Genomic DNA, 144,179 nt, shown 5'->3' on the forward strand with positions numbered 1-144,179 from the left:
GAAGAAGAAGAAGAAGAAGATGTATTAGATATTAATAAGAAACTTTGTCAAAAATCTTGGTAAAAAATGCTACCCCCCACTAAAATAATAGATAAGCCATATGTTCTGGATAATGTCCACTATTCCTATCTTTCTGGATTCATGCATGATAAAAACCTCATGTCTTCTCCAGAGGCCCTGGGCTCTCATTTTGCAGGTTCTCATGGGGTCTGACCCACCATTATTTCTTTAATGAATGAAAATATTATTCAGTATGATAGGTAGATATTAACATGTAACTGTCAGCATTATATTATTAGTAAGAGGTGTTCCTGTCCAAATGCTCATATTCTGTCTTTTGTATACGCTTTCTATCTCTGTCCTCTTTCTACCCCAGCTGGTCGAGACAGAAGGCTGCCCATAGAGAAGGGATCTCTCCAAGGTTTCAGCCTGGTAAAAGGCAGTTTCTCCCAACATTTTCCACCAATTGCTAGGTGACAGTTGGATTTTTGTCAGTCATATTAAAGAGTGTGTTACAGATTACATGGACTACGCATTCTCACTCCCAAGCCTGCGTCAGATAACAACACATTAGGAACCCCCTTTCTCAGAATTTTTCTATAAACTAATTTCTGGCAAAGCATCACTGGAGGAATGCAATTTCTCATTTAGAACAGAAAGATGTGAAAAATTTAATCTCAAAACTAACAAATCTAGTTGCAGTTTAGATAAAGACACAGATGTTGATGAAGACATGGCCATCTGTGTTTTTCAAGTAATGCTTCAATTCTTCAGATTATCGATGCAATGGGAATGAGAATGTCTTCACATGGAAAGTGTCATGAGACAACGGTTCAGGATATGGCGTAGTATAAACCAGACTTTTGTTAATCCTTTTTTACATATGGGTTATGGAGCCTTTTTGTGGATCCTTAATTAAGACTGTACACATTCTTTTAATTAATTTCTTTTGCCTCCTCCCCCATTATTCATAAATACTTGTGAATACTTACACACACCTTTTTCTATTTCACCTACCAATGAGACTGCAATGGCTGACATCCAATTCAATGTTACATTTGTGCATCTGCAACCGGCACTTTCAGAGATGTCCACTTAAGAAAAGAAAAGAAGGAAACGGCGTAATTGAGGATTACGCCATTAACCACCAGAGAGTTATAAAAGACTTTGGCATCGTACCAGAGAAGAAAACAAACACACACGCGCACTTATCGACACACAAACAGCTGCAGCAGCTGTCTCTGTCGGCTGCCCGGGTGTGTTATTGATGTATCGGTGGGTGGATGTGAACACTCCATGCTGCTTGCTAAGCTGTTATTCTGTTTTCTTATCTGAAGCCCCTTTAGCTTGATGGTCCTCAATTAGTCTAATGAGGAGATCAGTGTGATGTCACAACACAGAGCTGTCACAGGCTCTGACGGTCGGTCGTTACACGGTGACAAATCTGCCAAGCATCTGATTGGAGCATCTGGTGGATTAATTATTGCAGATTGACCGGTGCAACCCGAAGTGAAAATTTGGGTGTAGGCAACCAGAGCGGAGCTATCGGGTACCGCTGTTTCTAGAAAGAAACCATACAAGTTAGAGTGTTAAAAAGAAGCTGTTGTCAGTGATTTATTCATCTCCCGTCTCCTTCTTGTCTCGGTTCAAAGAGGTGGCGGGCATGAATACAAATGAGTTAATCAATTTCAAACTGCAAGATTTGTGCGCTGGACAGATCCCACGCTCTTGGCGTGGAAACAAGGAGTCCAGATAAGAGTTTGGGGGAGGTGGGCGCTGACAGCCATGCAGCCACTCTGTCTGTGTTGACTTTCTGCCGAGGGTCTCGGGGATGATTCAAATCACCTGTGGATGGAGTGGCTGCTCCCGTTTGGCTGAAGCAAATGAACTCATGCACATGTGGTTTCAGGTTCTGTGGATGAGCGTATCCTCCAGGCCCAAAGCTTCTACTTGACAATCACCAAATATCCATTCGCCTTTTTAATGCACAGGGGTTTTGTTACAATTTAATTTCCTGTACACTTTATGGCTGAATTTACTCATTACACATAATGAATTGTTTTGTAATTGTCTATTACCTTTTGTAATTGTTACGTGCATAATCCATTATTCTCCACACAGGAATTTTTGGAAATTATTTTTGGAAAGCTTTTCTAATAGGTGTTGACTAAGTGTATCCAGCACCTATTGATGAAGACTTAAATGGAAAGTTATTATGAATCATTAAGCTGCTCAGCATGGAACCCTAAGAACTACTGTCGACTTTATGACTACAAATCTGGGATTAATGGGAAATTTAGAAGATTCCAGTCATACTACATTGTTGCCTTAGAAACCAGACATTTAGATATTTTCCATGTGTGAGTGAGACCAGCAGGGGAGATAAAAGAAGCAATATTTTTGGTGAAACAATGTAGGCGGTTGCTCTTCAGGTGTAAGTGGTTTCTCCTTAGTACCCTGGTAATTATTTTACATATTATGGAATGCTATCGCATAGCATGATGCTGATGACAGCGATGTTTATGCCATGTTTCAGGGACTTTCCATGGTCGCAATGAGTGTGGCTGCTCGAAGCGAGGGTAATATTCTGAAAAGCACATTCATATAAAGTAGTTATCATAGTTTTGGCTTGTAACACTTCCCAGTTGGATAAATCATAAATTCTGATTTGTTTAGTAGCTTTTAGAACCACGGAGTACTTGAAGTCTGTAGATCTGTTTGTTTTCCAGAAAATACTTTTTCTTTTGCTGGCTTTATTCCCCACATTTACAGAGTTCCCTTCAGAGTAAACAGCGAAGCTGAAGAAAGACTGGATTCTTTTTACCCGCCATCCCAAAAATGCGACACTGCCGAGTCCTACACCTTCAGTTGGAAGGTTGGTTTATTTTGTTTAAATCAAACAAACTGGTTGGTTGGGTGATATTGTGAAACTCTGTACAGCCAAATAGATGTAGAAGATCACATTTTTCTGGATTCTTTGCCTTATTTGCCTCACACGCCTAGATAATTATGTAAAAAAAAATCCAGATCCAGTGTATAATTTACTTGGCTTATCCCACAATTCAGTTTTTTGAAATTCCTGACTTTTCACACATTATCTTCTGTGACAGTGCTGGAAGCGAGTCTAACAAATAGCGACTTGCCTTTTACCGAATATCTGATCCTCCCTTACGTGCCCCTGTCGAAGGAATGCATCTCATCTCAGTGGTGTGTTAGAAAACTTTCCCATCGCTTGAAGCAAATTTAATTCTGCACCTGAACATCCCATTTAGTCACTTCAGATGCCTCTGACTAATATAAGGGCTGATTAGAAGCCCCCGTCTCCCCACAGGTGTTCTTTATGATGTCTCAAATCTCTGTCTTTAATAAATAATAGTAATTATATACAGATGTCTCAAGTGAGCAGAAAAGGCAGGTGTGTAAATACTCAATAAATAACTGGGACTTGTCACAACTGGTCAGGATCCAAGGTGGGTGTCTGTGTGTGTGTGTGTGTGTGTGTGTGTATGTGTGTGTGTCTGTGTGGGTGTGTGGGTGTGAGACAATGGCCTGACTATTTTGGCCCTTGAGGTCATTTAGAGCTTTTGCTATGAAGTAAACGCTAGGTGAACTCTCATGCCTGTATTATGCTCAACATTAATTTTGTATTCAGATGGAGCCTCATGGAGCCTCCCGTCTGTTCTCTGGGTTCATCTTGTGCGAAATTCTCTATGTTTTGGCAGAGCTTGCACCTGCATGATCAAATGTAGCAAATGGAGCAGTACCACCAGAAGCCATGTGGGGCACTGCTGTGGATTATGTGCAACCTAGGAAAGGAACAGAGAAGAAGAATACCGCACGCAATTGGACTGTGCAGGGAGACGAATTCTCCATCCAGCTACCCGTATGTACTTAATGGCTACAGAAACCAGTTACTGCACCATGATTTTTGTGTCTCTTTCTCTTTGGCTGAAACAGAACTTGTAACTTGGTTGTGAACTCTGAACTCTGCACTGCCCTCTAGTGGAAATGCTGTGTAACAATCTTTGCAATATAAAGTGCGCACAGGAAGTCTGCAGTGACTTTTGACATAGTTTGAAACGGAAATACTCATTTACAGTGCATACATATTGTGAACAGAATTTAGCCATTTAAATGTGTAAGAAGAAATCCTTGGAAAAGGAAATGCAAATATGTGCTTTGAATGAAGTCCGGCTTTGATTGCTGTGTGTTAGCATGTATGTATTTCCAAAAGGAAAATTAGTACCTTGCATTTCTGTCATTAAACTGTTTGGAAGCATTGTATTTTCCTTTTGCCACTTGAAAACATCAGAAGATGTTTGCCATCCAGTATTTGATATCTAAGAGCCCTGAAAGGCAGATGGGATTTTGTGATTAGGTGGATGGATGAAAACGTATTCATGTGAACATAGTTAATCACCTGCATGTCTTACAACTAGCGGATCAGACAGTATCTTTACCCTTATATTTTATATACAAAACCAACATTATTCAGAAAAATAAGTGATTTATTGTAATTTTTGGTCCAATGAAGAATTTTGTATTTAATGCGTTCATATAACGTATATACTTTTGAGTCCAAAAAAAAAGAAAAAATTGCCATAAATGCCTCTTTGGTCAGCAGATGCTTCGAGCAGGTGTTTCTGCCTCCTTTCCAGATGAGAGGTTTGCTCTGTAATTGGAGACCTTGGGCAACACAGCACACACACACAGACAGACAGATCCACATGCACACACACACACACACAGACACAACTTTACCAAGTGCATCACCACTTTACCGGTTAGGCTTCATTTAGCAAATGAAGCAATATGTCTCACTAATGAATCCAGTGTGTAAATGGTGTTTGCCCCTTCGCTCTCATTAAACGCTGCTGCCTCTGCAACGTTCTCCATCAAGTCATATGATGTGCCAAATGAGAGGAAAGCTATGCGGTCGAGTCACTGCCGGCTGGAGTGAAGACCCTTGCCGACCCTCTGTCCGCTGGCCTTGGACTGCAAATGATTGCTGTGGGTAACAATCACAAAAAAATTGCAAACTTGTGCAAACAGTGGCAGACTTTGTCAAACTACAGGTCATGCAAAGTGTGAAAGAGCTCTCCAGTTAGCTGTACGTGCTCAAGCTACTTTCAGAAAGCAACAGGTGTTCAAACCAGCCAGACCATATGTGGTATAAAAGTTGTGCGCCTGGCATCCAGAGTTGTGTCCTCAGCTGTGCTGCCTTGTGCCGTTTGCTTTGCTTTTATGTTGGAATCCTTTGTCCCCGAGTCCATGTTCAAGGTAACTGTTTGTTCATTTGTGGATTGAAATTCTTTCTCAATCTGTTTTTTTGCAGCATTTCTCAATATCTCCTGTGCTGTTTTTGGTCCCATTTACAAACAACCACTGATGCGCGGTTGTAGATGTTGTGCAGATTAATAGCTGTCTAGCATTTTTCTCCTCTGTACATCCATCGTAGGTTGAAATGTATCGGGCAGGTGTGTGGAATCTCACAAATCCCCATCGACCCATTATCTATACCCCCTATCCTGCACTTCTATACCTCCTAATCCTGCTGGAGCTGATGCCTTTGGCCAAGAGCAAGGTTCACACTGTACCACTAGTCCAGGACTACATATACACTCTCTCATTCCAATGAACCTCCTGTATGTGTTTGGACTGGAGGAAACCCAGGTAAACACGGGCAGTAGCATGCAACTCCAGGGGCCTTCTTGCGGCAAGGCGGAAGAGTCAACCGCTGGACGACCCGGCCTCATCACACCCCCTTTGAGTAGAATTGTAAATTACTTTACTTGAGAAGTAAATCTATTATCAATATTGAACTAAATTTAATTATTCATGGAAATTGGGGGAAAGACAAACAAACCCACATGGAACCTGCACAGGCACGGTGAATCAAACCTGGAAGTTCATGCTGGTATTGGGCATACACAATATATACACAATATATATAGTGGTGTTTCAGGCGATGAACGATGGCGGAGGCGTTAGAGGAATTTGAATGTTTATTGAAACACCAACAAATAACACTGAAACTTGAACATCCGGGACCGTCTATATATATATACCTGGCTTAACCGCGCCCCTCAACCCCTAGTCCCGTGGGGTGAGAGACCACTACCCTTTGTGTCCGCCACAATATATATATATACGTATATATATATATTTTTTCTTTTTCCTTTTATCTCAGAAATTCTGTCATACGTCATCATTTCCAGGCATGGATGGGTAGTCAGTGGGGACCTCAAACTCCCCAGAGCCCTGAAACTCAATAAAACACAGACAGGACAATAACCACCCAAGAGTAAATATGATAGATACACTACTGCTTCCTTCAGCTGGCCTAATCACTGAAGAAATAGACGGTGGTCCTCCCTTTTATTGAGCTAAGGGAGGAGAACAATGAGTAAGGGGAGGAGTGTGGTCATTGATCACAGGAGGAGCAGGAAGAGACCTCCAGGTGAGAGTTTTTTTTATTTTTTTGGTGGAAAACATTGATTCTTCTTCAACTCTGACAATAATAATTGGCTCGCACCCGCCACCAGTCCTCTAGGGGGCTCTTTGACCTCTCTCCCTCTCTGGATCAACTCATCCCAGCAGAGCTCAGCACATTTCCACATTGTCGTAGACAGGCTCAGGGTGCCAAATACTTTCTGAAATTCAATTTTTGGCTTTGGATTTTACGTATGAAAGGAATCATTACAAAAACTATACCAATGTTATTAAAATGTTTTTGTTTAACTCTGGAAGCAGTGCAGTATGTAATAAGAGCTGCACCGCGACATTCATGCACATTGAAACTACAAATCCCAAATAGTTGGGAGAACAGGCTGTGCTTCCTGATAAAGTGAATGTTTCTGCAGTTAGGTACTGGGAGATTATTATCACAGCCTCTCAGCTGTTTTCGGGAACATTAGAGATGGAGGCTGAAAAGAGGACACTACTGACTTTATTCATTCCTCATTTTTATTCCAATTCTTTTTTTTATCCCCTTTCTGTTATGATCGATTATTCAAGCATCTGCAAAATACCATTCTTTACCCTGGCTGATGGAAAACAGGATGACTGAATCCCGTCGATTCTATCCCATGTGCTAAATGTGTAATTCTTAATTTTTAATAAACAGCGTGATGCCGATATAGACATCCAGTCCGCACTTCCACAATTCAAGAGGAAATTTGCGGCGTGCCATCTTATCGCTGATTCCATTGAGAATGATTTACATTACGTTTTATCCTTTTTTTCCAAACAGAAGAAAGTCCCTTTTGCTCACTCTGGTATCGCTCAATGCCCCTCTTTGCGGGGAACCATTTCTTCACTATGTTTGTCTTCAGCAAGGGCGAGTGTGTCTGCTAACACTGTACATATGGAGTTGGCTGGCCTACATGTAGAGAGGCTGACTAATTGATAAGTTGTTGCAAAGCTGCCTGAAGGGAAGCGGTTGATGTATTCAAACTGAACTGGAAAAATTACTACATCTATGTTATGGCGTGTGTGCGGCAGCTGCTCCACATACAGACATACAATCCAGAGGAGCCTTAGACTGGATTTGTGGTTTGATCATGGGGTGAATAGTGACATAAAGGGCTTGGAATGACTGAATATATATCTCCCCATCAGCTCTTGGGAGCTGAAATTCTCCAAAATATGCATATCGTTTTCTATCTTGTCACACAAGACCAGGAGATGAAGAAAAAGAAATGACAAAATAATATGATTGTTTGCATTTATTCAATTCTCTACTGATTCTAGATAATTTTATTTTGAGATTTAGTTGTTCCGTGATGTGTATCCAGCATCTCTCTGTCTCCCCTTCGAGGCTGTTTTATTTATTTATGATTCTCTGTCAAAAGGGAGATCCGCCTGATTATACATTCCTCAGATGCAAGGACTGATTGTGATTTTGACATTTTCTAAGCCATGTATTGGAGCCACAGTAGGTGTAATAATGAATTACAGGAACTTTTCCATCTGTACCCCCGACCCTTTTTGTGAGCAGGTAATGTCCCTTGAGATGCTTAAAATAGTAAAGGAGGAGAATTTGGTGACATTTAAAAGTGCATCTGAGGGGGAAATATGAAACCTTGGAATTGAAGAATGGCAGTAAAACATTTGAGCAATATATTCAGTAATCTGGGACTGATTCTTGTAATTTTAAAAACCATTCATTCATTCATTCAGCCAATCATTATCTACACTGCTTATTCTGTAGTAAGGGCTAGACCCTATCCTAGTTGGCATTAGGCGAGAAGCAGTGTTCACTCTGGACTAACACGGGCACATGTGGGGGTGGTGTGGCGCAAGAGTGATCGTCCCTGCAGCCGAACATTCCTTGTGTGATTCCCAGCACCTCCTAGTGTGGTTCATCAATGATGGGTTAAATGCAGAGAGGGAATTTCCCGCAAGGGATTAATAAAGTATGAATTATTATGATAATTATTACATATAGAGACATGCAACAATTTACCCTCTCATTCAAGTCTCAGATATTGAGGGTCACCAATAAATCTCTTGGATTTTTTTGGACTGTGGGAGGCTACTGGAGAACCTGGAGGAAACACAAGGAGACACAAGGAGAACATGCAGGTAGGCTCACCTACCATTGCAGCACCATATCAATGCCCCACAGCTAAACAGCTAAACATTAATAATTGTTGTTTCCTTTCACTTCCATCCATCCATCCATCCATCCATCCATCCATCCATCCATCCATCCATCATCTACTGCTTATACTGCACTCAGGGTAGAAGGGATGCTGGGGCCTGTCCCAGCTGTCATTGGTCGAGAGTTGGGAAACAACCTGAACCGATCGCTGAGCTGAGCCATATGTATAGACAAATATTCATACTCTCTTTCCCACATTTGGGCAATTTTTTTCCATTTTTTTCCATAAACCTAAAGCATGTTTTTGGACTGCGGGAGTAAAGTGCAGAACCTGGAGGAAACCCACATAGACATGGGGAGAACGTGCATAATTCACGCAGAAAGGTTCCCTGTGGGAATTGAACCAAGGATCCTTCTTGCTCTGAGGCTGGCGCGCTGACCCATGCAACATCATGCCACTGTCCCAGTGTTAAACATAAATATTTGTTGTGTCCTTGCACTTGTTAATACAATTGCACAAAGACGGATAAAAAAAAAAAAAAAACATTCATTGGCATAAATCTTTACCTTGCCATAAATACTTTATCTTCTAACTCATCAATATGTACTTTTTCTATGTGGGGAAATGGTTATTCAGCCAAAAATGTTGACTGGAGTTTCCCACAACTGGGAGACTTGAGTCAACAATTCATGCATTTCTTGATACGCTGTAAGAGCTTTTACTCTATAATATGAAGACAAAACACCAAAGTCATAAGTAAGCAAACATGGCCTCGTTCAATTAGATCACTGTAGTCTTTGTGTTTTCTTCTGCCCAGCACTGAAAGAGAAAATACCCTGGACAAACACATTAAAAATGGGCAAATTTATTTAAAGCACTTACATAGAAAAATATGATTGATTTGATTCAACAATAATAAATAGAGTGCCTGACTATCCCCAGGCCTGTCAGTACAATCAATATCCAGGTTTACAATACAGCAAAGGCACTAGCATTTACCACAGTCAACAGCGAGTCAATGGAGGTGGCGCGGGTGGCAGTGGGGGGAGGGCAGGGGAGGAGGGGCCCGTCCACTCTGACAAAGCAGCCGTCACAGAAACCTGTCATTCGCCACCCAGCATTCAGCGCTTTGCGTCATCCACTTTATTTCAGGAATAATTCTGGACTTGAATCAATTCATCTGCGCTCGCTTTTTTTTTTTTTTCATCTAAATGCAAAGAGAGATCGAGGCAATAAAATCAAGCTCTGGGAAAGATGGACGCCATCGTAAACCAAATTGAGTTTAAAAGGGGACAGAAGACATTAATTTAATTTTTTTTGTTGTTTTTTTTTTTTAAGCAAAGGCTAGAGTTCAAAGTAAGTTAGTTCTTCAGTGATGGAAATGACACAAACATTATGATGATCGGTGAGAAGTTGCGACAAAACACTCAAATGTATGTGAGGAAATTTTGGATTTTTGAATTTAGTTATGACACAAATAGATAATATTTGCCAAATTTATCCAAGAATGGTGATGATATCAGTAGGAAAACAAGTCAAGGAGATAGACGTTTTCAGATGAGGCTGCCACGTCTGTTCACTGACTTCACACATCATGTACTTTGCTTAAATCCTTCCAAATCAAAAGATCATTATTGTTCACACTTGTCATTTGGCTACCTGGCAGAGGTGTGGTCGCTTCTTACCGGAACTTATAAAATCTTCTGCAGGTAGATATTTGTTCCCTGTGTGTGATTGTTCGAATGGGTCATCTCAAACTAGCATAGTATATCATGTTTTGGGTTTTCATTTTTTACACTCAGTGTTAATTGCTGAGACGCGAAACAGTAACTCACCATTGTTGTCATTGTAATTATCATCATTGTCATCATCATCATCATCATCAATCAATCAAGGTTACAGGCATTTAGAATACAATTTATTTGGCTTTAAGATAAAACCAGGTATGGAAATGTCAAAGGTCCATTGAAAGTGTAACTGACTTGAAATTGGTTAAATAAATGACAGACCTGGTCACGCTTTGTCTGTCACCAAGTTATAAGAGTGGTCTTAAGGTTTTTGACCATTTATTTATTTCGATATATTGCATTTTAAAGCATTTTTAAAATCTTTTTCTGTAGTGGTGGTTCCAAATATGGATGTTGGGTTACACCAATGGGAACAGCCAATTGATTTTCATGGGAAAACAAGAGATTTGGGGTATGTGCGGTATTTACTGAAATGCTGAAGTGTTTGCAAAACTTTTTTTGAAAGTAAAGGGTTCTTGATATGTTCATTTGATAAAATCATAGTCCTGAGGATCAGGATGATGATGGGAATGATACCTTTTAGGAACCTAGGGCTGAGGGACAGCACGGGTCTGATGATGAACATCTCATGTCACAAGCATAAATCTTGACTATTTCGCATTGATTTCATTTCAGGGAATATTACCTTTTGATGTTGATAGTTACCACGCTCAGTAATGAGGGAGCTGACTCATTCAGATTATAAATCATACAATATTTTGGTTGAGCATGAGACAGTAAATCAAAATGCTAGTACACTGATACTAAAATAACAGGGTTATAAAATATAGAACTGCTTTATGATAGCTGTCTACAATCTACAGCAAATGTTGAATACATCTAAAACTGATTTGTTGAAATTAAACCATGATTGTTTAAAATTGATTCATCTGTGAATGTTGTCTATGTCTAATCTAAAACACAAAATAATCTCCCACTATCTCCCATTTTCAGGAAAGGGTTATGTAAAGATTTGGAGAAAGTCTTTTTACATTGAGTGGGGTTTTTTGTGCGCTTTTTCATGTGCGTGGTGGAAAATGCGTGTTGGATTGAAACTCATCTTCAGATCACTCTTGTTTTCTGCCGTGGCAAATAACCATTTCATTTACTAAATGTTTATAAATCTGTGATAATAGTGGCGAGCTCCATGAAAAATATGAAGCTAAAGGAAGCTAAATCATTCCTTGCATCATTTCTGCCGATGGATCTCCCAATATCCTCTTCAACAGTTCTTTGAAAAGACTGTAGGATATATTTTTCAGGTTGGACCCAATATTACTTCAGTGTAGTACTCTTGGTTAGAATAAAGGTGGAAAATTCCAGGTCTGAAAATGATTAAAAAAAAAAGGTAGGAAAAAGAAATAAACTTGACTTCATATGATTCCTATTGGACTCTAAGAAACTAATGCATGTAGGTGGACGGGTTAAGTAGGAGATCAGTAGGAGACACATATATCCAGTGAAATTGACACATTGTAGGTGCGATAGCTAAAAATAAGTTACAATAAAGAAACTAAAAATAAAACCCCCCAGCCCTTCACTCACTTTCTGAGCTTCCCTCAGTGTCAATTTGCATCTATCTGTCAGGTGTCATCTTGTCATGTGTGACTTGGTCCCAATCGGTAATGATTTATCAGTACTGATAATGGATGAGTGTGGAAATGATTATTTCTTATCTATCATGAACATGTGGTGCAGCTTTTTCCATGCAAGCAAATATGCTGTGTGACAAAAGCATAAATGACATGCTGAAGGTTTGCCATATGATGCAATGCAGCTGGGTGTCTCTCACTCTCTCTCACACACACGTAAACATACGCACACACATTCACACATGCGCACCCATGTGAGTGCAACACAGGCACTCACGCATTTTGAATAAATTCAAGTGAAACATGGGTTCTTTTGAAGACGTGAAAACAGGTAAACAGAAAAATAAAAGGATTCTTATGTAAAGTCATATTCAAAAACAATATTGGTTCATTGGTTCTTATTTACACTGCAAAAAAGTGAAAATATCATTAAATATCTTAGTAAATACTATGGAAAGTGGTAAGGCTTAAATCTTTTTCAGTTCGACTGGCCTTGCTATTCATTTTTAAATATAGATCCACCCCCCATCAAGAAAAAAAAAAAGAATAGCACAGGTCTCCTGGTTCTGTGTCCACATATCCGAGCGGGCAGACGATGTCTCTTTGAAACAGCCCTGATTGTCAGAACAAATGATAATAAAATGTTAATTTTTCTGGCCTTAAAGCTAGTCCAATCAGTATTCACAGTCCGTCCACCCAGCCAGTCCTGGTCACGAACATTAGCCCTGGCCCTTTCCTTTTCAGTGTCCGTCCTGTCTTTTGTCAACTTGAGGCGTCGACTGGTAAAGTAATGCACGTGAGCCCAATAATGTTCACGAAGCGGGCTGTAAAGCTTCTCCGTCAGATTTTGCGTGTGGTGTAGAAACAGGCTGTGACCGAGCCCGCCATAAGGAGATGTCCAAACAGCCACCGTCTACATGTTCCTCTGGGCAGTGAGGTACTTGAGAGCAGCTGATCCATACTTCCTGGACAGATCCTGGTGGAACTCGTCCTTCAGTGTGTTTAGGCAGTTGCGGTAGCTGGAGCTGGAGCGGAACTTTGAGATGTCAAAGCTGGGAGCGTGGGGCATGTGGATCATAAAAGCGTTTGGGAGGACTGTAAGGTCGTACTCCTGTGAAGGAAAACAAGCTCATTTAACACAAGACGTTCTCTCTCGGTCCTATTTCCACATATTTCCCATGCATGGTTTATGTTGCTTAGCAATACATCCACTGGAGGGCAGTTCAGAGTTAACTTCCAAAAGTTCTGCGTCCCATTTCAGACAGAAGCAAGCATGGGGACTGGTGGGGAGCTGGTGAATATGTACAATATAGGACAGAGAATCAAAAAGAGGCTGCCCAGTAGAAGCCAGTGGTCCATGCCACCATTAACTACATGGCAGCATGTGGTCAGAATATTTATTTTGCTGGTTATACCATGTTTATACCACGTATGCCTTTTTGTTTTCTCAGCCTCTGATTCGTTAGCTGGTCACACTTGAGTATACTGGCCAACACTGCCCCTGCCACTTCCAGCGGCACTAGTCTGTTTGCTGCATTTAGCTACGTGTCTGAAAACTTGCAGAAACCATGAAGAATTACGCATGAAGTTCACATAGAGGACAGACGGAAGGCTGTGTCAATATGGGTATACTTATATAACATTGAACATAAAAGACCCCTGAGCTGCCGTGAATGTCCCCGTTCAGTACCTGTGCATCAAGCTCCATTATATGGGACACCTTGTTCCAGCCGAAGCCCACAAATCGCTGATCGTACTCCGGGCAGTCCCGTCTCACCACAACATAAGGTTCAAAGTCCGGCTCCCATTCAACTTTAAATGGTGTAGTGGCTGTTCGCCATTTGGCATAGTTGGTAGGGGCATGACCTTTAGGCCACACATGGTACCTGAAGAGCCAAAAAAAAACAGATTTCAGTCTGGACCAGACACATTCAAATATGGTAATTACTCATTAGGGTGCCATTGAAAATTCTACGGCGGATGTGACAATCGTGAAAATGGCTCGGTGCTATTCACTTCACTGCTACTGTACTTACTTCTCTGTAGGTCGGCCTTTCATGCCATCACTTCAAACTTTTAATATATCATGTCAAGTCAAGACAGACTTATTTTATAAAGTTGATGATGATGATGATGATAATATAAAGTACAGAAATGTCTCATGACACGTTCTCAAGTCTGGACCACACTCTTTACTGCAGAAACCAAACATTCCCCAATGAGCAAGCACATGGCAAAAGTGAAAAAAAAGAAAAAAAGATCTTTTACTGAAACAGAAACCTTGGACAGATCTGAGCTAATAAGAGCAGCCCGCTGTCTTGACCGATAGCACGGAACATTTAATTCTATAAAGATAGTTTTTATAAACATGTTAGCAGGGCGTCTATTGTTAAGCCTGTGGTGCAGTGACCACAGTTAGCTTTTACTGTCTTCCTCCATTTCTACAGTTCTTCATTGTTTGACACTGTTGGCAAAATATGATAAAATTATAGCCATAAGAATTAAAAAGAAAAGATGTCGGAATTTATGTGACGGAAACACTGGCTTTTTAATTTTTTGGTAGCCTTATGGTCATGTGACATGACGGGACACTGATAGCTGCAAATGCCACCAGCACGAGACGCAACGCTGCAGCTGTTTGTACTGAACACACTGTGCAAAGAGGTCTGGACCAGTCTGCATAATGATCATGGTCATCAAGGGGTCGAAAGAAAAACAGAATTAGTGCGGCAAATTGAGCAATGGTGTAAACAGTGCGACCGCTGTCTCTTGGCCTTGGGGGTAGTTCCAACTGTGCGTAACTTCTATGGGCAACTCTTGGTCTCCAGACCCCTGGAAGTCATTGCCATTGAGCTCACCTTAATGGACAAAGTAAGTGATGGACATGAGTATGTTCTGATTATAGCCAACGTCTTTCCCAAGCTCACACAAGCCTATCCCAACTTGAACCAGCAAGCAGAGACAGTGGTCAAGATCCTCACTGAAAAATGGTTTTACTACTTTAGAGTATCCAAATGGATTCATTCAGACCAGGGGCGAGCTTTTGAGGGGGAATTATTGAAACAACCGTGAAGACTGGATGGGATATAAGAAAGTAGGACCATCCTGTATCATCCACAGCGAAATGGGCAGTGTGCGCACTTTAATAGAACACTCCATGAGCTCCTGCGCACTATTCCACCTGACCAGAAGAGAAAGTAGCCTAAAGCACTGGCGCACCTGCTTTTTGCTTACAACATCACTGTCCAACAGTCCACCAGCCATTCCCCCTATGAGTTTATGTTTGGCCAAAAGCCTTAACTTCCATTGGACGTTTTGCTAGGCCTAGTGAGGGAAGACCCGGTAACTGTTCCCCCTGAAGATTGGGTCACAGCACATGCAGATCATTTGGCTGAAGTTTATTCTAGTGCCAAGAGTCACTTGGAAGCTACCGCAGCATCCCGAGGATGGCATGGTTCCCCTCTACTGCCCGTTCCCGCCGACCCAAGAGTATACAGGAAAAGCCGGCCCTTGGGCCGACATAAGGACTACTGGGACTACTGGGAGTCAAGGGTATATAAGATCATGAAATGCTATGACGATAGAGGGCTTGTGTTCCACATTACTCCAGAAGATGGACTGGGCCCTGATAAGAACATCCACCACTCTGAGATGAAAGTAATATCTGCCCAAGTGGAGCCACCTTGGGAGATGCAATTGGGCCTGTCAGCATGTAACCAGAGGAATGAGAAGGAGAGACTTGCAAATGACAAGGACGAGGCGGAGGAGACCATGTGGCTACAATGAGTACCCAGTGACCAAACTGTGCTGCTGCCTCATCATACAGAACCCCAAGGTGAGATCGGGGACCATCCACCAATTCCCACCAGTTGCGCTAGTGCAGAGGTCGTTCAAGAGAATCAGTTGCCACCCACAGATGAAGATGTCGCTGCCCAGGCTCCCCTTGACATGGAACAAGAACCAGCATCGAGTCGAAGCAGCTCCCTGGAAGACTCTCGATATCCAACACGAGCAGGCCAGCATTCAAACCCCTATTGGTTGCCACAGTCAGCAACCCAACACCAGGGGGCGGGCACCAAAGTTCGATATTTTTAGCTTCTCCTCGTCAGTATTTCAGATCATGGATTTAGCTGCCACCAAGATGGTGCTCTTTAAAAGTAGGGGGGAAATGTGACGGGAAACGCTGGCCCTTTAATTTTACGTAGCCTTATAGTCATTTGACATGACGCATACATGACGTATTTGACAGTGACACCGGTAACTCACAGCACAGGATTCCTCTTTGTTCTTTTAAAACTGCATTCACAAGGCAAACACCCAAAGGCAAGATCCTATGCAACTTAATTGTCCTGGCGGTGACAAAACAGTACGCCAAGACAGAGTTATCAGAGCGCTGACTTGGACAGAAAGCTAAAGGCAAGACAGTTAGTGTAACCACTGTGTTTTTCCCACCATTATTTCGAGGTTAAACACCTAAAACCCTCAACCTGATGTTTCGTTTGTGTAAATCTGTAGGCCATCAGGCACTCGCAATCCTGTCCTGGAGCTCCAGCTATATTGGGAAACCACCACCACTTCATAATTGTGTTTATTTCTCTGTCTTCTTATTTCTATATTTGGTTTGGTCTATGCTGTGGCTCCTGCTTACGGTGCAGTGAATAGTCTTTGTGACAAGGCTACTGTTGGTGTGCAGTGAACGACTCTTGAGTTGGCTCCTGCTTGGTGTGTAGTGAAACAGCCCTTGTGAGTTGGTTCCTCCGGCTATGTAGTGAATAACACTTGCCATTATTATCTAGCTACGTTTTGTGACGAGTGAATTCCCAAAAAGGTTTTATGGGTGGGGAGTAGGTGTAATACTTCGTATTTCCTCTGGGTAGTTGCAGCCACAGCAGACCGGTTACACTTATTTTGCTTTCTTGTTAGATTGTCCATTCTTGTCATCTCCATTGTTTTTTTTTTTTGTTTTTTTTTTCAAAAATCAACATATGAATGCACAATTTTATCTGAATAATAACTTAATAAAACTGACTTCTTCCTGCACATAAGCTTCCTTCCTTTCTTCATTCATTCTATTGAATGACTCCATCTGTATAGTACTCCTAGTGGTCTTTAGGTGGATTACACTTGTAAAAAATAAATATCAGTTATTTTTTGACGACTGGATTATTTTCAAAGTGGAGAAAGTGGCTGACTTACTGTGTGACAAACAGTGTCATCAAACCGATAGTAGGAATTAATCTGTGCCCAAACAACACTTTCAAACAAAAGAGACTTTTGTTTACCATAACAAAGTGAAAAACAGCACTTCCTTTCAGCGATGATTTGTGCATGTCTAAAGTGTGATATCCAAGTGTAATGCAGAAGTGGAAGGTTTTTGTTGCTATGTCTGTGAGTAATGCATCCGTTCTGGAATAGGATTGAGGCCAGGGAGCTTTTTCTACAGGTTGTGTTGGATTCCCATCATTCTACCTGAAGGTATAAAGAGTCCCCATGTCCAGCATGGAGAGGAGCTCTGCTTTGGATTTTGGAAAGGACAGGCGATATCGGAGGGTCTCGAAAGCCGGCACGACGAGAGCCTTCTTGGTGTGAGCCATGTCCAGCTGCACCACGGATCGTCTGCGCAGAGGAAAACATGAGGACGGATCAGTTGGACAATTCAAAATGGCTGGTGCACAAATGTATCAAGATATAACAAATGTATCAAGTAATGCAACCTACCACCTTACCTAATCCAGAAAGCATGCAGATATTATTTTCAAAAGTTTATCACTCAGTAAATCTGACAGTTAAACAGCGAAGTTGGAAATATTGCATCTTTATACCTGAGGTAATCGTAGAGGCCATACATCGGAAGGAAGTCCACGTCGGTCAGGAACACGTACGGCGTGTTGGCATTTTTCAATGCTATGTTCCTCACTAGGTTGACAGGATAGAACTGACCCTCCTTGTACACTATGTGATAGCCAACATTCTTGCGGTTCTTCAGGACCTCCGAGGCCTGAGCATAGCGCAGGAACTGCTGGGCCTCAGCGTCAGACATGTAGAGTGCCAGACTGATTGGCCCCTCCCAGTGCTTGCAGATGGCCTCCAGCATCTGCAGCCTGTGGGCAATGGAACGACATCTCAGATCATCTACAAACTGAGGGTAAATGGCTGTCTTGATTACGATTACATTCAAAGCTGCTTCTCCTTTATCAACTTTTAGTGAATGTACCTTGGCCAGGGAGAGTTGATGTCATTAGGCAGTATCCAACGATCAGTGGGTGATTCAACCCTGAACAACACCCTCAATATTGGTGGGTGAGCAGTGGTGGCCAAATCACTGCCCATCAACTCCGCCTGGCTTCCAGCTAAGCTCCTCTCTCCTGCTCCATAACCTGCTCCCTCCCCCATCCTGTGAGCTGCCGTCTTTCTCTCCATTCCCGTTACCCCAATTGCTGTGAGCATTCTCCACACTGACTGGGCAGGGAATCCTCTACATTCGACCTCGACTGGGAAGAGCCATGCCTGCCACCTTTTCCCCTTGCAGTCATGCAAGAGATCCTGGTATTTGGCGCTCTTTCTCTCAAATGCCTGCTCACAACCCTCTTCCCATGGGATTGTAAGTTCAAAGAGAATGATCTTCTTTGCCTCTTCAGACCACAGTACCGCATCTGGCCTCAGGTTTGCCTGGACAACCTGGGGGGACTGCAGTCTTACCCGCAGGTCTACCTTAATTTCCCATGATTCATCTTTTTGCAGCAGATTGCCTCTTGTTGTTGCTGTGATTGGTGGCTTTTGTCCCTCCCTTACAAACTTGATTGATGGTATTGCTCCCATATGGTTGGCGTTTCTTGCGTCTCTCCTGCTCCAGGGTGTCAGTGAGTGTCATGACCACCTTTTCATGGCGCCACCTGTATCTTCCTTGGGGAAGTGCTATTTTATACCCCAACAGGATGTGTGCCATGGTACCCCTCTCCCAGTAGAGTTTGCACAATGGGCGCCCCATTTGTGGAAGTTTGGCGAAGTCGGAGTGTATCATACACTGACCTTAATATGAATGTGATGCGGAAGGCTCCAGTCTCCATAGAGAAATAGATTGAAAATGTATTTCCATAACATTTCTCTAAGGTCGTTAGCTATTACACCTCTCCCGTACTCGCCTGAGCATTGTCTGTGTCTACTGGCTTCTACTTTGATTTTGGGAAAACCTCTTTGAAAACACAAACAATGTGAAGAAACAAAAAGGTTCAATCATCAAGGACCGCAATTCTCTCAACAGATTGTGGTGTCCTAGAATTGAATGTGCCATCAGGTGTCTTTCAATTGTCCTTCTCTTTCTTTAGGAAAGGTGATTTTTAAGTGTTTTGTGAGAGTTGTTATTTCAACAGTGAGGAGTAAGGTTGCCAAGAGATCGACTGCGCCGTGGCGGTTCAAGAAAAACATGGTCATCATTGAGCCGAAGCCGAAAGGATACAGATCTTTCAGGTCTAAAATTCATAGAAATGAATAGAAACCATCTGATCTGAAACTGAAAAGTGTTATAGGTATTGACCTGTCCATGGAGAGCTGGGCAACCAGCGTGACATCGGTGTCATCTGTGGTCGGTGTGTACTCATACTGCAGGAAGTAGAGGTGGACTCTGTGGACAGTCAAACGCTCACGGCGAAAATCGTAGCACTGGTCGTCTTCGTCCAGATCCTCCAAAGCCGCCTGGAGCTGATTAGGTCGACATAGCGTTCATCAAGTCAACATCTCAGGGGTTGTATTACATGTTACAATGAACTGCTTATAAATTGACTGAATGAAATAGCATTATATCATAATGGATTTTTTGTAGCACTTTTAGATGATTGCACTTTAGGTTGTGTGCGCTGCACGTACTAAAACCATAAAACTGCGCTGGCTATGGTTTGTGCTTACCTGAACACTCTCTGGACTTGCCTGACTCGGGCAACCAAACAGTTCCCGCCGCAGCAGGTTCCCGTCGTACTCGAGAAAGGTCAGGTAGAGGTTCCTGAAAAACTCCACATGTTTGTTCTTCACGCGCAGCTTCTTTGGAGAGTTCCAGTGGATCACCTAAAAACAGCCAGTGTGTTATGTCACAGTATCTCTTGCTCTCAAACTGTTTGATTCTGATTGGCTGGGGTATTCTGATTGGTAAACACTGCAGTGCATTACACTACAGCAGATAAAACATTGTAATGAACACTGAACTACTCCAGTTTTCTTGCACAGTCCATTCAAAAAATGGACTTCCTGGCCCCCACCCACCTACCCTGGACCAGTGGCATCGGAGGCTTAAGGATGTAAACTGCATGGAACGCATAACAGCAAACTTACGACTTCAGACAGACCTATATCTTGATAAATGGGCACCAATTAAAAAATATTTGGAGAGCTGAAGATATTATCTCTATTTGACTGAGTTAGATGTTTTTTTTTTTTTTTTTTGTTTCATTTTATTTTTCGCTTGCTAGTGAGGAAATAAGTGACCTATAAAGAATATTGTATAATGTGTATCTTGTTATGAGGTTTTGTAAGAATGTGTGTGACTCTGTTAAAGAACCTGTTCTAATAAATGTTCAAAAAAAAAAAAAATGGACTTCCTCCTGCACAATGGTGATTAATAATTTATTGTACCAAAAATTTAGTTGTCACAGATCAGAGTTAGCATGCAATACTGTTTTAATGACAGGAAGTGTAGTTATAGCATCTGCTACATAGCCAATAAAATTTAAATTCTACGAAGCCAAATATCCATCTAGCAGATCGAAGGTATCCTTGAAGTTTTTTTTTCTTCGCTGACTTTACAGGTTAGGTCGCAATCACTGCAATAATTTGACATGATACCACACAGGCATGACAATCACAGTCTCAATTTTCTGCCCAAACAGGGACGGACCAAACAAACCAACAGATTATCTAGAAACTTTACAGTTTCATTCATGTCTCCGTTGGCATTGGGGCTTTAGCAGAGGAGCATACCTTGAGGTCAGACACCTCTGTGTAACACAGCTCGGAGCGAGTGTGGTCTGACAATTGGACGTTCCAGAAGCAGGGCAGCTGATGAACCAGGACGGGGTTCTGCTTGATGAAGGCGTTAAAGATGTCCTGGACGGATGACAGACAGATTTGATAACACAATGTGAAAATGGGTAAGAGGCCGTCTCCCAGTCATGAATATGCAGAGATAATTGACTGAAGTGTTTTTCAAGGTGACGCAAACCTTTAACATCATAGTTTTGTCCCGTTTGAAAATGCAGACCATTGAAAAAGACGAGCCAGATTCCGATTTTGTTGTCGATCCCTTGACTAACCACAGCTTTGATTCACGGGTGAGTCGACAAAGAGCAGCCGCTGGCCGACAGGCTGTGGTATGTCTTTTAAAAATACAATCAAGGAGAAAGCTCAACAAGCAGACAAACTGGCGGTGGTTTGAGTGTAAAGAGAATAAAAGCCATGCAGGGAAAGGATGCCTTACAGATCAAAGGCAGGGAAAAAAATGATGTTTTTTCATGTGTTTCTGGAGAAAATAGTGAAGCGTTTTTCTTTCTTTTTCTTTTTATCTTTGGAAGAGAAACAACAAAAGGAGACAGACAGGAGATTGTTAAGTTCATTCCCCGGCAAAAAATAGTTGCGGGAAAGAAAAATAGGATTAAAAACTGCAGGATTAGGCTTGTATTTTTAATGCACCCAGAAAGTTTACCAATCCGGGGAAAAGCAAAGTCTGATCCGGGACACTTGATCATTTCATTAATTACATTTCCGTTTGAACTGGATCTCCATCTCGGCCTCATCTGGCATGATAACATGATGCTTATACATACTCCAATGCACCAACCACTCCCTTATGAAGAGAAAAAGATGTCCACCTATTTATATATCGATACCATGATTATAGTGGGATATGCTTTCTATTCTCTCTTTATATATGCGCACTGGCAACCCTCTTTCAGGAAGTGAGGAACAGTCATTAATTTTCCACATATATATATAAAACCAAAATATATTAATCTTTTGCCCCACCCCCTTGATTTTGTCCCCTAACCTTGAGATACTTTGACTGCAGTTCTGTCTGTCCACATGTTGAATTCACTTTACAGCTATAAGAAGGAGGCTTACACAAGCGAAGCCAAAAAAGCAGATGTTCTTCAAAGACCAAAAAAAAACATGATGTGACTAACCAAAAAAACTCAATGTAGTAGTTTTAAGTGAGGAGTCTCACTTTTATTTAGGTCACGTTCCAATAAAGTCATGTTATTAAGTATATCATTATTGATTTAACTTGCAGAGGACTAGAAGTTTGTCACAAGTTAATCAAGGTTGATGACCTAAATGGGATGAACCATGAACTTCTGTGAAAATCTGGCATTTGCTCATGCTATTCAATTGTCTACTTCAATCCATACACTTTCTGATTATGGATCAGTGGCATTGTCCTCAGGCTGGAGCAGGTATCCCTCACCTGATCTGCCAGCGATGTGCTGAGCATGTTCATCAGCTCTCGCTCTGCTGTCAGCCGCCACATCTGCTCCCAACCCATTCGCCGCAGTCGATCCAGATAGAGAAGGATGACACCTGTAACAAAATAAGGGGAGTTGTGTAAATGTCTCCTCCTCGTCACTGAATGTGGATCTGCTCGGCTGCTGGCTCGTCTCCAGAGTGCAGCACCTGTGTTGAAGCCTCGTCCCAGTGCAGGCCAGGGTTTATGGTTTTTCCACAAGTTGCCCAGGTACCAGTCACTTTGGTTCTCCACAAGGCCGATCACCTGTTTGTCTGCCATCAATGATCAAAACAAGATAAAAAAAATGTTATTTACTATTAGATTATTTATTTTTTATAGCTGAATATCACTGCTGAGGCCAGGTTCTAAACATTGGCCCAGGGAATAATTTACATTAGCTGTAAAACAGAGGTAATTCTAATAAAACAAAAAAATAATGTGAAGAGGATGGTTTACTACGGAATTGATGTAATGTTAATTTTTACACAAACAAAGATCTTGCAAAACAGAACGTGTTTAAAAAATATAAAGACATAAAGTGTCAAAATGCTAAAAGGTAAAGAGTGAATGATTACTGGTAATTTTCTATAATTGTGCTGAAAACAAAACAAATTGGAAATCCCTTACCAGTGAATTTCCTAAAGATTCCCCAGAGCTCCGCGATGTCCGTGGCAAAGGTGATGTCTGTGTCCAGGACGATGACCTTTGACAGGTCAGCGGGCAGGGCTTTGGTTAGCGTGAGCTTCATCAAGCCATAAATACCTGAGTAGTGCTTGTTGGGGATCCAGGACACCTCAGACTGGAGCCAGAAAGTAAAACAAAAACGGTCTGATGGGATTATTCAGCAGCGATTGCCGTGTATGAGTGGAATTCTTAACATGGGTTATCACAAAGCTGCACTCAGCACATTTTGGCAAAAGCTCACTGTGTTTCTCCTTTGAATTTGCAGTGTGTGTTAATTAATTCTCTTGATTCAGTGTAATTGGATCTGCATAAGTGCATCATCTGCAAATATAATCGGCTTAGAGTCTCGTCTGCTTTCTTTGGTTTAATGTGAGTTAATGGAAAGTGAGGAAAGCCAGGGCAGGTTGAAACATCTGACGGCACAAAGCGCTCATTCTTTTTGTACAAAGAAAGCGAAGGAGGAGATCATCGCAATGTGAAGGATGCGGGCTGATGACATACACACACACACACACACACACACACACACACACAGACCCATGCCTGCACCATGCAGAGCCACGCTCTCATTCTTTGCATTACTGTCGGTGTGACCGATTTGTGAGAAATGAATAAGAGGTTTTGCCTTTGTGCCCAGGTGATTTGGGGAGAGGGGTATTTAAGAGTGATTGCACTTTTTGATTATATGTCAACCCCCCCCAAACAAAAAACAAAAAAAAGAAACGGAGCAGAATTCATCTCAGGTTGAAAAAATGGTCGACAACACCTGTGTTTGTTTAGATTTTTTTATCCGGGAAGTGTCCCAGAGGAAAGTTACACACATTTTTTTGCTGTGTCTTACCTGTAATTTTCCTCATTTGTGGCACCGTTCCTTATCTTTGAGACTCTTAACCCAACTTCACTTTTGTTATATTTAAGGATTGTTTGGACTGAAACGGTCAGGCAATAACACAGTAAGTACTAGGGTGGTGGTGGTGTTGGCAAGGGAAATTGAAAGCAATTATTTTTTTAGAAATCTTCTTGACAAGAAGATTTTGACAAGAATTCACCATGCCCTGGATGACTGAGAACCTCCACAGACATGAAAACCAATTACTGCATAACTGGATGAACCAATTCATTGAATGATGGCAATTACTCTTTCAGAGAGGACCTGCTCGAGCTACGAAGCTTTTTCCCTCGAACAGATAGAATCCTCTTCGACAACTCGACAATTATATCATGTCTTCACTGAAATGAACTTAGGTTTAAACCTCATAAACTTAGATGTGTCAAATAAAATCAGTCAAGCTGGTGATAATTCTGTAAATCAATAACAGTGCACTAATACTAATATAATAATGACAATAGTAATAACAATAATAATATGGATGGTGACGATTGTTGTAAAAATATTACTGCGACGACTACAACTACGACTACCAATAATAGTAATAAAAATAATAATAATCACAATTATTATGCATCAACAGACATTTTCTCGAGCTACGTGATCATGATAGTGTTGCCATTAGTTGGTGTAAATTAAATTAATCCCATGTAATAATAACAAGCTCAGTGTGTTTATTTACAAACCAATATCAGGATTGACTCCATAGATTATTGGTTAGGTGTAAATGAATGATGAAACCCAATTTATGGCAGGTTTATATTTGGCTCTTCATCCAAACAATCTGTGTCAGTAGAAATCAGTGTCTGGAGTCCTACAGTCACATAGGTTAAATATGGTTGTTGTAGTGTATGTGTTATAATGCACTCTAAATAAACTTTGCTGTTTTATGTTTTTATGTTTTTTGTTTACCTTGAGCTCGTCAGCATCGTAGAAGCTGACCTGGACCGAAGGAACCATCCAGGACTGGAAGAGGGAGCTCAGGATCCGGTTGGCTACAGTGTCCGTGATGAAATGAAAGTGAAGAGGGTTTCTCCTGAGAAGATTCAGGGAGCGGAAAGTGAGGATACAGGGGGACTTATAATACTTCATTTTTTTATTTCAATTTTTTTTTTATTCCACCATCATCAGTAACTTCCACTTGAAAATTTGTTTCGGACAGGAAAACTACATTTGGTGACACAGTGGCATCGGGTCTAAGTAAATAAGTGGTGGAAGTGTCAATGTGACATTCATATTGGGATATAATGATTGGTCACATCGGGATGTCAGTGGAAGGATGCAATGGCATTTCGATTATTTCTAACGCTAATTAGACGCTCACATTTCAAATACGCATGACAAAATCTTTTTTTGGACCATAGCAGTACTTTGCACAAATTTGAACAAATTGCAACATATATTGGTGCTGTCATATTCCTCTATATAATAATGTTGAAGGCAAATAAAAGTTGTGACAAATGATGGAGGCTGATATATGTCCAGGCAGGGGGTAGGCAGGACGCTGTGAACAATCGACGCAGTCGTCAATAATTATATTATTATTATGTTAAAGAAGGAAGACAGTTGAAGCGGTGTTAAAATGGATTTTAATATTTCAACACAATTCCCTGGTAATTTCTCCGATAAGAACAGCTTAATAGAACGAAGAAAAAAGATGACTCTTGTTATTGGTCTGAAGTAATTCAGTGATTACAGCCTGTGGGAACAAAGAAAATATATTAAGAAAAAATCAAATAACTTAAAGGAAGAAAAAGAGCTTTTGTGACTTTTGACTTACAACTGAAATAAAAAACAAAAAATTAGAGCCTTTTAAATGAGTAAATAATTTTTTTAATTTTATGAACTGACACGAACTAGGTTATCTAATTGTTGCTGTGTTGTAGATTGAATTCGAAACATATAAATTTTATGGATCCTCAAGTTGGCTCTCGGTCACTTTTTCATATTATATCTACATGTGGCACGGAACTATATGGTAAATGTTGACATGGCAACCGGATATGTTTGATTTCACCCCCATCCCAGAGGCCTCTTCAGCCTTTATCGCCTGTGAGGAGTTCCAGCCAAGACAAGAGGTTTGAATCTGGAACCAATGCTTAGGTGAAAGGGGGCGTCCACAACTCTGATCCCCTTGGTGTTTGAATGGGAACTTTGTCAATAACAAGTTGGATAGTTATAGGAAAATCATATATAATGAGAAACCCACACATGCTGAGGGTCGGGTGGGTCCAGGGTTCAAGGACCTTCTTAGGCCTTTGTTACCTGAATCTCCTCACAGGTAGAAGTGAAGAGGAAACTGGCCACAATTATGAGCCAGATGACAGAGAGACTCCCTGGCCCATTTTTTTTATTCCTTAAAAGATACAAGATTACATGCAAATAATAGCTGCAAGTACAGGGGGAAACAATATCATCGATTGAGGAAAACCCAATCAAGTTCCTAGGAAAACGATGGGATCCATCTCTGACTGACAGATAAGATGTTTCCAGGATGGAGAAACAAGCTGAAGAATGGCTGAGTATGATTGAGTGGTCAGGATTGCAAGGAAAGTTCAAGGCCTGGCTCTTCCAGCACTGTCAGCTACTGAGACTCATGTGGCTACTGAAAGTCTACAAATTACTTGTGACAGCAGTGGAAGGAGTTGGGAAGGGAGCGAATAAATATCTTTGCAAGTGACTTGGAATCCCACCAAGCTTCACATCAGTAGTGCTATGCATCAGGTCTGGCCAGTTACAACTTCCACTATCAGCAGTGGTTGAAGAGTTCAAGGTGACAAAGTGCATGGTCGTGATGATGTGCCAAGACTCCGCTGATGAAAAGGTAAAAAGGGTAGCATACAAATAGGAAGCTGAGACGTCAGTCGCACAAGCTGAAAGCGCACTGAAACTGAAGAACATCATTGAGAACCCATGTATAGGGAGTCAAGGACTCACATCCGCCCACTTCCAGCAGAGGGACAAAACAGACCCAAGGAAAAAGAGAGACATGATCCGAGCCAAGGTCCGACACCTGAAGGACAGATGGCGCAGGTCTAGGGTCGTTGAACTCAGAACACAAGGAGCCTGGATAAAGTAGGACTTGCCGAAGAGGACAATAACGTGGCCTAAAATCTGGAGACTTGAGTCCTTTCACATCTTTCCTGCGGCTTTCAGCATGGAGACCCTTTCATCACCAATAGACCTCACAGATGGAGAATGAGGGACGAAGCACTGTGTAGGCTATGTGAAGGGAGTGGGAAAATGGCACGCATACGGGTGGGATGCAAAACAGCTCTGCCAGGGGAGATACAGATGGTGCCGTTAAAGGTTCTCTGTGCACTAGCTGATATAATAGAGCGGGAGCAACAGATGCGTCAGATCATTACGAGGCAAACTCATTCAGTTTGTTAGAGAGGGGGGAAAAAACCACCAGCTCCCAAGAATAGTCTCTTCCATGAAGCACAATCCTGGGGGATGAGAAACCTGGGAAGGAGACTACTCGTCCCCCAGGTTGTACAAATATCGCTGAGGCCAGATGAACTGACTGAACTGATTTTCCTTCTGGAAGGCGGCTATGAGGACGCTTATGAGAAGAAAGCCATCAAGTATCAGGAACTCATTGAGCAGTGCAAAGGACGGCAGACCTGGCTATCACCAGGATGGCGCTCACAGCTCTGGGAATAGTAGGAAAAGAGAAGAAGGCCACAGTCGTGCCTTGGGGAGGCAGAAGAAAAACCATCTTGTTGGCTCTGGAATACGAGAGAGGAGTTGAGGTGGGGGTCAGGAAGAGATGGGCAATGACTTGCATCATTGCCATTCCACCGACTGGAGGGCGTTGTGGTTCAGGGCTGAAACACCCTCTGAAAATTGGATGCCACCTGACATCTTCTTCTAGCTGAAAGCCACAGTAATGCAGACGTGACTGAGTGAGACAGCATGAATGCAGATGGATTTAATAGTATCAGGGGGATTTTGAACCATTTCTAATGGCTTAAAATGCTTCACTTGCATTTTCTACAGTCTTAAGCCTAAACTCACTTTACTCAAGCAGGTGATCGCTTACAAACACACACCACACACACACACACACACACACACACACACACACGCACACACACACGCACACAAACAAGCATTTGATTTAAAAATCAGATTTACTTGCAACTGAAATATAAAGATTATGATTGTTTCATAATAAATTATGCTTGTCCTGTACTAAGGGTTTAAAGTTGGGGAGGGCTGGAGCCTAGCCCAGCTGTCACTGGGTGATAGGTGGGGTTCACCCTGGTCCGGTTGTCGGTCGATCGCAGGACTACATATAAAGACAACCTTTCACCCTCTCATTCACACATCTGGCTTGTTGAGGTTGTCAAATGAACCTCACACATGTTTTTGGACTTAAGGAGAAAAGTGGAGGAACCGATGCAGACAGGGGAAGAAGATGCAAACTGGCGGTGCATTCAAAGAAACTTCATCTGAAACAGATTTTATCCTTTTTTTATTCATCATAAAAAGGGTATGGAGCAGTTTGAGGTACCGACATTTCAATTCTGCAACACATGAGCCTTGAATGAACCATGACGGTCAGGGGCGAGGCAGAGTTGCATCCTCACAGTGCAACAGTGAAAAACAGATTATGTTTGTATAATACTCTAATCTACTTAGCATCTTAGAATTGGATTGGACTAGAAGATCTGCCCTAAACCTGCTCATGGAGCCAGTTGATGAATATTTCATTTCACAAATAGGAGAAAACGCATCGGGGTACAGGGTTTGTCTATCACCCTCAAAAAGTCCTCGCCAACAGGTTTCATTCTTCCAGGCAAACTTTTTAATGTCTGAGAGAAATCAGAAAATCCCTGAATGAGGTGATGAGGAAAACAAGTATGAGGTGACTCACCTGTGAAAGAGGACAGACTTGACCAGCGTGACCACGTCTCTGCTGGCATTGTGTCCTGCACAAACGCATGCGATGTGAATCAGCTGCGGATATAAACAAAAGCAGAATGATCAAATATGAGGAAAAAAATAAACTGATGTGATCTTTTAAAGATACAGCGACATTGAGCAGGGAAAATACAAATTCCTCTACAATTCAGTGCAACAAGCTGACTGGCCTTTTGTTGAATTGCGGGCTTTAACTTCTTAGGGGAGCCAGTAGCCTGTAGCCCGGTAGCCGCCCGCATTAAGCTCAAGACCCTGGTGCTCGCATATTGGGCAGATAATGGGACAGCCCCGTCATATAGTCAGGATATGGTCAAGCCACATTTCCCTACCCATCCCCTCCGATCTGCCACCTCTCGGCGACCGTCCACCCTATCACTAAGAGCCCCTGGCTGCCGATCGAACCGGTCTCGGTTCTTCTCGGTCTTGGCTCCTCAGTGGTGGAACAAACTCCCGGAAAAGGTCAGAAGAGCGGGGTCGCTGCCCATCTTCCACCGTGAGCTCTTCACCACGCTCTACCCCCCTAATTGCACTTGGCCCCCCCACCTCCAGAAAAAAAACAAAAAACAAAGAAATGATTGTATGTAGGTATGTATATGGTTTTGAGATGGCTATTTGGTAGAGTGGTGACTTCTGAATAACGACTAATGGCACTTTGGATCTTCGGTTATTGAACTGCAATTTTTGTACGTCGCTTTGGATAAAAGCGTCTGCTAAATGACGGTAATGTAATGTAAAAATGTAATGTAAAATCCTGCACGTTTTTGATTATACAGGCTGTAACGGTAGAGACATATACAGAAGGCAAAAGTTATTCTGTCAGCCACCAAAAAGATGAGAGAGGCCTGTAATTTTTACCATGGGTATACTTCACCCGTGAAAGACAGAATGGGGGAAAGAATCCAGGAAATCACATTTTAATGATTTAATTGGTAAATTCCTCGGTAAAATAAGTATTTGGTTACCTACACACAAGTTAGATTTCTGTCTCTCAAAGACCTGTAACTTCTTTTTTAAGAGGCTTTTCTATCCTCTATGCGTTACCTGTATTAATGGCACCAGTTTGAACTGGTTATCAGTATAAAAGACTCCACTATGGCCAAGACCACAGAGCTGTCAAAGGACACCAGAAGCAAAATTGGAGACCTGCACCAGGCTGGGAAGACTGAATCTGCAATAGGTGAACAGCTTGGTGTGAAGAACTCAACTGTGGGAGCAAATATTAGAAAATGGAAGACATACAAGATAATCTCCTTCGATCTGGGGCTCCACGCAAGATCTCACCCCGTGGGGTCAAATGATCACAAGAACAGTGAGCAAAAATCCCAGTAGCACACGGGGGGACCTAGTGAATGACCTGCAGAGAGCTGGGACCAAAGTAACAAAGGCTACCATCTGTAGCACACTACGCTGCCAGAGATTCTAATCCTGCAGTGCTGGATGTGTCCCCCCTTCATAAGCCAGTACATGTCCAGGTCCATCTGAAGTTTGCTAGAGAGCATTTGGATGATCCAGAAGAAGACTGGGAGAATGTCCTATGGTCAGATGAAACCAAAGTAGAACTTTTTGGTAAAAACTTATCTCGTTGTGTTTGGAGAGGAAAGAGTGCTGAGCTGGGTCCAAATAACACCATACCTACTGTGAAGCATGGCGTTGGAAAAATAATGCTTTGGGCCCTTTTTTTCTGCAACGGGACCAGGACGACTGAGCCGTGTAAAGGAAAGAAGGAGCGGGGCCATGTAGCGTGATTTTTTGAATGAAAACTTCCTTCCATCAGCAAGGGCATTGATAATGAAACGTGGCTTGGTCTTTCAGTATGACAATGATCCCAAACACACCGCCTAGGCAACGAAGGAGTAGCTTTGTAAGAAGCATTTCAAGGTCCTATACTGGCCTAGCCAGTCTCCAGATCTTAACCCCATAGAAAATCTTTGGAGGAAGTTAAAAGTCCGTGTTGCCAAGCAACAGAACCACAAACATCACTGCTCTAGAGGAGATCTGCATGGAGGGATGGGCCAAAATACTAGCAACAGTGTGTGAATCCTTGTGAAGGCTTACAGAAAATGTTTGACCTCTGTCATTGCCAACAAAGGGTGTATAACAAGTGCTGAGATTAACTTTTGCTCTGGACCAAATACTTATTTTCCACCATAATTTGAGAATAAATTCTTTAAAAATTAGACAATGTGATTTTTAGGACTTATTTTTCATTCTGTTTCATAGATGAAGGGTACATATGGTGAAAATTACAGGTCTCTCTCATCTTTTTAAGAGGGAGAACCTGCACAATTGGTGGTTGACTAAATACAAAAATGTATTTAGTACTATATATGTCTGCAGTTTTTAAGGCTTTCAAGGCTTTTCTGGGATAAAGAAAAATGAAGGTTTTGTTATTTTTCCCTCATAATTCCTTCTTTCACAAAAATATTATTTCAGCTAGAACTTTGCTATAATGCAAAACCCCTTTTTATATTCAATGTCTATTATTATAATCAAAATCTGCAGCGTAAGTCAGATTCAATGTATTATTTATTTTGCATTGGCATTGAAATTCTTTCCAAGAATTACGGCGGGTTCTAGTGGTCTCTTGTATTTCCACCCTGCCTGTCAATCATCCCTCTGGCTGGGGCATCACATGCCAGCCAAATACAAGAAGCGCTGGTCGCTGGCTGAATGAACAGAACTATTTCCTTAGCGGGTTCCAGGGGCCACACATGGGTAATTGAGACTTAATACTGGGAGTCAATTGCTATAAGCCTGTTAATGATAGATGTGAAATAAAGACAATTATATTCGGGCAGGTGTGAAAGCCAAAAAACTTCACACCAGGACGGCTAAGGCCGCGACACTGTGATTTTTTTTGGGGGGGGGGGGGGCGGGTGCTCCTAAAATATTTATGAATTTCCTTCACCGGCTTTTCAGTGGTGAAGTCTTTGAAAAGTTAGAGCTCAAAGGCTGGAAATCACATCAAAGAGCAAACGTGTTCCCTCAGATTTGCGTTGCTGTCAGGCTCCCACCTTCACCGCCACTGTTGCCTTTCATCGATTAGTTTGCCCAAACTGCTTCAATAGGCTGAACTCCGGTGGCATGTTTGTGGTAAACACAATGGAAAATACTTTCCTGTGGCAAATTCTAACCGTCTCTATCTGCGTCTTCATTATTGTCACAGAGGTGTGTTATCATGTTATTTGCAGAAATTATTAATTTCATTAAGACATTTGCAAACTCCATGGAGTAAAAAAAGGAGCATTGTTGATGATGATGCTGCTTCCAGCTCCTGATTGGGGCGAGGTCTTAATTTTCTTATAAATATGCATAAACTGTATTGTCAACTATGCAGTTTTGTAATAAAAAAAAAAAAAAAAAATTATCTTGGTCATCTTTTCTAAACATTGAACATCTATTCTATTGTGTACTGAATGACTCGAATCTTAAATGTCATACAAGAGTTCCTTTTTTTCTTTTCTTGATTTGTTATCAACCCCATCATTTCTGTTTTTCAGCTGTGCAGTGTCCTTCACATCTCACTTCATATCATACACACATACACACACTGGATAAATCACAGTGAGACTTGCTCTTTAAATTAAGCTTGATGAAGTGTGGTTGATCAGAGAGAAAGTGCAAAACCAATGACTGCCACATAAAATTAAATTAACCCACATGTACATGTGCATGCGCACACACACACACATACACACACATGCTAAGCCATCTTGTCAGCCCATCTCACTTAGCTGAAGCGACGACTCTCCCCTCCGCTACCTAGCTGCTTGGATCGAGAGGCGGACTGAGATGCTGTCACACACTAGTAAACTCAGCGCGCTGAGTATGTGGAGCAAAAAAATAAAATAAAAAGTCCATACTCTGCTTATACAGTAGCTGCTGCTGCTGCCTGATGTGTGAAAAGAGAACATTTTTTATTCAAGTGCTTGTGAAAGAGCAAGTGGCGGTGCTGGAATTAAACGTGCTTTTACATGGTCATGAAGAAGAGTAACAGAGCTGTGTAGAAAGATTACTATATACACACTACTGGCTGTCATGTGTTTGTGTGTATGTGTCTGTGTGTGTGTGTTCCTTCAGGAATAGCTCGGCACTTCCATGTTGCGTAGCTATTACTGGTACGAATACAACAGAATACTAGCATCCTTGTGAAGTCTGTGTCACATAGCTAAACTCTGACCTCACACTTCTGCACGGTGGGGGATCTGGGACACTCGGTGTGGTTGTTCTTCTCCTCCGCTGTGTTGTCCCCATCCTCCGGCCCTGTGTCTGCTGAGGCTCCCCACTGCTGGTTTCCGTAGTTACCGTCTGGCAGTTGAGCGGCGGTGCCCTGTGATTGGCTAAGTTGTAGCCGGATCTGCCTGTTCTCTTCCTCCACCTCTCGAACGCGTGACTCCAGGACGGCCCGCTCCAGGACGCGAGACGCCGGCGTGTCTGCCAGACAGGGTGCTAGGAGAAGAGACCGGCCATCTGAGGAGAGACATCATGACGTTTAGTCCTGTAGTGACATAGCAGTTACATACTACAGCATTCACATACTCAGTATCACAGGGTCACCAAGTCAGTAACCTTGACTTGACCCCTCTGTGGCATTCACAGCACACATATTTGGAGACGCTTCGTGTTGTTGTGATTTACATTCTATCGTTGTTCCACCCAGGCTTTGTGTTAGGAGACATCCTTCACTTGTTTAAATCCAAATGTGTGCGTGTGTGTGCACGTGCGAATGCACTAAAATGAATGTAACTAATATCCACTCTCATTTCGTTCATCTCCTACTTTCTGCTCAGGCCTGAGGGAAATCTCCGCTAAATGTTGAACTTTATTGTGATGTAAATTACATTCTTAGATGGAAGGGGTAGAGACACAGTGACAGACATAGGCCCGCTTGGCTTGAATAATTTCATAATTTAAACTATCCAAATCATTTTTAGCTGACTAATATACCTGTAAATATTATTCAGTGATTTGTTTTGTATCATACCATTTTTAAGCTGCAGAACATATATATTTGTTTTATAAAATCATACACACATATCATGTAATAATGCAGCCTCAGGGGCCACAGGCCAGTGTCTCCCTGAGCTGGTCCCAAGCTGGGATAAATTCAGAGGGTTGTGTCGGTAAGGGCATCTAGCGTAAAACTTGTGCCAAAACCAAATATATGAATCAAACCTAGAAATCTCAACGCTTGCCATTGGTGCCAGTAACCTACAGGGTACCAGCGGAAATTGGGCTACTGTTGGTCTAAGAAGCAGAGGAGGATGGTGTGTTCGGAAGCAGAGAGAGAGGAGGAAAGGCAAGAATCTGGGACTGAGCATAGGGACTTTAAATATTGGGACGATGACAAGAAAAGGCAGAGTTGGTTGACATGATACAGAGAAGGAGGGTGGATATACTGTGTGTTCAGGAGACCAAATGGAAAAGTAGTAAGGCTAGAAGCTTAGGAGCAGGTTTTAAGTTCTACTATCATGGTTCTGACAGGAAGAGAAATGGGGTAGGCGTTACCTTGAAGGAGGAGTTTGTGAGGAATGTTCTGGAGGTGAAAACAATATCGGATAGACTTGAAGTTGAAAATGAAGGCGTGATGCTCAATGTTTTTAGTGGCTATGCCTCGCAGGTGGGATGTGAGTTTGAAGAGAAGGAGAAGTTCTGGAATGAGTTAGATGACGTAACGCAGAATATCCCCAGATGAGAGATGAGAGAGTGGTAATTGGTGCAGACTTCAATGGACATTTTGGTGCAGGCAATAGAGGTGATGAAGAAGTGATAGGCAGGTTTGGTACGCAGGATAGAGGGACAGATGGTGGTAGACTTTGCAAAAAGGATGGAAATGGTTGTAGTGAATACTTGTAGACTTCATCTGATGAGATGAGTGACTGCAAAGTATCTTTTATGCTAACTCTTTATTTTCTTGAGGTAGTTATTTAACCTGTCCACTTGTCTTTCGTGTGTGGGACTATAGACTGTTTCTGTTTGCCAAAACTGAGGAAAATGATAAAATACACCTGGGAGAAACTTCTATACTGATTAAAGGAGCTGGACCCCCTGAAGTGCGCATCCTAGAGGAGCTATGGAGGAGCAACAGCTGGGGGAGGAAAGCCAGTGCGAAGTGAGACTGAGAGGACTGAGAGGAACAGGAGATGCAAACCCTTCCTGCCCTCGGTCATCATGGGGAATGTGAGATCGCTTGCCAACAAATCCGGCAAACTGGCAGCCTTCGTTGACAGCCATCATGTCTACAGGGAATGTAGCTTGCTGTGCTTCACAGAGATCTGGCTACAGGGAGGCCATACCGGACAGCACCACCGATCTGCCTGGCTTCACGCTGATATCCACAGACCAGCAAGAAGAGAGGAGGAGAGCACAAGAAATGGTGCAACCACTTATCATATCACCGTGAAAGTCTCTGTGTGTACCCCCAATGTGGAGCTCATGGTGGTAGGACTCCCCCCCTCCTTTTTACACTCCATCCTGGTGCTCTTCTATGTTTCTCCGTCTGTGTTTCTCCGCCGCAGCAACCTCATCCACTCGGCGATCACCTTTTCTCCACCTTCACTCAATATGTGGACTGTGCTATGAGAGGGAATTAAACCCTTGACCTCCTGTAAGCCAACGCGAGGAATGCATACAGCTCTTCCCCGCCCCGCCCTCTGGGCAACTCGGACCATAATCTGGTACTCCTGGATACAGCCTACACACTGGTAAAGCAGCAGGCAGCCAGCAACAGGTCTGTGAAGATCCGGTCCAAAGCAATAGAGGAAGAGCGGCGTGGTGTAGGAGGTAGAGCAATCGTCTTTGCAACCGAACATTCCTGGAGTTACGGGTCTGTGAGAGACAGAAATCTTGCTTGTTTGTAGGTGACCAAATACTTATTTTCCACCATTATTTGCAAATAGATTCTTTAAAAATCAAACATTAAGATTTTCTGGACTTTTTTCTCATTCTGTCCCTTACAGTTTAAGTGAACCTATGATGAAAATGACAGGCCTCTATCATCTTTTTAAGTGGGTGACCTTGCAGAATTGGTGGCTGACTAAATACTTTTTTGCCCCACAATAACCCTTTTCTTTAATAGGTCAATAGGTTTGACTCCCCAGTGAGCTCTGCGCTCCCTTCCCCCTCCTCCTCACCTCCTTACAGCTCTGCTGTATACTCTGCTCCCCCCCATCAACACCTTGCCCCCCCCCCGTACCCCTTCTCCTGCCAACCAGCAGCAGCTTCCAAGGTCAGCCCCCGTTCCCCGCCTTACCATCTCCTCAAACCCGGACGCAACCACTATGTGCCTCCCTTTCCCCCCGCAGCACATGGGTGCACCTTCTTTGACTTCTCTAGTGCTTTCAACAGCGTCCAACCCACCCTCCTCAAGGACAAGCTGCTGAGTATGCAACTTCTCCCTGACATCACTGTCTGGATCCTGTGCTACCTCACAGGACACCTGCAGTATGTTAGGGTGGATGGCTGTGTTTCTGAGGCTGCTGCGTGCAGCACAGGAGTGCCCTAGGGTACTGTCCTGTCTCCATTCCTCTTCACCTCCAACCTGCAGTACCACCCCAGTTACTGCCACCTCCAAATGCTCTCCGATTGACTTCTCCTCATTGTCATCATTGATACATCCAACAATGGAAGAGCACAGAGGTCTTGTTGAGTGGAGCAACCAGAACCACCTCCTATTCTAAATCTCCAAGACCAAGGAAGTTGTTGTGGACTTCCAGAAGAGTTGGAGGAGACAGGTACTGATCATTATCCAGAGTGAAGAGGTAGAGATAGTGGACTCCTACAAGTACCTAGGGGTCCACATCAACAACAAACTAGACTGGTCACACAACAATGACGCACTCTACAGGACGTGTCAGAGCAGGATGTTCTTCCTGAGGAGAGGTTGTTAGGCATCTGTCATGGCTTCCAAGAGACCTTATACCATCCTATGGTAGCCAGCACACTCTTCTGAACAACCAAAGCTAATGTTATCAGCAAGACAAGTAAGAGAATACTTGGTCTATCATCTAGAAGGAAAGTCGACAAGGAGACTTGGTTAATTGGGACACTGAGGGGACAGAAGAGAACAGACAAGAGTACAGGGAGATACAGCGTAAGGTAAAGAGTAAGGTAGCAAAGGCAAAACAAAGGGTGTAGGATGACTTACAGTTTATGCTCGATTACACAGTAAGGAGGGAGAGAAAGATCTGCACAGGTTGGCAAAACAGAGAGATAGAGATGCAAAGGATGTACAGCATGTCAAGTTGATTAAGGATAGAGAGGGAAATGTATTGACAGATGCTAGAAGAGTGATGGGGAGATGGAAAGAGTACTTTGGAGAGCTGATGAATGTGGAAAATGAAAGAGAGGCCAGGGTAGAAGAGGTGACTATTGTAGATCACAAAGTAGCAGAGATTAGGAACAGTGAAGTGAGGCAGGCATTAAAGAGGATGAAGAGTGGAAAGGCAGTTGGTCCTGGTGACATACCTGTGGAGGTATGAAGTGTCTAGGAGAGCCAGCGGTAGAGTTTGTGGCTAGATTATTCAACCGGATCAGTGAGAAGATAATTGAGGAATTGAGTGTGTGATGGTGCCCATTTTTAAGAATAAGGGGGATGTGCATAATTACGAAATATAGAGGGATAAAGTTGAATGAGCCATACAATGGGAAAGAGTAGTGGAAACTAGACCGAGAGAAGAAAGTCAGAGTATGTATTTTAATAGACAAATATGTTAATGAAATCGTATAAAAGAAAGACTGAACAGCAATGCCAATAAATCCAGTTCAGTGGCGGTGCTACATCACTGACATGGACATGACTCTACACTTGGAGAAGTTCAATATAAACACTGTTCAACATCCCAAGACTTTCCATTGTTCGATTGTTCCAATTTGTGTGTGTTATTTTTTGATTGTTAGCAATTTGTTAAGGTATTCTAAATATACCTGTTGATGAATTAGGCGAATGTCAATATATAAATGATTGTAAAACAACAGCAATGATAAAAATAACTTTTCATTAAGCTTTTCATTTTATCATTGTGATACTATTGTATCCTTAATAACCCTGCCACATTATTATTATTATTATTATTCGTAATAATAACAACAACAACAATAATAATAATAATAATAATAATTATAATAACAATAACAACAACAACGATAATAATAATAACAATAATAATAATAATAATTATAATAAGTAGAAGAAGAAGAAGAAGAAGAAGAAGAAGAAGAAGAAGAAATGTAAAAAATACAAAATGGTAATGGAACACCTTGATCCTAGAAGGAAACATTCAGACGATTGGTCAAATGATGACGAGCGTGACCAATCAGCAGCACTATCAATTTCACCAGGCCTGACGTTCAGTAAATGTGATATACAGATGTAACAATAATAAAGTGAGGTGAGTTGAAAGTTGTATTTTTTAAGGCAACTCAATAACAAAACCATAATTCCAAAGGAAACTAGTTCTTTGTGGTTGAAGTGAGGCAATGACATATAATCCAGTGGGTTCTGTGACTATATCACATGAAAATCGATCTTAACGCAGCAATTAATTAATCTTTTTTTAATGATTGCGTGAAAATAGCAGAGTTATTATGATGTGTGTGCTTGTTAATTTGGGACACATTTCCACACATAGAAAAAATATCGGTGCCAAATTTTTCCTCGGTCCGTCCTCATTTACTCATACTTACCTACTTTACTTCCCCTGTCTGCATTTTGCATTCGTTTTTTTTTCCATTTTTTTTTTTAATTTATAGATGTATTAAAAAAAATATATATATATATTTCTTTTAGTAATATGGACCATTGCTAATCAATAAATAAGCATCGCTGGTTACTCTTTTTTTTTTTTTGTTTACCCATTTAATTTAACTTGTCAGTGTGGATTTAACTCTAAAAAGGCTCAAGGTCAAAAATCCTGCGTCCTTTTCGGGCCGAGGCTGTTACAGGTAAGAAGAATAGAAAATGAAATGCAAGTCGAAGGAAAATCAATAGAAACCACAAGGAGGGGAGAAGACTAAGTATTTAGGGGGATGGAGATGGGGCTGAGAGATGTCAGATTCGAGTTCTCGCAAGATTATTATGGGAAACACAATCTAACCTGATCCAACCTGTATCTAATATTAACCCAAATCCGTTGTCGTTTTGTTCCGCACTTCTCGTATCTCTCTTTGTTGCCTTTGCCTCATTTTCCCTCTCACTAGGGAACAAACAGTAACCTTATCCGAGCACAGCTGAAGTGAGGCGCTCTGGGAATGTTCACATCCCCATCAAGGTCATCATCGCATCCTATCTTATGTGCTTTTATTCTGAAAATCATCCAACGTTCCGCTGTCTGGACGGTTGCAAGGTGCTAAATGGAGAGCGACTTAGCATCATATGGGCGGCGGTGGTTGAGTCGGGTTGGAGGGGGTGTCGACACTGGGGAAGAGAACCTGATCTGCAGTCAGTCAGACACGGAGCACAAAAAATGTTGGTTATTTTTGCAGTAACTTATTGACACTCACTGGCTTCCATTACTCCTTGCACTCAGAGCTGAAAAGGACGCAGCGTGATGTGAAAGCTCATCACTCAAATGTTGGCTGAGTGTGTCATATTCACTGTGGAATTTTATTTTCCTGCTCTATTCACCCCTGGAGAGTCACAAACACCTTCGACATGTTTATAATAAGATAATAGACATGCGATCGGGAATCCGTGGGTGTGCGTCCTCTTATAAAGCTTTGCTAAGACTGTGAGGTAATGCTGTAGTACAGAGGCTGTTGTAGCTCCTCATGTGATGTGCGCTGGTGCCACTTGAGTCAGCCAGCACTGGCAGTGAACTAATCAAACCAGCAGTACCATCGTAAGGGATTTGAAACCAATTTGATTTAGTGGTTGCACCGTATAATTACACAGTCATAACTGTGAGCTCTGGCTGACCTCACTTTATGCAGCGATCTAACTACACAATCAATTGAAACACGCTGAGAGAATGGCTGACCTGTCGATCATATTTACTAACGAAGGACTAAAACACAGGACAGCTAGGATTGTCCTTAAGCTTCCATTGCGTGAAAACTGCAAAAGGTGAGGTTAAAGCTAATATCTGCATAGGAGTGAGGGATAAATTAAATTAATCATATTTTTAGACGCTGCACATTTCCCATTGTGTCTAACTGCAGCAGTGAGTTTCTGTTGAATGGCCTTGTAGGTTGTTAAGCCTTTATAAACGATATTTGACCGTGAGCTCCTGGGATTCTTTTTATTTTTTTATATTTAATAATGCAGATTCCTCCTGAAGGAATATATGAATTCCTTTTTATGCATCTCATAATGATGTTTGATAAGATGACGTGACTCGCTGAGAGGTGATTGAGATACAGACACTTTCATTACTTTGTCTAAACGTTATTTAATGAATACATGCATTAATTAAAATGTGATAAATGGCAGCAGTTGATTCAAATATACCAAAAGATGTTGGAGTGGACCGAAGCTAACTTGAGCCTGACTGAGCTGGGAAAAAGTGTGAGGAACACCCAAGGAACAAAATGAAATAAATAAATAGTTTATATGACGATTGCTCTTGCTCTGTTGAACACTGCACGGGAGAAAGAAACACAGTGGTTTATTCGTAAGTGAGTAGAGTCCAAAACTGATCTAACATTTTGGCTCAGTGGAAATAATACTCACTCTCATGGCGGTACTCTTTCAATTAATTCAGTATTATGTACAGACTAACAGAGCCTCAGTTGTAGTTGTGTATACATGAAATTCATATCTCTACAAGGATGTTGCATTGGCAGCTGCAGATGAAACCACCATTGCACAGCTATGGTGTGTCGAAGTGTGTATTCGCTTTAAAAAGCAAAAGATGCTCTCTGCGCTGACCCTGGCAACAGTGAATCAAACCAGAGTGCCGATGCAGCCTCGGACGTTTCTGGGATGTCAGAATGGAAAGTCAAGCCGAATAGAAAGCAGTCACCATGTTGAAAAGGATTGCACTTAATAGCCGATGCAAAGAGAAAAGGCCGAGCTTTGTGAAAGAAGTGGTGTTAATTTGTGTTTTTTTACAGATTCCGGTGACCATGTGACCAAAAATACATCTCTAATCCTTATCAATCTTTAGAAAACTCTGAAGCGATTAAACAGTGATGCCTGCATCTCCTTTTTTTTAACATCACACCAAAGCTTGGCGATACTCACTCTCTAGGTTCCCCGCCAGCAGGTAGAACCAGGTGAGCAGGATGATGGCCGAGAGAGATGCCACCAATAGCTTGAGGCGTCCACGGCAAATGAGGTTCATGGTGTGGGCGGCAGAGCTGAGGACTCTGAGGGTCAGGGGTCGGGGAGAGGGGAAGGGGGCTCAGGTGGGGTGCAGCATTTTCTCATCTGAGGAAGAGAAAAAGATTTCATTGACAAATTTAATTTAAAAAAAAGGGGCAGGTTTTTCATATAAGAGGACAATCTATGGTTACTTAAGCCGTAGTGAATGTCTAAGCAAGAACAAAAAACAAACAAATGATAAATCCATCCATCCATCCATCCATCCATCTATCCATCTATCCATCTTCCCCCGCTCATCCAGAGTCGGTGTCACGGGGACAGCAGCCGGAGCAGTGAGGCCCAGACCTCCCTCTCCCCCGCCACATGGTCCAGCTCCTCTGGGGGGACCCCGAGGCGTTCCCAGACCAGCCTGGGGACATAGTCTCACCAGCATGTCCCGGGTCTTCCCCGTGTTCTCCTCCCAGATTGACCTCGCCCGGAAGGCGTCCAGGAGGCATCCTGACCAGATCCCGAGCCAACTCATCCTGAGCAGCAGCTCTACGCTGAGTTCCTCCCGGATTAACGAATTTCTCACCCTATCTCTATGGGAGAGTCCAGCCACCCTGTGGAGGAAACTCATTTTGGCCACTTGTATCTGCGATATTGTTCTTTCGGTCACTACCCACCGCTCGTGACCATAGGTGAGGGTGGAAACATAGATCGACCAGTAAATTGAGAGCTTCAGCTCCCTCCTCACCGCGGCAGACCAGTACAGAGTCTGCATCACTGCAGATGCCAACCATCAGACAGCTCACCACCAGGTGGTGATCAGTTGACAGCTCCACCCTGCTCTTCACCTGAGTGTCCAGGACATGCGGACGCAAGTCCGACGATACATCTACAAGGTCGATTTTGGATCTGTAGCCGAAGGTGTGTTGGTGCCAAGTGCACATATGAACACTTTTGTGCCTGAACATGGTGTTTGTTATGGACAATCCACGACAAGCACAGAAGTCCAATAACAAAACACTGCTCGGGTTCAGATCGGGTGGCTGTTCCTCCCAATCACGACCTTTCAAGTCACACTGTCGTTGCCCATGTGAGCGTTGAAGTCTCCCAGTGTAATGAGGGGCAAAACAAAAGAACACTTTAAAAATAAATGCAAAAATACATTAAATTGACAATAAAATAAAACAGGATGGTTTCATTTCAAAAAGGACAGTTCAGGTTGGCCGGTTAAGATACTGGATTAAAATAAAAAATTAGATTAAAGTATTAAAAATAACTAAATTAATTAAAGAGTAGCCAAAGAGTTTCTCTAAAGGTAAAACTGGACCTTGGTGATCTGTCTGCAGTTTGAAAAATACTGATTTTTATACCTTCAGGAGACTCATTTTGATATTTTGTCCCATAAAAATAGAGTGCTCAGGCCTGCCAAGATGTGAGACGTTGTTCTGAGCACTCATGAGAACCATTGTCTTTTTATATACATATATCTATATCTATATATATATATATATAGATATATATATATTCCTTCTCCTCCTCCTTTTGGCTTTTACCTTCAGGGGTCGCCACAGCGAATCAACCTTCTCCATCTAACCCTATTCTCTGTATCTTCCTCTCTCACACTAACTACCTTTATTTCCTCTCTCACTACATCCATAAATCTTCCCCTTGGTCTTCCTCGAGACCTCCTGCCTGGCAGCTCCAATTTAAGAATTCCGTCTACCAATATAGTCACTATCCATATACTATATATGTATGTATGTATATATGTATACATATGTATATATACAAAATGTAAGTATAATAATGTATAACCCATAATAACCTGATCCAGACCTCAGGTCACAGACTCAAACATGACAGTGTCGTTTTCCCAAACCTACATCGAGGTGTTACAAGAGGAACCATGGCATTTGAAGGTTAATCAATCTTTGCAATCAACCACGTACTATGTTTCTGATCAGCGCTATTAATAAACTACATACATTTCACCCAGTTTCAAAAGCGATTCAGGCAGCAGGGGGAAAAAAAGTAATTTTTAAGAAAGCTTAGCTTCAGCAACTTGATAATCCTCTTTCAGTCCAAAAATATGAAGCAAGGAGGAAAATGGAGAAGGTCCTGAGTATCATACCTAACAGGAAGGCAAACCGCGAAGAGAAAAGTCATAAAGAGGCAGTAGCTCAGGATCTGCGTCAGTGTGGGCATCCCACTGTGTCCTGAGCCTGATTAGAGCTGCTCTCACTTTGTTTTAACATGTAGTTCATTAATCCTCCCTTAATTAGACCGAGCCCTGAAGGAAACCAGAGCAGAGGCCGACACCGACAGATAACAAGTCTATCACTTGAACCCTCTGTGTTTCAGGTATTTATACACAGCGATGAAAGCGAGGCGGAACACAGCTCATCTCTAATGACTCTGTCAAAGTCCAACATCCAAATATATATCATATTATATTACCTTGCAGTGCATTATACTACAGTAGTAGTCATATTAGTAGTAGCAGCAGTAGTAGTACATTATGTCACATGCTCATGGAAACAAACTTAATGAGTCAATTTGTACGTGACTGTACTTGTACAAGTAGGATCTAATTTATCTATTCATTTTAATTTTGGTTAGAAATTTTGGTCATGACAGACATAACAGTCTCAAAACCAAACATGCAGTTTAATTAAGATTTCTGTCACTGACACCAAATCCATTTTGTGTATTTGCAGCACTGTCTTTCCAATATCGAAAATCTGCATCTGTCAACTTCATCTCTAATTACCGGGGTATGCTCTGTAGCTAACCATGTCCAAAACGAAATAAAAATAAATACCACATTCATACAATTTCTATTTTGTTTATCCTGCAGTCAGGGGGGTCTGGAGCCCATTCCAGCTGTCGTTGAATGAGAGGCGGGGTTCACCCTGGACCAGTTGAACACAGGACCTCATCCAGAGATGTACAACCATTCACCCTCCCGTGCACGTCTGGGTAATTTAGGGTCTCCAATGACCCTACTTAATTTTTTTGGACTGTGGGTGGAAACAGGAGAACCTGGAGGAAACCCATGCAGAAACGGAAAGAGCATGCAAATTCCACACAGAAAGGCTTCTTATTCTAAGGCTGTTTATCAATGTCTCTTTGCTACATCTATAAAAATACCCCATAACAATCTGCCGTCGGTGTTTCAATTCTGGGTCTATAATTCCACTATGAATTACAGGAACGTTTCCGAGACAGTTATTTCAAGACCTCCCAAAAATAAAAAAAAACCTAATGCCCCGTGCTATGATCTCCCATAATAACATTTGGTCAATATAGTTTTCATGCCTTCACAAACTGAAGGCCAGTCTGGTGCCGAGGGTGGTGGAGTGACTTATATTACCCTGAAAGTCGAGAGCAGAGACAATAAAGTTATTGATCAGGGCTGATCGGGTGTCCCCAGCAGACAGGATGTCTGCATAGGGCTAGAAGGCAGCTGTCGTGGTTTGTTATGATGCTTTTGACTGCCTGTACGTGTGACTTCCTGCATACTGACATGTTGAGTTAATCTAACTACAGTTTGGGAAAGTTGGTTGCCTATGAGAAAAAAATACATTTCCAAATACATTCTTTTAGTCTTCAACTGTACTTATATTTAAGCAGGATGAAAAAAATGATATTCCTTTAATGGACCCTTCTTTCAGTTTTCTTCTTCAGTTTTCATACACATGGCTGTGTGTGTGTATTATATTACCGTACTTATTTTCTTCTGAATAGCACCACATTTCTGCTGACCTTTAGTGACAGGTACATGATGAAAATCTATCCTTTTGAGATTTAATTAATGGAAGACATTTTCCCTCATGCCATGAAAGGTCCCATTTTTTTATGAACTACAAAAAAGGAAATCGAAAATGATAAGAAATGTCCATATTTTCCTGCACGTAGACGGACGAGCTAGATGACTTGTTATCACCGCGACCTCTGTTTTTATGTCTCTGAATAAGAGCTAACCTTGGTTTACTGACGAGGCTCCTGTGTGTGAGAGATAGAGAATGATGTGTGTGTGTGTCATATTTACTGGGATGAGAGATGCCACGCATTTAACCTTTAGAGAGTACATGTAGGGGGTGGGGGAGGGGAGTAACATTACTGTGACATTATATTTGTAATGCAGATCCAGGATTGAGAGGTTTGACAAACTGCTTTGGAGAGGGCATCAGTGACTTGACAGCAGCATCCCTTATTACAGAGTAATAACGCTGGCAATTTTTCTTGTTATCAGCAGGCTTTCCTCTAAAAAGGAATTTATTTCTTTCACAAGAGAAGAGCCTATAATTAACAGTTAAATAACAAAAATTACAAGCCAACAGAAAGTATAATTCTGTTACAAGTGCAATTTACAAATGTCAGGAAAGATAATTCAGTTATATGAAAGAGCAGATGTAATTGCATCAGCTGCTTCGCTTCGGCGCTGTGTGTGGAAACATGAATTCACAAGTCTCCTCTGCCTTTATCTCATGGGCTGTAAGAGATAGAGTCAGGGGCCTATAATTCCAGCGCAACAACACAACAGCTGCACATGAGCGAGGTGTCAAACATGGTCAGGTACATGCGTGACTGAGACAGAGTCTCGGGGGGGTTGCTTGTCTATTGCCGGAAATTCCTGCCTGGTTGTGCGCCGCTGCAGAGTAAATGAAAGGAGAAGTGATTCAACCTCGGTCACACAGCCACTAATCCCACCCAGGGTAACAAATGATAAAACTGCAGAGAAATATTCAGGACAGCGTAACGCGCCGGACGGCATCAAAATGTGGCTAGGTGACCAGTGGAAATCTAACTAAAAGCAGATCAGGGAACAGGTCCCAGGATCCAGAACAAAACAGTAGTAAAAAAACAAAACAAAAAGTACAAGTTGACTTTCAGACAAAAGCACAGGAAACCCATTGAGATGAATCTTCACTTTGGTGTGGATTAATGAAACAGGTATTTTCTATATGGACATTCGTATTACCATCTTTTCTCACACACAGACACACACACACACACAGACACACATACATACACACAGACACTCACACAGACACAAGGGGATTAATGTGGTGACACGCGAATTACTTCACCCACAGTTTGCAGCAGCATGTAACTGCACTGTCATATACGTGCGTCCCTTGGTTAAGCACTTCTTGAACTTTCCAGGTTGTGACGCCCAAATAAAAAGCTGCCACCGGCTCCCGTCTCATGTATAAAGCGTGCAAAATGCGCATTTTGCACACATGCATATTTCCCCATTACTGCAATGCGGATTTGTTGAAATTACTCCGGTTTTTGGATCGTCTTCGCACACACAGTGATCTGAGGGTTCCTTTTAACAGTATATTTGCAACAGTTTGCAACTCTTAGCCTCTGTTAACAACAAAGTCTGTGCTGCCAGAGGGAACGTTAAAGATCATTATACAGGTAGCGTGTTATGTACAGTAATGCAGCGTGATGTTATTAAGAACTTTCAAAGAGAGGACAAGAACCGTAAAATGGTACAGTTTCGGCTTTGTAAGGATGACAAATTAATAATTTCCTTACGCAAATATCAATACTTACAGGTGCAGGAAATTATGACATTTTGAAAATGATCTCTGCCATCTTGGACCGTAGGAAACATCCGAAATGCTGTAGTGCACACGCCAGGCCAGTAACTGGTGGTGTGATTTCAAACAGAATCATTTACATGGCTAGTGACACTTTCTGTCTGTGCCATTGTAATGGTTACCCAACCGCAGATGGCGATAAACTGTAGCCATAGTGCGCATGCCTGTTTTCAAAGAGTCACTTTTCCCTGTCTACATTGAGAGGAAAAAGAAAACTTTTCAAATCTTTCCATTCCAGAGCCAAATTTTCCATTTTATTGTTTTGCATTTTCACCCAAAAACAGGTGGAACTTCATGTCCTCTTTCATTCAAAAGGTGATTTCCATAAATCACCTCTCCTGTCTTCATCTGCACGTCTGGCAATTCCACCCTCAGTATCCTTCTACATGGATATTCATTATCCCTCTTCCGTCCATGTCCAAACCATCTCAGCCTGACTTTATCTCCTCTGATGGACTCATTCCTGATACTATCGATTCTCCTCACTCCCAAAGAGAATCTCAACATCTTCATCTCTGCTACCTCCTGCTCCAGTGAAATCAATACGTTTGCGGAGATTCTCAGTCGCCCAGGTCATGGTAAATTCTTGTTGAAATCTTCTTGTCTTGTTTTAATCTTGTCTTGTCTTATATCTTCTTGTTTTATATACATATATATCTATATTTTATATTATATTTGGAAACTCCCCATAGGTCAGCAGAATTGAAGAAGCCTCTCGGATGAGGGGTGAAACGTTTTCAAGTGAAGAAATTCAAGTCCTGTTGCAGAGACAAGAAGATTGACAAGAAATCAATAAGTTATTTTGAAATAAATGGAATGGAAAGAGAGGGAGAACAGTCAACCCTGTTTACGGCAAGTAAACCTCGGTGCAAACAGGAGATTTGTTAGCCTTGTTAATGATTTATTCAGAATGTTGTCTCTCTGCAGTGTTAACAAAAATCAGACTGCTGTTTGCATGTGTTAATACACACCATCTCCTGGTTGTTTTTTTTTTTTTTTTCTTTTTCTGAAGTGGATCTTCGCATTAAATCACAGAAAACTCACTAAAAGATGTCCCGCTCAGTTCCGTGCTGGAGGTCAGTTTACAAAACACAAGCAAATTTACACTCCATTGGGATTCTGCTTCGCATGGACATCCTTCGCAGACCAAATGAGCTGATCGGACCCATGTGGTCAGTTCTACTGCTCATCAGCAGTTACTGCTAGCTGCAAATCAGCCTCAGAGGAAAAACTTCCTGTCCGTAATTTAGGAAAACTCTTTCCATGTCTTGGGCGGTACAACTTCAGTCACAACCATCAATGGAAAATACAGGAACGTTTTTACCTTCTCATCATGCGTTTGAATTCCCTGCCATTTTTAAATAGTAAGCATGTAGACAGCCTGTTATTCTTTCATTGTGATAATAAATTGTCAGAACAGATACCTATGGTTTCCCCTTCTACTTTTTTTTAAACGCTCTTTTTCTTATTCTGTTATTATTTTGAAGCGTGTAATGTGGACCTGTGGTTGGGTTTGGATGTAAAACAATTAACTCTGTGGCCTGGAGAAGTGACTGCACACATTTGATTTTCAATCAGTCCCTCGAGGGTCCATGTGTGCGCTTGGGTTCGGGCTTGTTGTTGTGTATCTGTGCTTGCTCAACATCCTCATCGCTGTCCCTGAGTCTCTGCTGAAAAAAATGATTTATCTCGGCGAGATGTGAAATATCCTCGCAGCCATGATTTAAAGCAACAGACTCTGAAATTTTTTTCTTTTAATTCTATTTTCCCTGACAGGGACTCAAAGAAGGAGAGGGAGCCATAATGGAGTAAATAAACTTGACAGTAATTTCAACAACTTCATGAAATGACTGAAATTACAGAACAAGACCATGACGCGGCATCTTTGATAACGGACTATAATAAAGATAAAAGCAGTCAGAGAGACAAAGACATATCTCCCAGAATGAACAACGGGTTTCTTTTTAAGGACTGCACAATATTTCACGTCCAAGAATGACATCCCAGAACTGACACAGCCAAATAATCCTAATTAAACCTGCTCGCTGTCACCTGATTCAAAGGACTATAATGATAATCTACAAATAAAGAACAGCTGACGGTCCATATTGTTATTAAGAGTATCAGTATTCCACTAGATCCGGAGAGAGTTTTTTTAAGTGATAAAAAAACAAAAATTTTGGATATCGGATGCTCATCTAGAGACAGGACCTGCCCTTATTTCCTGACACAACAGGTGAAAATAATATATCTTCTCTACGACATTTCTGATTGAAACCAATCTATTGAGCAAAAGTTCAGCACTGTGTTAATTTAATCATGGTATCCTATGAGGCATCCAGATCGGTACATTTCCCGGGGATGATTTTTCAGAAATCAGCAGATATGAGAAAGCGAAGATAAGAGCTGATTACTGTCTGGTTTCTTGATTATTCCTCTCATCAGGACCAGCCCTCCTTGATTATCCCAAGCCAATGTCCAATCAGACTGGATAGACAGCTTCTGATTACGGCCATAGGTTCACTTGGACTGGCTGGACCCACACACTTTGTACAGATGCTCTTAACAATTTTAACTAATTATTGGTTAATCAGCATTTCTGGATAATAGTTCAATAAAAGTTAAGGAGTTTATGTTGGAGACATAAAGATTACATGTAAAGAAAAAAATCACCAAGAAAAGATTAACTGATAAGCCAAAGATAAGCTGCATGGGGCTCCTGGAAAATTGCATGAAATTAGATATGGGATATTATTGAATTTACATCGAAATTCTTTTAAAAGGCAAAATCAGCAGAGATGATCAAGGAAATGAATAATATATAATAGCGAAAGGGACACTTTTGAGGCGGTGCTGCCAACGCTGAGTCAAGCAGATTTTTATCTGAGCAGTAATACACCCAATGCTCTAATTACCTACTACTGCCCGAATTCCACCGCTTTCTTGACGTAAGAGGGTGTGGCGCATGAATGGCAAGACAAAGTAAAATGCAGAATGGTGAGGAAGCAGACAGCTATAAGATTGTTTGAAAAACAGGCCGAACATCGACTTTGCGGCGGGCGTGTAATCCCTTAGTTTACAGCGGCATATTTTACCCTTCCCTTCTGTCCCCCTGGTGCTGTTTTGGGCTCTGATTAGTTGATGGGGGTGAACGGTTTCCCCCTAAGAGCACTGGCTGAATGTTTTTTTTTTTTTTACAGAAACAATGAAAGCTGCAAAGCGTTTGTGCAGCTCGTGCACATCCCACAAAAGCCACCTATTAAAGCGGTCTTCAACGGCCCGTCCCTCACTTTTATATCCTCACCGGGTGAAGCGGCTACAATTCTAGGTCCACATTTCAGCTTGCAAACTAATTTACCGGCTTCTCTTATACTTCTTCTCTCCTACCCCCATCACTATTTCCTTACTACTTCCATTTTCATATGCCCTGCATTCTTCAACAGCATAAGCATGACATTTGATACTGAATTTAAAAAGTTTAAACAACTGACTCAACACTTTTGCAATGGATAAATACACTGACTGGTGTTGCCATAGAAAACAATAAAGTGGTGACTGTTTAAACTATGTTGCCTAGACAAGAAGATACTTTCTGGACATGGAGCTTTTACTAGCAGGCTCGCTGAGGCTGTTAAATCTTTTACTGAGAACTTTAAACTGTCACACACTCACGTCACACACTCAGCACAAAATACAATCCATTGGTCAATATAATATAAGCAAATGCCAAAGGTTCTAGATTCTTTGATTTTCCAGGAACAGAGATCATGCCACAGATGTCTGTATCCATCTTTACACTGAAGTGATTCCCTGATTTTACCTATATTTGTCCTTTAAATCTTCTTCTCCTTTCGGCTTCTCCCTTCAGGGGTCACCACAGCGAATCAACTTTCTCCATCTAACCCTTTTCTCTGTATTCTCCTCTCTCACACCAACCTTCATACCCTCTCTCACTACGTCCATAAATCTTCTCTTTGGTCTTCCTCGAGACCTCCTGCTTGTCAGCTCCAATTCCAACTTCCTTCTACCAATACATTCACTATACTTACTCCATACATGACCAAACCATCTCAGTCTGGCTTCTCTGACCTTCTCTCCAAAATATGTTACATGTGCTGTTCCTCTGATAGACTCATTCCTGATCCTATCCGTCCTGGTCACTCCCAAAGACAACTTTAGCATCTTCATCTCTGCGACCTCTTGCTCTGCCTCCTGTCTTTTTGTCATTCTTACTGTTTCTAGGCCGCACACCATGTGGTCTCACCACTGCCTTGTACACCTCTCTGTCTTCGAATAGAATTAGTTTTATCTCAAATAAATATAAAACATAAAAAAAAAAAAAAAACAGATAAATAATAATTTTGATCAAACTTGTGGAGAGTAAATAAATTATATGATGAATCTGAGTAGACAGAGCTAGATAGTTAGCTAGCTAGCTAGCTAGACAGATGGATAGATAGATAGCATCAAGCAACGTGGTTTGAAGATTTGGAGTTTGCTCTCTCTAGTGTTGGATTCTCAATCACAGAGGTACCATTTTAAAATGGCAAATATATTTTTCTATTTATTTTCTTGACCAAAAACATTTTTTAACCTTCATATTATGTTGAGGGTCAATTTGACCCATTTCTCCCATTGACCCAATGGGTCAAATTGACCCTTAACATAATATGAGGGTTAAACAATAAACATGTGGAGAAGCAATGAACATGTGGAGAAGCAAAAGAACCCCAAAGATGAACAGCAGCAGGTTAATTCTGACCGAGGCAGAACAGACTTTAACCGACTTAATCCGTGTCAGATAATATAGAAGCAGAAAATGGGAAGAGGTGACCTTTGCCCTCCTCTGTCCTACCTGCATTTCCTTCCCAGTGTCTGCTGTGATTCCAAAACACGGTCATGAGTTCAAATTCAGCTACAGGAATGCAGCAGCTGCTTTCCCCTTTCCAACATGCTAACAAAAACTCCCGCCCCTGTTTCACTACTTATCTCTACACTCTTTAACTGTCCGCCATTGCTTCCTGCCCTTCTTTCCTTTTGCGTCTGCTCTCCTCCCACCAACCTCCTCCCCTTCATCCCTCTCATGCCCAAACACGCCAACGTCCACCTTTACCTCCTCTGATTTCACCCCCAACCCTGCAGCTCCCCAACTGACAGATGGGAGGAGAACGGCAGAAAAAGGAGAAACAACAGGGAGAAAGGAGAGGTGTCACCTTACATATTGTCAGGAACACAACAGAGGAGCTTTGTGGGGATTTTTTTCTTTTTTTTTCCTTTTTTTTTTTTTTTTTTTACAGCCGAGGAATGTTGAGGTCTCTGAGATCCAAGGAGGACGCGTTTGGTCCGGCTGCTTAATGTCTGCAGGGGGGTGGGCGTTTGTGAAAATTCCGCTAAATTCTGAATGGAGGAAAGAAGTCTTGATTTAAGAAATATAAAAGGCAAAACACACAAATAAAAACTATTGTAGTAGAAATTTATGTTAAAGCCCTGCACTTGTGATCACAATTTCTCATAGGAGTGAAGGGGAGGAATCTCATCCTCTGTTCAAATCTTGTATCTCAAACAATTTGCCTTTGTAATAAAGTTTTAATCTTGAAACACAATTACTATTGTCAAATTTTCAGGAACTTTCACTTGTGCTCTTTTCAGCATTTTTACAGATTGTGTTAACATTTTTTTTTTTCTTTTAAAAACAGATAAATTCCCTCCTCCATGAACAGAGACACAGGCGTCCTTTGAAAAAGTCAGAAATCTCATGGTTGGCGGATGTAAATGTGAGTGAGAAAGACTTTTGTGCCCCGAGAGCAAACAATACAGTTATACTGAAGATTAAAAATGAATAGGGGAAGGGGGTTGTTGTGTTTGCAAATTGCGATGACAAAACAATCTGCCCAAACAGATGTTATTTTTGTATTTGACATGTTGACAATTCTTGGCGAGCACACTGTAGCTATTACCAGTCTAGGTATCTGCATCGAATCCTTCATGACAATCATATCAATCCCAAAGAGTCCCAAAGTGTGTATGAGCGAAGCAATGATGCCGTATACTTGGGCAACCTTGCATATTTGACATGAAAATAGTCAACTAGAACCTGGTTTCATTTTGCGCCATTCATTGAATCAAATAATTTTTCTTCTTCTTCGGCAACTGCTTTGTTTTGTTTTTCGAAATTAACATAGCAGCCAGGGCAGCAGAATTTGCTCATATCTGTACATTGTGCCTCAGATTCCCTGTGACTTTTTCTGACTCAGTTTGTTTTCACCTGGAGGCAAGGAGAAGTTCCGTATCAACAAATGTAATCACCGGAAAGCGACTTAATGTCGGCTTAATGACAGAGCGGGCTCACTTGGCGGATGTAGGAGCAGACACTGCGTGCCTGTGCGAGCAGTGCTTACCTGATAAAATTTTTCATGAAGGACAGATTTCAGTGGAAGGGGGCAGTGTAGAGTGCTGGGAAACACCTGGTACAACTTGGTTCAGAGACTTGAAATACAGATATATGGATTTTTACGTGCAAAGTAAAGGGAAAATAAATGGATATTTATGGAATTAAAAGTCACTAGAAAATGCCGCAAAATAGGAAATACATTATGTTTATATATATATATATCACCTATCAAATAAATATGATTTTAAATAAAGCACATCATCACAACAATGACATTTCCAATATGAAAAGGAGGAAAACAAAAGTTATTTTTTTACCTTTTTAAATTCTATTGAGTGCAGTCAGGTTTAGCTATGAACATGCATTAACCCACCCAATGCAGGTTAAATGCAGCAGTCAAATTTCACTGATGTTGTGATCTAAGTATAACTGTATGTGACAATAAAAGCATTTCTTCTTATTTTCATGGAGAGCAGGTCTGGACCACGTTCTTAAAATAGATATACGAAACCAGACATTTTCTCATGAGTGAGCACATGGCGAAGAAACGTCACACACATAATCCTTGGACAGATTAAAACTCAAAGTGTGCAAACTTCTGCCTCAACTGGTTGGGGTAGAAAGAGACAGAAGGATGGAGAGATAGAAGGCAAAAGTGTTATGGAGACAGAGGGGATGTTGAGGGTTGGGTTGGGACAGGCACAAATGATCTCTTACCACTAAATTGTAGCTTTAAGATTCCTAAAAAGCAATAACAGTGGTGGCGAGAGTTTTAATCCCCCCCCCCCCCAGAAATCATATCTACTACCCTAAAGCCAGATTTGGTACTTTGGTCCCCATCACTTCTATTCCCTGGTAGAATGCGAGGCCTATGAGCGCAAGAAACTACGATACACCGAGCTGGCAATGGACGCGAGGCTGGAACACAATAGCCTGTCCTGTTTAGGTGGGATGTTCCTCCATCATCAGGCTGCTCAAAGACCTTGATATTCAAGGACAGGCACTTCGGTAGACAGATAGATCCAAAGCCTCTTTGAGTACCATGAAAAGCGCTATACAAATCTTAAGTATTATTATTATTATTATCATTATTATTATTATTATTATTATTATTATTATTATTATCTCTGAAGCGGCTGAAAGAAACAGCCAGTGGATATGGATAAAACGGAAGACCCCTGGGTTCACAGAACTGACCCACTCGATAACCAACATTGTAATGACAGGGCATGGGACACAAGTTCAGACCTGATCAACCTGTAGCTGGCAAACTTTGAGGAGGGTGTATAGTGTTAAATGGCAGAAACATGCTATGAATCAAAAGCACACTTCTGATCATGTGTCCCAGATTTAAATCTTTTCTGATAGTTTCTCATTTTGCTCTCAATATACCATACCATCTACTGGCCCTATGGACAGTTTTACACTGTCCCGTGTTTATATGATTTTAAGAAGCAAAATAAACCAACGAATGTCCAAGTATATTCTTATGAGAACCACTGGGATGAGTGTCTGGTGACAGCCCCTTCCCTGACACTTCTCTCCTTGTTAGAAGGTCAGAGGTTAGATTTACAAGCCTATAGGGGGTGTTAGTGCAGAACATTAACAGGTAGGGGGAAGGGGGAAGCAGAAGTTAAGAGTTAGGAGTTGGGTTTCCCATTTGCACCTGCAAGCAGCACCCTTCCTTTCAGAGGAAGACTGATGTCCTCCTTAAATAGTTTCCTATCCAGACTAGTCTCCTGCTGAGACTGAGGCAGCTTCATCGAAAAGCTGAGAGCGACTTAAGCAGCCCTGAAACAATATATGCATGTATGCAAACATACATACATAATATGTATTTATGTATATAAATATATATACACATATGATTTAACTTAGTGATTTAGTGCTGATTCTATGGAAAAAGGAATATGTGATTTCTATCTGTCTGTCTGTCTGTCTGTCTATGGATAAGGAGATATATAATGCAGCCTTTGGGTAGCATGGGCTAGTGTCTCCCTAAGCCGGTGCCAAGCCGGGATAAATGCAGAGGGTTGTGTCAGGAAGGGCATCCTGCATAAAAGTTTTGCCAAAACCAAACATGCAAATTAAACCTAATAATCTCATCTCGGAATGGTCAGGGCCCGGGTTAATAGCAACCGCCATTGGTACTGATGATCTACAGGGTACTGGTGAAAACTGGACTACTGTGGGTCGAAGACAGAGAGGAGGAAGGCATGTTCAAAAGCACAGAGAGAAGAGGAAAGGCAACAGTCTGGGAATGAGATAGGGACTTTGGATATCGAGCCTATGACAGGAAAACAAAGACTTGGTCAACATGATGCAGAGAAGGAAGGTGGATATACTGTGTGTTCAGGAGACCAGGAAGAAAGGAAGTAAGGCTAGAAGCTTAGGAACAGACTTTAAGTTGTACAATCATGGTACTGAGAAGAAGAGAAATGGGGTTGGAGTTATTTTGAAGGAGGAGGTTGTTAGGTATGTTCTAGAGGGGAAAAGAATGTCAGATGGACTTATGAGTCTGAAACTGGAAATTGAAAGCATGATGCTCAATGTTGTTAGTGGCTATGCCCCGCAGGTGGGATGTGAGTAAGAGGAGAAGGAGGAGTTCTGGAATTAGTTAGATGAAGCGCTGCAGAATATCCCCAGAGATGAGAGAATGGTGCAGGCAATAGAGGGGATGAAGAAGTGATGGGCTGTTTTGGTATAAAGGATAGGAACAGGTGGTGGGAAACGGATTGAAATGGCTGTAGTGAGCACTTTTTTTCCAGAAGACAGGAACATAGGGTAACTTATAAGCACAGAGGTATGAGTACGCAGGTAGACGACATCTTGTATAGATGAAGTACCCTGAAAGAGATCAGTGACTGCAAACTAGTTGTAGATGAGGGTTTAGCCAGACAGCATGAGATGGCGGTTTGTAGGATGACTCTGGTGACAAGGAAGATCAAGAGGACAGAGGCACAGCAGAAGACAAAGTGGTGGAAGCTGAAAAGAAAGGACTGTTGTACGATTTTAAGGGAGGAGTTGAGAAAGGCTCTGGGCGGTCAGGGAGAGCTACCAGATGATTGGACAACTACAGCTAACGTGATCAGGGAGACAGGTAGGAGAGGAGAGTACTTAGTGTGTCGTCTCAAAGGAAAGTAGATAAGGAGACTTGGTGACGTGGGAAAGAGTAGAGTTTCTGGCTAGATTATTCAACAGGATCTAAGAGAGTGAGAAGATGCCTGAGGAATCGAGAAGAAGTGTGATGTTCCCCATTTTTAAGAATGAGGGGAATGTGCAAAGTTGCGGCGACTATAGAAGGATGAAGTTGATGAGCCATACAATGAGGTTCTGGGAAAGTATAGTGGAAATGAGACTGAGAGCAGAAGTCAGCATTTGTGAACATAAGTATAGCTTCATGCCTAGAAAGAGTACTACAGATTTGCTTTGAGAATGCTTATAGAGAAGTACAGAGAAGGCCAGAGGAAGCTGCTTTGCATTTTTGTAGACTTGGAAAAACCATATGACAGGGTGCCAAGAGAGGAACTCTTTTATGAGGAAGTCTGGAGTACCAGAGATGTATGTTAGATTGGTGCAGGACACAGAGATGTATGTTAGACTGGTGCAGGACATGTACGCTAGCTGTAAAACAGTGGTGTGCTGTGCTGTTAGATAACAGAGAAGTTCAAGGTGGAGGTGGGACTTCATCAGGGACCAGCTCTGATCCCCTCTTATTTGCAGTGGTGATGGACAGGCTGAGAGGTAAGGTTAGACAGGAATCTCCATGGACTATGATGTTTGCAGATGACATTGTGATCTGTAGTGAGAGCAGAGAACAGGTTGAGGAAAATCTAGAGAGATGGAGGTATGTGCTGGAAAGGAGAGGAATGAAAGTTAGTCGCAGCAAGACAGAATATATGTGTGTGAATGACAGGAACCTGGGTGGAATGGTGAGGCTACAGGAAGTGGAGATCAAGAAGCTGGAGGATTCCAGGTACTTGGGGTCAGCGGTCCAGAGCAGCAGAGAGTGTGGAAAAGAGGTGAAGAGATGGGTCCAAGCAGGTTGGAATGGGTGGAGAAAAGTGTCAGGGGTACTATGTGATAGAAGACCATCGGCCAGAATGAAAGGAAAGGTGTACAAGACAGTGGTGAGACCAGCGAGGCTGTATGGCCTAGAAACTGTTACAATAACCGAAAGACAGCAGGCAGAACTAGAGGTTGCAGAGATGAAGATGTTGAGGTTCTCTTTGGGAGTGACCAGGATGGATAGGATCAGGAATGAGTCTATCAGAGGAACAGCACATGTTAGATGTTATGGAGAGACGGTCAGAGAAATCAGACTGAGATTGTTCGGTCATGTACAGAGGAGAGATAGAGAATATATTGGCAGATGGATGCTGGAATAGGGGCTGCCAGGCACGAGGTCTCAAGGAAGACCAAAGAGAAGATTTATGGACGTAGTGAGAGAGGATATGAAGGTAGTTGGTGTGAGAGAGGAGAATATAGAGAATAGAGTTAGAAGTTAAAATAAATAAATGAACAAGTAAAATAAAATGATATAGTCAAGAATTAGCACCAAATCACTGAGAGTTTAATCATAAACAGCAAATGACTGTGCCTTAGGTGTATCTGAATACCTAAGCAGAAAGAGTTCACATGGCCCATTTGTTAAACTCCGTATTACAGCTGGGCCGGGGTGAGAAGTTGAAACTCTGAAAATGAGCCTGGAATGAACTCAGTGAGCAGAGGATGGCTGTAAAATGGCCCTGCAGAGAAGCGTGCCGCTGATCTCTCAGCACAAACATGTGCTGCCCCCTGGCTTTGTGCTACCCACCCACACAGCACGGATAAACAAGGGGACAATCTTCTCTCAGTGTATAGACTCTCTCTCTCTCTCTCTTTCTCATACTCGCATAAACACATACACAAAGTTATGATGGAAATAGAGTTCTTGTGTCTCAGGCTGCCTACATGCTGCAGCTTCATGCACACAGTCTGCTCCAGGACAGTAAAGAATGTCAAAGTTTCCACAGAGAGTCTATTACAAGACATCAGCTGAAAGTTGACCTGCTGTTCCTGCACAATAATACAAAATGATATTCTCCCACAGAGCAAACACATCTATAATATAACTGCTGGGGTTTCACAAGCCTGTCAGTTGAGGACAGTGACCAAACAACTTCAAGGCCACTTCCTTCCCCTCTTTCCTTTAAAACTTCCTTGCACAAACCTGTTTATGAACCACTGAGTGATTTCTATTTTTTTTTATTTTTTCCTCTCCCCAGTGGAACTGAAGCAGAGCTGAGCACCAACTGCGGATTTGGCTTTTTTTGTGCTAGTCTCAGCTCTCTTCAGGGACCAGTTCTTCCAGAGATCTATGGCGTCCCATCTCACATTCAGGTACTTCATGGGTTGTTTTAGAGTGAACGTGCCCACATTGCAGCAAAAAATGAAAGCAATCCCTGGACTGCTGGTGGAATGAGAGAACCAGAAACCTTGACTTCCTTCAGCATCCCAGCTTTTCAGCTCTGGCACACATGTCTGTCTGCCGCGGTTGGGTTTAGGAAGAAAAAAACATTTGGTGAGGGAAGGGTTGAATTCAGATTATTTCTTCATGGTGAGGTTGTATTATATTACGAGACTATAAATGTTTGCATGAAAAAGACAAATCCAAATGCATTTAAATGTGGAATTTAATGAGTGTTTTGACAAAATAAATCCCCTTAAAACAAAATGCTACATGCTTCCATGGAACTGGAACACCATGACTACCTCACATAAACCCAAATGCAACAGCATTTGTTTTTCAAGGATACACATTGGACTGCAACGAAAGACCGTTTTGTGTGTGTGCCTTTTTTGAGTCTTTACATTTGTAAAAATGTTAGAATAGCCAATAAAACAGGCAAGTGTTTTAGAATATGATAATGAAAAAAACTCAAAGCTTGTGATTTTAGTAAAAAAAAATCAACAAACTAACAAATGAATGAATTAATATACATATGAATACATTTTGAAAGCTGTAAATCAGTGTTTTTCTCTGGTCTACCTATCTGTCTTTACCCTGGACAACAAAATTTAGATTTTATTGTACAAGGCAACACATTTCCAGACTGCATATACAACAATTAACACGTTGGATTGAATTAAATCAAGCCATTTCAAAATGATGATGACAAGAATTATTCATGTATATTTTCTTCATTTTACTGTGACCTCTAAATGTATACCATTGTAAATTATATCTCTGTATTCAATGGGGAATAAAAACATATGAATAGATACATTTGTGTTAGTGTGTGAGTGTGTGTGTTTGTGTTGATGGCCTGTCTGCACAGAAAACCCTCTCCCAGCCTCTTCCTTCAGTTGTCTCTATATAACGTTCCCAGCAGATTTCTGTTGTCACGGCTGCCAGTCATCAGCACCACGCAGAGGCAAGAGACTGGGTGACACACTTTACAGTCAACAACCCCATACACACACACACACACACACACACACACACACACACACACACACACACACACACACACACACATACAAACACACAAATACACGCACACATGCACGCAGCCTGCTGGATACTCATCTCCAGCAGGGCCCCGTCTGGCGCTTCAGATTTTAGCCATGCAGTGTGAAAGTAACAAGAGTAAAAACACGAAGTAACATGACATGCTAACACAGCCAAGAGACAGCCGCTCTACTCAAAAACAAAGGACTTTTGGGAAATCTCATTGCAATACAATGTGTACTTTAGGGCTGTACAATGCACCTATTGATGAATCGTACTGTCTAAATGTAATATTGGATGGAGTACAAGGATAGTCCCAAGACTACATCTACCATTTCACACATTGGACAATTTTTATTAACTAAATAAATAAATACATACATACATATATTTCAGGAAGAAAGACACAATGAAATTACTAGAAATTAACTATCATACACAAAAATTAACTCCTTCAAAAAACAAAAAAAAAAAAACTCAATATTTTTTGTTAAAGCCAGAAAAAAAAGGTCACCCAAGCATCAACGTTTGCTCCAGCCCCAGTACTTGGACTAAGGACTAAGGACTGGATCGCTGTAGCTTTGACGGATTAGGATTTTAAAAGCCTGCTAAATTGCGTTGTGTGTGCTTTCCATGTGGGTAATTTGATTTAGTCCAGAGCAAAGTAAGCAATGCAGAACCTGTGAAATGAAGCCCATCTCTTCTGGATGCATCATCAGAGAGAAGGCTTGTTGCACTTTGACGCCGCAAGACCTCTTTGGGATGCTGCTAATGTGATGAGTCACACTGTTATTTCTGTCAGGGACACATTAGGATTGCAGCAATCTCTCTTGCACACATGCACATAGACACACACACATACACATACACACACAAACACAAACACATACACAAACACTGGCCCGCAGCCCAAACACACTCCCTATCCTGAGGTCTGATTAAGATATTGACGAGCGTCAGCTGCCTGTCACTTTTCGGACCGCAAACATCACTAATTTTAAATATAGTATATTTTTCATCCAGAAGGAAAAGGGCACTTTGTGTACAAATCTTGTATTGATATAATGTTACTGCAAACACAAAGAGGAGCTACGTGACTAGCTGGACAGCTAATGTCATTAGCAAATGAGCCATTAGGAAAAGTTCATGGTCATGGCGAGTAAAGACAGGAACATTCCACTACCACTTCCAGTGTTTAACCTCATCAGCTAGTTCATGATGTGGAATTATCTCCTGCTGGTTGCATCACCTTCTTATTTTTTGGTAAATCAGTAGCACTGAGGGTGCAAACAATCATACCACTCCACTCTGGAGGAACGACTGTGTAATGATACTTTTAATTAATTCACCCAAAGCATGTTTCTTAAACTTAATAGTCTCATGATAGTTGAACATCAACTCATGACCAAAGAAACACATCTCTCAAGTTCCATCAGATTCTTCCATCACTCTCAAGTGATTAGTAATTTCCCCTCAGTCATCAAATAATGAGTTTTTTTTTTTTTTTTTTTTTTTTTTTTTTTTTTTTTTGCATTCCGTCAATGTAAAGTTCAGAAATCCCAAAGATCCAGCAACACACTGAAAAACATGCAGCAGGATGGAATGACATACAAATCAAGCGCGATCTGTGTCAGCTATATTCTGAAGCAACACACAAACACACACACTTGTACAATGATTGATGAATGAAAAGCACAGCATTTTCCCTGACGACTCAGGCAGGTATTGCTCTTCATCAGATCCGTTGTGCTGAGGCGGCTTCGGCTGTCCGTTTTACAATATTTTTTTTGTTGTTGTTTCTTTTTCTTTTTACAGATGGTTCCTATCTGCAGATTATTGCTTTGTATTTGAGATGAGTTACAGGGAACACATGTTTCTGACAAGCTTTGGCAGGAAGGAACCTTTGTAAGCATTTAGGATGTAAGTGTTGAATACTGTCCTTATATGACCAGACCTTTAAGAAATTGATGATATTGCTATAACGGACTACTCTCTTCCAGTTACAGAGCGAAACACTAAGTCTTCTTTACTCGATCATCTCTAAAGAACAAGTCATAAAACTATGTCACTGATCTAAATGACAATAAATAAAACGAAAAAAATAATGGTATTGTGACTATGACTCTTGTGTTGTAACGAACTCTGTATAGCACATTTACAAATCTTTAGCAAATCCATTTGCACATCTGTGAAGATAAACGCCCTGTTGACAGGCGGCTATCTAGTGGGCAGTTGTAAATCATCTATACCTTTTCATTAACATTCTTGCTTTTTTGCCATATTGCATATGTTTTCCTAACATGTGTACATGTGACTACTCACTTGATGTGAATTGGCTGCAGGAAAAGCAAAAACTGTGTGAGATTCCCGCTAAGTCCACTTAGATTCAACTTTATTGTCATTATACATGTAAAGATGCAGCGTGAGGAATGCAGTTAACATCTACTCAGAAGTGCAAAATGCAGAAGTACAGAATGTGCCGTATTCACGGATAAATGCAGTATTTACAGAATTATTTATTATTTAATTTTACAGCTAGTGCAAGTAGAGGTAGATAAGATATGAGCAAAATATGTACTGCGTGTGCAAGCCTGGTGGATAATTGTTATGTGCCAATGATTAGTCTGATTAACAGATGGCAATATACAGATGGAACTATAAATATACAGATGTCTTATCGAACTCTACAGAATGGATGATATAGATATGGTATATGAACCTTTATACAGAATATGCAGAATTTTACAGAATATACAAGTATAAATAGTGTAACCAGCTGAGCAGCTGCCAGATGCTATTGATGAGAATATGTTATAATTAGTTATACAGCTATGAAAAATGCAGATTGCTACAGTTGAGAAGAGCACAGAGAACAGGTGCTGGTGAGGATAAGAGAGTGGTAAATATGGTAAAGATCACCTCTGGACAGAGTACAGTAGGGTGACCGCTGTGGGGAAGAAGCTATTTCTGAACCTGCTGGTTTCGGTTTGCAGGCTCCTGAAACGCCTCTTGGAGGGGAGAATCTGGAAGAGTCTGGTGGCTGGATGAGAGGAGTCTCCAAGATTTCTACGTGCCTGATGCAGGCATCTTTTCTTGGTAGACATCTTCTAAAGCAGGAAGTTGAGTGCCTGTAATGCACTGGGCAGTTTTCACCACCCTCTGTAGTGCCTTGTTATCTGCGACAGGACAATTCCCATACGAAACTGTCACACAGTTGGTCAGGATGCTCTTTATCGCACAACAGAAGAAGTTACCCAGGCTGTCAGCAGACAGATGGTTCTTTTTCAGCGTCTTCAGAACGAAACGCTGATGGGGCTTCTTAATCAGGTTCTAGGTTTTAGTTGTCCAGGACAAGTTCTCAGAGATGTGGGTCCCCAGGAATTTGAAGCTGGAGACTTGTTCCACCTCTATGCCGTTGATGTGGCGAGGGGCATGGGTGTCTCCTTTCTCCTTCCTAAAGTCCACAATGATCTCTTTGGTTTTACTGGTGTTGAGAAGCAGGTTGTTGTCGGCACACCATGCAGCTAGGTGTTTTACCTCTGCCCTGTGTTCAGACTCATCATTGTCACTAATGAGTCCAATCACTGTCGTATCATCCGCAAACTTTATGTTGGAGCTGGATCCAAACATAGGTCTGCAGTCATAGGTGAAGAGGGAGTAGATGAAGGGGCTCATCGCACCTTCCTGGGGAGTGCCCATGCTGAGTGTGGTGGAGATGGATGTGTTGCAGTCTGACCTGATATGTTGAGTTCTGTTGGTTAGAAAGTCCATGATCCAGTTACAGAGGGATGCATTGATTCTTATATCCACAAGTTTTGTGATTAACTTGGAGGGGATGACTGTGGTGAAATCAACAAATAGCATTCTAGTATAAATGTTCTTGTTATTCAGGTGTGAGAGTACACAATGCAGCGCTGTGGATGCAGCATCCTCTGTACTCCTGTTGCTACGATAAGCAAATTGGTGTGGGTCAAGTGTGGTGGGCAGACATTCTTTGAGGTTTGCCAGGACCAGTACTCAAAGCACATCATCACTATGGGAGTTAGAGCCACTGGGCAGTAGTCATTCGGGCACTTTGGAGAGGAAAGTTTTGTTACTGGCACTATAGGGGTGGTTTTGAGGCACGCTGGTACGACTGCTTGGGCCAGAGACAGGTTGAATATGTCCTTGAAGATGCTTGGAAGCTGTTCAGTGCAAGCTCTGAGCACATGTCCAGGTATGCCATCAGGGCCAGAAGCTTTGCCCATGCTGATACGGCTCAGTGCGTTCTGTACCTCTGTGTGTGAGAGAGTGAGTAGCTGGTGGTCATCAAAGGGCTTGATTTTAATAGCCTTCTCCTTATTGTCCTTATCGAAACGAGCATAAAAGTGATTCAGCTTGTTGAGGAAGGACACATCCATGGTAGTTGGATGAGGTGTTGCTGCTCTTGGAGTCTGTGATGGCCTGGATGCCCTCCCACATGTGTCGCGGTCGAAGTTGACAAAATGTTCTTCCACCTTCAGCTTGTGTTCGCGCTTGGCTTTCTTGATGCCCCTCTTCAGGTCTGCCATGGATGTGTTGCAGGCCAGTGCATCACCTGATCTGAATACCTTGTTGCGAGCTTTCATCAGGAGCCACACTTCCCTGTTCATCCATGGCTTCTGATTACGGCATGCGGTAATTTGTTTCTCTGTTGTGACACTGTCAATTGTGGTGTTGATATGTTCCACTACTGATTGGGTGTAAGAGCCAATGTCTATGTGAGAGCCACAGGTAGCCTGAGAGGCAAGCGTACTCCAGTCTGTGTCTTCAAACCTGTCCTGGAGTACAGAATCTACCCCTGCTAGCCACACCTAAATGGTCTTCACACGGTTGATGAGTGGTGAGTACTTGGGGGTGAGATACAAAGAGAGGTGATCAGACTGATCAGGTGATCCCCTTGTAGATTCCAGAGATGTTGGTGTAGACATGGTCAAGGGTTTTGTCCCCTGTGTGGCACGAAACATGTTGGTGGACTATAGGAAGTACTGTCCTTAGGTTGGAGTGATTGAAGTCGCCTGCTGCAATAAATGCAGCCTCTGGTTGAGCAGTTTGTTGTTTGCTGATGACTGTGTGAAGTTTGGCCATAGCAAGTATATACTGTATATATATACTATATATATATATATAGTCTGCCGCTTATCCTGCACTCAGGGTCGCTGGGGATGCCTTTCCCAGCTGTCATTGAGCGAGAGGCAGGGTACAACCTAGACCTATTACCAGTCAATTACAGGGACACACATCCAGAGACTAACAACCATTCACTTTCTCATTACGCCTCCACTGAACCTGTGATCTGGGCAATTTAGGGTCTCCAATGAACCTCTTGCATTATTTTGGACAATGGAGAAAGCAAACACAGGCACGGAGAGACAAGTTACTTCCACTCAGAAAGGCTGTTGGAATCGAACCACAGACCTTACTGTGAGGCAGAAACACTAACCTGCACTAAGGCACCCCTATGCATGCATGTGTACATATATATCTATCTATCTATATAGATAGATATATATAAACAAATATATACATGTAAAAAAATTACATGTATATACATGTAAAAAACATTTACATGCATATACATGTAAAAATAACGACATATTCACCCAGATTCAGTAAACATTAGTGGGAATGAATATATTGAATGTATATCTTATAATATATTATGTATTACATATGCATGTGTAAATATATGCATATATACATACATACATATAAATTGCCGCTGAAAAAAACTGAGGACTGTAGATTCATCATCGATAATATTCTCATTGGTTCCTTTTCCGGAAGTCTCCCATGTTTTTAAAAACATGTTAAGATTATGAAGAGGGGATAGAGTGAGCCCAGCTTCACGGGGGGTCTCCGAGGAGCAAATGCAGGAAAGGCAGCAGAAGAGGGGGAGGTGGAGGCTGGTGATTAACTTCTCATTTTCCCTGCGGATCCTCGGCTCCATTTCTTCGCATCCACCAATGGAGATTCATCTCTCTGACAGCAGCGGCTGATGGGCCAGGGGGCGGAGGGGGTTTGTACCAAAAACAGTGAGGAAGAGTAGAGGCGGACACACATCCATTAATAAAAGCATTCCACTGTGCACATCAAATACTGTCTCAGTTGATCTGCTGTCCACCCCATTCATTTTTTTCCCCCTCATTTCTGTGGCCATCACAACAAATGCAACAGACGGACAACCTCATCATTTACCCCTTATGGGAGGACAGGAATCCATAAAGGGACACTGTACACACACACACACACATATATATATATATATATATATATATACACTGCTCAAAAAAATAAAGGGAACACTTAAAAAACACATCCTAGATCTAAATGAATGAAATATTCTTATGAAATACTTTGCTCTTTACACAGTTGAATGTGCTGACAACAAAATCACACAAAAATGATCAATGGAGATTAATTGTATCAACCATGGAGGTCTGGATTAGGAATCAAACTTAAAGTGTAAAAACAAACTCCAACTTTGATGTAATGTCCTTAAAACAAGTCAAAATGAATCTGTGTTGCTTCCTGAGTGGACACTATGATTTCACAGAAGTGTGATTGACTTGGAGTTACATTGTGTTGTTCAAGTGTTCCCTTTATTTTTTTGAGCAGTATATATATATATATATAAACACACACACACACACACACACACACACACACACACACACACACACACACACACACGGGGGGGGGGCATAACTTTTTATGCCACTTTTTTTCCCCATTTACCGTACTTAGTTGGTGCTATAAAATTTGTTATAACCACATTAGCTAAAGTGCCTGAGAGTATCCTCAATATGAAAATAAACTAAATAAATAAAATGAATAAATAAACAGAACATATCTAACATGGGATTACTGGGTTTTCTCTTCAACATATCATTTACATAATTCTAAATATTAAAATGATATAAAAAGGAATGTTTGTTGTGACTCTCATTGATTATTTATACTTAGTTTCTTGCCGGTTTTAAAGTGATGATTTCCAAGATTGCCAATTTACTCACAGCCTTTTGAAAAAAGAAAGGCAATTTAATTAGTGGAAAAAGTACAATTCATCAGAATATCAAAAATGTCGTGCGAGTCACCAGTCAGCTGCAGAGTCTTTGATTAATGATTAACCACAAGTATGTTATTGCACTGAAGGGGGATACGGCTGAGACATGGTAGAATGTGCGGCCCACTTCAGGATGGTTGTTGGTCTACACCCCACTCGGCAGGCACCTCCTGGGTCACACTAATTAAACACCAGCACAGGCATCGCGTTCCACCAGCAAACCACATGACCTGTATTAGTTTTAATGTGTCCAATCAGAGGTGGGTCATGGTGGAAGGCATCAAAGGTCGGGGAATTAGGAGTGGGAGTGGAGCAGGACACTGTGGGTGAACGGCCCGGAGGCCGCATCAGGTCAGCTATGTCTGGATTCTTGGTGGGGGATGTGTGTGTGTGTGTGTGTGTGTCTGTCTGTGTGTGTGTGTGTGGGGTTGGAGAGGTCAGTCACCTTGCAAGAGCTCAGTCCAAATCTTACAGGTCATCTGCAGCTGAGGGCAGAGCACATCACTCAAGCAGGAGTAACATGTCTACACACAGCAGGGACATTACACTGATACAGTTATTTAACACACACACACACACACACACACACACACACACACACACACACACACACATATGTGTGTGCACACTCACACTCTCAGTCAGTCTTGAAATATTTCTCGGGATGCCAATATTTACCTGTTCCCTCTTATGACTATCAGACACAGAGCCTCTCACACACTCAAAGGAGGTCCATGTCAGACATGCTCTCTCTCCGGAAACAGTGTTGGGTGTCGGCCAGCTTTTTTGGCCGGATAGTTCTTTGGCTCGGACGTGCCCGAACCGTAATTTTCAGAACAAAGCAGTGAGCAGCGACTCGCAGCATCATTCATCTATTCAGGCAAGGCTCCAAAAACTGAAGGGAACAAACAGGTAACTGGTAATTATGTGACTGAGTGAGGAAGAAGTTACCAGAATCTGGAGGTCAGATTATCAGGTCAGAACGCTCCATCTGCCACTTGTGGGAAAGACACACTGGTGACATGCGAGTTCTGGAGTGTTGGCCAGTGATGTAACAATCCATGCCAAACGATAAATATACACCATTTCAGAAAAATGATTGAGTGGACTATGAGTACTCCATATGACGGGAGGGGAGATGGGAGGTTGAACCGGCAGCACATGTCACCTACTCCATTGAGTGGACAATCGTGTTGAGAGGAAATCCATATTTAACCAGAGGACGCTCACATTGAATAACTTGCCATGCTACACACACACCTACAAACAGGCATGCAGAGGCAGCATCTCCCTATGGTGCCTTCCTGCACTGTACCAGCATCCGTCGCAGTTTTTATCTCACAACACTTGTGTTTGCACGACTGCGAACAAGTCCCCTCCCGATTTTTTCATGTGACGATCACCACGCGAGCACATGCTTCCGCTTTATTCTGTTATTGAAATGAGAGGTGAATTGAGAGCGGAGTCATACTGCCTGCTGTTAAGGGACCGTGAAACTTAAACTCTGATGTGGTACGACTTGGCTGCCGCTCATGGGGTCATTAATCTGCAGCTTCGTATTAGTGTCAGTCTGTGGATCACCGGGGGCAGTCGGTGTCCTTGATGGGAAATTAAAAATAAATAAATAAAAGAACTTTATTTTTCATTTGTTGCAAATGATTGGCTCATTTCTGACATGTTTTTTTTCTCATTTGCTGTGATGTATCTTTCCCCTCTAGAATAATTTCAGTGCTTTCTAAGCTTGGAGACGTTGTAGGTAAATTGGCAATGGTTCATCTGTTCTGCTTTAACAGCCTTTTTAATAGTTTTAATTTAATGAACAGATGTAGTGTTTTGTAATTTGCCAAGATTTAATGACATAAAGAGTTTATTTATCTTACACTAATGGTTTACTACTTCGTTAATTTCTAAAGAACAGACAATGTTTTTTTGCGAGATGCGGCTGATGCCTTTTCTGGGGAAGACAGCGATTTCTCCGATTCCACTTCAGTTTTAATTTGAGGAGCGACATCACAGATCCGTCCCGCCGCGAAACAATGATGTAAAAAGTAAAGTCTGACAAAAATCAGCACCTTTTTCTTGCCGCTCTGGAAATCTTATCTCTGTTTGGTTAACAACCATAGCCCACCTGAACATCTCAAGGCTGGTGACATTTGCAATATCAAGATATGATGTGAAATCACAGGTTAAGGAGCATTGCGGTGTTAAATACATTGCCCTCCGGTTTAGCATCACATGTGGCAAACAGGCCAGAGACAAACTGACCAGCCTTTCACACACACACTGAATATCCACTGACATCAGCCTGCTGTCTGCAGAAGCTCAGGCCTGAGTCTGGACAACTCTTGTATATTTCAACAAGGTGAGGGCAGGGGGTCTATCCTCGTTTCTGTTCCTGCTTCCCGCTAGTCAACTCAGTACAGTGATTGATAAGTGATAACCGTCTTCCATCGATAAAAAATAAACAAACAAAATTGTAACAACTCCACAACACTTTCATTTTGAAACGTGTGTGTGTACCATTTTTTTTTTTACACATGATGAAATATTGATGCAAAACGAAAGAAATGTTGTCTTCAAAAAGCAACTACAGCTGGAAATATATTACCAACAGTGCACTTGGTGCAAAAAGCAGCTAAACCAAGTTATTAACTGCAACCCATGAATGAGAATGTGACAGGAGTATCAATATTCATATATGACAAACTCATGGTAAGATACAAATAAAACTCAATTTATAGATGAATAAATGAAAACAACTGATAAATAAATTGATTAATAAGTAAATAATGGGGAAAAATGTTGTTCAGTCATAACCAAATCTGTGTGAACACGAACTGTATTTGAAAATACAATAGCATATATTATTTTCATTAATCTTTTAAAGCTGCATATATTCAAACCCTCCAATAACGGTTGTTGCCATGATACCAAAACAATAAGTTTCTATCGCCTTGCAAAGACAGGAAACAAAGTGATGGGTAAGATGAAATCATGGTGAAGTAGAGCGCATACCCAGTTCAAAAACCAACACAGTCTGTCAACTCGGTCAGTGTTTCCTTCCACACAGGAAGGGACACATGAACATTTACAACACGTCAAACTGAAATACTTCCTTAGCTAGAGGAAAAAGTAAAGAACAAAGCTAAAAATCATGCACTGAATGGAACTCCAGATGATAAAGGACATTAGTTATTGAAATGAGATAAAACCAGTAACCTCTGGAAAGATAAATTTGGTGGAGTCTAAGTAGAGGATTACTGCTTCACAGCAAGCTCTACTTAGATGTACGATGATGCCAAAACTCAAGAAGGCTTGAGGAATCCACATGAGGCTGTGAATGGGTTATATTTAGACTTCTGTACTATGGGTATTAAATAAGAGCCATAAATATATCATCCATCTATATTTCTTTGGAAAGCCTCTGCCTCTTCAGGCTCTTTGTCTTCAATCAGCAACAAGACTCTTAGTAGGGGGCAGGAATATTAGAAATGCATTGGATTCATTGTCCTTTTATTTAAACACATACACTTTAAGGGCAGGAGTGTCTTGCTCAAGGGCACTTCAATTCTTTAAGTACAAGGACCAAGGATCAAACCTGTAACCATTCAATTTCTTCAATAGAAAGGGGGGAAGGGGGCAAATAAAAGGACTGAATAAATGGCGAATCCCACCTCCCGACTGAATATGTAGCAAAAATTTCTGTTTGCTAAAAATAAAATGAATAGAATATGGTCACAGCAAAGCATCAAACTGGCGCAATTCCTTCCAAAACACACCAGAGTCCATCAGCGACCATCCTGACACACCTCAGATCAGTTACACAACACACTGTGATGCATTAACCATGGGTACGTCCCACGATGGGAGAGAAATCATTGAAGAGGGGAGTTTGACATTTAAAACAGGAATAAAGAGGCTTTTGTTCTTACCAGATTGGTAGATGTAAATCCCGGTGAGGGTAAAAGCGAAGCTCCTCCGACACAATAGACGATTCCAGCAGGAAACTTTTTGAGTGAATGTTCAGCCTGTAAACAAATACATGTGTGAGAGAACAGATAAGGAGAGTGATAGGACTGGCAGGATTACAGAGAAGACGGCGTTGTGTGAATAATAAGCTTCCAAAAACAAAGGGTGTAAGAAAACCCAGCTTTCGGTCAAACTCAAAAGCGTATTAATTATAGCGGAAATCTGGATGCTTTTATTTATGAAGAAAAAATAAAATAAAATGAAATGAAGCCACCATATTTTTCTCATCATTGTCACAGTATCTCACTTTTATGTTTCAGGGCCTGTCAATCAAACCCTAATGATGGGGAAAGGTGTTTAATTTTTTTTTATTTATTTCCCAAAGATGAAACTCCTGACTGAACACTGCGGCATCCCTCTGAAAGTGGATAGCGCAAAATGTATTAAGGTTGTTAAATGAATGAACAGTATGGGTCACGTTGTTTGTCTTCTGGAATATTCAAGTTGGAAAAAGGTATCGGTATCAATAAAAAGTGCCGATATAGTATTGAATCGATTCACAAATGTGTTGTATTGCCCATCAGTAATAGCAAGTCTGAGAAAAAGTGGAACATACCAAAAACACATAAAAAAAAAGCCCCAAAAATATTCCTCCTCAGTGGATGTCCTACTTAACACACTGTTGGTGGAGGGGCAAGGGTGCTGTAACATCCTGATAAAGGCTACAAATTACATTATTCTTTTTACATTACAGTCATTTGGCAGATGCTTTTATCCAAAGCGGCTTACAAGAAGTGCAATTCAGTCACCAAAGATCCCAAGTACCAGTAGTTGGAAGTCAGAAGTGACCGCTCAACCAAATAGCCATCTCAGAACCAAAAGTTTCCCGTCGTGTTGCTCTGAACTCTGAACAGGTCAAACAACTTGACTTTAGTGAAGATAATGGAGGATGTAATGGGGAGTGGTTGGAGAGAAATTTCACAGAGGACTGTCTCTTTTTTTTTTTTGCCTCTCTGGATTTCCGTCCAGATGGCGACGTGTCTCTGCAGCAACACATTTCAGAACGCTGTGACACGGCGCTTGTCAGAACCCCCTGTGGAATTCTGCCCCGGAGCCTGATCTGGGCCAGATGACGATCCTCAGGCCGGCATGCGGCGGAGCTAATCTGCATCTACATCAAGGAGGTGAATGTGAGGGAGGGGGGGGGGGCCGGAGTCGCCGTGAACCGCAGGGGCTCCCGGCTGTTCTCCCTGCAGCTGGTAGGGGAAGTGCTGCTGTTGTTTGCGTGCTAACAACCCTCCGACGGCTTCGGGAGCACCTGGCCTGATCGCTGTGAATCACAAGTGCTCATTAAGGGCAGGGGGAGGGAGGCAGGTTGCGGGTGCGGGGCGGGGGAGGGGTCACAGACCTCACTTTCCTTTTTTTCCACCTTCAAATGATACATTGCACCAACAACAGAGATTTTGAATTCACGGAGTCCTTCAGGTGCATCGCTGTTATATGATCCACCCTTTTTTTACAGAAGAGGATTCTGAAGTAGTGTGTGTGTGTGTTGGGGGGGTTGCTTTCCACAGCTGTCCGAATCCATTTGTCCAAGTTACACATCTGCGCTGTTTTTCAGACATCTGCCACGCAACTGAGTTCTCCTTCAGCAGCATTCGGCGCCAGTCAGGTAACATGATGGCGCTGCTGCCAACAACAATATTACATAATCCATAAATCAGTAAGTATCAATTAGTCCCAATAGCCAGCGTAACATCCCGAAATTTTCTACATCCTGGAGGTTTTCAATTAACTCTCAGAGTAAAGTACAGAACCCGAATGAGGTGAAGTAAGAACATTCTCCACTTTGAAAGGAGCTGGCAGGTCACATGGCTCCACCACTTTACCCTGTTTATGGCCTGATGAAATTGATTATTGATTCCAATTGATTCCACGCTTGTCCTTCTTGTTGCTGTTGTTTTTCCATTCGTACCCTTAATGTTGTTGCAGTTGTTCCTGTTGCCTGTTTATTTGTGGATCTCCTTTGGTCTTTCTAATTGTCTACTGCTTGTCTCTCTATATATGCTTATATTCAGATTTATTTGACACATAACTGTTAAGATGCTGTGACAAAAGAATTTCAAAAACATAAAGATAATTTAATAAGTTATCCTTTTATCAATCCATTGCAAGGAACTCCATTCTCTGCAATTAATCATCCATCAGCACCAGGGGAGCAGTTAGGGGTTCAGTGTCTTGCTTAACAACACAATGACATACTAGGATGGGCCAGGAATCGAACCAGAGATGTTTGGTCCCAAAGACAATTGCTCAATTACTTCCTGTGCCACATCAGCCCCAGCATGGACAGATTGTCAGATATTGACCCTATCTATATTCCCGCTAATAGCTGGGGGCAGATTTCTGCAGATATTATAATTATTGTATAATCATCGCTATTCTAGTAAAATTCCGCGTCTCTTAAAATGAAAGTCAGGATTAACTTCCCTATGTAATCTCATTTATTTATTTCCAAGATTTCCAAGACATTGAAAGGCAATCTACACTTCGTCTTCACTTAGCGAACATCTGCCTGCACAATCTGTCAGGAAAGATCTAAAAAAAGTTAGTTATCTTTTAACTATCTAAAGCTATGATGCGCGCAGTCCCTATTTACTACATTCTTCATTGACCTCATCTAATTTTTCAAATTTTAAACCTTGTTTTTTTTTTTCCTTTCCATAAAAACAGGTCTGTAGTGTGTCCACTGTGAACGCAACAGAAAACCCACAGAAGCTAATTACACTCAAGAATAACTTTTTATCTTCTATCAATGGGTTCAAATATGAAGAGAAACACGGTAAAATATGTGTGTCAGTTCTGAGTGAATTTTGTATTATTTAGCACATTTCACTCATTTATGCCTGTTACATGTCGTCTCTTCAGCGCCGTCAACCACAGCAAATTCCTTGTAGCTGCCCGAATGTTATTAACATACAATATAATGAATGTTTTTGAAAAGGGTTAAAAGACTATAATAAAAAATAAGTTGTGTGATACATAGTAATCTTTTTAAACATACATCGAGAGATTTTTTTTTGTACAAGAACAATTTTTGAGCTATTATTTTCTTCCCTATACCTGAAAAGTACTGATGATGAAGCTGTAAAAAAGAGGAAAAAGAAAATGTCTTATTATGAGACAAATGTGCATATACCAATGTGATATTATTACTCTTGCATTCTTATTTTCTAATGAATAGCAGCACTGGCATTGATGAATTGACCTATTTCAAATACAGAAAAAACTAATTTTTTTTCGATAACGAGAGAGAGAGAGAGCGAGAGAGAGAGAGTGAATGGGGAAAAATGCCAAAAGAAAACTAACTAGCTAAATAAATAAAGAAATGAAACTTATTATTATTCATTCTAAAGAACCAGAGGCCATGATAAACCACCGGGTCATATTAGGTTTAACAAAGGAAGACTTTATAAGAACTTAATCATGGCCATCCTGAGTAGATGCAGACAGTTAGTCTCTTTCTTCAGTGGGGGGTGCCGGTTCTTTGGTATGCAAGTTTTCAAAAACAGCAAGACAAATTAAAGAAGGGACCAGCAGCGAGTGATCAAAACACAGGTGCAGCCTCGCGACAGCATGCAGCGTCCTGCAGAACCAAGAAAAGCCAAGCATGAGCTGTTTTTAGATTGTGTAATAAAAAGATTATTCCCATTCACCTCTATTTCATCTTCTTACTGCGTTTTAGTCTGTAACAACAGAACCCACAAGTCAGTGATAATTATACATGGTGTGTCGTGTTCAGGGTTCAGCAGCTGTGTGTATTGGATGTCACAGGAAAACTTTGGAAAAAAATTAATAAAATAATCCAGGTTGGCACACAGTGATAAGTACTTCCTGCCTCACAGCAAGAAGCTCTATGGTTCAATTCCAATAGGGGGGGCTTTCTGTGTGGAGCTTGCATGTTCTCCCCGTGTCTGCCAGGGTTCCTCTGGGTTCTCAGGTTTCCTTCACAGTTATGTGAAGGACAGGTTGCAGGATGGTTCACTGGAGATGCATGACACATTGGCCTTCTGTGCATGTACAGTAAACCAAAACACGTGGGAATTTGCACAACCAGCACAGACAGTGAAGACGTGTTGTTGTCATGTTCACCCTTCAGTCTCTCAATCTGTAATCGATCACTGCTGAATATACAGGCCGTGTTGCTGGTGATAGTGGCCATGGAAAAATATAAACGGAAGAAACATAAAAGGGTTTCCTGCTGAATAATTCATCCCGGGAATTTCCGCTAGGCAGCCGATTCACAGAAGATGGACGCTTAACATTGGGTTGCTGGTGAGGCAGAAAAAATTTTGGATGGGGCTCATTGTATAATCAAAAGAAAAATTGGTAACCAAACAGAAAATCTAACTTTCCTGGATTCTCACCAATGAGGAAAAATGGTCAGATGAAGTCTGGAAAAAAAAGGAAAAAATTCCAGTTTGAAACCCAATAGGAACAATTCAGGAAAACAACCTGCTCAGCATCAACTGCACACACATATACTGGACAGCTGAATAAATTCAAAGACAAAAACTAGAGTATCACTCTGTAACTGCCTGGTATCATCAAGATGCAGTACCATCAGTCCTTTTTTTTTTTTTTTAATTACTACAGACAAGGGGACATGAAATATAATTACTGCGAAAGTCTCCGCGTTGAGAGGGAAGCATATCAACAGAGCTTCAGGTTTTAGGGGATGTATTTGGGGTTTGAACCTCCTCTGCAGTAGATGCTGCTGCTGGGGAGCCGAGATGAGAAAGATTTCTAGATGAGTTCGGGGACTCTGGGAGAGATTCTGGCTGTGTGGGGGTGTGGGGGTGGGGTTGTAGAGGTGAAGAGAGGAGTGCTGAGGGTTAAACACTTCAAATACACACTCTTTCTCCTCTTGAAGAAGTGTGTGTTTGTGTGTGCGGGGGTGGGGGGCTGCACTGGGGTTGCTCCTGAAGCACACGTTTATTAAAAGAAAGGCTCAAATTATTTTGAATTGATATTAATGTCATATTTATGAGATGTTCAAGGGTACGCCGGTGAGCATCATTGTATTTTAATAAAAAAGTCAAACAGCCATCCAGGATTCATCTCACGGATCCAAGCGCGCTGCTGGAATTCACGGCATTGTGAATGGATTTCATGAACGATGCGACCAAAAGAGCATCGACCCCACATCGACTTGTAGAATCTGCTGTGTGAAGATCCGACAGGCCATTCTGCATTTCTGCCTCCCATGATTTCACAGAAATTTATAATACCAGAGACAAAAACCTCATGGATGTTTTAGGATATTTTGGTTAACATCATCCTGTTGATGGCATCCCTTAATGGCACGAGGAAGTGGCCAACAGTTTGTATACAGTTCAGTTTGTATACCTACCAAGAGAGCAATAAAATATATTTTGGACTGAACCTCTATTGAGAACATCGGTGAGAGTTTCGGAGGCTTTGAACCAGGTGTGCTGGGTGCTTTCAAAGCACACTAAATTAAAATGTAAAACACGCTTATTTCAAATGCCCCGAAAATGTGGGGTGGGAGTTAAAATTAAAACGGATTTTAAAAAAAAAAGAGCACAGGGCTGACATGTTATTTTCATTGAGTTGTAGTTAAACAGACAATTATATGGCTACCTTGGTAACCAGAGTTTGGAATGGATTCACATTCCACGTAACCCTGGCGATAGAATTAAACATCCATGTCCTCCTTCCTTTGGAAGAGTCCATGTCAATCATCACCGTGCTCCTTTCTAAATCTAAAGGGGGAGGCAGGGACTGCTCAATGTCATACCACTGCAGAGACTGGTGTGACAAAGAGAATATTTAGAAACTGACGCCCCAGGTGACCATCGCGGTCCTCCACGTCACTATTTCACTACTTAAGGGAACTCTAAAGGGAAAAGTCCTCCACCTAAAAGAGCCCTCCGTGACAGCGGCGCCTCGGGACTCCACCCTTGTTAAGCCTGACACACGCACACCTCCTCAGCTCGCAGTTCTTTCTAACTGTTTTCCAAAAGGCAATTAGCACCCTTATCTGCTTTTGCGGTACTCCAAACCATTGCTGTGTATGAGAATGTCTCGCAAAATGCTGTCAGAACATCTAAGGTCTTTGCTGGATGAGAACACGTGGAGCGTTCACTGCTCCTCCGTAGTCCTGCCAGCCTTGACTGCATAGCTTGATCTTTGCTATTTATTGTTCTGCCTTTCTGGCCCACTGTCAAACTCTTAAATAAGAGTATTATGTAAATTCCAGTTTCTCGAAAAGTGTACCTACCAAAATTCCCCCTCCAAAGACGTGGTTAACCAGACAACTCACACCCTCTCCACTCAAAGGCATATAATTTGTATTGGAATACGGGCTCTCAGCCGTTTTACCACACACACACATTATCACCAATTTGCCTCAAAAAACAAGCCAGTATTGTTCAATGTTGCCTTAGGGTCTTAATTAAGGCAGAATGAATTCAGTTGTTTGCAATTTTATCCATTACCTGATGAGTTTGGAGTAAGCTTTTGAATGCTGATGTATACGTAGCAACTAAACTGGCTTGTTCAGCTTCCAATCCACTCTGCAGCGATGTGTTCTGTGAATTCATGGGTGTATCCATTTGATATCTCTTTTTTTTTTTTTTTTATGTATCCCATGTTTATCTACCAAAGTGGAAAAAATCTCAATAGATGTGATATTTGGCTGGTTGGGACTCAAACCCCATTGCTTTGTTGAGTTTTCATAATGCATTTGCTTCTGTGTTCAGGTGTTTGAGCGTGTCTGCACATCAGCCATCGCACGTGTAGAAGTTTTAAATGATTGTTGTCGATTCAGCTATGAAGTGATCGATGATTCAAACGCACAAATACACTCTCCACTTTGTACGCACGATTAACCCATCGGCTCACTCTCTCTTGTGCTTCACTAGCTGGTGTTGCTGGCAGAGCATTTTGGATTGAGTGCTGGAGAATAATGAGGTTATCATAGCGTCTCTTCATGCTTCATTTCACCAGCCCCGGCTCCAAGATACTCCAGCTCTCGCCACTCCACCCCATCCTCTTCCTCCACCTCCTCCCGCACTCAGCGCCGCCACAACTGAAGCTGTCTGACTGACACAGAGGTGGGAAGGCTGTTTCCCAGTGAAAATGCCCCCCCCTCCATTATTTACTCTACTGGAGGAGCTCAGCTGGTGTCGGGTGCAGTGGAAAGTCCTTGCATTAGCAGACAAACTGAAGCGAGGTGTCGTGCACCCATGTCAATTCTGACGAACACACTCGGAGCGTTTACACAACAGCACAAAGGCCCACCTGCTCTGACATTTACACGCAGATTAACTCACCAGTTTCCTGCCCGGGCGAGGGGGTCACCTTTGCTTTGTCACCATCGTGTCGTCTGGCGAGAGAACGCCTCATGTGAAAATGTTTACAAGGAGAACATTCTACTCATGCTATGTTCACACTGTATGCACGTATCAACAAATCTGATTTACAGCTTAGGGACACTGCTGTTTGGCAGGCTGTATTATTTCTTTAACATGGCCCTCAAAATGTTCTATAACAGTGTAATGTAACTGAGAATTGTGGAGGTCTCTTGTCTTCCTTTGACTTTTTCCTTGAACCTTTCTTCTCACCTAGCAAGTAGTTTAAGTTTTAAGTTTTGTTTAAACAACTCAACCTAGCCCTCCCCTTTAATGTTCCGCACCATCGAATATCATTTTCCAATTCTGGCATCCATGCGCTATCATGACATCAGAGACACAAATAGGAGAGGGAAATATAACAGTCACGAATCCAACCCATATCAGGCTCTAATAACGCAGCTTGGTTATGTACACACACACACAGACACACACACACACACACACCGCAATGTGTGGGAGCAAAGGTAGAGAGGTGAGCTCACACACTAAAGAGCAAAGTCGCGTCCCACTCAGCTATATAAATATAGACTGTGCTCTTGTAGTTGTGTTTGTGAGAGGGAGGGAGGCCGCCTCCCCAGCCCGGCAAAGTGCATCTGAATGATATTCCGGTGCATTCAAGTGGAGGAGAGCTGCATCACTCAGTACCATCTTCATGGCGGGAACATGCTGCGTGATGTCAAACGCTCGCTCCAACACTTGAAGAGGAAATGGAGAGAAAGAAGGACGGCTTGGATAAACAAGTTTTTAGAGGTTGTCATGCGTGTGGCTTCATTTCTTCTAGTCCTTTTTTTTGTTGGTGGTGGTGCGGGGAAATGTCAGCAAAAAATTCAAAGTAATATAATAATGAGAGAGGAGAATACAAAGAATAGGGTCAGATGGAGAGGGTTGATTTCCTGTGGCGACCCCTGAAGGGAAAAGCCAAAAGCTAAAGAAAAGAAAGAATAAATTGATAAAAAAAAAATATTTAAAAAAAAGATCCATGTGTGGATTTAAAAATCAAAAGTATGTGTCATCATTATTTATTTTCCATGATGTCAGCAAAAATTACCCTAAGTTAGGTTAATTGACAAATAAATACATTTAAAACAAATAAATTAAATGTCAATCGTAAATCATAATTGCATGCCAAAATCCTTGCTTTTGATGAAATCGTGGATGCCATGTGAAATTCAGATATTTCGTATATATTGAGTGACTGTCAGAGTTGCTGCTGAAGGAGTCCATTCAATCATTCCTAGTAAACTATGGCGGAGATCAAAGCTTTCTGCTTAGATAAAGCATAATTCAATGCATTCTGGATCAAGTACCGGGATTTTTTATTCAACTATTTTGCCTATAGGTTTTCACTGACTACGGAACCTGGTTTTGTCAGTTGAACTTGGATCCCAAAAGCATTAGCAATGCAGTATAGGAAGTGGGTGTCAAGTCAAGGTCCTCTAAGGGGTTCCAGTTTTCCGACAGATCAGGTCCATTCAGAAGCTGAAGAGAGGTTGCCCTCATCGGCCTTCTTGAAATATTAAAAAGTTCCTCTCCATCTTTCAGCCTTGCGCTTGGTTCCTCTCCTTATGTCCTGAGTCAGCAGCAGCAGCAGCAGCAGCACAGGAGACTTCCCACTGCTGCCTGTCAGAGGCCTGACAGGCAGGTGAGACTGCAGCACTTGAAGACAGCACTTCTTCAGAGAGATCCATCTCTTTTAGAAGGCACAGATCAATCCTTATTTTAACCCTCTGAATCCTAACTCTTTGTCAGCTACTGTAAAATATTTGACACGTGTGGCTTAAAAACTTTAGCAGCTGGTTTCAACATCTGGTAAAATCTAACATTCAGCCGCATTTCCATGCGGTCAGTCAATGAGAGACCTTAATACCCTCAGCTTTACCACTGCTCTCTCTCTCTCTCACTTTCTTTCCGAACCAAGCAGAATAACAAGCTCAAGAGACTTTCTCAAGAATCAACATTGAAATTACATGACATTGTTAATCGGAGAAAATAAATCAGGCTAAATTGAATGGGAACTTACAGTAGTTAAGTGACTGACTGGGTGAATCCAAGAAACTAACTTCAAATTTGTATGTAATTTGTATGTAATCTCGTTATATATATATTAGATCCATTATTCATATACATTAGATTCATCATTAATTCATAATCTACTCAGCTTGTCCTGCACTCAGGGTTGTGAGGGGTGCTGCAGCCTATCCCAAGTGTCATTGGACAGGAGGCGAGGTTCAGCCCGGATCAGTTGCCAGGTCCATCACAGGGCCACATATACAGACAAACAGCCTTTGTGCATTTCTTCTTCTTCTTCTTCTTCTTCTTCTTCTTCCACCCTCTCATTCATTAGTTGGGCAAATTTTAAGTCTACCATTAATATGCAGCATGTAAAGACTGTGGGAGGAAACCTGAGAACCCAGAGACAAGCGGTGAACATGCAACCTCAGCACAGAAAGTTCCCCTGTCGGAATCCAACCAATGACATTCTTGGTTTGAGGCAGAAGTGCTAGCCCCCCTATATAATATAATGTAATGTAATGTAATGTAATATAATATAATATAATGTAATGTAATGTAGCCGAGCCTCAGGGTCAGGAAGGACATCCGGCATAAAACTTTTGCCAAAACCTAACATGCAAATCAAACCTAATAATCTCATCCCGGATCAGTTAACATGACCACCATTGGTACCGATGAACTACAGGGTGCCAGTGGAAATTGGGCTACTGTGGGTAGAAGAAGGAGAGGACGAAAAGCTAGAGTCTTGGACTGAGAGTTGGGACTTTGAATATCGGAGTTATGACAGGAAAAGGTAGAGAATTGGTCAACATGATGCAGAGAAGGAAGGTGGATATACTGTGTGTTCAAGAGACCAGGTGGAAAGGTAAATAGGCTAGAAGTTTAAGAGCAGGCTTTAATTTTTACTATCATGGCACTGAGAAGAAGAAAAATGGAGTAGGAATTATCTTGAAGGGTGAGTTTGTTAGGAATGTTCTGGAGGTAAAGAGAATGTCAGATAGATTTATGAGCCTGAGCATCACACTTTCAATTTCCAGTTTCAATGTTGTTAGTGACTATGCCCCGCAGGTGGGATGTGAGTCAGAGGAGGAGACGTTCAGGAATGAGTTAGATTACGTGATGCAAAATATCCCCAGAGATGAAAAAGTGGTAATTGGTGCAGACTCCAATGGCATTTAGTGCAGGAAATAGAGGGGATGATGAAGTGATGGGCAGAATTGGTATACAGGATAGGAACACAGAGGGACATATGGTGGAAAAAGGATGGAAATGGCTGTAGTGAACACTTTTTTCCAGAAAAGACAGGAACATAGGGTAACTTATAAGAGCGGAGGTAGGAGTATGCAGGTAGACTACACCTTGTATAGTAGAGGTAACCTGAAAGAGATCAGTGACTAGTTGTAGGTGAGAGTGTAGCCAGACAGCATGAGATGGTGGTTTGTAGGATGACTGCGGTGACAGGGAAGATCAAGAGGAAAGAGGCAATGCAGAGGAAAAAGTGGTGGAAGCTGAAAAGGGAGGAGTGTTGTATGGTTTTCAGGGAGGAGTTGAGAAAAGGCTCTGGGTGGTCAGTGAGAGCTCCCAGATGATTGGACAACTACAGCTAATGTGATCAGGGAGACAGGTAGGAGAGTACTTGGAGAGTACTTGTCTGAAAGGAAAGTAGATGATTAGACTTTGTCATGGAATGAGGAAGTGCAGGAGTGTATACAGAGCTGTTAGCAAAGAAGAAGTGGGACACTGATGGGATTGAAGAGAACAGACAGGAGTACAGGGAGATGCAACGTAAGCTATAGATAGAGGTAGACGAGGCAAAACAAAGGGCGTACGATGACTTGTATGCTTGATTGGACATTAAGGGGGGAGAAAATGACTTATATCGGTTGGCAAGACAGAGAGAGATGTACAGTACTACAGTACTACTGTACAGTAGGTCAGGGTGATTAAGGATGGAGAGGGAAATGTATTGAAAATATGCTAGAAGAGTGATGGGACCATGGAGAGAGTACTTTGAAGAGTTGATTAATAAGGAAAATGAAAGAGGAAATGGTGGAAGACATTACTATTGTAGACCACAAAGTAGGTCTACAATAGATTAGTAAAAGTGAATCGAGGCCGGCACTGAAGAGGATGAAGAGTGGAAGGGCAGTTGGTCCTGATAATAAACCTGTGGAGGTATGGAAGTGTCTAGGTGAAGCAGCGGTACAATTTCTGGCTAGATTATTCAACATGATCTTAGAGAGTGAGAAGATATCTGAGGAGTGGAGAAGTGTGATTGTGCCCATTTTTAAGAGGGAGGTGCAGAATTGCGATAACTATAGAATGATAAAGTTGATGAGCCATACAATGAAGAAACGGGAAAGAGTAGTGGAAAGTGTGAGACAGTAGTGAGGTGTGCTGTAGGTGTAACCGAGAAGTTCTAGGTGACAGTGGGGCTTCATCAGAGATCAGCTCTGAGCCCCTTCTTGTTTGCGGTCATGGTGGACAGGCAGACAGATGATAAATGAGGTTAGACAGGAATCTCCATGGGCCATGAGTTTTGCAGAAAACATTGTGATCTGCTGTGAGAGCAGAGAACATGTTAAGAAAATCTTGAGAGGTGGAGGCATGCGCTGTAAAGGGGAGGAATGAAGGTTAGTCACAGCAAGACTATCGAAGAATATGCAGTATATGAGTGAAAGAGTGGAGATCAAGATGTTGAGACCTCAAGTAACATATTTTCCGCACTATAAGGCGTACCTAAAAGCCTTTAATCTTCTCAAAAACCGACAGCGCACCTTATAATCCAATGCGCCTTATATATGGATCAATATTGAGCCACAAGAGGTCTAGCAACTACGGGAAACAAGCCGCTGATTCCATTTTCTCCTGTAGATGAAGTAGTTCATGGTGCATGATGGGATATGTGACTGCACGAAGCGTGCATTTTCATTTCCATTTGTGTGTGAGTGTGTATGTGTGTGTGTGTGTGTGTGTGTGTGTGCGCGCATCACCGAAGTAGCAGCAGTAAAAAACGGTAAAGGGGGAATTCCAGTCCTACACCACTTGTGTGTGTATAAAGACCCTTTCAAGAGACACACTTACAATGCAGAGTTTAAACTCAAGCCGATCAGTCATGCAGTGGAACACGGGAATACAGCAGCAGAGAGAGGATTCAACATTAACAAATCAATGGTGTGGAAGTGGAGGAAGCAATAAGATGACCAAGTAAAGAAGACCAAACAGAGTTTCCGAAGGAACAAAGCGAGATGGCTACAGTTAAAGGACAAACTTGAACAGTGAGTTGTTGAACAGAGAGCAGCAAGTACAAGCGTCTCTACGGTTACTATTCAAAGGCAACAGCGCTAGCTTGCAATATCAACATCAATGAATTTGGAGGCGGTCCTTCTTGGTGCTTTCGTTTTATGAAACGTTTTGAACTGCAACAAACCGAGTTGAAAGAACATTGTTTGGATAAAGGCAGCGCAAATACCAGTAAGAGCTACTGGTATGTACAGTTCTTATTGTGAATGCACTGACTTGTTTTGTCAGGGAACGGAGTTGTCAGAACGTTGGTTTGAATTCTATTAATAGAGTTTCACTGACTTATCTGACTGTTTTGTAGACATTCCTTTTCACGCAGCTCCATTTAGTGGATGCATAACGCAACCCCAGCCACTACTGTAGCTTCTATTATATGCGCCTTATAATGCGGTGCGCCTTATATATGAACATTTTTTTTCGATAGGCCATTCATTGAAGGTGCACCTTATAGTGCTAAAAAAAGGTACTAAGAGTCAACAGTCCAGAGCAACGGAGAGTGTGGAAAAGACGAAAATAAATGGATCCAAGCTGGCTGAAATGGGTGGAGAAACCTGTGTACTATCCATTAGAAGACTATCAGCCAGAATATTGACCGGTGTACAAGACAGTGGGGAGACCAGCGATGCCGTATGGTCTAGAAACAGTGACAATGACAAAATAACAGGAGGCAGAGCTGAGAGAAGAAGATATACACTTTGGTGTCGCAGGGGTTAGAGCTTCTGCCCCAATTCCCATGAGTTTACATGTTCTACCCGAGTCTACGTGGGATTCCTCTGATTCTCGAGTTCCCTCCCACAGTCCAAATACATGCACAAGGTTAATAAAATAAATTAATAAATGAATAAATCGCTCTGGTTGTATGTCTCTATATGTGGCCCTTAAATGAATTGGTGTAATCCACTTCTTGCACAATGTGTCTGTGATAGGCTCCAGCATTCACATGACCCCAAGTGCAGGATAAGTGTTAGATAACGGATGGATCTATAGTACAATATAATGAATATAACCAAAATAGGCAAGCTTTCTTTGTCAAAAAATTATCCCTCAAGCACTTTCCAGAATATACAGAAGTCACTGGCAGCCATTGAACTCTTGGTCCAGTGTAAGCCCTGGCCTTCATCAAAAGTTGGCCAACTGTGGATCCAGCACCCAGGGATCATGCAATCAGAATAATACAGAGAAATACACCTTTTAAAAGGCACAGTCTCTTTGTTTTACAGATTTTACATAGTTTGAATGAAAATAAGTAACAAACTATTGCCATTCGTCAGTCTGACAAACGGACTTAACAAACTATATCCCACTCTTTCCAACAAAACCTGAAAATAATCAAAAAGAGCATTTATTCAAAACATTTTGCATCACAGACTCCCACTGCAGGTGATCCAAACTATCCATGCATCGGTGCTGGCAAGCTTCCAACGGCAAGAGAAAAGGAAAGAAACACGCACCGGCACAAAAGGGCGCTTCTCAGCGCGCCTGCTGTCGTCAGCTGTCACGGCGGAGAGGACCCATCAGTCAGAAAATGACGATGAAGCCCTGCAGGGAGCAGAGTTCAGCTGCCGTCAGACTGACAAGCAGAGATGAGACAGTTACAGACAGAGAGGATGACAAGGTCCAGCATAGAAGTATGACTCAGACACTAAACCGAACATTGAAGAAGAACTCTAATCCTTAGCATTGGAAAATACACACAGCTTCCACAGACAAGTTTTGACTTTTATGAAATACGACATCTGAACTCACACTTTGACGTCAGTTTTACAGAACAAATAACTTGGAAATAATCATGCATATATAGATAAATAGTCAAAAAATAAAAGTTATATCTGCCAGGGGGTAAATGCTCTGAATATTACAAACAAAAAGAATATCTGAATCAACAATTTTCAAACAAGATTTTTACAGTGTTGAAACACACACACACACACACACACGTTTGATCTAAGAATTGACCATGACTATCTGACCATGAGTAACAACCCCAACTGCAAATAAATGGTGCAACATGACGAATCAATACTTTGTCTTCTTCGACACTTTTCATTGTCAAGTACATGCAATGTGCATGAATGTGCCAACTAGGTGAACACAAAAAACAAACACAACTGTGTATATTATTAGTTTTTCTCATTACACTGTGCACACATGTTGATGTGTGCATGTGGGTGAACGCTACGCATGTTAGGGTTGGGAGAGACACCTAAAAGGAAAATTAATGAAATAGCAAAGGGAGAAAGCACACAAGGTATTTGATGTGGGGACTATGGGGAAGAGCCAAGAGGATCAGGGATCATTCATTATAACCCTTTTTTCTTTAATGTTTTCTCCTTTGCATTTGCATTTTTTCCTCCTGCACAATATGCTAGTATATTTTTATATCTATTTAGTACCATATTCATATAACAAAATTGTGTGTTGTTTGCCAATGCATCTGCAGAAAAGATTCAAAATAAAATTAAATCTATTCATCGCTTCTATGTTAAATTAAAGACAAGAAAAAAAATGTGTACGTTCTAGTGACTGGAGATAAAGGGGAACTGGAAGCCTCATGCACAATACAGAATAGTTTTTACACATTTGAAATTACCATAATTACCATTAAATAAATCAAAATTACAATAACAAATTTAAAAATAGCAAAATAAACCTGTCTAACTGTTGAAAGTACACATTCATAAGGGATAATGCTGATGGAACAGCACCAACCAATCTTACTTATGTTGATTAAATAAACAAAGGAGCTTCAGTATGAGGTCACAGTCTGACACACATGTCAAAATCCATCTTATGCGTTATTAATTTAAAAAGCGGTGCTTTCTGGAGAGTAAATAAGTAAAAAAAAAACTCCCCCATCATTACCCCTCACAACAGCGTGTATCGGGTCAAATCATTTACTTGACCAGTAAACGCATCAATCCGTTTGTTTTTCTTCATTTTCCAGGGTTAGACATGCATTACAGCACACTGGGAGCTGACACAGCCCCTGCCACATGAAAACAGACAATAGAGCAACATGACATGGCCCATTACAGCAGACGGGCACAAGAATCAGTGTTCCATTGGCTCCCTCCATAATCAATTATAGGTCTATTGTCGTAGAATGAGCTCAGTGAAAAACTAATATCGCCGAATTTTCCAGTACTGTCACACCGATACATCAACAGCGGTCTGTGTCGTGTGTTTTCCCTGCTCCAGCCACTTGTTCTTTGTGGTATTTTCCGTGGCTGTACAGGTATGTATAATACTACACCACCTGTCGGGCAGATATGTGTTTCTGCTGTCCTGTCAGATGAAATATGACATCAGCAGTGCCCGGAGATGGCTATTCCAATGTTTGGGTTTGGAACAAAAAAAAAAAAAAAGTGCTGTGATTCATTTCATTGATGTTCTACCACGATCTTTGCTCTTGCTTGCAGCAAATGAAAGGCTTGATCAGATATTTACCCAATAAGCTTCAAAAAGAACTTTTCTTTGAGGTCGCTCAAAGCACAATGTTGACTTCCAGTCACGAGCAATATTTAACCAAATGTCAGAGTCTGACGTTGGCGAGCCGCCTCAGTTAATGCTTTAAGCGGGAAGCAAAATTCACTTCAAAAAGAAAATCCTCCAAACAGTGGTCACAGTTTTTATTTTTTAATGTGATTTTTAAGCCCCGTGTGTGCTGGTTCTGCGACAATATCAAAAAAGTATCCGGTTAGAAGTAAACCAATCTGACTGACACCGCAGAAGTCAACATTCTGCCCCTCTAACTTGTACTTTCCTTCATGACATTTCAGCCTTTTGGAGGTTTCTGATGCTTTCAGCCCTGGACTACCAAAATAAAATTGTAACAGACCTGCACATCCTACTTTATCCATTCTATGGCGGAGAAGTTGGCAGATCCTACAAAGAGCCAGGGAAACTACCAACTTAAAATCATTCTCAAAACCGCATTTAAGAAACTACAAACACTTTCTTTCCATCACATTTAACACCTGAACTGCTTCTTTTTTTAGTTGAAAATCCTATATGATGCCCTGCTACCACTTTCTAATGATCAGCTATACAAACAAACCATTTACATTAGAAATACACTCAATTATCAGAGTATTTCAGCAATAACCTGACAATAACCACTCATCACTACAAAGATCTTCAAACCATCCAAATGTGAATAATTAAAATCCAAAAGTTACTTCACTTCACAACAGGTCATGAGTTTATTCAATCTTTCCTTTAAAAAATAGCATAGATACCTTTCACCTGAAGTTCTTGTCCAGAGTTGCAGGTTAAATGAGCTTGTATGAGCAGGCGTAACATAGAGCAGTGACAAAATGATGAGCAGCATGAAAATGTAGGGGTTTAATGACTTACCTTTGAGAGTTATTGGGGACTGGAATATCCCTGCATCTATCAGGGCTCGAGCAGCCCGTGCTCAGCACTCAGCCTCTCCCACTGACACCCACCAGCTGATCTGAATACGAGGAGGCCGACGACCAGGGACAAAAGACCCTGGACACCTCCTGAGGCTACGACACCTCAGCCCTGCCCAGACACCTCCCCTCTCTAATCTTCTATTCACACAGCCCTGCAGGAGTCCCCAACATCTTTCTCTCTCTCTCTCTCACACACACACACACACACACACACACACAAACACACACACACACACACACACACACACATAGGGCCTACTCCCCCAGCTCAGGGCTTAATGGAGGAGCCTATTGTGAAGCTGCATGTTGGATTCAGGACATTAACGCTTAACACTCAACTCGCTGGACAAGTGGAATATACCCAAGGTCTCAAAAAAGACAAATTCAATTAAATCTTAAATAACATTTTATTTATATAGCGGCAATCTATGGCAGGAGTTATCTTGGCGCACTTTTCATAAGAGGCAGGTTTAGACCGACTTTATATTACATTTTCCCGGAGAGCTGAAATCCCCACGGCAGATGACAACAGTGACAACGTAAGAACTGTTGTTCAAAATAAATCTTCAATCCATAGCAAACACAGTCACATCACTGTGAGAACCTTATTTCTGAGTATTGAACACATTGCTATTGCAAAAGTCCTATATACTAGATTACATTTAATAATTTGTGGAATAATGAACATTATCTGATCTTCAATCTTCATGTTTTTCAATCACCTCACTTTAGACAACTTTTTAATCACCTTTTTAATCTTTACAATAGCGCGTCTGGAAAACAAAAGCCTCCTCATTTATTTCAATGAAAATATCATATTGTCAATGCAGGGGCCCTGAAAGTGAACCTTGTCAGGCGCTCGCTCTATATACAGATTCTGCAATCTGACCATTTTTCATGGCCAGAACAATCCAGGACGATCCTGGTTTGATCTCTCATAGGTGTGTTTGATTTGATCCCAGACTTCCTTAAAACACCAGTGGAGCGTGAGTTCCCATGTTTTCAGACCTGAGGTGAGTCTGATCCACTTGCCACTCCCGCAAGCTATTTTCTAAGAGAACTCCTCCCCAACAAGGAGAATGGAAACAGCAATATCCTCCCTGGATGCCATCAAACCAGAGTTTGACTCCTACACTGAGCTGAGGTCGCTCCACTCTGCATCATATGACAGCAAACCGGAGAGGGGGAGGACGCAGGTCAGGTTTTATTGTACTGCCGCTGAGATTCAATCAGTGGCTGCCGCACTTTTGACCACTGACCTGAACACACAACGACTGAGCTACGAGATATTGAACACACCTTCTGTCCGTATTTGACCGAGATCGTGAAATCTGCCAAGGACTGTTGTCATAAAGCCAGCAATCCATTTGTGCCGAGACAAAGCAATTTGCATTTCCATTTGTACCACATAACCCTCATATCACAAGTGTGTCAGAGCTGAGTAAACACACGGTAAACACCCGGGTAAAACCCAGCCATCTCACTCAGGTGTTTTACAGCTTTTGAGTGGAAACAAGACCCGAGAAAGAAACACTGTGCAAGGGATTTATCATAATTTACATATACACTGTAATATCTGGACTAGAAGCCACTTCTTTATTCACACGCTTTGAACACTACGGCTTAAACAATGATGCAGCTAATTTGATTTTTGATTTTTTTGGGGGCCTAACATGCTTCGTGCCGCCAAAACATTTAGCCTTGTCACATCGGACCAATGAAATTACCATGAAATTCCGAAGCTGTTCAATTCTAATGGTTTTAGTGAGCAGGAAGAAGACGAAGATAGGAATCAGCTGGAGTAGGCCAAGCAGGGATGGAAAATGGATGGACTTTTCTTTGTGTTATTGATTATTAATCTTTTTCATCAAGTTGTTTTCCAGGTACTGTTTGGATAACAGGATTTCAAGTGCGTTTTTGTGGATGTCACCAGTGTGTATTTAGAAAGAAATATTTTACAAATGTTTCTGTGTAACATCTTTCTGTTTAAATATCTCATGTTACAATGTGGATTGGGAGATGGTTATTACACCAGGATAGCTGAAGCTAACATTGAAAAGGAAAAAGATAAAGCACCATGATTTAGCATTGTCCTATACCAATATCAGCAGAAAATGACAATAATGCACCACAGCTGCAATCAAAATAAGATTTTATTTCTGATCTTTCATCTGTTGAAGAGCAGCCTGATTATATATCCGTGGTAGCTTTTCTTTCTATTAGACCTGTGCTGGGTAAATACACTTCCTGGCCTGTCACAGAAACATCAGAAAGCTCTGTCAGCAGCAGAGATTCAGAGGATCCTCGCTCGCAATGATTCTTGACATCAGCACTCTGTGTTGCCTTGGCGTGAAGCGAGTTATATAAACTTTATCGAGTTTTTTTATCGGCAGCCTTGTTGCCGCTTTTAGTCTCCACCGACAACCATAAACTCTCACACTCACTTTACACACTTAACAGGAAACACAAACTGTTGGTTGCTCCTGGAAAAATAGTCACAGATTTATTTATTTTTGTCTGACATTATTAGCCAATACTCAGGCGTTGTAAAAATAAACCTGGCAGGTTTTGCCTGATTTGGCCAAATAGACGAACAGGTGCGAGTGAAACAACGTTAGAAAAATATAAAACCTCTCATTGGGACAAACAAGAATTTCAATGTTTCATTTCAATGCTGGCTTGGTGCTTGGCCTTTCTCCCAACAGCCCATAATTCTCTATAATGTGAATTGGTCATAAAATCACCCCACCAAAAAAAGCTCTTAAAAGAAGCTCACAATTGAATAAATAACAATAAAATGCCCGTCAGCAGGTGTTTTCACGACGTGACGAAAATCAGAAGGGATTGTGTCGAAGCGTACCGTAAAAGCCCTGATAATCCAACGTCCTAAGAGCAGACTTTGATTCCCTCTTGTTAACATTTAATCCTCAGTATGGGCTGACATAAATCTGACACAGTTCTCCTCCAGTTCTCCCAATCCACAAACACAGAAAGAACTCCAATCAATTAGCTCCCGAACAACATGGGGGGCTGGGAATTTGTGGACGGCACAAAAATAACACAAGTATAACACGCTCTAGGAGGACTTGGGGTCCCACCAGAACACTTTCAGCTGTAGACCAGACCCCAGAGGCACACCACAGAATGTCTATCTTACCTGTGGCCATCAAACTACATAACTCCTCCCCTTTCTGCAATAAAGAAACCTGACAGCAATGAAATCAATATGTTTCGAGTGAATGTATACAATATTAGAGCCTTCTAGCAAAAGAATTTCCTTCAGTATTAATAGAGTTCTATTCTATTCTATTCTAGCAGCATGTTTTGATGTCCATTCCGTTGTTTCTTCCTAACTACCAGAGTTCAATGTTTTTCGAAATGACCACCAAAATTGCTGTTAATTCCATGTCTAACATTTCCCACCTTCTAAAGAAAACATTTATTTGAGTCAATAAATATCCTTTTTTTTTCCTCTTTCTTGTTTTCATTTCATCCAGAGTTGCTCGACAAAAAGGACTTTGCCCCTCTCCACAATATGTGGAGATCCCATTTGAGCTCATCTTCACGTGCACTACCCTCAGTTGAAACACTTTCAGACCACCTGATACACCCTCATTTATGATGTTTCTTTTTTTCTTTTTTGTTTATCATTTACACTCAGGATTATGGGACGTGGATCAAAGGTGGTGCATGAAAACACAGCTTACAAGAGTCAGAGATTCATGACTATAATTTTCCTAACATGAAGTTCAAGGATCGCTTGCACTACAGTCAGTCTTATTCCTTTTGGCTATTCCCTTCAGCCCTTCAGAAGGTAAAAAATTATCTAACTCCATCCTACCCTCTCCTCTGTGCTCTCTTCGCATGCCAACTAACTTCACTCCATCCACAAATCCTCCAGTTCTCCTACCTGGGAGTTCCAACCTTAGCATCCTTCCAGCCAGATCTTCACTATCCCTTCTCTGTTCAGGTAAAAACCACCTAAGCCTGACTTCATCTCCAAAACATCTAACATGTGCTTTCCTTCTGATGGAATCATTCCTCATCCTCACTCCCAAAGAAAAAGTTCAACATCTTCCTGTCTGCTACACCAAGCGCTGCTTCCTGTCTTTTTCTCAATACCGCTGTCTCTAAACCAAACAACATTCCTAAACACGCCCCCATCTTGTACACCTGTCCTCTCATTGTGGTTGATAATCTTTTATCACACATTACGACTGACACGTCTCTCACCTGTTCTGACATGCTTGCATGTATTTCTTTACTTCTTTTCCACTGCTCTGGACTGTTGACCCTGAGTACTTAAAATCCCCCCATCTTCTTAACCTTTATGCTGTGAAACCTCACCGTTTCACTTGGGTCCCTCAAATTCATACATGTGTTCACTGTCTTTTTATAGCTAACCTTCACTCCTCTCCTTTCCAGAGCATATCTCCAGCTCTTGAGATATTTCTCCCCCTGCTCTCCCTACAGAGCATAATATCATCTGCAAACAACTTGCACTAAAGTAAGTGATGGAAAAAATGAAAAAAATAAAGGTAGAATCTCAAATCCGCTATCACCGTCATTTCAAACCCAATAACAAGTGAAGTATCAATATATAGGATGAAAATGTGAACCCCGCAAAGAGGCCATGTGTGACCACCAGGTCAAACCTAGAGCCTTCATAATACAAGGACAGAGTGCTGACCTCAATAAACCACATGGCCCGAAACATAATTTCTTCCATTTTTTTACAAATATTTTCAAATTGCATTTTCTTTTTTTTTCTTAATATAACCATGATTTGTCTTGATTTTTATTTTTTGCAATTACGGCTCTGCTATTCATTGCAAATGAGCATATCAGCCTCTTTGACTCACAAATGACTTGTAAAAATATTTTCACTGGAAACAAACCTTGCTGACCTCTGGACACGTGCCAGAAATACGTCTTTGCTCGTAAAATAAAAATAGGCATGGCGGAGACATACAATTTTAGCAGTGCATCACAACATTGTCGTCTAATTCTTCCACTGATCTGGATATGAGAGAGTACATCTCTTGACCACAGGGAAAAAAGTGCAACAGAGTATTGTCATGTCTACTGGCATTCTGAAAGGTGGGAAGGAAAAAAAAGCACATTTATTTGTATGCATCTATCTTGATGTATGTATTGCTAATCTGCTGCACTCCTCTGGTGTCTCAACAGAAGCTGTTTACTGTATCAACACTTCCATTGTAGTAGGAGGGAAGCGAGTGGAGCCTCATGCGTGGGCTGGGGGATGGGGTAACAGTGAGACGGTGTGAAGTATGAGCTGCATTGATTTTATTTGTGAAACATCCTGTTGCACAATAGTGCGATGGGTGGCAAAGGGACCTGAACTCAAACAGCAGAGAGGGCAGACGTGTCGAGATCCAGGACAAAGAAACCAGAAAAAAAAAAAATCAAAACTGTAAACTGTGTTACATTTAAAGCATTTAGAGCCGGTAACCTCAATGAAGGAGAAGACCTGCAGCTTTCGTGTGACTCTATCTGTGAAGGAGCGGGTGGTTAATGTGTCTTTCTGCTTAATCAAACACGTTATTTATTTCTCGTTGTGCATGGCCATAGGTCGTAAATGCATCTGAAATTACCCACTTGGCAATCAGGCAGGGTTAATGCAGAAGCTATTAACAGGAGGACGAGATTGGGCGGAGTCAGTGCAAGGAGAAGTTGGGGAAAGGCACCTATGACCTAATAACCATCGGGAGATTCCCCACCCCGCTGATCATCCTCTGCGCTTGCAATGCGAAAACCATCCAAAAAGATTTTTTCCTCATTTCAACATGAGACCAGCTCTTTCAATTCATCCCTCCCCCGTCTTCAACAAATTATATCTCTACGCAACTAATTTGTCTCCTAAATTATGCTTCATTAACAGCCCATAATGACTGACCATTACCATACAGTCAACCTTCCTCCAAGGCTATGAAATACCTGCAGGCATTCAAGTGTTTAGATTCAGTCAACAAAAGCAATGCAGTCAAATTTAATGAATTATTGTCTGGTCACATGCTTGAAATCATACCTGACTTTTGACAGGTTAAATCACACTTTTCTCAACCTTAACAAACCTTTGAAAGTTGTACTTTTTAAAAATGTCTTTCTTTACACTATATAGAATTCTGAAAAAATTGACTGATAGCATTGAAAATACAATGCACAAGGAGTTTTTCCATTTCACTTATATTTTCATTTTCTTTTTTTTTTTTTTTAAACACTGAACCCGGAATAACCGGAGAACAATGATTTGTCACATCTGAAAGAAACACCATGATTGCATTGTACATTTTAAACTATTTAACACAATAAAAAGGATTTGGTGTGAATAATTAAGAAGAAATATTGAAGAGAAGTTGAACAAAAGGTGCTTCTGTTCTGTCTGTTCTCTGTGGAATAACTTACATTAATATTCTTGTACATTGTAAGCATTTGAAAATCTGTCCACTTTTTCACTTCAGCAGAGAGAAGAGGGGCTCATTAAAGACGAGAGCCAAAGTGTAATTTCAAACACCACTCTAGGTCACTCAGAGTGAAGGGGGAAATATGTGGAAAAGAAAAGAATCACATTAGATTTAAGAGGAAATGTGAGTTTATTTCATATAGTCATTTAACACCAGTGTCTAAGGTTATTTGTTTTTTACTTAATTAGCTTAGCAATAAGGTACCAAGCATGAATAGGCAATATTGATGCACATGTGGGATACTTGAATATTAGTCTAAAATGTAGTCAATGTGACTTTATGGAAAAAGAAATGTAATTAAAAGGTGATAAAACCCATGCATTCCAGAAAACTATGCTACACTGAGGACTCACTGCAGTGGGTAAGCTGCATTTTATTCTTGGCTTTTGAGAAGTCAGAGGTGCTTGAGGTCAGTGGATCTCTGACTTAGCGTTTATCTGCCTCAGGTTTATAGCGGCTTAAAAGCTTTGGATTATAAACCTGCTCCGAAACTATTCATTTCCTATGAAGTAATCAATAGAATATTGAAAACGGAGGCCAACTGGGAGTTATATAAGCTCTCTGTGGTAATAATAGCAAGCCCACCTACTCAAAATGAAAAGGCATGGTACAGCATGTAGATGCTTGAGTGCGTCAAGCTCGCACACACCCACATACTACGCTCCCCACACACATATACAAACATACATATATACATACCTACTCACAAACAAACAAGCACCAGCATCATAATCAACTTTTACAGTGACATGCTCAACTTGACATGTATGAGAGGAATGTCCACATAGTATCTGTTCCCTCTGCACCCAGATTTCCTGTTCTTGTGTTCAGCACTTATCAAATGTTCCCTTTAAAATTGATATCCTCGATTCTTCTTCAAGGAGGATGAGATGGTCACTCACTGCATTGTTTCTTTGAAATCTAAATGCTGCTTAAGCTCCATTTTCTTTTCACTTGCAACAGTTACTTCCTGTGCCCTATTTAGTAAATGTGAAAACTGGTGATGCCAACTAGAATCCGTCTTTGTCACTGCACAACGGTTCATTGATGGATGACCTGACCAAAAAAACAAACAAACAAAAAAAAAAAAACGGAGTAAGACTAAGGCTGACTATATGCAGATAAATACAATAGGTTGCTTTAGCTTGGGGTAACCATGCTGCATTTGGTTAAGAAATACTAACTGGCTATCACCCAGCCATTAAAAAAAAAAAAAGTTAATTAATAAAAAAAAAATTGCAGTTAAATCAGGTGATAGTTGACAATCAGCAGGAATGTGGCTGATGGACAAAATAAACTACATAAATAAAGTCAAATATTTCTATCAACATTTCTTTCCTTCTCTGTCTTTTTTTCTATTTCTAATGCATCCTTTCAGTTAGGACCACCATATTTTTTCCTCAATAGTCAATTACCCTCCTAGCAATCCATTGCCAGGGTAACAAGACACGAAAAATCACAGGCTCATCACCATGGTCATCCATAATGGTGAGTGTAATTGTGTCTAAAGCAATAGCTCTGTAATTATTTGCCAACACCAAGCTAAATCAATCACTGTACTTAATATTTCAAATCAGCCTACAAAGCCTTTTCATCATCCTTAAAAATGCTGCACAACATGGAGGGTGTGGATATCATGGGCTAAGAAACAAAACAAAAGTGGCAAATCAGAAATGTAGATCCTCCTGGAGCTGTTTTTTGCTTGTGGCAGTTAATTTAAAAACCAAAGTCAGATGAGGATAGAAGCGTTGTTTACCAGACTTGGCATTTTTAAGGTTGCTAACTGAATTATACTGGTACTGAGTCACGTTACATCGGTCGGTGCCAAATTTCTGAGTGTGTGTGTGTGTGTGAGAGAGAGAGAGAGAGAGAGAGAGAGAGAGTGAAGTGTAGCCTCTGTGTGGGAGAGAAAGAAACAGCAATGTAGTGTCATCTCGCTTTATATCACGATGAACAGCAAGCGCAGTGGAGGCAACGCCAGTTGTGGGGAGGAAATGCAAAGCTGGCAAAGCATGCAACCTGGAGAAACACCTGGAGAAAACATGAAATATCAACATATTTGAGGTTATTCATTGCCTAAAAGACTAATGCCGGACTAAATGCAAAGTTGTAGTCCTGACAGTGCTTGACACACGCTTTGAGGCATAGGCTGCAGCTATTGGGTTCCGGTTTATGCCACCCATACATCTAAAGACTTTGAAAAAATGTGGAAAAGATTGTCAAAAAAAATCATCTCGTGCATGCTCACATCTAACAACTAGCTTTAAGAGTTTTTCATCTCAGCCTGGTCTGAGACTCGGCTGAGACTGATATTTCACAAAGACTTTGAATCTTATAGGGTCACCACTTACAAGACTACAACTAGATTCTTTCAGCCATTTTTTTCCCAACAAAGGGTCAAATGAAGAGTCCTCTTGTTTCCAACTTCCTACCGAGCATGCTATTTAAAGCAGCAATAGCATTACCATACATGACATGGTTAACATAGTTAACGTTTCATGTCCATACCTTTATTGGGACCCTGGTGTAGCAATGACAGCATGCCAGTAAAACAGATTTTTCTTTGGTTAACTGAGCCTCGCAAGCTGTTAAATTAATCAATTCATCATAATCATGTAAGTTGGAGGTTCAGATGTTTCTTATTAACATGTAGATAATGGGGAATTGGACCACTGAACACCAGTATTGAATTCCATTAATGTCAAAAGTTGATGGGTAACCTGCAGACAACTGAGTAAGGAGGTGCACAAATGTGATACATCAAAAACTTAAAACATATTTTGTTGTAGGATGCATGTTATTAATAACAATAAAAACAATTAAGACAATGACATATCTTAAATAGCAACATTTTTTATCTCCAGATCTCGAAACCCAGATGACGTCATAACAATGTCATTATGTTATCATTATGTTCCACACAGAGGGCATCACAGCATTTTTGGAATCTTTACAATCCTCAACATGACAAGTGTGCTTATCCGCACGTGTTGCTATTTATTATTGTCACTCTATTTATAATATTGTTTATCTCTTATTGTGTATTTTTCACCCTCACTGTTCCTTGATGTTGCCTATTGTCATCCCTGATGTTGTTGTTGTCTGTTGTCTTACTGACTTACTGTATCTGCTGTCTATCTATTTTGTGGATTTTTTCTTGCTATATCCTATCTTCTGCCTTTCTATTTATACTCATATTTATTTCCTCTTTTTTGACATTATAACTGTTACGCTGCGGTGACAAAGGAATTTCCCCTACGGAGATCAATAAAGTTTATCTTATCTTATCTCAGTTGGACTTCTTTTCCTCTAAATGCCCCTAAATGACAGTCGACTTGGTTTTTCTCCACCTGCTCACATGGCTTGCATGCGCCGACGCTGCTCTGTCATGCGACGCCGCTTCCCTGCACAAACCCCACTAACTGCAGCATTAACATAAGTACCTGAGGTGAAGTGTGAAATGGTTCTGCGGTGGCCGGCAGCCAAACTCCGGCAACTCATCAGGATTTCCAATCGTACACTTGAGGGATTTCTGGGCAAATGTAAATGGTAATTCTCAATTCCAAAAATCACTTTTTACACTTGCTGCTCAGGTTAAGCGTCAGAGTCAGTCATGGCAGCGCCAGCCAACAGCTACTGGTGAAAAACTCAGGGGCTCCTCTGTACAGGGCTCTGCTTTGGCACAGCATTGACCCAGTAATGAATATTTAAGCATTGCACTCAAGAGCTCTCTGTTCACCTCTGTCATCAGAATGAGGGCGGTGATGAAGAAGGAGACGCCAGCAATCAAGCGATCCGATTTCCAAATTTTTTTTTTAGATAAATGCATCCCCATTGCATTTCATCAGCATGCCAAATAGAAAAATGATACAGGGGACCAGCGGAATGGGTGGAGTGTCAGAAAAGTAATAGCTGTTACAACAAGAGCACAGTGATTAACATAGTGTGACTATCGGATGCTACTTAGGCCTTAACCTCCAAAATAAAAGTAATGGTGGGATTTGATAAATAAAAGCTGCTGTAACACATACTTTCAGTCTCTCAAACTCTTTCTATTGAAGCAAAGTAGTTAGCATGTATACCATGTAAATTTCGAACTGGAAAAAGAAAGAAAATCTAATAAATGAAAGAAATGATCTTATCAAAGAAAAATATCTAGGAAGGTCGGTAGTTATAATCTTTATTCATCCCCACAGGGAATAGAAAATTCAGAGTTCAAGTAGACCATAGCAACAGGTAAGCAAGCAAGTAATTACAATGTCATTCAGAATCATTCCCTCTTGTTTCAATCTCCAATGCGTCATTGCAAAATTTGATAACTAGTCTGCAATATGAGGAAATGTATCTATTTGTAATCTTAGAAAACGTGTCAAAGGAGCTAGCTAGCTAGCTAGCTAGCCGGCTATGACATAGCTGCTTAGCTTTATTGTTTTCCTCCGTCCAGCAAACAACATGCCTTTCTGAAATCTGCATGAAATCGTGGTTCCTCAAGTAAATGACAGTAGGATTTGGAGAACAAACTAGAGATTGGCGAGGTTCTTGAAGGGATAGCTGGTCTCGGGTAGACACACGTGGTTATGTGGAAAAGCATCGTCACAACCAACAACTAACCCATCATCAGCGTTTGACCACTTCAGACTTTGTTCAGCCAACTTAAGCAATCAACGTCATTCAAAGTATTTCAGACAATTTTCCATGCACTTATTGACGGGACTTCTTCCAACAAACATGTGACCGTGATGATGACGACATGTGGCACAACACGCAAATCCTCGTGTTACTGAAGGCTTTGTGTTCGACTATGGGTCAAATCCACGTTGAAGACTGAAGCAATGTATTATATATTACATCATTCCCTGGCAACACCCTCATTTAGACACAGAGTACTCGTTGGGCATGGTTTCTTTGGAGGTGACAGGACGTCCTCAGTTGAGGACAATTCTAGCTTTTCGGCTTCGTATTTCTGGCTGGTGCATTCTTGACCCCCCAGGATGAGACAAGTTATTACCGTGTTAAAAACAGCCCACGAAAGAGAATTGATGTTTTATGTGGTGAGGAATTTAGAGCAGCGGAGCCCACCTGTGGATGTGTCAATCTCATTGTGCTTATTGTGGCCAAAAGAGGGGGCTGTTCACCACTATAGCCAATTCCAGCACAGGGCATAGAACACAGGGGATTTAAGACTTTTTTTTTATTATTTTTTTTAAACACCACTCTTTCTATTCTTCTTCTTCCTCCTCTGAGCATTGGATCACTTCTAAAGTGGCCCCTCCTTCTAAACTGCTGAGAAAACAAACCCAAAAGATTGCGACGTCTCATCACCTCACCTCATAAAACACCTTTTCCAGGCTTGGTCACTGCATTCATATCGGACAGAGACCGAACGGTCATAGTTATTATGAGAATAACAATAGACAGACTATAGTTATAATGGCTTTGTATTAAAATTCCACGTGTGAAAATGTGTCCATTTTTCATGGTTAGCATTCAGGGTTGAAACAGGAACATATAATGTTACTGGCCGCAGACGGACAGACAAATGTTCACATTCAACAACCTCTCAACAGTAAATCATAATTTTGTGTCTGAAATCTACAAGCACTTTCCTATTTTATAGCTAATTGAACATTAATTTTTAAACAACATTAGCATAATGTTTCTTTTCTTTTTCCATTACAAAGTGGTGAAGGGAGTACTGTAGGGGGTGAAGAGTGACAGAGGAGAAGAGCTAAGAGAATATGATTATGGGCCCTGCCAATATATTATTCCACACACGGAAACTGAGATTAAAATAAAAACAGTTGATTACCTTACCAGATTTTCTACATGTAACCTGATTTGCTCACCTTTAGAGATTCAAAAACTTTTTCTGGACAAAAAATGTGGCATTTTGATAATACACAGACTGTAGTATGCTCATGTTCAATGAAGATAGTGTATCCAAGGGCAAGACAGAGGGCATGTTACAATGTCCTGCCTTGTGTGTGTATGTGTGTGTGTGTGTATGTGTGTGTATGTGTTTTCCAGCAGTTAAAAGTTTTATGAATTGTCTCCAATCACGTAGAATCCACCGAGTGTTACTTCTGCTTCAGATGATTGTGGTCATGTCAGGCTGGCTGGTTTTAGTTGTATATCTCAAATGTCATACACTCTCTCCAGCCCCAAAGATGGTGTCTGTGATTTTCAGAGGTGGGCATAATACTGGTGTATCTTAGCGTGATTTTAATCTGATTGTGTACAATGAAGCTCAAACATCATGTGTGACAGCTGGTTTGGGTGAAACACTAGGAGAGGCTTAGACAGCGGGCTGTTTGAGATAAAGACAGACGAAACAGGGTGTACAGCTTTCTGCCATAAATATGACAAAAAAAGGCAGAGTAATTTTGGAGAAGTTTATATGTCATTCATAGCCCCCATTCTAACGCCTCTACTGCAAAGACAAAATAGGTCATTTGTTGTCATATTTAAAGTAGCACATAAACACGCTCAGATTATCATACACAAACACATACACACACACACAAGACTAAAACGAAAACTACTTTTCGGTAATGCACCGACAAGACATTGATTTCTAATTTCCCCCATGTTTGTGCAAACTAGGTGTTGCCCTAACAGTACACTGATTAAATGCCACAGTCGATTAATGTTTGCTGCCAACCTTCAATAAGCACAATAAACAATCCTCTGGTCCAAACGGATCGGTAGCTGTAAACCGGGCTGACTGCAATTCATTAGAAAACACATCCTCTCCGGCGCCTGTGTTGCAAACACACCCCGGCAGCGACGCGGGCACAAAAAGCAAAGAGTAATTGCAGTTTATCCGTCAAACGAGCCTCGGAGGTACGCGGACGCGTTCACGTCTTCCCACGTTTAAGAAGAATATTCACCCCGCTGCCGGAGGTGGTCAAATATTCTCCATCCCCTCGGGGTTTATTTTAAGAAAACAGACACAGCTAGCACTGACTTTGGACATCTAGCAACGCTTGGAAACCTCGATGTTGAGTGAGAATGAATTACAAAGACTATTTCTGTTGAACTACCCCGAATAAATACACGGCATTGGATACAAGGTTTGACTTTGTATCACATCTCTTTTTTTGTCAAACCTTATAATTAATACATATGTTTTTACTTTGCAACTGCATCATCCGGTCACTCATCTCTATTCATGCTGCTATTCTCGCGCAGCAGTTTTCACCGGAAGATTTGCGCTCTCTGTTGTTCTTCCTCACAGCAGCAGCTGTTCGCCTGGTCTTAGGTTTGTTTTGCATCCAGCAGGAATTAGGTCAGCAGTCATGCATTTAAAAGTTCAGCCGAGACGGAGCACTTTCAAATCGGAGCACTTTGCTGAGCCGAAATGGATGTGTTTAAAAATAACTAGCGTAAATTAATTGATAAATTAAAAAGTGGAGAAACTGTGAAGGGGTTAGTGAACACGCTTCAGTGGGTAATATTACAGCTCAACGAGCCCAAGACATAGGTCAAATTGACCTGACACACACACACATGTGCACATGAACGCGCACACGCGCGCTCGCACACGCATGCGCGCACACTAAGGAAAGTTAAGGTCACTGACCTGAACCTGTACTCTGAAGACGTCACTTACACCGGGCAGGCAGTCTCTTCATCGTTCTAATCCAGCGGGATTGTAAACCATTCAAAAAAATCCACGAGGAGTCAGGGCCAATCCTCTGCAGAGCAAAGGGCTTTGCGTCCAATCCAGAAAGTTGGTGTGTCCGTGTGGGGATGAGTGAGTATAAACTCGCATCAACAGCTCCGCAAAGCTGCCCTCGCAATGAGATGCACGCAGACACGCAGGAGTCGGAGCGGAGGCGCTGCGTGGGGGCTGCCTTAGTCCGGTGGAAGAGGCTGACTCCGCGTGGGGTTTTCACGCCCGGGAAGCAACTCCCTGTCTGGATGGGAAGCGGAGAGGATGCCGGGGCTGTCAGAATCTGTTTGGTCCTTCCGGCGTACGTTCACTAGCCGACCTCCAGGAGGTGAATACACACTATCCCTCCTGGTCGGTTCCTGCTCTTCAAGAAGCAGGCAGTGTGCAGCGAAGCCCCGCCCCCGGTCAGGCTCCGCCAATCACGTGGCTGCTCGCTCCTACATGGCGGCCTCCCTCTCTCTCTCTTTCTCTCTCTCTTTCCTCTCTTTCACACACACACACATACACACACACACACACACACACACACACACACACACACACACATACATGTGTTATGATGTCTGAAAATTCTATCTCTCGCTCTGTTATGACATTTTTTTGGCAGCTTATTAACTTTTCAGATTTTGACTTGTGAAATTACATTTTTTGTTATTTCAAACTTTTTTTTTTCAACGTTATTATCTTTGATGGAAAAGGAGTCAAATAATGACACTACTCTATAAAGCATGATTTGTTTTTTGTGTTATCTCAACGCCAAGCATCTAAAATTGGTTTCACCTTCGTACGTATATGCTTTTACAGAATTGATATTTGTAATGCATGTATTTAATTTATATATGATGACTATCAAAAAAATAAAGAAACATTTCATAAACTATGCAACTGGAGGGTGCTCAAAAAGAAAAGTGATCCCAACGAAGGCTTGTCCCTTCACACTCCACATGATTTGGCAGTTTAACAATATCAACCTAATATTGTTAACATTGACATCCTATCACCGTGATGCACAAAACCCATCTTTCAGTGCATTTGTAAAGTATTAACCCTGCTTCATTTTGCCTGATTCCAAAATATATTAGAATAATTTCCCCTAATAATTCTACACACAATTCCCCCTATACACAATGTTCAAAATGTTCTCTTGAGGTTTTTGCAAATTTTTAAAATAATACATAACTGAGAGGTCACATGTACTGCAAACATGATATCTTAGTTTTCCTTTCTTTTTATTTTGCAAGCATTAAAAAAATTATAATTTTGTCATTAGAGGGTATTGTATCTTGATGTTTTTTTTTGGGGGGGGTGAATTCAGTCCATTTTTGAATAAGGTTGTAACATAAAAAATGTGGAAAAAGTGAAGCACTGTTAATACATTTCAGATTTACTGTAATTGGGCTTTCCCTTGTGGGCAAGATCACAAAACTGAAAGATATTGAGGTGTGTGATAAATTGCAGATGTTCCAACCTGCATGAAACCCACCATCATATATGGCAGAAAGCTGGGCAAATGACCATGTCATTGATCGACGAGTCACTATTTAATCAGCTCTGTTATAAAGTGTCTTTTTACAGCAGTAAGTCTGTTATTAACAGTAAATTAAAGTTTTTAATATTGTCCTTTTGATAGTTGTCCTTGTGCCCTTTGCTGCTGTGGCATTCACACTTACCCAATTGGGACTTATAAAGTATTATCTTATCTCTTATTGGTTCAGCATATGATACATTCCCATGAGCTAATTTTAAAATCAGAGCTTAATTCACATTACTCTGTTTAGTAATGGTCAATATGTCTAATTCGTCGGTCTGCAACTTCTCTGTTGAAAGATTCACATTGGACCCTTTTATCTTCACTCACTCATCATGTAGCACTGTAATGAATTGTATATTATGTATAAGGATATTTGGAAAAGCAGCAATGATTTAACATCGGGCCTCAGCTGGCAGTTCAACAGCAGCAGTCATTTTACTCCAAACTTCCCCTGATCCTTTGATTGTGTTTTTTAGGAATAAAACTGATTGGCCCACATTGTGCTCTCTGGGCTTCTTGCCAGTACTTGAATAAAACCCATGAAGTTTTATATCAACAGCTAAGTGATTCACTCTCTCATATTCCTGTTATGTAGTTATACTTATTTACGTTTTTGTTTTATTGTATTGGAATATTTATTCTCACTGCAATATTTTTTATAACACATATATGCTTTTATTATATTATTTTCATACATTTAATAAAAAAAAAAAACCATACACTTTGTTTTCCATGGATTACAGTAGAGTATATTGGACTCTAATGGACAGTTCCCTTTCTACAAAGTTGGGTCCAAGATGTGTGTGAAGGCAGGCATTTCAAGTTTTACACACATTTATCCACGTCCACACATTGTCACACCATTTTTATTTTCGTACAAGCCCAAATGACTATGTAAAGTTTGTATCAGATGAATTTGATTTCCTATGTAAGTATATTGCAAGGAAAGGAGTATATTGTACTTACGACATACAGGATCATTTATTGCTGTGGGTTCTTTACAGTGGAGTTAGAAATACCTGGAAATGTTTCACATATAGTAAGACCACTAAGATTAGATTGTGATTTATGTGGCATTTCACCTGCCATGCAGTTCATTTGTGGTTGGGGGAAGGACTTGTTTTAAGATTGTAAAATATGTTTCTGTGATCAACACCATTAATTATTCACATGACCGGGGCAGACCTACTTTACCGCTCTACCCTGACGGTTAATCATTAATCGACAGATGGAGTCCAGCTTTTTAGATAAAACCAGGAATAGAAATTAAGCAACTGACTTGGAGTTTGTATGTCAAACAAACACAGTTGACTAAAGTTTAAAGTCCAAATAAGGTGCTTCTCAGCGTTACGACAGGTAAACATACACAGATAGGTTTACGTTATATTGTATTATATTACATCAACCATGACTAATACCAGCCTATCTTGCTTAACATTTGAATTTTAGATATCTGTAGTCAAATGTGATGATTGATGAATTCCTGTCATGATGACAGTCAATTGAATAGTTCTTTAAATTCTTTAATTTTTAAAAAATTTTTTATTACACTTAAAAATATTCAAATACCAGATACAATTATCATCAGGGAAATTCACCACACCTTATTCTACTGATAATTAATAAATAAGCTAGAGAAAAATATGTATTTGAATAAAAATGGATGTGCGGTGCAACAAAGATCTTAAACATATCTCCGTGATGTGTCAGTGAAGTGCTGAAATTCAAATATGTTAAAGTTCAATGGATCCAACAATACGCGTATCATGTTTGTGGTTTCAGCTATCAGCCTCATACTGGAAGACCGTTGAGAGAAAAATAAACTACTGAGAAAGAATAGCTGTTGCTTGGGCAGCAAGTGAAAACCTTTCAAGCTGTCGAGTCCCATTATTGTTAATTTCCCTCAGACTGACTGCGCGGTGCCACAGGACATTTTGCCAGACATATCTTTTCCACCTGCAGAAATGAATACCCACAACTGTTTAATAATCACCACTGCTGCTCTCCCTGAACCTAATACAAGTGAGATGTGTGTGTGTGTGTGTGTGCGTGTGTGTGTATGTGTGTATGTGACGCTCAGAAGCTTAGATATAAGTAAGATACCAACGGGGCTGATAGCCACTGGCAAAATATGAAATAAGGTTATTTACTTGTATTTTCTGTTTACCATCATGTAGTTATTGATAACCTTCTCTAACCTGCTATTTGCTATGAAAGGGGAGCTAGAAAATATTTTGACGATATTTTGACTATGGCTATTTGGGATCAGTCGGTCACAAATGAACGTATAGAGTATTACTGGTGTTTTGAACACAAATTTAGTATTTGATAAGATGGGCAAGGGACTAGATGGCTGGGTCCCACACCTTCACACAGGTAAAGGTTTCTGCCAACTTTCCATTTGCATCTACTGACTCCATACAGATCAGCAGAACGATGAAATTGTTTGGTGTCTTAAAGGTGCAGCTGCTGGTCCAAACATCAGCTCCTCTGAGAAGAAAAAGAAAAAATTGCTCCTTGAGGAGATGTGCTTGATAAATTTGTCCTCTGAATGGAAACCTCCGGAGAGTTTTTCTCTGACAATCCAACATGGCACTGAGGCTCAGCCTGCCAAGTGCAATTGCGGAACAGAAGTAGGTCTTCTGATGCTGTAGGCTGTGACGTGACCTCTTTGATGTGTGACTGCCAGTCTGAGTTTCACCAGGTTTGACAGCTCCGGTAACTCCACCTTCAGGGAACTCCTTGTTGCTCCTTTTAAGAAAAAATGTAGAGAGGATTTGGAAGTGGCATAATGTTTGGGTATGTCAGTGCATTCGCATGGAAGCTGTGTCAGCCTCTATTAGTCAGATCACACCTGATATCCTGGATTGCCGAGGTGAGGCCTCATGAGGGACTTCAATCCCGGACTCGGTACGCTGTTGTATGCCAAAACTACATTTGCTTTTTGACACCATGGAGAGCCAGACATCCGGCTAAATCATTCTAAATACTGTCACATACAGGAATTTGAATGACTGGTGTTCAGAGTTTGGCAAATCTGACATTTAAAGTTTGACATCCTCCATTGTACAATGATTTAAAGCACATTCTATTCCATAAATATTTGTGACTGACATTTTACACGGTATGAGCCAGACATGTTAGGTATTGATTTCAGACCTTCAGACTCGGATCACTGAAAATATTTGGGATCAAAAACTTTGCAGGCCAGTGTGCCCCCCCAGGAACCAATCAGAATCAAGCAATTTCACAGGGTTTGGATGGCAGCAAAAGGGCGAATGGTGCTTCGACGTCACAGCAAGAAGGTCCCAGGTTTGATTGTGACTTAGGCCTTTCTCTCTGGAGTTTGCATGTTCTCCCATTGTCTGTATGGGTTTCCTCGAATAGTCCAAAAACATGCAGATGGTTCACTGACCATAAATTGCTCAGATGTGTGATTGAGAAAATGAAGAACTTTATGTCTTTATATGTTCCACTGGCGATCAGTCTCAGGTGAAACCTGTCTCTCGCTCAGTGAGAGCTGGGATAGGCAGGATGAACGGTATAGAGAATGAATGAATTAATGAGTTCTGCATGACTTATATTTCTGACAAATGAAAATCACTTTAGAGGACAGTGGATGATTTCTTTGTAAGTCATTTAATATAATGATCAAAAGTTGAAGTTTGGTTTAATGTTTGTGGGATTCACCTGTTCATTCATTCACTCACATTCTGTGGGAGAACATGAAGACCTAATGCTTTGGCAGTGTTTTCAGAACAGGGTTGGGTCTCGGCAGCCAGTTGCTCTCTCTCATTGCCCTCTCTTGACCCCCGAGGGTGAAAGGCCAGGTCATCAGCCTCTTCTGCCAGAGATTCACATGTTATAAAAACAAAAATTATCATCTTCATTTGAAGAGGCAAATGAGGAAGAGCTCCTTGTTTATTGAAAATTCTTTCAGGTATTGTCAGAAGCAAGTTTACAAAAGAACAAAGGGCGATGCCAGTGACCTTTGACATTTTTGTCTAACTCACAGTAGTTTGTATGTTTGTGTGTGTGTGTGTGTGAGAGAGAGAGAGAGAGAAAGAGAAAGAGAGAGAGAGGCTACCTGGTGAAATGAATCAGATGTGAACCTAATCAGTGCAGACATGACGGCTGTGCTCTGTTTTGGAAATAGAAATACAATTAAAGTCTTGAGCGTGTGAAATGTTTCTCTCCTTTTTTTCTTGGGAAACCTGCTGTTCGTTCGAACTAATGAGCTGTTCCCAAGATTACAGGTTGTGGTTTGAACCCTGGCAAAGCTCACGGGTCACAGGGTTCTCCTTCATGTCTGCATTTCATCAAAAAAAGCAGCAAGATTATTTTTCATCCATGATACTCTCACCTGTATTGCCATGAGCAGAAATGTGTGAAGAACATGCTTTATTAAGTTTTTGTTGTTTATTTTCAATACATCTGGGTTTGATTTATATGCAACAAATAAATATAGTATAACAAAGAAAACTAAAACCCCTTAAATTTCTCAGAAGGCCGCCTTTTGTCTCTGACTGCAGTAGAAAACATCAATTTCTCAGCCAGAGAATGACAACAGGGTTTTTTTTAGGTTAAAGAGAGTAAAGCGGAGATGGACCCCACGGGGCGATAATTTAGAGGTGTAACTTAGAGTAATCTTATTATTTCCCTGCAAAAATGCCTTCTCTTTGAATCATTTACAAGAATAATTGCTACTTAAAAGGACCTTATTCAACAGATGTGCCAATTATAGAAGGGCTGAGTGTATGGGGTGAAAACAATCACCTCGAAATAGTGACTGCAAATCTTTCTTTCGTTCGCTCTAGAGCAGACATGATAGTTTATTTCTTGTTATTTTGTCTTAATTCAGCAATTTTTCTGATTATATTCACTTTCTTACTGCAGCACAGCGACATGGAGAAGGCAATTTTGGACTTTACAGCTATGATGAGACACTGAAAAAGTTAAATAAATCAGTGCTAATTGGTCTAATGCTGGTAGGCATTTATCCACCTGCAAACCCTCTAAAAATAACTTCTTTCTCTGAAACAGTGGCTGGCGACCATGGCGGTGGTTCTCGTCAGTGTATGTGAAAGCGTCACTGCTGTTTATCGAATCACTTCATCATGATGGCTCGCTGGCACCGCAAACGTTGCTCGGGGGCCAAGACTCTCAACCCAAAGTGATCTGAGAGTCGAAAAAGTGAACATGTTTCCATGACAGCAGGTAAAAATATTGTTTATATTGAGCAAGAAAAAACAACATTGGACATTGGAGACCTTCTGTAATTCCGTTATATATCATATCATATCATATCATATTATATCATATCATATCATATCATATCATATCATATCATATCATATCATATCATATCATATCATATCATATCTGACACATAACTCTCTGTTTCAAAATGCATTAAAGGTGAGAAAACGCAAACCCAGGAAAATATGTGAAAATTTGTAAGTCGCTTTGGATAAAAGCGTCTTCCAAATGACTGTAATGTAATGTAAAATGTAACACACGATAATATAACACAGACAGTTTTGCCATATAAGGTAAATTACTCTAACAGTAAATTATAAAAGGACCAGGTTAAGGGAGGAAAAGAAGGTCAAACAAAAAAAATACCGTGTCATAAATAATTCAGTGACAAATTATTTTTATAAGAGCATGAAAGAAATATCGGACGAGGACAAGTTCCTGTAAGAAGGGCCGTGACAGGGCCGCTTTCATCACAGACACAGTCAAGGTGAGCCTAAAGATCCAGGAGACGCAACATATGCAAAAGCCCATATGTGCTGCCTGTCACCACAGCAGTGGCATCACAGGGGCAAACACACACGGAGAGCTGTGTGTGTGAAGGAGAAAAGTTTTTGGTCACTTCAGGGACAGATGGATAAATCTCCTATGGGAATAGTTCCTGTTTGTATTTGCTTTTGATTGTTCTTAACAGTCCCCTCTGTGAGCTTACCAGTGCTCCTGGAAGCTATGTTGTTGGGGGCTGTATGCCCCTGGAAGGGTCACCTTAGGCAAACAGGTCCCAGGTGACGGAGAAGACAAAGTGTGGCACAGAAGACCCTCATGAAGAAGACGATCATTGGACCAAGTTTTCCCTTGCAAGGGTCACCGGGCCCCCTCCCCGGAGCCAGGCCTAGTGGCCGGGCCTTCACCTGGGGCTGGGCCGGATACAGCCCGAAGGAACGACATGGGTGCCTCTTCCCCTGGGCACACCATCCACAGGAAGGGCCAAGGGGGTTGGGTGCAGTCTGAGCCAGGTGTTAGCCAGATCGGGGGTCCTCGGCTGCAGAAGCTGGAATGTTACCTCTCTGGCGGAGAAGGAGGCTGAGCTGGTGTGCGAGGCTGAGAGATTCCAACTAGGTACAGTCAGACTCACCTCAACGCACAGCGTGGGGTCTGGAACCACGCATCCGAGAGGGACTGGACTCTTATTTTTATTCTGGAGTTGTCCCAGGTGAAAGGTGTCGGGCAGGTGTGGGCATATTGCTTGCCCCCGTCTCTGCCCCCTGCATATTGGGGTTCAATTTGGTGAACGAGAGGGTAGCCTCCCTCCGCCTTCAGGTGGGGGGACGGGTTCCGCTGATATTTATGGCCACGCACCCAACAACAGTTCAATTTATCCACCCTTCTTGGGTTCCCTAGAGGGGCTGCTAAAGAGCACTCCTACTGGGGACTCCCGCATTCAACTGGGAGTATTCAACGATCAAATTGGGAACGACAAAGTGACTTGGAAGGGCATGATTGGGATGAATGCCCCCCCGCCAATCTGTACCTGAGCAGTGCTTTGTTATTTGACTTCTGTGTCCATATGTGCAATTGGCACCAAAGCACCGTAGACCACAGTTCTTTTATCAATCTTGTGGTCGTGTCGTCGGATTTGAAGCCGTATGTCCTGGACAAATGTTCTGAAAAGAAGGGCTGTCAACTGATCACCACCTGGTGGTAAGCTGCCTCCAATGGTGGGGGAGGATGCTTGTCAGACCTGGCAGACCAAAACATAACATGAGGGTCTACTGGGAACATCTAGCAGAGTACTCTGTCAGAGGGAGTTTCAACACACACCCCGCCAGAACTATAACCATGTCCAGAGGGAGACAGGGGACATCAAATCCGAATGGGCCATGTTCATGCTTCCATTGTCGAGGTGGCAGAGAGGAGCTGCGGCCGTAAGGCGGTTGGTGCTTGTTGGGGTGGCAACCCTCGAACCCGCTGGTGGACTCCAGTGGTGAGGGATGCTGTCAAATCAGGTCTTTCTGGCCTGTGAGGCTCTGGAGGCAGCTGACAGGTACTTGCAGGCCAAGTGGCATGCATCTTCGATGGTTGTTGAGGCAAAAACTCAGATGTGGGAGGAGTTCGGGGAGTCCATAGAGAATGACTTCAGGTGGGCAACGAGAAAATTCTGGTCCATCATCCGGCGGCTCAGTGGGAGCGGGGCACTGCTGACCTCAACTTGAGACATTGTAGATCGGTGGCAGGAATACTTTCGACACCTTCTGAACCCCAATTGAAATGCCTTCACCCGGAATTTGGCCTCAAGTTAAAATGAATGTGACTAAAATTATACCAAAAAAATTATAAAAAAAACTTTCCAGCTGGGATATAACTGATGCCATGGGAGCATCTAATATTGATGCACTAGGATTGACAGTTCTGGTGTTGACTTGGGCATTGAGGATGAGTTGCACCTGGAAATGATGGATATTTTCATATTTTTGTATTATTCATTAATATTGATCATATTGTAATTTTTTTTTCTTACATTATGTTTATTCCACATAACAAGCTCAATTTTCATATATATTAGGAAACATCAGATTAAAATACATTAATATGAAATTTCTGAACAGGGATTCAAGCCCATAATGGAATCACCAAAAACATGCATCTGTTTAAATAAAAGGAAATGGAACATAACTTTTTCCAACCGCCTTGTGAGATTCTAATCTGATTGAAAGCAAACAGTGGATCATGATTGGAAGTCCACAAAAACAAAAGTCTGCAGACGCTTCCTTTGAGTCCCTGGATAAGCAGGAGGTTGCTTTAAAAATATTTAGAACAATCACCCAAGAGGTGTTTCCTTATGGTTTACATTTGCCTCATTCTTCATGCTTTGTGAGCATAAACCCAACACATAAACCCAATCCACTTACAAGCACAGAGCGGACGAAATGGTGGCATATTTCCAAAGAGAGCTGGCAACCGGAGCTCTTCATCTGGCAACCTCTGTGACCTCCTGCTCTTTCCAGGGACGTCGACTGTCTTCACAGTCATTCCTTGAGAGCAGAAACAGCTGTGGTTTCATAATTGTGAAAACATTATGCAACACCTTGAGGGCTCCTGTTAAGAGTCTAACAGGAGTGTGTCACCGAGGTCCTCAGTAACACGCTAAGACCTGATGAAGAAAGAAGGAGGGACCTTTTCTCAAGGTCTCAGCAGAAACTTTGCATACAGTAATGATAACTCAGAGTGCTGTCGCCTCACCGTGACCTGGGATGGTTATGTAACTTCTGCTGAAAGAAAAGCCAAATATACATTTTGTGTGAGTGTGTTTTCAAAAGCAAACAAGCAATCCCTTGCACTATTGTACTACATTACTTTGAATGTACTCTTTTGTGTTCTTCTCAACGTCTTATTTCATCAAACTATACAAATTCCCAAAAAGTTTTGACTTTGTTGCTCAAGCCATGGACATTAGGTGAAGATGACATGGCTTTGCAGGGAGCTCAAATTGTAGCTCAAATTTGAAAGACTTATCTTCTTTAGAAGTCGCAGAATATTTTCATTTTATTCCATAGGTTATTCTGGTATTTCATTTCTTAATCTATTCATGTTTTTATTCAGTTTTTTTTATTCTATTTATTTATCAATTTATAAACATAGAGAGAGATTTATTGTATTTTCATATCATATCCATACCCTTATCCAAACGGATGGAGAGATTCGTCCACAATTTTCAATCTACAAGGTAGAAAGGTAAAGAAACTGTGAGGTGAAAATTAAAATGAAAAAAGAATAAATAAATGGTTTACAAAATGAAATAATCCATCCATTCATCGCTCGCCGGTTATCCAGCACTAGGGGTCACAAGGGATCCTATAGCCAATCCCAGCTGTCATTGGCCGAGAAGCAGGGTACACCTGGTCACCAGTGAATCGAAGCGTTACATATACCTAAAAAAGAATAATTCCCTCACTCTCTCATTCAGGGCAATTTTGCCCTTGTCAGAATCAAACCAGAGTCCTTCGTGGTGTGCGGCCAAAGAACTAATCACTGTGCCACCATGTCGCCCTAAATAACAATTGTAATAATTTATCCTTTTTTAAACCCTATGGGGAAATTCATTGCAATTAACCCATCATGGATGAACCGTGCACAGTAGGCTGCTTTCGACCAGCGCCAGGGGTGCAGTTAGGGGTTCAGTGTCTTGCACAACAACACTTAGACTAGGAGGAGCTAGGAATCAAACCAGGAATGTTCGGTTCTAAAGACAATTGCTGTACCTCCTGCACCACACTGCCCTCAAAAATACATGATATTTATAATATGCTAATAAGGTATAAATAATATGATATACAGGTATTATATAATAATGGTTATAATAATAAGGAAAAAAAAGAATTAACAAAAACTAACAATAGATACATTTCATTGATATGAAAATACAACTTTTTACCTGCAGAAAGAGTCCAAATGACACTTCATGTTCCTGTGCAGATTAGAAAGACAAACACACACACACACACACACACACACACACACACACACACATTTATGAGTTGACAAGCATTGACAAGTTGAAAATACCATTTCACAGTCTGTCCATTCATCGCCTGGTCTTCAATTTGACCTCTAACCTCAACATTTCAATTCAGATCAAATGCCTAAGAGACAGAGCCATATGCATTTTCATATTTCTGGATTGTACTTCAGCTTCCAGTAATTTTCTCTGTTTGATGGAAAATCCAAAGGGCTCAGAATCCCGTAGGTTTTAGATACTAAACTCTTCTTGGACATTCAGTGTTGTGTCACATTTCTGCATCTGTACGTGTAACCACTGACATTTGGCCATAAATCCAGTGGATATACATGATAATTTTTTTTACAATTACTGGGATTATGATTAATGAGTATCATTAATATTGCCAAAAACAAGGTATTACTTTGTTTTTTTTTTCTCTAACTCAAAGTAATTCAATGATTTATTATTGATCCAGATTCCAGTCGGCTTGCAAGAAATATAATCCATTTCACAAAAATAAATTTATATTTAGATTTCATTATTTTGATTATTGATGTCTGACATTGAAACTGTCTTCCCGAAGCCTCTCCCTCTCCTCAGTGTTTGTTACTGTGGCTGATGAATAATGAATGTATGTGTCTGGCTCTTGACATGTGTCTGCCATCGGAGTTTGTTCTTTGACTGAACTCTTGTTCTTTGATGGAACTCCACTATGAAGACACACACACACACACACACACACACACACACACACACACACACACACACACACACACAGAGTCATGCTTGACTACCTATATTAAAGGCACTTATTAGAGGCTCTGCTGTGACATCTGGCAGCTCATCAAATATTAAAGCTCTGTCTGCAGCAGCCGCCGCTCTGACTCTCTGCCAGATGCAAATGCAGGCTGAGCATGTGATGTGTATTCATACTGCATGCGCGTACTTGTCCTTGCACCATTGCAAAACTTTCCTGCAACCTTAGAGGTGTTTTGTACTTAAGTGAGAAAGAAAAAAAAAGACAAATAGATAAACAGGAACAGTCATTGCAGGAAGAGGTAGTCAGTTCACAAACTCATGGTTCCTTCATTCGTTTAGTCAGTTTCTTTTGTTTTCTGTAACACTGAAATTACATATGCTTGTTCGCCTTCTGTGCATGTTCTCTTCCTTGTTCTGTGCCTTACTGCTAAGATATAAACAAAAAAATCAACAGTTTGGTTGTGTGTTTCTCTATGATCGTGCAGCTTTTAAAGATATATAACATAAAGTGTCACCTGTCACACATGTTATAATAAGCATATGTGAAAAGCAGATGGCTGTTTAATGGGTGAAAGTCAATCATTTCAAATCAGTGTCAGGTGTAATAAAGTAAGAAAAAATTGCCTTATGGCCTTAAATCTCATGACAAAATCTCTTCTTGTGTAGATTTAATTGCACTACTTAAACATAATTGCATTTTCACGGATGAAAAGGGTTTTCACAACCTTTCTATCTATTAAGCGTATAAAATCCTGTGAGCATCTTGTCTGCATTTACATTGGAATTAATTTTTTTGTTTCCACATGTTCTTTTTTTGAATAATTTCAAAGGGCATTACCCCAAGAACAGTTTTCCTCTCTGCACTTCTGTCAGTCTAATAGAGAATGTTGGAAAACTCCCTATCACCCTTGCTGTTTTACTTGCTTTTATTCATTTCAAGTGGATGGCATTTATTCAACTACAAGCGTCACAAATAGGAACAAGTACAGTACTTCAGTGTATATGTGTATTTCTACATATCAGGTGACAAGATATTACTGTTAACCCTCCTCTTGTGTTAAAGTCGCCAGCGACCCGTTTTAGTTTTTAAATGCATAAAATAATCACTTAAATTGTTTTTATTGCATCAAGGCTTCTTGACTTTGTCAGGAACCTTGATTTCAACAAAATTCAACAAAAACATTTTTTTTCACTGCATTATAAAATGCTCTAGTTAAAATTATGTCCTTTGTAGTGTTCGGGTCGGTTTCGACCCGGGTATAAAAATAAGATTACAAATCAATAATTATAGCCAAAATTTAAATCATAAATGCATTGTCAGCCAACACGATGACAGCCACCTCCTCCCCCAATCATGTGAGCTTCTGGGGATGATCATTTGTCCAGTATTGCTCCAAAAAACAAAACAAACAAAGATGAGCATGTCCAGTCACGTCCTTGACATGACCACTGGACTGCAGGGTCACAATATCACTTGTGACATTTTTTTTACCACCTATGACTTTGGACAAGAACTTCCCAAGAGGAAACTTACCATGGTGGGCACAGTGAAGAAAAATAAACCTGAGTTGCCCGCTGAAATCGTGCAGGTGAAAGACAGGGTTCCACTTTCCTCCAAGTTTGCACTTACAGACACCACCACTGTTGTCTCATATTGTCCAAAAAGAAGACAGAATGTGATACTTCTGTCTACTCTTCACAAAGCTGCAGTTGTGTCATCAGGAAGTGATAAAAAGCCCACAATAATCCTTGACTACAATAAAAACAAAGGAGGAGTGGACAACCTGGACAAGCTGACAGCCACCTACACTTGCCAGCGTATGACCAGAAGATGGCCAATGATATTTGTGTTATGACCTGTCCTGTGTTTCAGTGTGTTCATTTTAAAGTCCTATTGCTGACATTTTTTTGTTTCATTGCATTTTCTTGAAGAAAATATATATGGGTCGAAAATGACCCATAACACCATAGATGTTACTATAGTTAAAAATTTTAAAATGAAAAAAATAAATCAACAAATTCATTTCAGAGATGTGTTCTATACCCCTTACCAATATTCTGGTAACACAACATCCTTTAATGCATTTATATTATTCTCTTGAGGTTAATTTTTCCGTTTTTTATTGAAATCGAGAAGTATACTAATAACAATAAAAAGGCCCAGAGAACCACAACAAAAAATTTTAAATCCAATATTTTCATGGATAAGGAAGCCTAACAAGGTAACCAAGAGATGAGAAAAAGAATTGGAATTTCAATTTTTATTTTTGGTGTATTTTAAAGCTGATTTAAGACACGGGTCGAAACCGACCCGTTAACACCGGGGATGCTACCTGAAACCTAACACAGGAGGAGGGTTAAATTGCATTCAATACTTACTTTTAAGTGTATGAATAGAGGTTAAAGGCGAGAATTGAATAACCAGTTGAATGTATCTGCTTCAATGACAAAAAATAAATAAAAAAAAATCTTATTCTAAATGCCATATAAGTTTAACATCTAAATGTGTGAAATGTATTTATGAAAAGAAATGTAATATAGTTTTCAGGCTGTGACTTAAGTATATTAACTTCCACAAATGTTATTCACAACTACTGGCAGCTCCAGCAGGACCATTGGAGGAAAACAAGCAGTTCCTGCTGCAGTGTCCTTCACAGAAGAAGAAGAAATGTAGTGGAACACTAAAAGAAAAGGTCTTGAAAAGAGCCTTAAAGCCACTTCCACATTCACCTGCTTCATTGAGGAAAAGTAAGGACTGAAATGAAAATGTCATGAAAGGACGAAAAAATACTGAAAAACTTGCACCTTGGCCATCAGTCCATTAGTCCACAACAGAGGACAGCGAAATACCTGCAGGAAAGTGCGTGTGCAGTGCAAGACCAACCCGCATGTGTGTGTGTGTGTGTGTGTGTGTGTGGGAGTGGGGGGAGGGGGGTGGTAGCTCGGCGGACGCCTGCTTCAAAAGCATGGCCTGTATCGTACATGTGCCCCAGTTACTCCCTGTTTGCAGAGACAGCTGCAATAGCTGGAAAAAAAAAAAAAAAAAAAAAAAACAAGAAACAAAAAAAGCCTAGCTCTCAACTTCAATCTGTGTTCCGTGCACGGACATGGAGAGGGATCCATTTAATACCCACCCTGGAGGGTGAGATGCCGACACACCGGAAAACAAAAGACTGAGGTGGAAAATATTCTCCGCTGGTGAGGCAAACCGGGTTTATCCCAATTGGGCGCTGGAGGAAAAGCTTACATTGAAATGGAAGTGATATAGTTGGAGGAGGAGCGGCACATGTTAGAGAAAGTGTAACTGGTGCTGAACTGAATTCTAAGCACGACACGCATCGTGGGACAACAGCTCTGAGAGCGAAAACTCTTTGTGCTCCAGTCGGAGTCTTCCTCCGCTTTTGGAATAGTGGATGGAGGAGGCCCGGGTTCTGTTTTGGTGTGTTGGGAGCAAAGACCCTGTTTCCAAACGTTAAGACAGATGTGATGATTTCAGGTGATGCTCAACTCCAGCGACAACGCACAATCTCATCTGATTGGAGCACAGGATTTTTCCCTCTGAGGTCATCATTGTGGTGATGTTAGATGATCCGCTCTGCTGATGGATATTCCTTTTTCATTTAATTTTCACAAACCTATTATTCTTCTGCTTCTGTGGGTCTGTCAGACCCAAACCCATCCAGAGGAAACTTCTGCATGTGTGCATGTGTGAGTGCCTGGTGTGATGTAGTGGAAAATGTCCAGCAGTGGCGGAGCAGTAAAGGCGGAGAGAAGCGTAGTGTATCCTGCAACTGTGAGGCTCCTCCGAATGCAGGGAGAGCATATGTGTGTGTGTAGAAGAAGGGTTGCTGTAGGTACTGTGGGTACTGCACACCTTGGTTTCAAAGATGACCATCTGCCTACCCCATATTTTCTCCATCAGGGATCAGGTCCTCCTTGTTTGCAGTGATAATGGACAGGCTGACTGGTTAGATTAAACAGGAATCTCCATGGACTACGATGTTTGTAGATGACATTGTGATCTGTAGTGAGAGCAGGGAACAGGTTGAAGAAAATCTAGAGAGGTGGAGGTATGCTCTGGGAAAGAGAGGAATGAAGGTTAGTCGCAACAAGACAGAGTATGTGCGTATGTGAATGAGAGGAACCCGGGTGGAAATGGTGAGGCTACAGGAAGTGGAGATCAAGAAGCTGGAGGATTTCAGGTACTTTGGGCAGTCATGTAAACGTGTGAAACATATTTATAAAAAGAAATGTAATAAAGTTTTCAGGCTGTGACTTAAGTATGTTAACTTCCACAAATGTTATTCACAACTACTGGCAGCTCCGAGGACCATCGGAGGAAAACAAACTGTCCGTTGCTCTGGACTGTCCAGAGCAACGGAGAGTGTGGAAAAGAGGTGAAGAGACGGGCTCAAGAAGGTTGGACTGGGTGGAGAAAAGTGTCAGGGGTACTATGTGATAGAAGACTATCGGCCAGAATGAAAGGAAAGATGTACAAGACAGTGGTGAGACCAGCGGTGATGTATGGACTAGAAACTGTTACAATGACCAAAAGACAGCAGGCAGAACTAGAGGTTGCAGAGATGAAGATGTTGAGGTTCTCCTTGGGAGTGACCAGGATGGATAGGATCAGGAATGAGTCTATCAGAGGAACAACACACATAACATGTTTTGGAAAGGTCAGAGAAGCCAGACTGGGATGGTTCGGTCATGTACAGAGGAGGGATAGTAAATATACAGGGAGACGTATGCTGGAATTGGAGCAGCCAAGCAGGAGGCCTCGAGGAAGACCAAAGAGAAGATTTATAGATGTAGTGAGAGAGGATACGAAGGTAGTTGGTGTGAATAGGGTTAGATGGAGAAGGTTGATTGGCTGTGGCGACCCCTAAAGGGATAAGCCAAAGGGAGAAGGTGAAGTTATATATATATATATATATATATATATATATATCGTATATATATATATATATATAAAAGCAACATTAATAACAACAGTTATAATAACAATAATAATGATAATAATAATACATATTTCTCGATGACCTTTTTGGGTTTTACAGCATGTTATGTAGGAGCTCTGTGTATGTGTGTTTTTTTTACCTGTGTTCTCGCAGGCATGTCATGTACTTTAAGTTCAAAGTGGAAGAGAAAGAGAGAGAAAGAGAGAGGGCGTGAGAGATTAATTAAAATCAAAATCCAGGTCCTTTTGTTGATGGTTGTGAAACTTGAAAGTTTGCATTTTTGAAGTGAAACTTCATCTGAGCAGACACTGAGGCACAGGAGAATCAAGAAGTATCCTCTCATCCTCTTCCTTCATCCCTCCACCTGTTTTTCCATCAGCCATCTTTTCTTTTCTTTTCTTTTCTTTTCTTTTCTTTTCTTTTCTTTTCTTTTCTTTTCTTTTCTTTTCCTTTCTGTCTGAATAACTTTATTGGTCACACATTAAACTGGCTGGGCTGTAACGAGACCCATTTTACCGCAGCAGTGGGAGTCACCATCTGCCTCCATCTGCTCTCTCACTCCTGAACGCCTACACACACACATGCACACAGTGGTGCGGACACACAACCACTACAGTGCAGATGCATGGGCTGAACACAAATTCCCAAACCGCATGTTGCTTGGAACCAAGAGTTGATCCAGACACACAACCGGCGGGGTGATTCCTAACCAGCTTGCCAGTGGGCCAACGAGCAAGGTGTGGTTGCTGCACTGGACAAGGGTTGATGGCAGGAGGAGAGAGAGAGAAAGCACAACAAACTTCTACTCATCTTCCGTACGTCTTCTTCCCTGTTCTCTAGATCAGCTTCCTTATTCCAGACAACTCAAGAACTACGCCGGCTGAGCTGTCAATCATGTCAGACTGAAAGTTGGTGAAGGGGGCGGACACCTGTGACAAAGATTTAAAGCCAATACTCTTAACAGCCATTTCCATGATCAGTTTTGAATATAAAGATCACACTCTGTCAGTAAACAACACATAACAACAACGATTCTACCCTTGTGCTTTCAAGACTCACAAGTATACAATTCTGACGGATCACTGCCGTTTTATTTTGCTTTTACTTTACTTTCACTGACAGCACTTGGGGGGTCAGAAACCTCGCTCGAGGCATTACAGTCACCGTCCTCTGTGTTCAATGGTCACTTTCTTCCTCTTATTGATGAAAACACACTGCCGAGGACAGTGACAATGTGCAGTCAATTTATGATCTAGTTTCTGAAAAATAATTCTATCAAAAAAAAAGATTGGTGTTGAGGTATCAGAGGTATTTAATTTAATTTAATTTAATTTAATTTAATTTAATTTAATTTAATTTAATTTTACTTTATTTTACTTTATTTTTTTATAATGTATATATTTTTATTGGGGAAAAACTAATTTAACCAAGAGAACAATCAGTTTTATGAATATCTGAACATGGAATACATTAAAAAGAGCAAGGCTCTAGATTAAGGCAAAAACAGAAATATGAAAAAAAGTTTGTTCTATTTTTTTCTCTACTTGTTTTGAAAGCCCTTGGAACATGGATGATTGTTTCATTTGAGTTAAATGAGACGATGTTCATTCATTAATTCAGTCCCTCGTAGTCTCATGGACTACAAGTGAGTTTATTCTGCACACAGAAGCCAATCAGAGTTGAGACGGGCTGAGAGGCGGGGTTTCACCTGGACAGGTCGCCTGCCAATCACAGAGCCATGGATCGGAACATATAACTGTCACAGTCTTGACCATACCTACTGACATCCAGGAGTCTTCATAGAACCAAATGTGTATGTTTGGGCAGAGAAATGAAGAAGGAGAACCTGGGGACAGCTCAGGAAACGTTATTTGAAACAACATAGAAAAACACTCGCGGCTAAACAAAAGTACATTTGGAGTGAGTTAGCACAGAAAAGAGCTGCACTGTATTCTGGACGCTAAGGGATGAAAATGGTCTTGGCAGGTACCTGTACTGCTGAGTTGTGTGTCTCCTCCCGAGGGAGAAGGTAATTGAAGCTGGGGCTGCTCCCCCACATGGCTGTCAGTCACCTCTGACGTCTGCAGGACAAAATGTTGCTTCTTCAATTAAATAAAAAGTGAGATTAACAGGAAGTAGAGCAGAGTGTCTCATCAAATCCAAGATGAATCAGATCCTGGAGCATTATTTCTATTTAGGGGAATAAAACAAATGTTGAGCCTAAACTTTTAATTTTTCCTTTATTTATTACGTATTCATTTATTGTGACTTGAAATAGCTATATAAGCAGGGATTTCAGGATGTCAACTCTGGATTTTGTTTATTTTTTTTCTGTATTTTTCTGTAGTTATAGCATACCCAGCGTAGTATTTTGATGCTGTATGCACATTTTTTTACATAGTTTTTTTAAATCATTTATGAATTATGATTAAAATGAGTCATTAATGAAAGTGTAAGAAATGAAATCGAAACAATCTTTATTTCCAGCTCCAGTTCAGATATGGCCATCTGAAAAGCAGGTGCGGGAAGATGAAGGCAAGAATCCTTCAGTGCTGCTACACGACTGCAAACTGAAGCTCACCAGATTAAACGGGGGTGGGATTATGAGATTTTTAAAGGGATTCAGAATGTAAAAGTCCCTCTGCTCTCCAAGAAGGTAAGACTCATCAATCTGTACATTCATTGCATTTCAAACCCATCTCATCGTTATTACTGTCACGTTGGCACAGAGGTGAGGCATCCGAAAATGTGCGATCAGACGTGGATCTTGACTCATGAGATCACTAACGTGCGGGCTCCTCATCCACGTGAGATGGAGGTGAGCGCACGCCGTGCTCACTGAAAGGAACGGTGAGGAAATGTGTTGGCTCTTTGTGGAGGTTTGAAAAAAAAGCCATCAAAAACCCTACGTGTGACAGCACCGCCACTCAAAGGGAAAATATCAGAACTATTTCCATAGGAGAAGTCAGACGCGGCTTGACACGGCTCCATCCCCGACACAGGAAACCAAAGAAATACTCCACAGTTTTGATGAGTAGAGTTTGGTCTTAATGATGAAAAAGGCTCTGAGTGATGATTCTTTGACTTCCCGTGATGGAAGTGAATCAGTAATAGGGGGTTGGGTCTGTACTTTAGAGCACTGACGCACCTAACATCCATTTGTTCATTCATTCATTATCTACCACTTATCCTACATTTGCGGTCATGTCTGACTGCTGGCCAGAGCTGCAAAGATTTGGGCTGGTTTGACACGGATCAAAAACCAGGAGGTAGGTAATACAGTGTAATAATAAAAGAACCAATCAGATCGTGCTCAAATGGTGTGTTACTGGAATCGAATACAGTCAAGGTGGAAATAAATGTTGGAAATAAGAAAACTTTTAAATCCAAACTGAATTTATTCTGACGCCCCTGAGAGGCTGCTTCTAGATGATGGCTTCAAGGAGAAGAAATCTAATTACTGATTCAAATTGCATTCACTGGAGGAAGAGAAAGAAAAGATGTGAAAGGGCTATCGTTTGAGTCATGGCGGTACCTGGCCGCCACACGTCTAAGTGGGTTTTGCCACAGACGTCTAAACCTGGGCTTAATCTGAAGCCAGGCTTGAAGGTGACTGCAATTAACCACATGTAAGACAGAATAGACAGACAGCAGCTGGATTAAAAAATAAACACAGCAGGGAGAGACAGATCCTTCTGTCTCCGGTGGGGAAACAAAGTATTTTCAAACAGCCAGCCACATCTTCAGTTAACTTCCTCTGAGCTACCAACAAATTGCACATTCTCATTCGGCTCCCACTGAAAACCTGTTGCCGAGAACCACAGTTGCACTTACTGAAAGGGCTTGGCTGAATTTACCTGCTCAGCCTGAGGATGAAGGCTTCCTGCCGCCACGGCGGCATGCATCAGATCAGTGGATAGAACGTCGCCAGACTTCTCAGCTTCATGATCATGACAACGGGCCTGGGAGCCATCAATTAGCAAAAAGGAATAAATCAATAGGATTGTCACGCGGTGAGATTAATGAAAGCCGCAAGTCAAAATACTCCCTGGAGGCTTGGAGGAGTTTGGCCCTGAAATAATTGTTTTTTTCAGGTGATATAATCTTTCATAATTTTAAATCAATCAAAATTAAATCAATTTGAATTTCAAGCAAAGATGTCATAGTAGATTTACCCGCTTTCTCAAGCTACTATTACACAGACAGATTTAATAATAGCTGTGTATTTAATAGTGTCAGGGAGACGTTTCTGAATCAACAAGACTAAATTTGATTGGGTTGACTTTACCTTTAGAAGATTTTAAATCAATTAAAGGGGTCAGAATGTTTCTATCTGCCTGAGAGTCTTTTCCCAAATCATGCTTTCTCATGTCATAGGGTCCCAAGTAGTGTGGCTCGACCTACTGCAGTGGTCCTGTTAGATGCCACATGATTGTTATTTCTTTAATGATGATAATAAAACTATTATTGCATCATGTCAGCAATTACCATGTGATACTTCTGTTATTAGTATGTGATCATTTGTGAGCCTTAAACCCCCTTGCCTCTATCACACCCCTCGATCTCGCTGTCCTCTATCGCTCTCTTTCCAACGGGTCGAGACAGAAGGCCACCCACTTGAAGCTTTGCCCAATGTTTCTACCTGGTAAAAGACAAAATTTCCTCGGCACTGTCTCCAAGCGCTTGCTCATGGGGGAATGTTGGGTTTCTGTAATAATTCTTAAAGAGTGTGGTAAGGGCCTGCTTTAAACCTCGAGTGTCAAATCACAACTCAGTTGTGATTTGGCGCTATGTTAGTGAAATCCTGACTAGACTTAAGGCTGTGCTGCAGGATGACATTGGCGATGACATAGCTTTGAGAGGACCAGCGACCGTGACAGCGTTGTCAGTGGGCTATTGATACAGCATTCAAACAAACATGCTGCCTTAAAGGTCTTCCTTAGATCCATTTCATCCAAAGCAATTTTATTTTTCTTGTATGTCACTGTCATTTGGACAAGCAATAAATAAAACAACTTTGATTTTTTTTCATTGTTGTTCTTCAGAGAGAAATGAGAAATTGTTTTTAGTTTCCTCCGACATTCATTGTCTAAGCCTCCGTGTATGTTGCCTTGCTCGTTCCGCATCTGTGTAATGATAATTTAGCGTGAGATCATTGTCATCCTGATATGTCTTTTAAGTTGATTGGGCCAGAAATACAGAGGAAAATGACAATCCAAGACTCCAAGCTAAATTATAACAATGCGGCGTGGAAATGGCCGAGCAGAGAAATTGCTGCTGGATGAAGAAACCGCTAAGGTCTTCTGGTCTTCACCGTCAGTTAAGTTGGATATGTTTGAGACCTCTGAGACCCTGCTGCCGTCTAGTTGAGGCAGCAACCAGATGATAAACCAGATTATAGTATTGTTTTGTTTTATTTGTTTTTTTTTTGATACCTCCTGTCAATCAAAGGACCACCTGTCAATCAGAGGGCCTCACACTTCCAACAATACTCTCTGTCATTGACACATAGAAGCCATTTGGAGAATTATACATAGGGGAATGTATAAAGAGCTTCGAATCTCTATAAAGAAAAGCCGCAGTACTCCTGGGTGCACCCCAGGCAGCAACAACTGAATGAATAGAAAAACCTGATGGTTTTCAAGGCCCAAGCCTCTGTTTCCTCCTTATGTAGGTTGCTGACATTGTCATGACCTCCACAGGCTTGTATTGGATTTTCCTCAGAAAACATCCATCCATTAATTTTTCCAAATCAATAGGTCATTTTCTGTTTTCTTTTCTTTTTTTATTGCTGAACAATAAAACCACTTTCTTTAGAGTTTTCTCTTTCAATTAAATTCAAAATGCTAACACTTAAAACCATTAAGAAGGGGCCCCCGGGTTCAAGGTGTAACTAGAGGGTTCTGAGGAAAGGAATAAAAAGGAGAATGAAGGACAATTTTAACATTGTTAATTCTTTTTTTCCTTAAAAAAGGATTACATGTGTAGCTTACAATGGAGAATACAATAATAATGCAATAAAGCAAAAAACACACACTCTTCCATAATAGATAAATGCATAACCTGTTAATATGATGATCAGTCTTCTCAAATGTATTATTTAAATCATATCAAATGTGCAATATGGATCCATGTCATTATGGCACACATACATAGAAATGTATTTACATGGATATCATCATATCATACAAATGGACATTTAGAACTTGTGCTCAAGGTGAGTCTGAGAACCTTCCAATTCAAAAACCTTAGGCCTTTTGTAACTCCACTATACAAAGCTAAGGGGTGGGACATGCTTTCAGGTATTATATAAAAAAGAAACCAAAACTGCAGTATTCAAATCAGTTGGAGGCATAGGATGTTAGCTAGAAAGAAAGGAAAAACATGGCATATAAAACCCTGGGTCACGGAACTGCAGTACATCTCTCGTCACTTGATACTCGTTCAACCACGGAAACTAAAATGTTGATATCAGTAGAGCCGCATTTAGGTCTATCACAGTCGTTAATCTGTCATTATTATGATGCAACAAAAGCTAAGGACACATGAATATGAACATAGCTGTCACTACTTTCATATTTCTTTTCAATAATGTAATGTGGCCATCAACTGCTGTGATTATTATACAGGGTGACCGCCATTTGCTCTTTTCCGCAAGACGACTGCTTAAAACCTTTGATTAGGCATTTCAATTTCATGGATCAAAGTTTGAGGTGATATATGAATGATTTAATATAGTAGCAGAATAAGTACTACATCGCTGAAAATATCTCAGTGAATCTTATGTAATAACACTTTTTTTCCCTGCCAATTATGAAGTTTTCATGAAATCTTCACACTCAGTTTTTACACAATGTTAAATGTGGGTCACCAAAGCAGGAAGAGAACAGCCAATAGAAAGCCATAATGGCTGCAGGGGCGCTGGAGGCTGATACAGATGGCTCTGGAACCAGGAGAAGATTATCTTGCCCTTCAGGGGGGAAATACAAAATGCTGACCAACCTGCTTAATGTGAAGTCAACATTCTGTGTAAAATGGTTACGTTCACTCCCTGTATTTTTTGGCATTGTCATTATTATCTAATGATATTCAACTATGTAACTGAGGGAAATAACAAGCTTTTTTTTTTTTTTTTACTTTGTAAGCGAGGAATATTTCCATTCTGTAATATTTTTTCATCTCATTTTGTGAAACAATGGTGAGGAGTGAGTCCTAATTTCTTCACCGCAGTCATTGTTGGAAGCATTAATATATCTTTTATCATATAAAAGTGTTATCTTAATAGAGTGTAAGTCCGCTGTAAACATATTGAGTGTATTGTTTGACCAAACCTGTGTGAAGGAAGCACAGCAGCTCACCATGATAATGCTGCAGAAGTGCCTGAATTTGTTTGGTTGAAATCCCAAAATTATATTGATTGCATTCACAATAAGTAATATTTGGGTAAAAGGGATGAGAATAGATGTCCAATGTCAAATGGATTACTTGTTTCAGTTTTCTTTGGGAAATGCTGTGTTCCTTCGATCTGATTTAAGATGCTGAACTTTGAGATGGCCAAACTTTTAAGTGGCCCTCCAGAGAAAGCGCCAGAGTTTGCTCATGCTTTTTTATTTATTTTTTTATAGCAAAGAGGTCTTTGCTACACTTTAGTGTCCAATTTTAAAACTATGAATGTCAAACAGGAATGGAGGAAAATGTCACTCCGCTCAACACCGTTTAGCTGCCTTAAGCAGAAGCGCGTGCACACAGACGCACACAAGCACACACACGGATAAACACACACGCACGCACACACTGCGACAGCTTCACTAAGTGGCTGGACTGAAACTGCGAGTGTCTCACAGTAGTTCAAGTCACAGCTCGGTAACCAGTTGCACCTCAGGTTGCATCAGGATTCCCGGCGTCATTACGTTTGAATTGCTTGGCGACACAATCTTACATTTCAAGCCTGTTGGATGGACTTCTGAATAGTCGTAATAAGACAGAATGAGAACTGCAAATCATTTTTCCAGATGGCAGTGGGCTTGCTTGGATTTCAAGTGCTGTATTACACTGCAGGAGCCTGCCAACACAAATTGATTCAATGTATGTGGAACAATTATTATTCCAGTACAGTCCAACTGCATATATGATACGGCAAAATATTCTACATGAACACAAACATATTCATTTAATGTATAAAATGATAGGAAAAAGAGTGTGGTATACGTGAACCTCGCCCCAGTCTAGAGTCACGTGGGGTAAGAGGCTACGCCCCTTAGTGTCCACCACAAGAGCCTAATTATTCCTGTGATATATTAGTTATCCACATAGAAACTTATGTTACCATTTATTTACATTTGGGGGGGAGGGTAAGGAATAATCTAATCAGATCACTGCATGTTGCTGTTGCTACTTGTTGTGCCAATTGAAATCACGCAAGTATCTCAAGAACTAGATGTAACGTGAACCCAGACAACCCGACTGGTCTGCATGGCAATGCCCATGTGTGGATGAGACGCCACGGTTAAGTGCTTGTGCAGCTATGGTAGAAAGGTGCTGTATAATGCATTTACCCGCACCCCCCCTGTAAGCCATCTAGGCCTGTGGTTGTTACATAATCAGTCAAAGAATCTCAAAAAAATCTCAAAAAAAAAAAAAAGAGGACGTTGTCCAGATACTCTGAAGGATATGTTGAATGTCCAAGTGCCCAAACATGTTAAACCAAACACATACAGTTGGTTTAACAACAATGAATGGAAAAATGGGAATATGGCTATTTTAAATATAAAACTGTTTTGTTTTGGAGTAAATTAATCCTCAGAGTTGAATCTATTATCTAATTTATTTATCTATCTATCTATTTATTTATGTATTTATTTATTTGTTATTTACTACTACTACTTTGACTATTACTACTATTATAATATGATAATAATAATAACAATTGCTGCCCTCACGACCCGTCTAAGCAGGAGAAGATGAAGAATTTAATAATAATGATGATGATAATAATAATAATATTAATAATAATGATGATGATAATAATAATATGATTTTGACTGTGACTGTGAATATGATTATGATTAGTTCAGGTTATGATTAACAATTTTAAATATATGCAATGGTACATACAGCAGTTAAAATGTCATTTTAGCTCATATTGACTCTGGACAATGTGAATGGTTGTTATTACAGCTTTATGTCTGTGGAGGTTCTAAATCATCCAGCTCATGATGAATTCTTGTCAAAATCTTGTCTTGGCAACTGAACTTGAATTTTCTTCACTTGAAGACGTTTCACCCCTCACCTGAGAGGCTTCTTCAAATGACCTGTGGGGAGTTTCCAAATATAACTGCCAGGTTTTTGGGCGGGTCTAGATTATGCTGGCTTGTTGTGTAAATGGAAGAGCTGATCTGCAGAAATTTGTTGTAAGGGGGGTTGTTATGCTCTTGTTTGTTCGAACAAAAGAGCAAATGAGTGGGATTACCTGGATTGGAATGTGAAAAGGCAAAGCTAAACAAGAGCCTGTTGGATAACATGAAATGAGGCTCGTGTGGACATGTGGGCTGATTCTGGTGGTTGGCCTTTCTTGGTTGTTTGGAGGGTGCTTATTGGCCTAGACCATTTGTGTAAATCCATCTTGGTATTGATCCCTGTGCAGCGTTGTACGTGTGTGGAAACTTGCGTCTGAGACACCCTTCCTCTGTTCAGAGATGTTTTTTCTGTTTTGACAAAAATGGCTTCTTTGAATCCTCTCTTGAATCATCTGTCTTCTCTGGCCAAAATACGGACACTGTTGTCATCAAATAAATGGCCCTTCGACAGCGTTCAACACCACATTCTCTCTTGTACCGAGGGGTTTTGTCCTTGGGGGGCATGTGTCAAATACTCTTATTTGAAAAATAATATACCATTGAGGTCATTCTTCTAAGAATTGTAACCATTCTTTCCTGACTCCAGACCAAGCCTGGATCTTTCCCCTTTAATTATAGCATTCAGAGAAGCTAAAGGGGAAAAACGATCCACTTAAACAGGAAGTTCTTAGTTAGAAATAGCACAATGGATATTACCCCTAGTTTTGATTTACAATTGTTCCTTGGTAAGAACCTGACCGCCGTCTTTTTATTTCACTATCGATCAATACCCAGGCGCACGTGTGTCGTGGACGATGAGTTCATCGACTCAAGTTCCCTCGTATCAGGGACCTGTGACTGATGCCACCAACGAGAAGGAAATATGAACGGCTTGACTTTACAGTATACCTTGGCGACCCCTGAAGGGAAAAACCGAAAGAAGAAGAAGACTTTACAGTCTACTGCTGTGCTAGGGAGATGCATAAATAATTTGGGGATTCATCCAGGAACTCTTTCGTGATGTCTACAGGTTTGTTGAAAGGACTTGTTACAATCCTTAGTGCATGCACTGTTTTTAACTGTGAGTTCTACAGGGGATGGCTGCTACACAGCATTGCCAGTGGGACAAATCGTCAGTCGTGTACCTTAGCATCACAGGGTGTTTTGGCCACTTATCACAATACACCCGCCACAGGTTGGCAGGCCCACCACTGACCCAAAGGCATTGCTTGAGACCTTGGTGGATTTTAAGGACCCCTCACTGTGGATAGATTTGACCGTCCAGAGATACAATTCTGCACCTCTTGTCCTGCCATTGTTGCCGCCCATCCGTTGTGGTGCTAGTGTCTATGCATTGTCTGTTCCGTTCCAAGATCCGTTGTTGTGAAATCCGTCTGATTAAACCATTAATCAGTTGCCGCCTTGGACACTCTCCCTGAAGCATTAATAAGAGGATGATTTTGTTATTCTACACTTCACTCCATCACACTCTTGTTGTGAGGCCATTGCCAGGGTTTACAACTCCTTTTTCTGACAGAAAAGGTAATTCTGATGAGTTACCAAGAAAGCCTCTTGACCAGCTTTCCAATTCCCCACAGCTCTTAACCAGCAACAGGTGAAACTTTACTAATCAACAAAATAAAACCTATTTGGACCTCAAATAGTAGTAAGGCATCCTCAGTATTTGAATAGATGAAATCGAGCATGTATGTGTTAACTAGTCAAGGCTTCTATGCAAACTTGGTTACCTTGCTTCATGTGTTTGACTTTACTAGTTAATCAAAAAGGTGTGGCTTGTATAAGTAGTTCATTAAATGGGTCTCAAAATCTATCTTGTCAAAAAATAATGGACAGTTTACTTTTTGTTCTTATTGTTATTTACTTAATCTTTTTGAGCCTTTGCAGTTAACAGCAAACAGCAAAGGTTGCTGGTCAAATAGTACTGCACTACTATGGTACTACTACTGTACTAATACAGTTAGCAATAGGTTAATGAATACTGATGAGGTCATCTGAGGTTGGCCCGTTCTCCTTGTTTGGTCCTGTCTGGTCATGTAACAGAGAGGATTAAGAAGATTTTCTGAAGGTTTGTTGTAGATCAGTAAAGACTATTAATCCATAATGACACCCCGTCAAAAGAAAAAAGGGGAACCGCAAGAGGAATGCACGCATGGATACAGATGACTGGTTAACAAAACTCTTGCAAACATGCGTCATGGTTCGGGATTGTGGTGTTATTTGTAGTCTTTTTTATTGGCAGGGCTGATGGATCCCAGGAAGAGCAATCTCTGTAACGACAAAGACAGTGAAAGGCCTAAAACTTGAGTCTACCCAGTTGATCTTCAAATTATCTGCAACAATGGGACTCTGACAGTGAAGCGACGGGGGGGGGGGATGTTACCTGTCAACCTGTCAAACACTTAAAGGCATGCAACCTTTCAGTCTCTCATTAACAACTGCGGAGAAGTTAGTCTCCAGTCAACCCGCTGACTGTTTATGGACAGTGCGAGGAAACTGGAGAACCTTGAGAGAACCTATGCTTACAGAGAGCATGCAAACTCCAATAATTCAGTTCTTAGTTGGATTTGAACCTGGAGTTTCTTGCTATGGTGGTGTGAACCCCACTACTGCATGCTACATATTTATTATTACTATTATCCATCCATCTATCTTCTACTGTTTGTCTTGCACTCAGGGTTGGGGGATGCTGGAGCCCATTCCAGCTGTCATCAGGCGAGAGGCGGGGTACACCTTGAACTTGCTGCCAGTCAATCGCAGGGCCACACTTGCAGACAAACAACCATTCAGCCACTCACTCATTCGGGGCAATTTTTCCAGTTTTGTCCAATTAACCTGCTGCATGTTTTTGGACTGTGGGAGGAAAGCTTAGAACCCGGAGGAAACCCATGCAGACACAGGACGAACATGCAAACTCCACACAGAAAGGTGTGTTTTCTCTTCTTCTTTTGGCTTTTCCCGTCAGGGGTCGCCACAGCGAGTCAACTTTCTCCATCTAACCCTATTCTCTGTATCCTCCTCTCTCACACCAACTACCTTCATATCTTCTCTCACTACGTCCATAAATCTTCTCTTTGGTCTTCCTCGAGACCTCTTGCCTGGCAGCTCCAATTCCAGCATCTGTCTACCAATATATGTGTTTTAATTATTTTTGTTATTATTATTTGTAGTAGTGGAAGTAGTATTATTAGTATTGTAATTATTATTATTATCTGACTTCTGACTACCGGTACTTCAGATCTTTGGTGACTGAATTGCACTTTTTGTAAGTTGCTTTGGATAAAAGCCTCTGCCAAATGACTGTAATGTGTTATTATTTCCAACATCACCATCTTTATTGTTGTTCTCAAAGAGTTATTTTATCTGGAAGTACAACTGGCACTTCTTTATTACAAATAGCACCACAATACATCTCATGTCAAGCTTCAACAGCAATAGCTCTGAGTTACAAAAGGCCGGTAAAAAGCGCCCGTTATTTTTCGGAGTCTTTTATTTTTTGCGAAAAAAGGTAAGTAGGTTTGAGTGCTTTCAACTGAATCTCTGCTTTGACAACCTCCTCTGTCACTGCATATATGTGAAACATAGCACAACATCCACCTCTCTGACAGACTGAAGAACCATTTGTTCCACCTCTACAGTCCCCAATTACAGTAATCTCCTTCCTCTGCTAATCCTGCAGCTCAGAACTTTGAAGTGGAGCGCTTCATTGAACATCAAAGTTGTCTCCTCACCCCTCTGCCTAAGCCCCACAGAAACACTGTGGGATATAATAGGAGGAGATAGAGGATGATGTGATGGCTGAAGGAGCCTGCAAACACACACTTTTTCTCAGGACCGTATGCCTCAGTTGGCAAGTAAAGGGACATTCACCCAAAATGAAGCATACATTCAGCAACTTTTTGATACCAGCCTCCACATTGTATTTATTTATATATCCAGGCAGGGATGTACTTAGGTATTCATTAATATATTTGTGTATGCATTTATTATTTAGTTTTTTTTTTTGACCATATTGTGATATGAATACTGACAAGGGTTCTTTTCATCCAAACATTCAGAAATAGCATCAGTTCCTTGCTAATTTCAATACATCTGACTCAAATGTAAACTACAACTGCAATATCACTATTGAAATTGATGATATATATGAAGAATTGCCAGTTTTGCTGTATTACCTTTAGAGCTGTGCCTAAATATTTATTTTTTGACTTAAAAGTCAATTCATTGCTTGTGAAAGACTGGAACAATTCAAGGATTCAAAGTGTTTATTTTTATATACCACAGTGAGTGTTTCCCTGCACAATAAAATTCTTACTTTGTTCTCCACAGCAAGTACCAGGTTGTATAAAAGGATGTTAGTAACACAGACGAGGCATATGGAACTTAGTAAGGCCATAATGTAAATAAATACATTAATAAATCAGATCGGGCCTTCAATTGGTGGGTGCTCTGGTTAGAATTTTCAAATATTTGCCATATTTTCTATCCATTTTATTTTTTGGTGATTAAGAATTGTGATTTTTTTTGTCAAATGTCCTATATAAGAGATAGCCTGCCTGTGGAAAAGCTCATAAAAACCATATCAAATCTGTTCAAAACTCTAGGGATTAGTATGATTACCTGAAATTCTCCAAAAAGTTAAGAAAATATCCTGAAAACACACGTTTCAAGGAAATTAAAAAAAACAATGTGTGACAACCACCCAAAGATATCCTTACTACTCACAGGAGAGAAAGATGATTATATTATTTCTTGAACAAAAGCACAACTTCAGAGGTCCGTTCGACATCCTGAGAGCCCGGGGCATGAAAAATGAATGAGCTGAAAATTTGTAGAATCTCTAAACACTAATCAAGAAAAAAAAAAAAAAAAAAACGAATTATTTTTATTTGAAATTCAATCAACTGTCCTTTTTTTTTTTGACTGGACATTAGTGAATGTCTTTTTTTGCCTCCAGTGTGTTCACATGGAGGGGAGACCATCCGCAAACCACCCTGATAATAGCTAATGTCAGGGGAAGGTGGTTGCACTTATTTCACCTCGGCAACTGCAGCCGCTTGGATTAATTTTGCTGAAACCTGCTGTTGGGTACATGCATGAGAGGAACAAAATGGCTGATAGTAAAGAGGCAGCCGGGGAGAAACAAGCCTCACATCCCAGGCTGCGTTCAAATTCTTCCACCGAGGAAGGAGCCACAGTGTGACATATCACGGAAGCTGTCTCCAAACCAAACCTCATGCTAATCTTTGATGTGCTTTTGGTTAATACCGTCTTCATGATGAAAGCAATTTGCTTTCCTGCTGGATTTTGTCTAATAGCACTCTGGGAAATGAAGTAAATAAGGCGCAGGCCAGGAGGAAACAGGTCAGAGACGCAGTAAATGGTAGGTATGCTCAACTACTACAATGCGAAATTGCTAAGAACCCCCTCCCCCAAGGCAAACAATTATTTTTGAGAGTATTTTCATTTAGCAGAACCTCTTCTGCATGTCACATGGCAGCAAGTTGCCACAAAGTCTGAGTGGAAGTGGAGTGTGAAATTACTTTTCCTGTAAGTCATCTACCTGTACAGATCCTTCTATTGAAGAAAGGAAAAAGAAAATTCTGCTGCACAGACTTTTTAGAAAGAAGGGTCAGCTGAGTGGTTGCTTGACCTGAAGTTTATTTAAGTCTTTAGAGTACAATAAATGCTATGTATATACAGTAAATGTATGTGTCACGACTCATCGGGTCCCCAGGCAAGCGGCACAGCAATTATCCTCCGCACCTGGTGACCACGCCTCACCAGGGAACAATCAGCTAATCAAGCGAGGAGTATTTAAGGTGGACCCAAAGTTCCAGTCCTTGTCCACTCTCGTTTTGAATGCTTGAATAACCAAACGTACCTGTGTCTGTCCTCCTGGGAGCCAAGCGTAACAGAAGACTGGACCTGGTATGGCGCCCACAAGCTCTTCCACACCTCCATGGCCTCTTCTGCTTGCTCCGGGATGGCCCTGTGGCCGTGGTAGACCTTCCAAGGCCAGAGAAACAGGCCTCTCTCCGGTGCGATACTCGGATGGCCAGCTGGATGAACCTCTCCAACCCCATCATACGCCGCCAAGTGGAGGTGCAAGGAGGTGTTCAGGCCTTGTCAAAACTTGGCCAGAAGGGCTGGCTCATTCCATCCACTGGCGGCTGCTAGCGTCCGGAACTGTAGGGCGTACTCCGCGATGGACGCTTTCCCCTGGCGGAGGTTGAAAAGTTGGGCCTGAAGGGAGGAATCCCCATCGAGAAGGCTGAAGATTTCTAGGAAGTGCTCCATGAAGCTCTGCGCCGTCATTGTCACCGTGCCTGGGGTATTCCATATTACATCAGCCCACTGGAGTGCCTCACCCTGACTTCTCAGGAAGGGTCCCACAATTCTCCAACCCTGGGACTTCCTGTTGCTCCTTCCTCCTCTCGAATTCCCTGGGCAGAGCGTGCCACTGCTCTTTATGGAGCTCGGTGATTAGCGGCAGCTGGTCGCTGCTTCAGCTGGCGCTGATTCTCAATTGGACCCAACCGTGTCTCCTCTTGGCTGCCGAGAGGAGATCCTGACAGTATGTTAGATGAATTTGCTGACAGGCAACATGCGAAAGTATAAAACAATACTTGTATGTATTGTCAGTTTTCCACCTGAAAACAACCATTCAGTCCAACAGCTGTGAATTTGTGCCAGAAAGTGCTGCATGTGCCACTTTTTTGTTTGTTTGCTAGATCACTCATTCATATCCTGTAGTCTGGATAATAAACAGGTGGAGCCTATCACAGCTGTCATTGGGTTAGAGGTTTAATTTAATGTCATTTATTTTAAAACACTTAAAAAAACCCTTGTGCTCACAACCATGGGTTGGACAGAACCAGGTGGAGATATATTATAAGCATATGACAGAACCATTATTTAATTTTTGTAAGTGTTCTGGTTTGGGTGGATGGTTTTCGCTGAGGATTTTTACTTTATGTGACCCTTTACTTTTGTCTCAAAGCAACTCATGATGATCGAGTGAGTGCTACTGTCCTGTAGGTCCTTCAGGCAAGTGTGTGGGCTCCTCTTGAGGAGGGGGACGATGGTTGTGTTCTTGAAGCATTTGGGACAGTGCTCCGGCTGAGGGAGAGGTTGAAGATAGTGGTAAGAACCTCAGCCAGCTCATTTGCACAAGCTCTGAAGGCCCGTCCTAAGATGTTGTCCAGTTTCCTTCCAGGGGTTGATCCCTCTCGGCGAACCTGATCAATGATACTGTTAGATGGTGGTGGGGTTGGCAGTCCCGTCATGTGCGAGACTGGACTCTGTACCGTGGTTTGGGTATGATGTTAACAAGTGCTGATGTACCCAGTCGCATACTCCTGTCACGGGATGCAGGGGCGGACGCGGGCAGGGAACCACACCTTGGAGCGGGAATCTGGGTTGAAAGCGCTTTATTTGGATTGAACGGCAGGTAGGGTGTCGCTGGTAAGCCCTGAGACAGAGTTGCACAGGGCTGGGTCTCACCAGGACGGGCCCCCGGGCAGGGTGAAGGCAACAGGCCCCCGGGCAGGGTGAAAGCAAGACAGGGTCAGATGTTACGCCGACCGGCGGGGTCCGGTCATGGCAGGGTAGGGGTCCAGTCGCGACAGGGGTCCGCAGTGGTCTGGGACAACCACAATCCCCCCGGCACCAGGCAGAGCATGCCGCTGCCCTTTATAGGGATCTTGATTTGCTGCAGCTGGCGCCGATTAAGAATTGGACCCAGGTGTGATACCCTGACAACTCCTGTATACTGACAGAAGAGTTGTCCTGAGTGACTACGGTCTTGAACACATCCCAGATGGTTGTGGCAAAACAGTCCTGTAGGATGCCCTCTGAATCCAGGGTCCAGAGTTTGGTTTCGATGGTTACGGCGTTTGTCTGTTTTAGTCTCTCTGTACATGGGGTACAGAAACAGATCTTATCTGACTGTCCAAAGTGGGGCTGGGGTGCAGCCCTGTACGTGTCACGGGGCGGACACTGACAGGGATCCACACCACCAAGGCTGAAATTAGGTCAGAACTCTTTATTTGGGCAGGGCAAGATGAGGGGGACATGGTGGGCCGAGCTACAGGGTAAGGTCAAGGGTCACTCACAGGCAGGGTCTCAGGCAATTCCCCGAGACAGTCTCACAAGGCAGGGTCCCACAATCCTCCAGCCCTGGGACCTCCTGTTGCTCCTACCTCCTCTCAAATTCCCCGAGCAGAGCGCGCCGCTGCTCTTAATGGAGCCGGGTAATTAGCAGCAGCTGGGGCTGATTCCCAATTGGACCCAGCAGCGTGAGATCCTGACACGGACGATACTGTACATGTGGTTTAGGGTGTTCTTGTCCTTTCCCTGTCAATGACAACTCAGTGTGATGACACCATTGCAAAAACAGGTGAGACAGGAAGCCAGCTGGGTGAAGGTAATCGCATTAGATCAAGACAATACTTTTGATAGGGTGGACCACTCTTACTTGTTTTTGGCCCAAACGGCTTTTGGTTTTGGTGATAACTTATATCCTGACTGCGCCCAATTTAAAATAATGTACAGCGTATGGGCAAAATGAGCACAGGGATGACCCGGCTGATTGAATAATAGATCTGGAATAAGACAAGGCTGCCCCAGCTGTATGCTTTAGCCATTGAGCCGTTGCTCTCACAACTCAGGTATTTGCTCAATGGCTTCCCCCTTCTGGGGCCAAGGGGACAGGCACACTCTTTTAGCCTGTGAGCTTATGCTGACAATGTGCATGTGTTTGTTTTTGACCAGGATGATGTCCGGCACCTTTGGTGAATGCCCTCTCTCTCTCTGAGAGGGCAAGTTCAGCAAAGGTGAACTGGAAAAAGTGCAAACCTCTACTGCTAGGCAATTGGAGTGGCCACACTTTGCCCACCTTACCTGGTAGCCTCAGCAAGGAGAGGAAAGGTCCTGAGGATGAACCTAGAGACTGACGCCTTTGGGGAAAATAACTGGGAAGGAGTTAAAGAAAAGGTTAGTGCACAGCTGGCAAAGTGGAGGTGGCTACTACCACAGCTGACCAATGGGGAAGGATGGTTGTTGTCAATAACCTGTTTGCCTCAATGCTTTCGCACAAGCTCTTTGCACTAGTGCCACCAAGGGGCTTTTTAGAGGAGATCCAGAGTCTCGTCCTGGACTTTAACTGGTCTCCCGAGCAAGTCCTATTTTCCAGTCGCTGAGGGGGGCCAATGCCTCATTCACATTTCCAGGACAGTATCAGATTTCAGACTGCACACAGCAAGGAGGATACAGTATGAGTGTGGACCCAGCTGCCTAATCACTGCAAAGCTACTTTTGCAAAAGGTTGGGCAATTGGGGTTGAACAGACAGCTCTTTTTGATGCTTCCAGAGGTTCTCAACCTCACCGGATTCATGTCGTTTTATGGTTCAGTCCTCCAAGCTTGGCAGGTTCCACCATTTCGGTGGGTAGTGAATGAACTGTTATCTGATGGAAGAGCCTCTGCTCTTTAACAGTTTCCTGAGGTCACTGTGTTCCACAGGCCTGGGTGTCAGCCTGTTAGAGTAATTTACCTTATGTGGCAAAACTGTCTGTTATATTATCATGTGTGAGAACCATATTCTGTTTTTGCGAGCTATACAAGCTGTAACCTTATCCTGTTATACTTCTCTATGCAACCTGTACCCACGTCCTCTGATGCAAACAATCCTGTGAAAAGTGCTGGCTGCACTAAAAACATGATTATCCCGTGAGAAGCGACACCCCACATGCGTCTACCCACTAACTTTTATCTTGCTTACCCAAATGTAACGACACCAGTTACGAATAAAAGCTCATGCTATCGAAGGGAGGTCAGAGCTGTCAGGAGACTACTTGTCACGTGGCACTGGGGCGGACTCGAGCAGGGAACCACACTTCAGAGCAAGGCTGGGTTGAAAGCGCTTTTATTGCGTTGAAATGGCAGGACGGGTTGCAGACGGGGTCAGAGGTTACACCGGCCGACTGGATCCGGTCGTAACAAGGGAGGGGACAGAGGTTACACCTGGGGTCCGGTCGTGGCAGGGCTCTGCAGTGATCTGAGAGCCACAATCCCCCGGCGCCAGGGGGAGCGTGCCGCTGCCCTTTATAGGATCTTGATTAGTGGCATCTGCTGCAGCTGGCGCCGATTACAATTGGGATCAGGTGTGAACCCTGACACTACTATGGTGGTGCTCCAACTGACTCTCCTCGTGAGCGGAACAGACTTGACTCGTCTCCTGTCTTCCTTATAGTGTTGTCGGCCTTTGAACCCCGACCTTACTTTGGTCCTTCGAGCCGGATGCCAAGATACCTGACGACTCCGACGGAGGACATCAATCCGAAAGCCCTTGATCAAGGTAATTCTCGATTAGGCAGAGAATTATGAGACCCTTTCCAGGACTGATGTGAGTCCTTCCGCCTGAGTCTGATGGTTGAAGGCAGTCCGAGGGACGGCAGGGGTGAGTAGAACTCTGGTTCATAAATAAGAGTGAAAATTTTTATGAGAGATAAAAATATTGTCAAGGATTCTAGACCCTGCTGACCGAATAGAAAAAGGTGGATTAATAAACAGTGAGTTTTGGGAGGATGTTAGGAAGAAAACATCTGTCCTAAAATTATTTTAATCGCTGTACCACAAAGTATTTGTGTATACAAAATAGTGATTTTGTAGGACACAGAAACTATTCCAAGATGGGAATAGGAAAGAGTACAAAGAAATCAGGTACAAGAGATGGACTTGCTAACAATGATTGGAAGTTAGTGGATTGGCAAAAATCCGAACATGTGGTGCCATTAGACAAATGGATAACACATTTTTGGGTTCAAGGGTGAACTGAAAGTCAAACCATTGTTTGAGTTAAGAGAACAGATACTGAAGAAATGTAAAAACAACGCAGGAAAAGCAGAAAAATGGGGAATGAGCAGTTTAGAATACTGGATCCAAATTGCACAAAAACAAGAAGATGGTATGCGGAGAGCGCAGTCGGAGAAACAGACCAATAAGAAAGATAAAAAGGGGGGGGGGGTAAAAGAGGAAGAAAAACAGTCAGGTGATGAAAAGAAAGATGTGATGTCTCACAGGAAGGAAGATGACAATCCAGTGGTCAGAAGAAGGACCATTGGACCAAAGCCGTGGGAACGAGAAAGTGATAGTGATAGTCTTCCTTACAGTGTCGACGTCGGCCTTTGAACCCCGACACAGCCGCAGCAGGACTGGTCTCACGAAGCTGGGTCACCTCTTCGAGCAAACTCCCTCATCCCAGATCACACTGAGGGATCCTGGACGTGCCACCTCTGCCAGGCTGATCACCAGGGTCACCAACGAAATCTGTGATGCTCTCCCTACCTGCCTGAAGTGTTTTGAGTCAGATCACTCCCGCCACGAGCTGTGGAACGAGAACGTCAACTACAGGTTCCCTTTGCTGGCCATCGGGCCACAGGTTGGGGAGTGGTAGAAGGACGGCCTTCTACTGGCATTCGGAACCACAAGCTTGAAAACTTTTTACACAACTTGTGTCAAGGTTCTTAACCTACAACCCCTATCACAGGTGAAGGACACAAAGTGGCAACCTTTCTTTGGACTGGACACCTCTCCGCTATCACTGGAAAAGTGGGCAAGTGACCTCCAGTGGAGGATTGCGCACAGTCCTATAGCCACAAACGCATAAAGGACAAATTTTGAGCCTGGAGTGACAGAGACTTTTTGTTTTGTTCACTCCCTGAAACATTGCTTCATTTATTTGTTGACTGCCCCAGGCTTGTCTTGTTTCTTGAAGGGTTTATTCCTTGTCGTAAGGGTTGCCTTTACCTTCCAATTATTTATTTTCGGTCCAAGATATTCGAGAAGCAACAAGAGGGTGTCAGTTGTGCTGAACTTTTTAATCGGGCTCTGCCAAATTAGCCATTTTGCTGACCTGGAAGAAAAAGGCCCACGATCAAGGGAATGAGTCCAGTGAGTGTCTCAAAAGCACTGATTCAGACTCGCCTAAAAGTGGAATTTGATTTATTTTCTTTAATCAGCAACTTGGGGGACTTTATTTTCTACTTGGGCAATAGGTTTTGTGTTCTGTAAACAATCATAGCAAGTTGATGTCATTTTGAGTTGATTCCCCTGACACTGAGCAATACTGGGTATCCTTCATTGTTCTAGTTGAATGTTAGACCTGTTAGATCCCAACATTTCAAAAAGGGAATTTTTAAATTCAAACTCTTCTTCTGTGGGGCTTTAGGGAGGCTGGTGTTGCCACATGCTTCAAGTGCCACTGCCGCCAATTGCTTTGTGAGCCAAGTTGTCCCTAGAAAAGCCAGCCTCCCCGCACTAATACTGCAAACTCTTCCAGCATCCCTGGTCTTTGTCATCAGTCTCTTTTATGTGAGGATTTCCAGGATATTTAAAACTTCCTCAGCGGTTCTATCCCGCATTAATCTCAGTTAGGGTTACCACATCTGATCTTCAATTTAATAGTCATTTTTATTTCATAGCTGTAAATTACACTCTGCTCCTGAATGACACATTGATGTGAATATGTATTCTTAATTTTGTGTTTATCTGTTTAAAATTTAGCGCACTGACCTCTTCATGTCAGTCCTTGGCTCACAGCGTCATTCCATGAATTTACAGGTTGGAATTTATTAAATTGTTTTAACAGATTTTACCGAGATCACAAGTTTAAATCTCTTTAAGACTGCTCTGTTGCACATACTGGGATTTTTTTTCTGATTTATTTTCTAAGGAGTCTCTATGATAAGCAGTGAGATCACTTTTAAAAAAGAGGTCCCACCATAAAGAACATTGTGCCATATCAGAGGTATCAATCTGCATCCCAAATACCTATCGTCGCTATAGGAACCAGACAAGACTTCAAATTAGTGTTGATACAACCAGTTCTTTAATTTGTTGCAATTGCTCTTGAAGGGTTTGGCTCATTCTTTCAGGGATTAACTGCTCCGGGCTAATCGTTACACAAGAGCACACAGAAAACATTAAATTATCCTTTGGAAATATTTCTTTTTTTATTTTTCCATGAATTTCAACAAATTTTGCCCATAACTGCTGTTTGTCATTGCCAACAATAAGCCACCCCCCGACAATTTCCGAATGAGGGGTTTTGTGTGAGCCTACAGCTGTCAAGGGCTTGGGAAAGTCAGGGAAGCACTTGTAGCTTTTGTTGTTCCGGTTTGGACATGAAGTCTAATCCCTGCTAAGGCAGATTCATTAGGGCATTTTGGCTTTGGAGAGCTCAATCACCTCTCTAGATGACAGCGAGGCTACAGTGTGAGCCGGAGGTTATAGTAATTTATCGGATGTTTTTTTTTTTTTTCACTTGTTTCAGTAAATCCTAAGGAGGAAGGAAGAGTATGGATTAAAGTACTTTGAGGGAACACAACTGCAGGTCATTGCACTGATCACTTCTCTGTGCAGGCAACCTGGCCGTTCACATCTCCGGGGACGGCTCATGTTTCTATTACGAGTGAAGCATTTTCAAGAATAACATCGTGATGATGGATCGATGTGTTATTCCTCCGAACAAAACACCCAGACACTGTTTTTAAGGAATGTGATGCATGGGTTTGGACACATTTCATATATGCTCAATCACATAATATACAAAACTGACTTTTTCTGGCATCTCCACGAATGTGTGAGAGGTCTCAGGTTGAGAATCCATAAGAAAATCTGATGCAGTACTTCCTGGAATAGCCTCATTTGATTTGAATTTTCCAGTTGTTTTCAGTTTTATGGCAGGAAACCGTGGATCAATTCTAGGCATCCCTGATTCAAGTCCTCCACAAATGCTTTATTCTGAAATTTTACTCAAACCGAAAACATCTCAAATTATTTTATTTAGGAAGAAGACCTTGGTTAGAATACTTTGCTGAGATTCTTTCATTTATAAAATAACTAGCCATCACTCAACAGGGAGGTTTGCAGGTTCAGTCTTTACATAGTTATTAATGAATTGACACCTCATCCATATTAACCTGATTCCTTTCACAAAAAAATTATACAGCATGTCGACATTGTTTTTTCACGCTTCGGCACGTTAGTCTTTACTTTGCATTTACAGAATGCGAAATATTCAAACCAGTGTAGATCACAGCTGTATTTCAACCATTTCTTTGAAAAGAATTCCCCACGCTGAAGAAACATTCGAGCATGGCTGCCTAGAATATCCATCTTGAGCTCTTATGCTCCTCGCAAATCCCTTATATATCACCCGAGCCCTTGGATGCATTCCTCTTGCGAAAGATTTTTTTTTTTTTCCCAAAAAAGTAGATGGGGAAAAAAAACAATAATGAAAACCTTATATAACTTAGTTTGTTTACGTCATGCAAATACAAGCGAGTGTTGAGGCCACAAAGCGCATTGCTGACCACAAAGTCCTAGTCAGGATCTTCCCCGGTATTGAGGGTGGTGGATTGCTGAGGGCGCACCGTGCCAGCCCTGATTTGCGGATTTTATTTTCTTTGTCTGAAAGCAGGGGATGACACAAAGGGAGAAACTGTCAGATTGGTCATCACATGTGCAGCCAATACCAAATGATACTTACCATAGTATTTCCGGTATTTTTTCTAGCGTTCGCGTCTACAAATGTTGAGAAATATGAACAGTTAGAACACCGTATATATCTCGGCCTTGTAAAGATATTGTGAAGATGAAATGTTATTTGTGGCGCGGGGCAAGAAAATCTGGAATGTGTGCTCACGGTGCAGCTGCTGGTTGAGTCTGTCCAGAGAGAGCAAGATGTTCTGCTCCTCCAAGGAGAGGGAGGTAGACCCCTGCTGGGAGCAACACTTTGCTGTTCCAGGCCGCTGTGTTTCAGAGGGAGGAGGTCTTTTGTTCATTCTGCCAGGAGGCTGTCTGCTCCTTTCCACACAGGGACTTCTTCCAACGTGCCCTCTCTCATGGGTCTCCTCCTCCTCTGAGCATATCTCTGAAGCCACATTTACAGGTTGGTACATAAAAGCATCATTATTATTATTAGGATTATGATGATGATTATGATGATGATACAGTAATGTTGTATGTGTGCGTGTGTGATTATCAGTAATGATTATATTACAATAATAACCATAATCAGAATACAAATCAGGATAATTATAATGAAATATATGATAATATATGATAATAGCAGCTAATATGATATATGATAACAGCTAATTAAAATGCCGTATTAACTATTCATACTCTCATTTTTGCAGGGAATTGTGAATTACAGGGAATGTGCTATTAAAACAATTGTAGCCATGCATTAAAATTATACTACAAGCGACAAAAATGTTTATGTATTTAGTTTTATATGTCTCTTTAAGCACAAATAACAATGCAATGCTGTTTTTTTTTTTAATTTATACAGGAAGGGGGCAATGCACGTTAATATCCAGCCTGGAGCCATGAGCTCCAAAAAAAAATATTCTCATCAACTGAGGATGCAGAAAAGCCCAGTGTCACTGAACCTTAGGGGGGAGAGGCATGAACAAATGACTAAAAACAGAAAACTAAAAGTTAAACATCTACGGGGATTAAATGAATAGACTCGACACAAGGTTCAGTCCAATTACAAACTATGTCATTGCTATTACGCCATGGAGGCTATCTAGACTTATACATCTGGAAAAGGAGTCTAAATACAGTATATGTTTGTCAGTTCTGAGATTGGGGTTTCCAGATATTTGAGTAGTTAAGGACTCTTTGCCAGAGCTCTATTTC

The 144,179-nt window shown here is 41.5% G+C and overlaps 1 protein-coding gene and 1 long non-coding RNA gene across 5 annotated transcripts; both read right to left on the reverse strand.

The window, feature by feature from the left end:
* Positions 1 to 9,456: 9,456 nt before the first annotated feature.
* large2 (LARGE xylosyl- and glucuronyltransferase 2) lies at positions 9,457 to 102,494 on the reverse strand. Of its 4 annotated transcripts, none has more exons than XM_086143783.1 (17): positions 102,016 to 102,494; positions 74,492 to 74,521; positions 70,739 to 70,834; positions 41,155 to 41,340; positions 33,154 to 33,443; positions 28,927 to 29,009; positions 24,957 to 25,080; positions 23,099 to 23,270; positions 22,639 to 22,743; positions 22,433 to 22,545; positions 20,953 to 21,078; positions 19,888 to 20,043; positions 19,520 to 19,683; positions 17,808 to 18,086; positions 17,455 to 17,601; positions 13,676 to 13,871; positions 9,457 to 13,096 (listed from the first exon to the last, which is right to left on the reverse strand). In XM_086143783.1, the coding sequence occupies exons 4-17, from the start codon at positions 41,252 to 41,254 to the stop codon at positions 12,899 to 12,901; spliced, it is 2,253 nt and encodes a 750-aa protein (XP_085999909.1). In that variant the 5' UTR covers positions 41,255 to 41,340; positions 70,739 to 70,834; positions 74,492 to 74,521; positions 102,016 to 102,494; the 3' UTR covers positions 9,457 to 12,898. The 4 variants fall into 4 exon arrangements, with proteins under 4 accessions (XP_085999909.1, XP_085999908.1, XP_085999907.1 ...); XM_086143782.1 differs by lacking the exon at positions 74,492 to 74,521 and adding an exon at positions 84,982 to 85,069; XM_086143781.1 differs by lacking the exon at positions 74,492 to 74,521.
* Positions 102,495 to 142,848: 40,354 nt separating this feature from the next.
* LOC147235645 (uncharacterized) lies at positions 142,849 to 143,198 on the reverse strand. The gene is made up of 3 exons (XR_015104292.1): positions 143,176 to 143,198; positions 143,020 to 143,054; positions 142,849 to 142,940 (listed from the first exon to the last, which is right to left on the reverse strand). It is a non-coding gene; the product is annotated as an uncharacterized LOC147235645 (long non-coding RNA).
* Positions 143,199 to 144,179: the final 981 nt, after the last annotated feature.

The sequence above is a fragment of the Fistularia commersonii genome, chromosome 3 (assembly GCF_037954325.1).
Source record: "Fistularia commersonii isolate RoL2024-O1a breed Wild chromosome 3, RoL_Fcom_v1.0, whole genome shotgun sequence".
Taxonomy (NCBI): Eukaryota; Metazoa; Chordata; class Actinopteri; order Syngnathiformes; family Fistulariidae; genus Fistularia; species Fistularia commersonii.

Coding starts and splice junctions, on each gene's coding strand:
- large2 (XM_086143781.1), bottom strand. CDS start 41,254: ATGAACCTCATTTGCCGTGGACGCCTCAAGCTATTGGTGGCATCTCTC. Junction 23,271..24,956: donor ACGATGCTGACGAGCTCAAG/GTAAACAAAAAA, acceptor TTCTGGCTCCAG/TCTGAGGTGTCCTGGATCCC. Junction 13,872..17,454: donor GGGACTCTTTATACCTTCAG/GTAGAATGATGG, acceptor TTGGCTCTTCAG/GTACCATGTGTGGCCTAAAG.